We start from the raw sequence: 144,179 nt of genomic DNA on the forward strand, positions 1-144,179 counted from the left end.
GCTATATTTGCAAATAGATCTAATCCTTAATAAAAATCCTAATATTATCTGCTAGCTTTTTCAGCTGTCAGGTTTTAGTTTGTTAACTCCCAGACTGCTCAGAATTAGAATAGATTTTAATTTTGTATACAGTGGAAGTTACCTATACAAATAACCACTGAAGAAGAAAAACATGTGACAGGAAAACCTTAAATAACTGTGTCAAATTCTGAGGGTGTTATAGTGATATAATTTGCAGAAGTATCCATAAATATAAAATTGTGCTTCCTCCTACTTCACTTTCAGGCAGGAGGAATCATAAACTGGTAAAGTAATTTTCTTTAAGGGTGCAAAAATGATAAAACCCCATTTTGGAAGAAAATAATGCTGATTTTCTCTTTCCAAAGTAAGAATTTTACAAGCTCAGCTCGGTAGGCAGTATTTTCATCTTCTAGAATGGTTATCGGGGAAGTATTGTTTCCAGTATAGTGATTTTTGCAACCACAGCAAAAAAAAAAGAGTATACATTTTAAATGAAGCTCAATAAAAATTCAGTTGAAGGAAAGAAGAAAGCTTGGGAAATGTAATTATGTTGGAAGTTTGGTAACTAGAAGCTTTTGAACAGGACAGGTTTCATTAAGCATCCATCTGCATCCTAAAATGCCTTAATACCTCATAGATACAACCTCAGTAGTAAGTCTCTCTCAGTGCAAGAAGAAATCAAGATTTATAGGAGAAGATTTATTCAGAAACAGGTAACTCTTCTTCATCCAAATTAGTTATGTATGTAGATATGTATGTAGGTATCAACCAAAATTTATATCCAAACTATGCAGGTGATGCCTTAGGATTTTAGCTTTTATATTTTTCATGTATTTGTAATCCTGCAATTCTTTAGTGTATGACTCAAAACTCCATATAGAGTGTTAGCTACTGTCTTCACATTTTAGTCAGACAGCACAATTCCACTTCAGGTGTGGGAATTAAGGACACCTCACTGTCTCAGGCTCTGAGAAATGTAAACAAAAGTGAGTTGGGAGGGAGAAAACTTGGGGTAGATTACTTCATTAGCTGAAGCTGTCAGTGGAAGATTAACCCTCAATATGCAAATGGACCAAAATTACAAAAGTTTGAAAAAAGCCGTGACACTTTGTCCATTTTTGGTTTTAGCTCCTGGGTGGAGTTCATCTGCCCAAAATGTACCTGAAGGCCCTTCAATAAATAAAACTGCTTTTTATTCCCTTAATTTTTTTCTGGCATCTGTTTTTAGATAGCCCCAAAAAGGCATCACAGGAGCTTATATTTTGCTGATAAAATTCCTGATGTAAAGGACTCTTTCTGGGCTGCCCTAAATTACTCATCCTTTGACAGGTGTTCCCTGTTTTGATAGAGTATTTGGACCTCGTCCATCCTTTTGATGCATAGCAGTGCAGGTGACGTTCACTGTCTCTTAAGAATAAATACTGGGCTACAGAATTGGTGAAAAGTAAAATGTTTTGAATAACCGTGTAATGACCTGAAGTATGCTGGCTTTTTATGTTATTTCAATTTATGTAATGCATTTACTTGAGAAAAAAGTAGAATAAGAATGCTATTCCTCTGGAACTATGATCATTGCTGAAAACAGTTACATTCTCCCTCTCCTTCTTTCTTTCCAGGCTATTGGTACGGAGTATTCCCTGGAACACAGAGATCAATAGTAGAGTCCTTTATTAAGCAGATATTAAACAACAAAAAGGGTCAATGTGCTGACCTTTGTGTCACTGTGATATGTCAAACTTCTTCAGTCTCTCCTGCAAGAGATTATAGGACTTCCTCCATAAGTCCTTTTTCCATAACTGTGTATTGTGCTCACTATAGTCTCTGCTTACAGTGTGGTGGTAAAACAACCATGGCATATGATAGTTTCAGGAACAAGAGACAAAGACTTCTAATAAATACATACCCCTCAGCACCTGCCTAGTGCCACAAGACTTTATGCCCTCCAACTGTTTTATCTTTACAGGAAGCCTAGCTCAGAGCCAGAGCTTTGAAGAGGCAGAGGACTGACTTCTGCATTGCTCCTTTTTATCTCCTCCTCACTCCTTAGTCTGACTTTAGCACACATATCAGTGAGTTGTAAGCCAGTCAAAAGCATTATTGATTCTGGAATGTATGTACGGGGTTGGGTGCCTGTGATCAAGATAAACTGTTAACCTTTTTCAGCAAGGTACTCTAATCCAAATAGCTACAAGAGTTTGCAGCAGCCTGCTCCAAGACATTGCCACTGAAATAAAGAAGTATTTCTGAGAGTAATCATCCAGCAGGAATTGGAGACAGGTGCTATGTTTATGTGGTTCTTGACAGGTGACAAGGAGAACCTTCAAATGACCATTGGGCCTGGAATCAGAAGTGATTATTGGAGAAAGGAAAGGGTCTTAGCGTTAATGATTAATTTTGATAACAAAGTCTCTGTCAGTAATTGACACAATAATTCTTGTCCTAGAGGAAAATTAGCTTTTTCCACACTACTGTAAGAGTAGAAAAAATTATTCCTAAAAGTAAATGAAAATGTGAGAGAGTTCAGAACTTTAATCTCTTAAGTAGTTTGAAAAGGACAAGTTTGAACTGGAACAAGTAAACTTGTGCTGAGTACTTAAAAGATAGTAGGGTACTGACTTGAAAGTTACTTAGGGAATTAGGACAGAGCACTTAAGAGACTTAAGTGCAGCAGAAGATATTGGAATGATACTCTACTTTTTTCCAAGCCTAATAGCAGTGTGGAGATGCCACATTACCTGCTAAAATAGAAGTGAGTAGTCTAAATAGCCTGAATATAGCCAGATATTTAGGGGAGGAAGGAACTGGATAACCATAGTGCTATAAACTTATATAAGTCAACCTGATGAACTCCACTGAATCACTGTAGTTAGGGCTCCATCAATAGTATTACAGAAGGCACAAATTCCTGTCCCTCATCACCAGTACAATCAAATCAGGCAAACAACAAAATATTTAGATCCATTATCTATTTTTCTCATAAACTGGCTTTTGAATCTGTCTAATTCCTACTATTCAGGGAATTGTTTTCTCTTAGCATTTACTTCTAAAGAGGCCTTATTCCTTCAGGATACTTGCTCTTTATATATTTGTCACATTTTGGTAGCTATTACAGGAACAATTCCTGTCCTGTTGTAGTACTGATTCTTTCTACTGATGTCACGTCTAATTTGACTCCAAAAAGAATAAGGTCTGGACCTATTTCTTGTTTATGGAAGCACAGAAAATTCACTATGCTGGTAACACAGATATTTATTTTGTCCCTTCCTACTGAAACATCTGAAATCTTTTTCAGAAGCCCTGCCAGGCTGCTGAAATGTCATCAAAATGTATGCCAGATGGTCATATTCTCCAGAGGATTTCCTCTAACATGCCTACCTCAGGGAGCCAGGACTCTTATGTCCTGCACTTCACAGTCAAAAAGGATTTGATTATGAGGTTCTAAATATCAACATCTGTCCCTAAGTTCTATCCTTGAAAGTACTAAATAAGTACTAAAGACTAAATCTTTTATCCAGGCCCTGTAAAAGTGAATGGAAAACTAAATCATACAGAAATAAATGAAGAGGATAGAGGTTAAGTAATAATGCTTCTGGATAGAAAATATTGAAACCCAAATGTAGACACAACTGAAAGTTGACAAAAAGAGTGGATTTTTGTTTCTGGTGTAGAAATATGTTGGAATTTTTCTACTGTTTCATGTATTTAATACAGTATTATGTTGTTCTGAGAAGTATGAATGCTGTATTTTGGGAGTTAGAGAAACGGATTATACTGAACTTAGTGCAATGTAAGATTATAAATGAATTAAGATTATAAATTAACAGAATTATTCAATGACTAGCTGAGGCTACCTATGGGAACAAAATGTCCAGATTATGAATTGCAGTCTTCCCACAGAGTTATGTCATTTCCCATATCATACATGTAATGCATTATTCAGACTTCCATTTCAAGATTGCATCTCATAGTATCAGTGGCTTTCTATGTGAGATCAGTATAGCTGAAACTGTGTGGCAAAAAAGCAGCAGAATATTTAGTTAGCATAATCTGCATGTATGCTGGTTAATCATGCCAAGTATTCAGTATCAAATCTTCAGTGAAAAGAAAACCACAATTTGTAATCATCTCTGGCCCCTGAGGTGAATTGTGAATTGAATCATAACATATTTCTTCTTTTGAGATATTTTTCTATTGGCAGTTCTGTGAGTTTGGAGACAAGTTTAGGAGAAAATGGTCTGGAAGGAGTGTTTCCTCTGAAAAAGGGTTCCAACAATCTCTTTCTGCCTCTGAGAAGTTAAAACTAGTGGATGAAGGAGAAAAAAAATCCAACTATTTATTGACAAGCAGATTGCCAACATGGTACAGGAAGAAATGGTGAAGAAGTGCTAGATATTGAACTGTTAGACCTTCCCCCCCCACCCCCAACCAAGAACAAAAAAACTCCAAACTGCCAGACAAGAAGAAAAGAAAAAAAAAGCCCCCCCCCCCAAAAAAAAAACCAAAAAAAAAACCCCACACACAAAAAAAAAAAAATGTCAAACCAAAACAATAAAAAAACCCCACACAATAGCTGCAAGGTGGTGGGGAGAAGAAAAAAAAAAGTGGTGCCAGCTTTTGCCTCAGGGAAGAGAAAACAAAGGGTTCACACAGCAACTTTGTCAAAACAAATAGAAACCTGGTGAACTTCTGATGTTGGTCTCCTCTTCACAGCAGATGAAGCTGCAAAGATTTAGTGTTTTTTCCGTTGTGGGTACAGCTTTTCCAAAGTCTGGAGCTGGGACAGAGTAGCCCCTCAGCTCCCTGCTGGTGTACTGCCGATTTTTCTCCCATTGATTGTCCTCTCTGACCTTGGACCAAATCAAACTGAGTAGTTCAAGAAAAAACATCGCCCTCTGAAGGATTGCTGTTGCAGTCTCCAAAGGCAGAAAAAGGAAGAAAAGACTTCTTGCCTAAGCTAACAAAGCCCAAGCTATCCAGGCAAATGAAGAGACCCCAGTCTGCCCGTCCATGGATGCCTGGGGAGTGAGGCTTCAACAAAAGCCTCCTCAAGAGCCTCAAGGCTCCCCACTGCCCTGGCTTCACCTTGGACCTATAGCAACCACTTGTGGACATAGAGCAGATTATCAGGGGATAGAGGATCATCATAAAATCACCCCAAGACATTAGTTTTATTCTTGATCTGGTCATTATGCTCCTTACTAAAGGCAAAACACTGCCAGCTATTTTCCTATTGGTGTGCTGTGGAATAAGAAAATACAATGGCAGATATTTAATCTCCCTAGTCCCTGTGGAAGTAAGAGAGAGCTGGAAGCACCTGAAACAATGTATTTGGAAAGCTTTCTTTTCTTTCTCACTACTTTTTCATCTTTAACAAGTGGGTAGGTAACACTTGCCTTGCTGTACTCTGGCCAGGGAATCGGGAGGTTCTAAGCACACCCCACTGTTTTTGGGTATTCCCAGAAGGGGAGATAATCCTAGGGGAGGATTATCAGTTCAAAAGAAAATTTATTATAGACAAGTGAAGGTTATTCTGTTGGATCTGAATTACAATTCCATTAAAAAAAAAAAGACTAGAAAAGTTCAGAGGATATCATTACATAGTTAATTTTTGTCTGTGCTTTGAAGACAGATAAGTAATAGAAATGTCTCAAGTTACTTTTATTGAAAGAGGCTCTGTATTAATTTTACTAGTGATTTGTACATGATGTCAGCTAATTTATCCTTCAACTGCTCATCCTTGAGCTACTGGAAATGATTGTGAACAAGTGAAAGATCACTAGGACTGTAGTTTTATTTTCTGCTGCTTTGTTCATCCTTTAATTCTAGTTTCAGTCTAAGCATTGTAGGAAAAAAAATCACAGATGTTAGAAAGGATACTAGAATCTATATCTGCAGGAACTAGGAAAACCAGTACCTTCTTAAATCAGGTTACTTCTTAAATCAGGACTCAAATATCTTTAACACATATGTATTCAAATACAGTGGCTTCACAAGAGCAGTAAGCAAGATAGACTTTGAAAGAACTAATTAAATTCCTTTTGCCAAATATGTGTGCAGCAAAAGAACATGTCAAACTGCATAGACTTGAGTGAAATTCAGCAACACTTTTCTTTTTTCTCTCCTAGATAAACATATTGAAAAGGGTTACTAGGGTGCTCTTATATATGGTTTTATAATGAGCTGTATAGTCATGAAGAGACTAGCAAGGTCATTGGAAAGGGTCATGGATGAGAGTCAAAAAAAGAGAATCTTTGCCTAGAAAAATAAACTGACATATTTGATGGAAAATAATTCTGTTCCAGAAAGTGCTATTTAAATATTTCCTCTTGCTGTTATTTCTACTGAAGTCCTGAGAAAGAGATTAAAGTACAAGTTATGGAAGTTAAAATCCTAGGATTAAACTGAAACTATGGAAAAGAAAATTATGTTTGTTGTATCAAAGCACATAATTAAAACACAAAGTTTTAAAGTTAGACAGTGAGGGAAAGCTATCACAAAGATCGGTTTTGCAGTGAAAGGCAGTAATATAGTTTAATTAAAACATACACAACTAGTATAGTTGAGTAGTCTCTATGGAACAGTTTTTTATTTAACAGAGCCACATGACAGAATTTCTGATGGAAAAGCAACACTTGGCAGTTAAAATTAATTAGTTTTAGCATCTAATCTTGACTATTCGCACGGTGAGATATTGCCGACTAAGAGAAAAAGAGTGGTCCTCCCTTTTCTTTCAGTTAACTATTTCATAGATTTTCTCAAGCTACTGTCATGTAAAAGAGCCAAAGCTAACTTCATGACATTATAACAGCAAGAAATGTATAAACAATAGTCATGTAGCTACATCCAATTAAGTTTGTTTTAGAGTTGTTAGAATCATAGAATCATAGAATAACCAGAGTTGGAAGAGATGCACAAGGATCATCAAAATCCAGCTCCTTGTCCTGCATGGAACATCCTAAGAATCACACCACATGTCTGAGTACATTGTGCAAACACTTCTTGAACTCTGTCAGGCCGGGTGCCATGACCACTTCCCTGGGGAGCCTGTTTCAGCACCCAAACACCCTCTGGGTGGAGAACCTTTTCTAATATCCAGCTGAAATATCCCCTGAAACAACTTCAAGACATTCTCTCAGTCACTGGTCACCACAGAGCAGAGATCAGTGTCTGCTCCTCTTCCACTCACAAGGAAGTTGCAGATTGCAATGAGGTCTCCTCTCAGTCTCTTCTTCTCCAGGTGAACAGACCAAGTGATCTCAGCCCCTCCTTGAATATATCTTCTCCTCCAGACCTTTCACAGTCTTCATTGCCCTACTCTAGATGCTCTCTATTAGCTTTACATTCCTTTATTATATATGTCACCCAAAACTGCCTTGAGCACTCAGGGTGGGCCCCCCCCCCTGCCCAGAGCAGAGCAGGACAATCCCTCCCTTGCCCAGCTGGTGAGGGCAAGGGATGCTCTGCCCGATGTCCCCAGGACAGGGTTGGCCCTCCTGGCTGAGCTTCAACTTGCCGTCAACCAGGATCCCTAGGTCCCTTTCCACAGCACTGCTCCCCATGCTCTCATTCCCCAATTTATGCACACATTCAGGGGTGCCATTCCCCACGTGCAGAATCCAGCACTCATCTTTGTTAAACTCCATACAGCTGCCGATTGCTCAGTCCACTGAATCTTTGAGATCTCCATGCAGGGCCCCTTTACCTGTCAACAGCTTCTCCTGATTTAGTGTTGTTATACACCTGCTATCTATAAATGTCATTAGTGAGTTCTGCATCCAAGTTGTTTTTGAGGATGTTGAAAAGCACAGGACTGAGGATGGAGCCCTGTGAAACCCCACTAGCAACCAGTCACCAAGTTGATGTCACTTCTTTTGTTATAATCTTATTGTACCCAAACTGTCAGCATGTTGTTCACTCATGAGACTCTGGACTAATCTAGCTGTGTACTGGACATTTTCTTCCAGAACCACAGTGTGATTTGTCTGACTCTTTTTTTCTTTCATTCTGGGTAAATATAATTTATTCTTTTTTTTCTTGTAGTTGGGATACAAAATCTCTTACTGAAAGTCACTCAGAATTTATCTTTTCTTCAGAGATAGGTCAGTCTCTTTCCTAAAAAAGCACTTTGGAACAGGTGGCTTCCAGACACAGCAATTTTTTTTATTCACCTGGGGACTTAACAGAAAGTCCAACAAAACAAAACAAAAAAACACACAAAAACCAAAAAAACCAAACCAAAACAAAAATAAAACCAAACCAAAACAAAAAACCCAAAACAAACAAAAAAAAACCCTAAAAAATTTTGCTCAGAATGGGTCAGTGGCTGTCAATATTTCAAGGTGGTGTAAGAAGCACAGTAGTGTTTCAGCACTGCACTAAGCCGTGATGTATGCTCAGAACAAACTCCACAGGGACTCTGAAGTCTATTGCCAGGTTTCTTACTTTTATTTCTAATTCATTGCCTCTGAGCATGCCTCTAGGAAACCCTCTGTATATGAGTATTACTGCACTTAGCCTTTTCATTCCCCTGGGATTTACAATCTGCATATACATAGTAAACGTAAATAGATGTGTATTTATTGTTTTGGTTTTTTCTTTTAAACATATTCCAAAAATACATGGGAGAAGTGACTTAGAATCCTATTTTCTGTATGCACAAACCCAAAAATTAGCCCTGTCCTGAGTACAAAAGAGGTGACTGGACAAAATTTCCTCTCCATTCAGTTTAATAGACCTAGCTGTGAGCATCATACTCACTTATCCTATAAGTACTCAGATTACCTATGTACAAATGAAAGAATTAATGAATGAACTATTGAGTATATTTTCAAGAAACATGTCTTCTCTAGGCTGTCTTGCCCACTTGACTTTCTTTACGATTTTTTGTTCTTGTTTTGCTATTTTTATTTTTAATACATGGGAGGATGACAAAATATTCTGCCAGCTTTAGATTTCTTACTTGAATATTCCTGTTGAAACCACTGCATTTTTTTTTTCATTTAAATAATTAGATAAATGAATTTCAATAGTGGATTATAGTTAATCTTACATGTTATTTTTTACCCTCTTTTGGTGAAATACTGTTCTTTGTCTAGATTCAGACTAGAAATGAAGTGGTCTCAGCTGGGTTTTATGGGAGGGGTTGGCTTTGAGGTGTAGGATATTTTTGTGATAGTATAAGGAAGTATTGACACCTGTCATGAAAACATATTAAAATACAAAGACACAGCAACAATAAAGATCACTTTCTTCAAACTTATCACGTTAGTCATAAACACTTTTTCTAAGGTGTGTTGTGACTGCCTTGTTTTACGTCTATCTTGCACACTTTTGAATTGCACTTATTTGTACTTACTATCTAAATAAATATTATCTAAATATAAATGTACATTGGGGGATAAAAATTAAACTTTCTCTTACTGTTATAGAGAAAGATTAAAGTCATTGTATACCTTATAAAGCTTGCACTTTGCAGAAGTTGCAGAACTTATTTTTGCAGAACTTGAAGAACTTATTATAAAATTGGTGTGCTTTTTTTTGCTTTTTTTTCTTTTTTAATAGAGAAGTGTAATTCCTCAATTGTAAATTCTAAATTAAAGTAAATATTTTAAGTTACTTCCTCTTGCATTGCTTTGCTGGTACACTTAATCAGTCAATAGGCCTTCTAGTGCATTATTAACTACTTTAGAAATTTACTTGACAATAGAGATAGGTGTTTAGATAGTCTAGTAAGTATCAGCCTTTTGAGTTTTCTCACTGTTTTTGTTTTAATACACAGTGAATCAGTGGTTGTTTTAGTACATTACTCATATACAGTATCTTTCAAAGAATTATTTTCATATTTCCATTTGATATTGAAAAGAAAATATAAATTTCTCCAAGAGAAGAATCACCAATGAGTTTCAGTGGAATATATTCTAATCTTGCTGCAGCAATGCACAATTTACAACTTATAGTCAAGACGATAAAAACCCACAGAAGACAGGTTTATTCTAAATCATAAACGTCTAAAGCATGACGTTTCAATCTGCAATTGACTTTAGAATGTTATGCCCAATAGGAATTAAAGCCTAGAAACTATCTGAAATATGGGGACATTTTTAAAAAAGTCTTAATGTTGCATTTATTGATGCTGCTATGGTTGGTTAGGAAGAAGCTGTTCAACAAGATATGTCAAGTAACCTGTTTTTAATTGTGAATCTTTTTCTTCTAATTTCTCACATTATTAATTTAGTAAGTGTTTCATAGGATTAACAGCATGCTTTTTGGATAAAAGCTGAACTAGCATCACAATGCATTTCAGACATTTGGGCTCCAGCAGTCTTGACTGCTCATTCAAAATAAAAGAATATTCAGTTAACTGTTTTCTTCCTGTTTTATTCCTAAAAAATTGATTCCAACACCCATAGTAGCAACCCATCCTCTTTCTTCTTAATATTGTACATAAGGCAAGGTGATTTATCTGTCAGTATAATTTTCTTTCTTTGTGAAGTACAACCATGAGTTTTTATATCTGAGGACCATAAGGAATGCTTATATATTTGAGAGTGAGTAAAATTTTGGAATCTGACTAAAAGGTCTTTGCATGCAGTACTCAGTTTTTATTTATTAGCAGTTCTCATACTGAACAAAGGGAGTAAGTAAGTAGAAGGAGAAACATAATTGGGTATGTGCATGTGTTTTTCAAAAAAAATTCATTGTATGCAAACTCATTTTATCACAATTTTTTCTATTTTGGTCTTCTCTTTCCTCTCATCCTGCACAAGACCTCGATTTTCCCATTAATGGAGGATTTGCATAGCCTGTTTTTTAAAAAAGCAGTATTTAAAGGCTGAAGAGATTATGGTTTACTCACTTTAAAAATTTTTTTCTTTAAATGTGTTCCTTTTTGTTTTCTGGTTTCTGCCTATACCATAAAAAAATATTGAACTACGAGAAGGAAAATCAATTAAGGCAGGCCAAACACTTCACATTTCTGCTATGAATTTTCATGTGAATAGAAACTAAAATCTACTTTCAATCTGATTATGTGTCTTTTGTCTTCAGTTTTTGTGACTGTTCTAGCAATTGAGTTGCTGGGGAAAAAAAACCATACAGGAAGTATACACTGTGATGTTTCTTTTCAAATATTTTCTGTGAGAAAATAAGGGAGCTTACATTGAGAACATATAGCATCACATCCAAAACTTGACTTTAGATTAACTTGTACTGAGAATAGTTGACCGCAGACAAGGTTTATGATGCAAACTTTTTCCACTTTTTCTTTCAAAAAGATAAGACATTTGGAAGAATTTTAATTTGAGACTTATAAACGGAACTATTCCTTAAGTAAGATTGAAATCAAGTGTTTAATTGATCCAGAAAGAAACATGTTCAATTACTTATCTATTCAATTCTTTCTTGCTTTACTCTAAATAAGTGCTTTAGACATCTTTACACAATAAGATGATGCTTTGTTCAGAAAATCTGTGCTAAGCTTTGGGATGAAACATTTCTTCACAAAAATGCAGGCCCCAAAAAGCCTGAGATGTTCTATGTCATAAAAGTTAAAAAGGAAGAAGCAAAGGCCTGTCCCTGTAGCAATCATCAGACTGAGCAAAAACGTCTTGTGTCAGTCACAGGACTGACACATCGGGAAATATTTTACATCCCAAAAGATGGATTTTACATCCCAAAAGGAGGGATTTTACATCCCTTGTTGAACCCCTGAAAATGTAACCTCAGACTATAAAGCCACTGGGTAAATGGTGCAGTATATCTGAATACAAAGTGCCAGTTTCAAAGGCCAACTCAATTTTGCAAATATGGTCATATCATGATGTTAATCTTCTGTTGCTAAAGATGGAATAATATCAGAATTATAAATTAACTCCAGAAATCAAAAATTTCTAGCAATCTTGAAACCCTCTGGTGCAAAAATGCTTGGTATAAACCTTAGACCTGTAGAGAAACTTGGTAGGTAATCTTTCAGTTTGAGCTGGTTTTTTAGAATCATGGATATTTGAACTAATGTTGTGAGTTGTTCCTGACATTTAAATCTAGGAGAAGTTCATAAATTTAAGTGTGGGGTTTTTTCTTCAGACAATTTTTGCCCTGTTTAGTTCTTTTTCCCTTATGAATAACACATGTATTTTTTATTCAACAGCCTGACACTTTCTGCATCAAGTTGCCATTTTTTAAAGAAGACAAAAAGCAGACTGTCTTCCTGAAAACAGAATATGAACTGACCAGTAAAACAGAAACACTGGTTTGAAAAATGAGGCAAAGTAGGCTTGTCATTCAACATGAGTTTTGAACAGTCACAAGAAGAAAAAACCATTTTACTGGAAGGAATTAGTATCTGCTAAACCAAAGTTATTTTGTCACATGAAAATTTCTGCCATTCCTAATTCAAATCTCTCTCTCAAAATTTCTCTTAAGAAGAATTTTGTACTTTAAAATAATTTCATAATTTTAATTATATATTTTAAAAGTAAATACTTTATTTTTAATCAGATTTTACTATGTAATTGCTGGAATTAATTCTCTATATTATATTAGTAAATTTCATCTTCCTGTGTTTTCTTCATTCTCCCAATTCCACGTATTTTTCAAATTAATTTAGTTACATCCATTTTTTTTAAAGAGTGAAAAGAGCACAGCTGATGTGTTCTGTTTCTCAAAATCAATAAAAAGTTTGAGGATTCAGAATAAAATGTTCCATAGCACACTGAAATATCAGGTCAAACATCTCTTTTTATGGGGCTCTGACTAATGTTTTTAGTTTAAAGTGATGTATTTAATATTTTTTACTGCTGAACATGTCAGAAATGACAGCAGACAAAACTGTGATGGCAGCTGGGAAAGGCAGGAGAAACACAAGAGAAACAAAGAGAAACCTCTTTGTTACTGGATAAGCCTTACTAGCAAGATGAAGATAACTAAATCCATTTGAACTTCATATGAATTAAGCCCAAACAAGTGAAATTTCATTAGCTTGTCTATGACTTTCAATAATGAAAAACATATTTTATTCTTATCTCTTTATCAATAAGAAGTGTTGAATAGTGATACTTTGTTCCACTCTGAGTGGAAGAAGAGGCTTGAATTTTAGGATCTCAAGCTTAACCATCAAGTTTACTATCAACTAATATAGAAAATAGAATCCATATTCATACTGATTGTAAAGGCTTTACCACAGAAGTGACTGCCTCTCAAGACCCAAACTATAATCAATTTACTTATGTTAGAAGATAAGAAAGATAAGAATTAAAAACTGATGGTTTTCCTCATTTACATTAGCAGGACTTTAGGTTCCGTTTGTGCAAGTGCAGTGGATGTTTTCCTTCTCTCACAAGCCCTTAGTTGTTGGGAACTCCCAGCTCTATAAGGATGGGGCAACAGAAAGGCATTTTAAAAGGTTTTGTTCCATTATCAGTCTTGTAGAAGGGCGGGACATAAGATATGTAAAACTCAACAGCATTCTATCAGGAGCCAACCTATTTCCTGGTTACAATACCTTACAAATGTTTTTCAGCCTATTAGCTTTTGCCACACGATGTTGCTAATACTTCTAACACCAATCACCTATTATTTTACCCCACTTAGTCTTGCTGCAATGCGTCTTTCACAGTTCTAATTCTCTCTAAACTATCTGTTCTTTTTGCAAGGCCATCTTTTGAAACTTGTTTTGAGTTCAGTCTCTCTCTCAACGTCATCTCTATTCCATGGCCTTTCTAAGTCAGCACACCTTATCTCAGAGTTTGCATACAAACGTACAAAATGGTGTGAGCTTTCAGTCAACTTTTGAGAATCCTTTACAAATCCATTTCTTACACTTATTTACATATGCACTATTGTGAATGGTAAGGTCTGTGCAACGGAGGGCTTGAAAGACTGGCTGCAGTAATTGGCTTGAATGACTGAGCAGTCATCAGGGTCCCTGTAACTCTTGTTCACATTAAAGAGATTTATGTTGGGTATACAACAACCAATAAGTCTCTAATGGGTGTGGCCTGACCTCAGATTTTAGGAAACAGTGACCATGTTTTGCAAAGAGGCTTTACTGCAGCTTTTCAATAGCATTATTTTACAACATTGTAGCACCATTCTTGAAGAGCGTTCATCAACTTTCAGGACCAGAGTCATGGTATCATAGCATACACAGTGAATTATTACCTTTTTATAGGTAGGTTTGCAGCTAGATTTCAGTATTTTCTTTTGTAACTCAAATATTTGAATAGAAATAGCAGTGAACATTCTTTTCCACATTCAGCATTGTCTGTGCACTGTTGACGTGCTTGTTCACTGGAGAAGAAGCGGTATATCAATATTGCTTCTCTGTGAATATGGTATTAATATGTACCTTGCAGACCTTGTGAGAAGGTTCTGAAGTAGGTAGAACAAAGGTGGAACTTATTAACCAGCTTGTCTTTTTATTTAATGTACCTTTATTTTCCCATTAAAAATATGAGATTTTGTTTTCTGCCTGATCATTTATTTTTTACGAGCTTGAAGGTCAAATAGCAAGATAGTTGTTTCTCAGCTACCTAAAGAAATTACTCTGTTGTGCATAGAAACCGCTTCAGCCCCATCGTATTCAAACCAGCTTCTATAGTGGGCCTTGGAATGAAACCACTTGACATTCAAGTGCAGGTTTTAATCCATGAAGGTTAAGTTTGGTTGTTCCCAAGAGAATTAACTGGAACAGGGAACCAGAAGAGTAACAGAGTTATTCTTAGACTGGATTGCCTTCCATTCATGCAAAAACACAGAAGTAGGATGGTACTTTGGGGGTTCATATGAACCTTTATAGCAGTTAACTGTGCTCCCAATTACGGAGAACTTTAAAGAATTCTCCAAAAAAAATTCTTAGACATTGTCTAAAATTTTGAAGACTTTTAATTTCTTTGCTTTAAATAAACTGATAAACATTGGTAACACTTTTCTCTCAAAACTAAAGCCCAACAGAAAAAAAGTTAAACCAGTAAAAATAGTCACGTGTACTGCAAAAAGCCTAGGCAGTGGTTTTTGTTTATAGCAGAAGACCAACTCAAGTAAATATCTTTCTTTCATTCAGTCCTGTCAGAAGTTGTAAGCTGGAAGTAATACTTAGATAAATGAGTTTTGATACAAAACACCACCAGTCTGAACACCTCGTTTTATCAGTGATACTATCTCTGATAAAGGCCATATGTACTAATTTGCCAGCAGATTTCTCAAAAAAACACTTTATCTTTCATCATGACATGTTTCATACTTTTACTATTAGTCCACAAGGAATCTTTCAGCAAGGCAAGACTGACTACTAGAGTGGATTTTCTTCCCTTGGTTATTTGTTTTATTTTGCTGACATTTCTAAATGAGAAAAAGGGAATTATAGCAGTTGCAATAAAGATTCTTTGTCAGATCAAAAACTGGAAGCCAAAAATATTTCCAAATTTGGACAGTTGCAGTTTAAAACAAGAGAAAATAATTAGGAAAATATTTACTTTTCCTAGAGCTTTAGTTACTTTGCTTTAAAATTACGAATAACTGTTATATAAATTAAAGTTGAGTGGTTCAACTTTAATGCTTGCAAATTTATTTAGCACATTTTCCTAAAAGAGTTTCAGAATAGTCAAAAAATAAAAATACCTTCCCATGTCTACAACTTGCTGCTCAAGCTGCTACTTAAATAAGATTTACAGCCCATTCTGTACTGGTGATGCATAAGAGGATACAATATGACAGTGTTTTCCTTTCCTTTTTACTGCTTTACTTGCATATATATGTGTATATATTCTGTCCCAGAATATATCTGGACACTTGGGTCCTGAAACATCTCTTCTGAGATGCCACACTTAAGGAATTTTGGAGAGTATTGGTTGACAGTTAAATTCTGCAACTTCTCCTGACAAATACTTAGCCAAAGAAATGTCTCATAGACAATTACTTTGTTTTTGAACAAAGACCTGTTCTTGACTTCCTCTTCCTTTTTATCTTACATAGGTCAGGTTCCACATAATTCTGCTTAGGTCTCCCCATTACAAGTCTGAGATTGTTCTCTTAATTAACTAGTGTGGTGTATACCATTGCTGTTCTAATGAAAATAGAAGTAAGAGAAAAGCATTCTCAGGTTAGGTTTAGTTTGCCTTTTTTTTTTCTTTTTAACAGTGTAATAAATTGCGTGCATAAATGGCGCAATAGTTATGTGGCCTTATGATGTCAGTATTCATACAAGTCACTTTGAAGGAAAAACTATTCTCTCAATCTAAATCTAAAATCTGTATTGAAGAGCTACATGCATTTTCATAAGTATATTGGGTTGTATGTCTACTTTCAGAAATAAAACAAATGGTAGTACAAAGATTGAGAAAAAAGATGGTCAAATCAGAAAGTAGCACTGTGAGGTGAGGTTTGCAAAGAAAAGCTGTGCCACCTTCACTCTCTTAAGGGAACTGCATCTCCTGAGGGTAGATGTAATTATTTCTTGTTGGCAAAAGAATGAGAATTCAGACAAGCAAATACCCTGGGGTTCAACCTTAGGATTTGTTCATACTTTGTACACAGTTGATACAGCACTATGCAGATAAGATGCCAAATAAATTGATTTCACAATTCTCACTTGACAAAAGATATAACCCAGTAAATAGCAAGGTCTTCCCTGGGTGTGTCTTATATTCCTTAAATGGGAAGAGATTATATAGCATTTTGAGGCCAGTAATTGTCATAAAAAATCAGGAGGGAGCCAATGTATATAATGCAGAATACAAAGATATTAGATAGATATGTTCATTTTGAGACAGCCTTGTCTTATTCAAAGAATACTCATTCGTGCCAGTGATCCTATCTGAAAAGACTTTTTAAACCATCTAAATTGCATTATATGAAGATGCTACTCACACTACCAGAGCACATATTGCAAATATATACATATATATATATATATATTTACACATAAAGGAGGAAGAGTGTGACTTCAAATTAACTGCGCCCCTCACCCTGCAAAATTCTATTTTAAGTAAACCTTCATAAAGGAAAATTATGGATACTTTCTAGAATATTTTCTCTGAAATTTTTTATTTTGTCTTTTAGGATGTGGTCAAAGGTATATCAATTAAATCAGAGTTTGATTGTTTTACCTGGCAAGCAATGTGTAGATCAAGCTGTTACGAAGGACTTACTATCCAGTCTCTTTGGTTCCCAGATCAATGAACTTCAAAAAGAAGCATGACAAAGATCTAAAAAACTGGTTGCCTACACAACAGGGCTTTTATATTTCTGACACTTTAATAGATCACCACTCAGAACATTCGGAATCAATTGCACTGTACATATTGCAGAGCTTTTAAAATAACTGCTACATTTCTAGACTACTGATTTGCAGTTATCAGTCTCAGAAACCAGGACTGAACTCACACTAATGAACTTTTCTATTAAGTTTAATTTCTACTGCTTTGCCTATTCATGTTAGACCAGATAATTTTTTTCTCCTAAACAAGTGTCTCAGCAATTTTATTAACCCTTTTATACTTTCATATTAACTCTTTTACTGCACAGATGAAAGTTGCAAACATTCAATCCTCTCTTGAGTGAAAGAAAAGGAAAGAGTGAAGACATGTGCAAGACAACATGAAGATACCAAGGTCACTCCACTCCCTACAGCCCTTTGTGCCCAACCTGTAAGCAAGTTGCTCACCCATCACGTGACGTGTTTATGCAGCTCTGGACATTTTGTCCAGACAGATATTATGATAAAGGGCATCAGGTATTTTGCTGATTAAATCAAATTATTTTCTTTGTTTCTTTCTTTCTTGTTTTCTTGCTTTCTTCCTGTGTCAACTTTTTGAAGTAAAATACTTTGGCAACCAAGGAGAAATTTAAAGTATTTCAACCACTGTATCGTTTTTGTGTACCACATGTAACATATGCTAGTAGATGGATTTGCAGGAAAAAAAGCATCTGAAGATCTGAGGAATATTTTTGAACATTTGTCTTAAATTACTTTGATTTGAAGAAAAATATTTTTGCAATGCCTTCCAGTATTATTCCTCTAACATTATGTAATTGTACTCTGGGAAGACTGGAGGCAATCCCTAACCTAAAGTATAGCACATGCGCTTTGTTATTTACTAAGTGGTTATCTGTTTACTCCCCACATGTTCCTCTAAGTCCCTTATTAATTATCCTCAAGCTTCCAAGTTGAAGCTGAGATGCTTCTATCATCTCATGTTCTTTCTTCTTTGCCTAAAGAGCACTGATATTTTAGTACTTAATGCAGTGCCCCAAGGCTGTAGTCTAGCATTATTATGCATATTATACACTATTGCCAAAGCTTATAATGAGACACGTTGTACAGTAACCAAATATTTGACTAAATGTAATGGGTAATGGCATTGCAGTAATATTTGCTCAGTTGACAAATCTGTTGATTAAATAAACTCATCAATTTAATTAAACTATGTGATGGATACTCTCATTCCAATACAGTTTTCCATAGAAATTTCAGGGATGGGACCATCCTTAAAAAAAAAGAAAAAAAAGGAGTACTATTTTCAGCAATCTTTCCATATAAATCAATATAAACATTTCTTAAGAAGAATTTTCAGCACCTTTCATATTAGCTAAATTATCAAGGGTTTATTCTTCTATTTATTAAACTTCATTTAGAAAACCACAATAAAATATGATTCCGGAATTATTGTTGCTATACATGAAGAGAATATAAATAAATAAATAAATGAATATATATACATATATATATATATATATATATATATATATATATATATATATATATATGTTCGTGATTCACTGACTGCAATTTAAAATATCTGTCTTCATGTAGAACTGTAGCACCGGAGGAAAAATTGCTGCAACTTGCTGACAGCATGGTGGACAGACCAGAATGATATGATTCCCTCCCTCTCTTTTCTTCTACAGATTATTCTTCTATTTTATGCTGGAAGATTTTGAATATCTGAAAACTCTCTCACTTCTAAAATCTGTATTGCCAAAATATGAGCTGGGACCTTATCTAGTACATGTGGAGCAGTTTCTAATTAGTCATCATGTGCAAAAGTATTCAAAAGTCTCATACTTTGAATTCATTTTCTCAGTGGCCCAAGATAATTTGGAGTCGATACCCTTCATATCTGCTTGCTATATTTGCCATTTCATTTAAATAGCTGTTTACTAAAATGTTTAAGATTTCACAATGTCATTTATGTATTCACTTCTGCATTAACATTGTCTAAAATACTGCCAGTGCCTCACATATAAAGAAAGTATTTAAATGTATATTCCAGGGTGCTGTCAAATGAATGTAGTGAGTTCAGTTGGAAAGATTTAAAGTGTTAGGTACTCCTCAGGTAGACATTATTGTTTCCTCATTTGAATTTTAATAATGGTTTTATTAATGAAATAATGCAATGCAACAAGATCAAAAAGTAAGCAGGGCAAGACAATGTGCATGCTATGGGTTTTTTTCAGCTAGATTGCTGAGAACTGGTTAGCAGCTGTATATATTAAATGTATGTCTAGCTGGTTCTAGTGGGTTTAGTGATGGCCAAATGCCCATGCACCCACTAAAATTATTTACTCCTTTTTTTGCTGCGAGATAGGATGAGAAGAAGAGAAAAGCAGGCTCAAACTTTAAAAGCATATAAAGAAAACTTTATTAATATAACTAAAAGAAGAATAATAAGAATCAGAATAAATCTTTAAAACAGGTTTCCTCTTCCCAAATCGTCTTTCCTTTCCCACTGAGATTGTGAAGAGACAAAACCTGGTATTGTCAGTCAGTTTACCACCTCTAAAAAAATCTTATTTCAGTTCACTTAGGGAGAGGCATCTCTCCTGTCATGCCACGGAGACTTCTCCACAAGAAACTGTTCTCGTGTGGCTTTGATGTCAAAGCAAATCAGCCACTCAGGAAAAAATGGAAATCCAATCACCATATAAGAAGTCCCTCCACTCAACTTACAACTTTGCCTACTACTGTTTTTGAGGGCTCAATCTTTAGCTAATGGGGTACAGTTTCAAGGATGACCTGTTCAAAAAGTAAAGGTTCTCTTCATCTATTTCTAAGATTATCCACGTCTCTGGGAACAGAGGTTTTCTTCTTCTTCCCTGGGAGCAAAGGGTCTTCATCATGTTTTTCTCTCTCAGTTCAAACTTTTCCTTTTGATCCCAGGTCCATCAACATCTGTTTGCTTCAGCATGGATGCTTTTGCTCACATCTACAGTTGGAGCGCTCCATGCCCCCATGCTTTTTCATGAATTACCTGGATAGTCTAGGGTATCACAGTCCATCACCATGATTATTCAACAAAATTTCAGCCCAAGACTAACACATCTCATTCTCCTCCCATCTGAAACTTGACTCAAATCTTTACTGACCTTGGTATCTTCATGTTGTCTTGTACATGTCTTCACTCTTTCCTTTTCTTTCACTCAAGAGGGGATTGAATGTTTGCAAGTTTCATCTGTGCAGTAAAAGAGTTAATATCTTGCCAGGGCCTGCAGACAGTCAAGGTATCTCTGCCAGGAGCAGCCAGAGCTGTTTATGATGAATGTTTCTTCAGCAGCTGTGCTGGGGGAAAGCAGCTAGGATCTCAGTAGCCAGGCTTTAGCTCAGTGGCAGGCCCAATGGCCACATTTTCCCCTGCCGGCAGCCACTGCGGGCCCAGCCCCATGGCAGAATCCACCCTGGCTGTGCTGGGAGGCCAGGCTGGCCTGTTTCCTGTTCCCAGGCTGGAAGAAAGAGATCTTTTCCTGGTCTTGCTTGTCTTTAAAATGTGTGTCATGGAGGCATATTTAACTTTTTAAAAGTGGTTTAACCAGGTGTTAGTCCTCAAAACTAGTTACTGATTGGTTTTGCTAAGCACAGAGGAAGCTCTTAGCAACGTCTTTTAGAAAATTGCTTACATGGCTGCCAAAACCAGCACACTGGCCTTTTGGGGTTTAATATTTTTTATCCTAAATGAGCCCACCTCAAGAGTCGAAAGCATTTTGTGACCTGAATCAAAACATTTTAGGAGTCCATAAGGATATTTTTTCCTCTCTACCTGATTCCCCTTTCCTGTCTCTGCTTCTTACCAGCTGCTGTAGAAAGCGTAAAGAGACTTCCATTCCCAAAGCAGGTATCATTTCAAGATCTGTTAATCTGCTGTATTTATCTCTACTGCATCCTTTCTGCTGTACACTGCCTAGCATGAAAACCAACTCTGCTTCCCTTTCACTTAATGTTCTTACTGACATAGTGCTGTGCCAGAAAGACAGACATGAATGCCAGTAAACTAGTACCTGATAACATAAATAGTTTTGTAACTTGTAAAGCCAGAGTGGCAGTAAAATCTAGGCAATGGCTCTACCTATTTTATCATTTAAATGAACATATATACCTCTGAGTTGTAGTGATTGTTTCAAGCTGTTTTCAAAAGTAAATTGTGTTAGAACTTGAAGACTGTGATTGAAATACAGAATAATTTCTGTTCAGTATGATGGAATGGACTGCAATTTTTATCCTTTCCTGTAGGTGATAACTACAAGTGCAGCAATTGAAATAAGAGGCTGAACATCAATAACTTACTGAGTTTTGATTATATGTGGCAGCCCACCTGCCTAATCACAAAAAAAAAATTACTTAAATATACAGAGTTTTGGAATTTTAGTAGTGATCAGCATCAATGGAAATGATAAATTCATAAATTTTCAAAGCCATTCATACAAGAAGTCTTTCATTTACTCCTTGGTACTGTGTAGTGTAATCAGACCTTTAAAGAGAATATTTTCTCTCATCGTGCAAGTCTTTTTTTATTGGGTTTTTTTTGTTGTTGTTGTTTTTTTTTTTTTTTTTTTTTTTTTTTTTTAGTGCAATAAGGCTTGTAGGGGTCTGTTTGGAAAAACGCAGTTATCTTGGGAGATGATTCACAATTTATTTCACCTTGCCTGGAGGCTTTCTTCTTAATAAGTTTTTGACCACCAGGTTTTAAAAGTTAATAAAAATAGAAGAAAACTTCTCTTTATTTTTTAAAAACCTGCAGTTTATGGCCACCTGGCAGTCTAGCATAGAATAAAGATGGTGGAGCTATAAAAGACAAGGATTGACAGAATTCTGTTGAAAGTTCCAAAATTAACTGCCATCCACCATTCTTAGTGATAGAAAAAGTTCTGTTGCGTTGTGTAGTTTAATTTCCCCAGTTATTCCCCTATTTTATGTATTCTCCCCCCAGTTTCTGTGAAATGGTTCCTCCCTCCCCTGATTTTCCCGCCACTGCCTCCCTTGTCAGTTCGTCTCCATGGTTACCCCCTTCCCCCCTCAACAGTCAATCGCCCCTGTTATGTAATCTCCCCTCCCTTATTCTCCTTATAAGTAAGTTTTTCCTCCTCCCTGGGCCCAGTCAATCACCCCCCACTCCTCCCAGGTTTCCAGAATCTTCTCCTCTCTGGGGGCTGTGGTTGGCTGTGGTCCCGGGGCCCCTCCTTTATGTTGTATCTATTGGTTCGTCCCCTTTGTCAGTTATGTTTGTACGTTTCCCAGATTGGCTAGTTGGGCTCCCCTCCTCTCTCCACCCCTTCTTTTTAAAACTGTGCCTCTCCCCCTTTTGGTTGCCACTTGCTGGTTGGCACCCTCCTTTCCTGTTCCTGCTGTCGAACCACCAATAAACCGGAGTTAGCCCCCAGCCTGTGGTCACCTCTTTCTTCGTTCCACTGCGCTCCTGTCCACACCGCGCATCCAGCCCAGCCTGAGGCCAAGACGCCAAAGGGGGCTGGCAGTGCATGCGCCAGGGGTGTCGGCCACCTCCCTTCAGCATTCAGCTAGCCAGACACTTGGGCCGAATACGCCCTCGCGCAAAGTTCAGAAATTTTTAATATTTCCTAAGGCCATAATGGTCATAGCCATCTAAAATTTCTAATAGTTTAGTTTAAGCACTGATCAGAGATGACATATTCTTGAACTGCCATTTTGAGACCTGTAGTTTATCATATAGGAAATTCTTTGAGAAATAAAATGAGGATGCAGAAATTAGATTTTGGATAATATGTCAATTATCAACCAGTGCAAAGTCTGTCAAAACACTATAAGTAACTCAACAGTTGAATTCTTAAAGTAGAAACCTTTAATCTCTGTAGCTTCTTGGATTGGCACTTATTCTCCCTTTTTTCTTGGTCAGCTCTGATTCCTAAGCATTGACTACAGGTATTTTCAGCTGGTAATATCACATTAGTCTGGGCTGGTTTTTGCTTATGAAATCTGCCAGATTTTAATTTTTCCGAGATTCTTTCTCCAGAGGTTGTGGTATAAGGTTATTAAAATTGCTTCATGACTTCCAGCCCAAATGGGCAAGAACCAAGAATTTGTGTACTCAGATTCAGGGTAGTTACTTTCCAGCCTGAGTCATGGCTAAGCTTTAAAAGAATTAGAGCTATTTACAAAAAAAATATAATGTGAACTTTGTGGAAGTTCCCTGTTGCTGCAGAGCAAATGCAGATACTCTGTCACAGAGAGACTTCATCCTGACAGTGACAGTAAAGGTTAAACATACTGTCAGCTTCAAAATAATCATATGGACTATTATTTTCCTTTAGAAGGATAAATTGAAATTCTCAGATTTCCGTTCCCCAGAAAATACAGACCCAGCAGCAACTGTGCCAAGGACAAAGATGAAATATGTGATGAAATTTCATTAAATATTATGCACATTCTTTTGATTCAGGTCTGTGAAAAAATGGTGAGTGACAAAATAGAAACAGAACATAAGGCAACATATAACAGAAAAACAAAGAAAAAAAATGTCTGTTCCAAGTCCACATCTATGCTGCATATGTCAGAAAGCTTGCTTTCTAGAATATATAAGTACTATGAATGCACAAAAAACAAGAAACAATACATTCAGTTTCCATTTTCTAATCTGTCAATTTCATGTCCCCTTCTGCTATTTCAAATATCAGTAAATTTTAAAGTGTGTATCTTACCCTTATTTTTAATCTCCTCCTGAGGCATCTGCTGTATTTTGATGAATTCTGCAAACTCTGCCTGAAGCATATCCAGTGCTAAAGGTAAGATGCCCTGAAGGTATTACTTGTATCTGAGAATTTTTCAAGAAGAACATGTCTAAATGTTAGAGGAATCTAAGGAGAATTATTTCAAGGATAAGCTGTGTCTATCCCAACATGTTAGTGAAGCAACTATACTGGCTGGATGTCTCATTCCTGGAAATCCATATGTCAATATGAATAGGAATATGAAAATATTCCTAGCTGTATGCTGATAAACTACTTGGGACCTGAGCAAAAAATACTTTTCAGGCAAAACAGTTGAGAACACATTTAAGTGATGCTGCTTATGATCTTTTAAACTGTCCAATAAATGATCTTGTAAGCTGTCCAGTAACATATTGCACTTTTTTGGGGGTATGGCTAAGCAAAAGTGAAAGTAAGCCAATTGCAAGGATTGTCACTAGAAGAAGAGAGCAGACGAATGAAAGAGCATCACTTTGCAGCAGACTGTACAGCATATTGGCCTTCTCTAACAAAACAACTGTTCTTTTATTGGCTGTCATTCACTAATGATCCAGTATCAAATATTCCTTTTCCTATGTCAGATCTGAGAAAAATGAAGACCAGTTCCATGAAGACATAGTTTACTTTTCAGAATGGTAGGAACGGTAAGTAACTTCAGACAGTAAGATGAAGGTGAGGTGAATGTTTGAATACTGACATAAAAATAATATTTTGGGTATTAGAGGTACTAAGAGGTTTGAGTACTGCATCCAGCTCTGGAGCCCTCAGTATGAGAATGACATGGACTAATAATTGGAGACAGTCTGGAGGTGAGCCACAAAGTGATCAGCAGAATGGAACACCTGTCTTGTGAGCAGAGAAGGAGAGAGGGATGTTTAGCCTGGAGAATAAAGGATTCTGTGAAGATCATACAGCAGCCTTCCTGTACTTAAGAGGGCCTTACAGGAAAGATGATAAAAATGTTTTTAGAAGCACAACAGTTAAAGATTCTAAACTAAAAGGGGGTATATTCAGGCTAGATATAAAGAAGAAATTTTTTTATTATAAGATTGGTGAAACACTGGAAAATGTTTCCCAGAGTGAGCAGCTGTGTGTGGGGCTTAGTTACCACCTGGGGTTAAACCATGACATTGTGTTAGGTTTGAGGGTTGGACTCAATGATCTTAAAGTTCTTTTCCAACTTAGATGATTCCACGATTCTATGTTCTTATAAAAATGAGGACTCAAACTTTTCAGCTATTGATTTGACTATTTTCATGTGTCAGGAGAAAGGACTGCTGTTCTTCCAGCCAGTCCTTGCATAAAGTTTCACGAAATACAAAGACTGTAATTTTCAACACTGAGTTTTGTTCTTTGCTTAGAATGATAAGCATGTTCCATTGTGATTTATGCCCCCTCCATAAATATTCATGACGACCCCATAGCATTTTAAGACTCCTTCTTTTGTTATTTGGAATGATCGAAGTGTGAATATAAATGAATAGGGAAAAAGAGAGAAGATACAGAGAAGAGGATGTATCAGTTCCATATACAAGCAAGTGGAAGAATTGCTGCTAAGTGACAGTTTCAGAGCTGTAAAGGTTAGCTGGGGACATAAAGGCAAATAGCCATCTGTCATTCGCTGACCAAACAGGAATGCTTTTTGGAGTTTGAAGATGGCTGTGAGATTATCAGAGTACAGGCACTAGATATTATATCCTCTTTGCTGCAAGGACACAAGCTTGCCTGGCATAAAATTACACTCCATCAGAAATTCAGCCATTGAGTGGTTGTGTATTTGATTTAATTAAAGAACAGTTAAAACTCATTCAGCACATCAATGTGACTACAACATTTATCTGTTTTAAGAAGAATTCCAAAAGTCTTAATGAGCACTGGAAGATCACAAACAGAAATTTCATAAGCTTTCTATGCCAAAACCAGAAAACTAGAGAATACAAGACACCATACAGGTCTGCAATTTCTCTTCTGACTTTTTTAATTTGCATGCTCATTTTTACTGGCTCACATAGTTTTGTTACTCAAGATGAGATTGATTCCCATTTTGAAATAACCATGTAGTAAGATAGCTAATAAATTTTCATTTATGAGCTTGTTTGGAGTTTTTGATCATTTGTGTTTTCTTTATGCATGCAACATAATAAAATTCTGCTTTTTTTAAAAATTATTTTTATTCTGGAGTTATGAAATATGCATTATTGGTTGTGGGTTTTGTTTTTTGTTTGTTTGTTTGTTTGTTTTTTCTCCTTCATAGATACACTGTATCTATTTATTTTCCAAAAGTGTCCACTCAAACAATTTGAAACATTACTAGATAGATATTTATGACAAACTGATGATATTTTACAACCTCTTCTGGAGAGAGATAAATTATATCCACCAGACTTATGCTGAATTAGTTATGTTATTTTATGGTTACTGTCTTAGTTTGAAAGACAGGTGTCTGCTAAGGAAGAGAATGTGGAATGGAGAATGTAAACCCCCTCTCTGTGAATTATTGTAAGTTTGAAATTAAGGGGTTCTCGGGCAAAGATATGGGAATAGGAATAACAGTTATTTACTAGTGTGTATAACAAGGCAAACAAACAATAACTATGCCATGAACAACAAACAGAACCGGGGACCTGGTAACAATTTCTGTGGCTGCCAGCACTTTCCCCTTTGGTACAATAATGGTCACAGCTGCCAGGAATGTGCAAAACTCCCGGGGGATGGACGGGATGTATCAGAAGTATCTACAGAGTGGGAAACCCAGAGCAGTACTGAAGAGAGCAACAGGAGTGCGACAGCTGCAGCCCGGCTCTGAGCAGGGCAGGAGCCTGGCCGTCCTCCTCTCATGCCAAAGAGCGAGACAGGGAGCGAGAGCTGCCCCCAACCCGGTCTTTTCTCTGTGCCCCAGTCTCACAGCATCTCTTTTCCTCCCACCCACCCCGCCCCCCAGAGAAACTCCCAAATACCAGAGGAGTTCCCTGTCCCTACCTCTCAAGCACCCAGTCCATCAGTGTTTTTTAGCAACTTAATGGGAAAAAAATCCACAAGTAACAAGGAAAGAAAAAGAAAGGAAAGAAAAAAAAACCACAAAACCACCCAACGCCCAAGAGTTTTGGCCAGATTTGTGCTGAAACTGATATTTTATCAAGCTGGACTATTTAGACCTTTTCTTTTTTTTCCATGTCTAGGTTACTGCATGCAAAATTCTGGAAAGAGGAGAAATAGAAAATTGTAGCAATTGCCTTACATTGTGAAATTAATTCTAAATAATGCTCTTTTTGTATTCACATTTATCATATCTACCCTGAAGCCATGGGGGCTTAAAAGGAAAGAACCTAAATCAGGTAAACCTAAAATACCTGAGGCCTTTGGACATTGCTCCTACACAAAGTGATTTAGCTCTCTGCAGTCTGCATAATGAATCTGGGACTTCATAAACATCCAAAGCAAACACATTCTAAGTAAGTGAAGCTAGTGTCAGACACTGCCCAATAAGTCCAGTGTAAAATCAAGTGTATTGGATAGAATTTTGAGGGTATGGAAAAGATAATTTCTGATAGAATGGAAATAGAGTGTACTGTATCTTGTTCAATTTGAAATTTAACAGTATAGAGTTATTCCATAATCATGTGTTAATCCTTTTTATGCTCTTTCTGTACATGTTTAAAGGCCTTTTTCTTTCATAGGAAGTTCAGATCTGGCCATGAGTCTCATTCAGGGTTATGTACAATTCCTCTTACTCTTGAGGAATTATGAATCTTCAAAATATTTATGTTAAAGCTGTGGAAAGAATATAAACAGATTCATACAAAAGAGAAATTGCATTGCTTATTAAAAATACCTTATGGACTATTGTAACTCATTGTATTTGTGAAAAGAAAGTATCCCAGTACACAGAAAATGAGAGATGCCTCAGTAACTAAGTAGAAAAAAAAATTCATGCTTACAAATTGTTATAAACGATCAATCGAAAGCCAAATTATCAAAAATGCAAAAAGATTTTATTTATCTTTTTCTGCTACCAAAATACGGTCCTCAATATCATGATGTTGCCCGATTGATAAATGACACAAAACTCGGATAAGTTTCAAGTTTTGTGCGGTGCTTTATTAAGGGCCCGGGGAGCCGGTGGACTAGTGTCCCAAGTCCGGGCCCCAATTTCACGTATGGGTGCTTCCCTTTTTATACATGTGATTCATAACAAGGTCTCCAAGAAACAGTTCCCCTTGCCTAGCCACAGACCCCTTGTGATACATTCCTTAGTTCACAAACAAAATCATAAATCTTCTGCTTATCTTATTATAAGAGCATTGTATGCTGCCTCCAGACAGGTTAGCATTCTTACTTTCCTACACTAGTTTAAATATTTATTAAATCCTTAAGACTACCTGCTAGGTTACACACAAAACCCAACACACACTTTCAACGGCTACAAAACTGCTTTTAACAAACCAATTCACACACAACTCACTATAATTAAACATTTTGCTAAATTTCATTTCTTTTTCAACAATGACAGCCAAAGAGACAGCGTTGGGCCCAGGGTCGGCGCTGGGTGAACCTGGATCCAACCTCTACTGCATGGGATGCCTCCACGTTCACGAGAGCTGCTTCTTGCAGGGATGTTTCATACAGTTTATATGCCCGAGGCAGGGGAGTCCCAGTTTCTTTTGTAACTCTGCATATTCAAGACTGTTTCTTTCACTCTGCAGAGCTGGACAATTGCTGTTTCCTGGTGTTAGCTGGTGTTAATCGCATCCAGGGAAGTCGCATATTCAGATGTGTCTTTTTGGCAGTTTTGGCTACCTTGATTGATGTTATCAACAGGACAATGATCGTTCTTAGGCATCTTCCAATCACTTGGGATAAGCGGCGACCATCGCGCTGGGCATGTCTATTCAGCAGCTAACTGCAGATTGTTCTCCTGCTACCTCCAGGAATCTCGGAATTCAAGTAGACATCTGTCTTTGGGCTGCTCGTGGTGAGAGACTCGTTTGGATTTCACAGTTTTTACAAAATACATTCTCTCTATAGCATGAATTAATTCATACCATATATTACATAAAACATGATATATTTCTACAGAAAAGTAATTGTTGACTTTTAGCCTTCATAACTGTGTTTCATACTTCCACATCAATTCCACAATCAACTACGGTTTAATCACACTTTTCCAAATTTAAAGTAACTGAACTTGCCCTGCAGGTACTGATAAAATTTTTATGCGTTGTTTTAGATATTTAGGAATATTTACTAAAAACATTTTATAGTGAATATTGGCTAAGATTTTGCTTTGAAAAAGGGCTAGGTTTTGTGCTATTTAGAATCCATAGCACCGTAGCAAGGACAAATTTCAGGCGATTTGACACTGTGACCTTAATGAATTCAATTTTAGCTGAAAGGTAACACCAGAATGTACAGCAAATTCAAATCAAAGAACATTAGGATCTGAAAATAGAGCATTAAATTAATTTTAATATCATGGGAAGGTATACATTTTAAAAAAATACACAAGGGTTTTTAGAATTTATTTCTACGTTTTTTCAGTCTGGCAAAGCTGAGTTGAAGGAATGTAAAATGCCTTCGGTGATTTTGATAGAAATTCTATAATGCATGGCAAATGTACTGAGGCAAAGTGGTGAATATTTAAGAAATACTTGAACAGACTGCAGTTGAAATCCATTCCTGTTTAAATTTAAACAGCATAAAGGTTGCAAAAGGCCAACATGATTAAGTAAGGTGATATAAAGAGCAGTTGAAGCAAGAAGTGAAGTATGTTAAAAATATATACACATGGCATAGCAAAGAACAGGATCCAAAAAGCATATGCAGAAGAAAACTAAACTGATACCCACAGGAAAAAAACTGAATACCGAAAGATGAATTACCATAAAGCTGAAATAAACAAAGGCCCCTTCAAATACAATGGCAATAAATGTTGAAAAAAAGAGATAATTGCCCTTCTAACCAAATTACATGATAATTTTAAGATTGGAAATGTGAGATTTATCAGTAATCTTATTTTCAGCTTGGTTTCCTGAGAAATACATTTCATGTGAACATTTTGTCTGTCATTACTTTTCAGTAACTTCTGAAGAATTAACTGTTTCAGCCATACTTGACAGTCAATAGGAGGACTTTTAAATCATTTTTTGTGTTAGCTGGCATTGGCTGCTGCAGAAAAGGAAAGGTTATGATGTGCACTGACAGCTGCTGTTTTAACCAGATGCTTGTTGAGACTCCATGTACTACCTGATGACTCTACAGTTAAACCCAGACTTCCATGAGACATTTGTTGCCAGCCAGGAGACAGAGGGTAGAGCTGACAGCATTTTGGAAACAGCTGGGGTAGAGGCAGGGGTTGGGAGTGCTGCAGCGGAAGAGGAAGCAGGTCACAGCAAGGGTGCGTATACAACATATGTATGGATGCAGGAGCAGATGGCGGAAGGTGGTTCCATCAAAGAGCTCTGCCTGGTTCCCTGTAAGAGGTTGGTGTTATGAACCAGAGAGTTTATTCTGTGCTGAGGGGAGGGAAGAATTAACTCCCTTTCCTATCTATTCAGAAAATTGAGCATAAGATCTGAGATGCTGGATCATATTGTTTTTGATTGTTGTAAATGGACGAGAGAAAAATTTTACTCTGTGCTGCACAATCAGACAGAAAGTAAAGTTAATCATATATTGATTAAGTGGTTTTCTGGACAGTCTTTTAAAAGTCAGACTTTTAAAATTCTCTTTGGTGTTATACACTCTCCAGAAGAAATGCAAAGCAAATAACAATCATCACAAAGTGTGGTTGTAACTACCAATCACCTATTTTGAATCCTAAGGAAACACCACCCAGTTATGTATTTCTATCTAAACTGCAGGGTGCTCTACCCACATGTCTTGTTCTGCTTCTTCACATTGCTTAAAAGCTACTTAATTCCTGACACTTTTATTTTTAACTGAATAATTCATAAGAAGAAAACAGACAACAGGACTAGAAAGGCTAAAATAGAGGGGGAAAAAGTGCAACGAAGTTCGGTTCTTGAACTGCTTTAGTGCAGTGTTTGTGTTTCTTCTCTGATATGAAAGCTTGAATAATTGACACTTTTACATTTTGTTTCCATGCTTCACATAGGATAATAGTGGGGAAATCTTGCAGGAATTTGGGATAATTTCATCAGAGGGATATAAATGAAAACAGGATTAAATTTTCATTTAGAAGTTCTAGAAATTTCTCTGCTAGCATTTAGTCATAAGAAATTATCTTGCACTTTAGTGGAACTTGGCCATTCCCAATCATCCAGTCTAGCTTCTCCTATTTGAGGACAACATCCTATAACCACTTCCACAAACTGATGAAGCTAACATCTTATTGCCTAAGTGTTAGTTCATTGGACTCATTATATTTATCAGAAGTGTGTTTCTTATGAGTGGGCACCTTCTAACAACCAGTGTAAACAGATGGGGGCTTAGACGATGTTATTTTATGTCATATCATGATGGTACAAGTGTTTCTTTATAAGGAACTTGGTTTAAAAATGGCTTGTTTTCTGGATTTAAATTTCAATAGTACAACACGATGTATACTTACTAAAAATCCAATTTTTTTAAAGTTAATATTTAGAAGATTAGTCACTGTAAACTATGATACATGAATTCAAAGGATTGCATGTCATTATCTCCAAAGTTTTAAAACTGCAATTACAATGATTTAAGTTTATTTGCAAAATAACAACTAAATTCATGTTTGGTTTAATGATCTAATAGTGCTAAAAATAAAGTTCTGCAAGGTAAATTCTTCCACAACCTTAAAAAATTGATAATTACTTGATATGGTATTTTTTGTTGCATTTCAGAATTTGTGATGCAACAGCTGGCAGTGCACAAATGGTCTAACTTCATGGCAGCTTTATTTATTTTATTGAGTTCTATTCTGTCCAATATTTATGAAAAAACTCATATTAAACAATATACTATGCAGAGCATGATTTTGTATTTCTGCTTTGTATAATTTTCCAACAAAATATATAAAAGTTCCAAGTCTTATATTTTCATGAGTTGTAAAAGAGAAAACCAACAAATCCTGCTACCTACATAAGAAATTGACAGTTTATTTGCTTAAAAAGAATACCTCTTTTTCTTATTGGTAAATATTTTGGTTGTATTTTTTTAAGCAATGTGTAGAACTTTGTTTGCATAATTTGAGTCTCTCTAGTTTAAATTTCTTCTTATATAGTTCTCTGTGTTGTTTAAATTGTTCATGATAAAGGTTTCTAGCAGCATTTGGGTTTTTTGGCCAAACTCTCCAGTTAGCTGAGCTGAATGCTATTACTGTTGACTGAAACAACAGCTTTGAAAGTCTACATTTAGTTCAGTCTCAGCATTCAATTTCCTCTAAGCAGACCAAGTAGAGTTCTCTTTCTTTTTTTTTTCCTTTAATTATTTGTTGAGGTATACCATTTAGGAGTTCATGATAGAAGAGCAAATTTAGGCAGTACACAGTCAGAAGATAACTTGGAATTGTACTTATCAGCTTGGCATTTCACTCAATCTCCCACCCAGACCAAAATCTTGTGATAGTAAGAGCCATACACCTGCTTGCCCATGAATGATAATTATGCAGTGTAAACCACAGAAAAAAAATGAACGAAAAAAACCCTGGTGTCCTTGATTTTACATTGATCAGCTGAGTTATATTTTTTGTTTCTGTATATAGCATCTGGGCTATTCCTCTTCATAGGCAAGGCTTAGGTATTATAATACGTTCTGTATACCTTGTAATGCATATATTCTAGATTTTACACTGGAAATGGAATTTGCTGTATTTTTAACACAGCATATTAAAAGACATCATATGAAAGTGACTTTATTTGTCTAGGTAGCATGCTGTTTTTACATTCTTCCTTAACCATGTCGTTAGTACTCAATTTTTAAATTTAATCCCATCTAATGAAATGACTATGTTTAATTAAATTATCATGTTCTGAACTGCAAGAACAACAACAAAACAGAACAACTGCTAAGGAAAAGAAGAAACCAGAACAGTAAAAATCAACTGCTTCTTTTACATTTCCTGTTTCCTTGTTCCTTTTTGAATTTGTGATTAAATTTTTCTTTTTTTTTTCAACACAGGGAATAATTATATGAATTTTCTCATTATATGAATTGTTTTAAATTTTCGTCATTTTCTAGTCCTGCTCAGATGTAACCAATAATCTTTTCAGTCTGATGTATTTTTAATTCAATTGTATTTGGCTCAAAGAAACATATGAATGGCCCAAATGAGTCACACCAAAGGTTATCTTGTCTTTATGAACTTTGGAGATATAAATCTATGTTTCATTTCAGGCAAGCAGTTAAGGAATCAATGCCCAAGGCAGTGCAAGGAAAGACAATAGGATATTTCATTCAAGAAATCTCCTAGTGTCTTGTAAATCAAATATGTTTTAATGTGACAATTTTAACATCAGTAATGTTACATTTAAACATCAGTAATTTGATTACCTGTATATAAATAAGAGCTTCAAGAAAACTGATTATTGCAATTTTTTTATTGTAAGATGTTTATATTGTAAGAGTTTGAGACATAATAATCTAAATTTCTGCCATGAATGGTTCCTGGCTTTCTGTTATTTCATCTCTGATCTTATTCTCAGTAATAGCTCTAATAATCTGAAAACATCCTTAGCAGTATAATACTGAAACTTCTCTATGAAAGTAGTAACAATTTTTCTATTAAGTTGATTAAATAGAAAATTTCTTTTGAAAAAACTAAAAAGGAGTGTGAATTAAGAATGCTTAAATTTGTCATACCTTAAATGATGAGGCTAACTAACCAATTTTCTTATTTTACATATGATATACCTTATTTTATATCTTCAAGTTTATTTGTTCCAAAGGTCTAGAAAGTCCTTACACAGGTAGTAGCTGGCATTACCATCTCAAAAGAAGACATATCATGCCTCTCTTATTACATATTCCAATTAGAGTTCTTGTATTATATTTTACTATATGCATTTCAGTCTCAAGATCCATCATTATAAATGTTTGCAATCATAAATTATCTGGAGATTGTAGTTAGATGCAGGACCCCATCAGGCGAGATGGTAATAATCATAATAGATGATGTCTTGAGAAACAGCATTTCTGATAATTTATGTAATATTACTCAAGTATCAGATTTTGAGAAATTCTCACTGTTAAATATAACAGCATCAAGTTCTAGGTAAGTGAAATCTGGTGTTTAATGCCAGAAGTATTTAAAGTCAGTAAAAAAGGCATTCCTTCTGTATCTGAAGTGATTTTTTTACTATTTGTTAGCTATTTACAGCCCAGTGCCTGAGGCTGGGAGCTGCAGGACAGGGAGAGAGCATGGAGAGCTGCTGGAGAGGTGACCTGGAGGGTGAGCAAAGGCCAGTTCCAGAAACTCACAGCTAGGGCAAAGATGGCCTCGTTATCCCCACTGTAGAAGAACATGCTGTAATGTGGCCTGTCCTCCATCACAGACAGGAGTGCTGGAAGCACCCTCTGCACTGCGGATCCCGAGGAGCCGATGGTTCTCCACATCAGCGCAGCAGCCCTGTGGGACCCGAGCTGCGCGTCAGGACCGTGCCCCCGTGCGGCTGCGTGGGGCCGGGGAGCAGAGCCCCGGTGCCCTGAGGGGCAGGGGGGGGAGAGCATGGCAGCAGGCTCAGGAAACAGAGGGGCCCCAGGGTCCTGGAGCTGTCCGCCTGTCTGGCAGACCCCACCGGACAGGCTGGACAGGGGGAGGGGCCCTAGGGGCCGCTGAGCACCGAGCTCTCGAGGCAGTTGTGCTCTGTACCTGTCACAGGTTGGGGCACAGCGCAGGAGGCTCATCACCATGTGAGCGGGATGTTCTTCAGTCAGGCTCAGACTGTCCCTTTGCAGCCCAGCATCCACAGTGATACGGGAGTACCTGGGGAATGTCCCTTACCATGGCTGGCACCTGGAGGAGGCATAGGGAACACCTGGAGTGCTGTCCAAGGAAGCAACTTCCCCAAGAAATGCTGGCCTTCCCACCCCACTGTGTTAGTCGCAATGGCTGAGGGAGCCCAGGGATGGCCCTTGAGGGGCCACTCGATCCTGGAAGGCCCTCAGCCCTGGCCCCAGGCTGCTTACCTGCTGCTGAGAAGAAAAAAAATCCTGAGCGGGAGCAGGAATTGCAGTCCAAGTTAGCATGGCATCAGTGTTTGAGATGGCCCAAGTCCTTTGAGTCCTTCGCCTACAGGTGTTTGTGGTGGCCATGCCCTCAGTTAAGGCCATGACAGCCTCTGCCCTGCCCTCAGCCATTGCCCTGTCGGAGTTTGCTGCGCAGTCAGGGGATGAGCTGACATTGGGCTCTGGCCGCAGCTCGCTCAGCCTGGAGTTGCGCTTGGCCGTGCCCTCGGTTGCTGTGGTGTGGGTCTTTCTGTGCCGAATGCGCAGGAACCTCCGCAGTATCTGCAGCAGAGCGAAGTGCTGAAAGAAGGGAAGAGAGGGACTTTCCGTGGCCTGCTCCAAGCGCGGCACCAGGCCGAGCAGTGCCAGCAGGCCCGGCCCAGGTGGGGATGGCCACAGATACCCGTGCTGCTCTGCGGAAGCGGCTGCAAGTGGGGTCCTGCTCTGGTGTCCAATCAGTCCCTGCATTTGGCAAAGAGCGAGTGCAGCCGGAGCTGAGGGGCTGCGGGAGAGGCCGGAGAACACGGCCCAGCCCTGCGCTGCCCTGGCAGGGGTAGCCCCCGGGTGGCCAGGGGACACAGCACGGCCAGCGGAGGGCAGCCCCAGCCCCTCTTCCGTCCTGTCTGCGGGCACATCCACAGGGGCAGGGATGGGATGGGGCCAGGCCGGCCGCAGGCACCAGCCCTGTGGCCTGGCTCTGCCACTCACCGTCCTGCAGTGGCTGCAACTGCTCTGGCTCTGCAGGCTGCTGTGCTGGGGAGGCTGCGGGGCCTTTCTTTTTCTTCCCCTGAAGCACCGAAGAGGCTGCGCACTCTTCCTGCCATCCCGCTTGCTGACCTTGAGGACACCTTTGAGACAGATGCCTCAGCAAAAGTCTGAGTCAGTGAGTGCCGCAGTCACACTTTTCAGGTGCCTGCAACAGAGGAGCCTCAGGAAGGCTCCTCTGGACAGGACAGCACGTCCTGCACTCTGGTGTTGAGTGACCACAATAACAGGAGACCTTGTGAACAATGGAGGTCACTGAGTCCTATGGCCTGGTCACGAGGACACTGGACACAAGGATGGGAGATTCCTCAGAAAAGCTCCAAGTCACCAAGTGCCACAGTCTGGCTGCAAGGCCAGCCGCAGGAGTAACGCCTTGGAAAAGCTCTGGGTCAGCAATGAATGAGCCAGCTGTGTGGGGCTCCTCACATCACAGCTCTCTCCTGTCCTGTCCCATCGTGTGCACCGAGCACTGTGGCTTGGCTGTGTCACTGCCAGCATCTGTATCAGTGCGTTTCACCAAGGGCCCTTGGAAACGCTGCCAAGTTCTCTGGGGCCACCCCCACCCTGCCCAAAATGCCTCCGATTGGAAGGATTCCATTGCCCCAAGTGTCTAAGACAGCCCGGGACACACCAAGCCCGGCCAAGTGCTCAGGGAAGGACTCTCCACGGTGCCCGGCCAGCACAGCCCAGCTCGCTGCTGGCTCTGGAGCAGAGCAGCTTCCAGCAAGCACGGGGCAAACGCATCTTGCCAAGAGTTAAAACACACCAGAGAGGGGAGGTGGCATCAATATGTGCATCAAGGCCTTTGAATTCACAGCTCCCCAAGACAGCTTTGGGGCTCTTGGCTGGACAGAGATGATCCACCTCAGACCTGTGCTCAAAGGTGGGCAACAAACTCTGCCACAGGTGCTTCGCTTGGTCTCTGCAGGCCCGGGCAGATGCCAAAGCTGCTCTTCACATCCTTCCTCCTTCCCCTTCTGCTCTGCCAAGTGCAAGGGGCCTCAAGGACTGAAGGAAACACAGGGAGTCAAAGGGAGACAGCTGCACCTACCTCACTGGGGGCTCCTGGGGAAGCAGTTTCCTTGGGAATCAAGCCCCTCTCTTCCAAGGGCACTTCCCCAAATGTGTACATTTCCTGGGGAACACCAACCCATCCCTTAAGAAACACTGGCAAGGCTGAATTGCTTGTGCTCCTTGCAGCGCAGGCACTCCAGCTGGAGCTCATCTTCCTTGCCCCGAGTCTCTTTCCACGCATCGCTTCGGGCGCGCAGCCCCTGGCCCCTCCAAGCACGAGCTGCCCGCTGCCTCTGCACGTGCCTGAGCTCCTGCCTGCGCTCAGCGCAGCAAATCCAGGCTGTTCCCAGCCAGAGAGCAGAGCCATGCCCCCGCAGGAGGCCCTGGTGAGCCTGTTCTAGGACGCTCTGCCGTGCACGCGGCACTTCTCCTGCCCGCCCAGAACGCTCCTGGGACAGCAGGACACAAGCTGGCCGGCTCTGGGCTCAGCACACCCCAAACAGAGGGGCAGGAAGATGCAGCGGCTGTTTTGCAGCCCTGCCCAAGAGAGGTGGGAAGGGTCTCCTTCCTCTGGTCTCACTTGGTTGGGTTTCTGACTGGGCCCGAGGCGGGGGCTGCCATTCCTCACTTGTGGGGAGACCAGAGCTGCCAGAACCACACTGAGCCTGCAGGCACTGCCTGACAGCGCTGCGGCCACTGGGAGGTCGCGCCTCTGACTCTCAGCCACGATGCTGCTGCTGCTGCTGCTTTTCAGCACACGCTAAGCTCACTGTTAGGCCATGACAGTCTCTGCTTCTGCCCTCTTCTTGTCCCTGTGTAGGGATGGAGCACTGCTGTGCCTCAAAGAGAATATTGATTTGGTCTTATGTCCCATAAATATCTTTTAGACAAAGACATGCTGTATGTTTTCACTGCTTTTATGTGGTACTCTATGCACTCGAAAGTTTTCTTTAGGATTACCTGACAAATTAACTGAGAACATCTATGCAGAAGATGAAGAGCGAGATGACTGATCGAGATGAACATCATGTTAACTAAAAGCAGCTGGGATTCACCTCTTCCATTCAATATAGGGAATAATGAAAACCAACAGCAACAAATAAAAGGCACAGCGTAGGCACCCTATTTATTGCTAGGACTACAAGACCTATCACTGTTAAAAATTATATAGAAAATAGACTAAAATACTACTAAATCCATATAAACTACATTAAGCAAATGCAAAGCAGTCATTTATGCTTCTAAACAGGTGAATGCAATTAACATTGCAAAACCATCCAACTTATAAGAAAACTGGAGATACATATATATATATATTTATATCCCATCAAGGATATTTCTGTCAGATTTTTACTGTCTTTAAGTAAATTTTGACTAATGATTTTATTTGCATAAGATTTGCTATTTCTATACTTTTCATCAGGCACTGGTTTTGTGAACTGTATGTCAACATGGACTTTTATCACCCTAAACTAAACTAATTTTATTTCAAATTCCAGCACATCAAATGAAAGCTATAGCCACCTGAAATCAATACAGCCCACAGCAAGATTTCTGTGTTCAGCAGCCCTTATAGATGAAGGTCCTTTACAAAATTACATTGCCCACAATAAATGAAGATTTTCTTAAAGCATATCTTTAAAAGAGAAAGGTATTTTACTTACATATATTGGAATAACACAGAGAGAGTAATAGATGATTCTATTCCTTAATGTAACCCACAAGATTTTCTGTGTGAAGATCAGATTATTTTAGACTTTTTTTGAGAGAGAGAGAAACAAATACTCTAAGAATTTTTGTGCTGGTTTTATCATTGGAGCCACCATGGAAGTTAGGGGTTTTTTGAGAGGAGCAGCTTGTGGTGGTGCTGGCAAAGGTCCCAGGAAGAGGGAAGAGACGAGAAACTTGACTCCATGTTTCAGACGGCTGATTTATTATTTTATGATATATATTATATTAAAAGAAAATTATATATTAAAACTCTACTAAAAGAACAGAAGAAATGATTTTATCAGAAGGCTAGCAAGGAATAGAAAGGAATAGTAATAAAATCTTGTGACTGCTCACAGCCTCGACACAAGTGGCTGTCATTGGTCATCAAGTAAAAACAATTTCAGATGCTGGCTAAACAATTCTCCAGATCACATTCCAAAGCAGCAACACATGGAGAAGCTGAAGCTTCTCAGCTTCTCAGGAGAAAAGATCCTAATGAAAGGATTTTTCATAAAATATGTCTGTGACGTATGTCAGCTGAGAGCTTCCTCTGTGCCTGATAAAACTAATCAGTGAGTCATTCTGAATATTGACACTTTGTTAAACCACTAAAAACCTGAACACACCTCTGTGTGAACACGCTTCTGAACACATATGTTAAAAATGGAAACTGCTGGGAATTCTCTTTCTTCTTCTGGCCTGAGAGCAGGTAATAAGGCCACCCTGAACCCCTGCCTTGGCCAGGCTGGGCCAGGCAGGCTCTGCCATGGGGCCAGGCCCCATTGGTAGCCGGGCCGATCGGGGAGGCTGTGGGGCTGAGGCCGGGCATTGGCTGCAGCTGCTGCTGCTAACATCTTGCTGCTAATAAGCTCTGTCCCATCACCTACCCAGGCTGAGCCGGGTCCACCAGGCCCCAGGGCCAGCTGAGACTGGGCTGGCTGGGCTAAGATTCTGCTGCCTTTGAGGCTTGTCTGCAACCACCAGGCAAGGGTGGAAGAAGCGATCAGCTCCTGGTGTGCTGCTGCAGCTGTGCTCTAGCCTGGCTGCTGAGATTGCAGCCTCCCTCCTGCAGCGCAGCCACCAAAGAAATCTTCCACCATAAACAGCTCTGCCACTGCTCATTAGAAATCACACGACCATTTGTAGGCTTGCATGTGATATTAACTCTTTCAGTGCACAGATGAGACCCACAAACATCAATTCTCTCTCGAGAAAAGGACAGAATGAGAACAAACAGAAAAACAACATGAAGACACTGAAGGTCATTGAAGAGTCGAGTCCCAGATAGGAGGGATGAGGAGATGCCTTGATTTTGGAACTGAAATCCTCTTGAAAATCTGTGGAGAAGAATGTAATTGATACATCAATTTTTCTCTTTTTCTCTGTAACTCATAAAGGTAAGGAGAGACAAAGTTTTCAAATTGTAGGTATGAGTAAAGCTAAAGTGACCAGATGTTAAGATAGTTGTGATCCTATAAGAAGTTTGAACAGAGATAGAGAAGAGTGATAAAGACCCTTTGCCCTAGGAAAAGAAGAAAACCTTTGTTCTCAGAGACAAATAAAGAAAACCTTTGCTCTTACACAACTCATCTTTAAAATAGTACCCCAAAAATTGACATCTCCCATAAACACAGCTCTAGGAAGAGCTGTGAAAATGTGAGGAACTTCATGATTGCTGATTTTTTAGGCACTTGTTATTTGTGTAAGTTAAAAGCCATGAGAGAACTGTTTTCTTGTGTACAAGTCTCCATAAATTAAGAAGAGGGGCTCCTCTCCCTAAGTCAACTGAAAACTATTCTAAAAGTAATAAACTGACTGAATAGTTTCTGTACCTTGTTAGTGAGAAAAAAAAAGTTATGGGGTAGGAGAATTCTAAAAGTTTTATTCTGATTCTTCTTATTATTTTAGTTTCTGTTAATAAACTTTTCTTTATATCCTTTAAAAGCTTTGAACCTGCTTTCTACTCCTCTTAATCCTATCTTACAGTAAGAAATGAGTAAGTATATTTTAGCGGGTGCACTGGCATTTAGCCAGCACTGCAACCAACCACATTAATTGGTGCATAAGCCAAGAAATCTCAAATTGGCAAACCAAAACCCCTCCAACTACCCAAAGAAAATTTGCTGCCCAGCAGCATTTTTTGATAAAGGATGAATTTAGAATAAATTAAGTGGAAATACATTTTTTGAATCCTAAATAGTTAATCAAGGAAGAATCAGGAGTATTGGAGTATTGGCTTCTTCTCATATTTCTTTCTATTAAAAAAACCCAAATATAAATACTTACTATGGAAAAAATCTGTGCAACAACCATAGTAATTCAATATTTACTCACCTCCTAAGCAAAAATTATATGAGTGTTTATTCACCCCCCCAATTAATTTTCTCACATAAGACATTTACATTGTTTATTTACATGTTTACTTATTTACTTATTTATTTTTCCTGAGATGGATTAGAAGTTGCTTCAGCTTTTTTCCTGGATTCTTGATCAACATGAAGGTCAAGTATTCCAAAAACAATCACCAACCTAAAACCCCACAAAAACTAACATAGTAGTTTGAATGTCTTGTACATTTCTAGTCTAATATAAATTACTCCTTTTGTAATATGGGTCATATCACATTGCCTCTTTTTTTTTTTGCAAAAAGTACTCTACACCATTTCTTTTTTCAGATCTACTTAGAGAAGTAAATTTCAAAGGCAATATTAATCACACTGTTGTAAAAACTTCATTATTGTCCTACATACATTTGTATTTCAAATGACATCCTGAGCTCTAATAATTCTATATTCAAAGAATACCTTTTAATGCATACCAGCAAGGCCTGAATAAGATGCCCTGCTTCATGGTCTCCAGCCAGGTTGAATTTTAATCTCCTTCCTCCTCTCTCTAGCCTCTTACTATCTGTGACTATTAAAATGTTTCCTACAAAGCAGAATTGTTTCAACATAAGGAACGTGAGACGAATTCTGCTTCTGAATAGTCAATGGCCTTATACATCTTAGGGTACTCCCAAGAGGTAAGAGATGATATTTCCAATTTCTGCTTATAAATCCTACAGACACGGGTTTTAAAGTTGTCTCTGTTAATGCTTTAAGCACAAAGCTGCACTATATGTTGAGCTGAAGTTCTGTAGAATAGTTCTGTGAAGAGAGATTAGACCTTTTCTATGGGATAATATATCAAATCATAAAGAATGATGACAATTATTAATATTTGGGCTGATACCAAAGATTCAGTGTTCCACTCTATTTAATAAATATTTCTGTATTTCGTTAAGGAGATGGAATTATACTCTACATGACCCCATAGGATACAAATTGTGTGTTCATAATTGCAGACAGGGGATACAGAGACGTGTCTCCCTCCTTGTGAAAATACAACTTGTACATGACAGGCTTAAGAAAATCTAATTTAAATTCACAAAAAAATTTATAATTAACATATCCATCAGTAATGACAGTGTTGTTTCTTTTTTTTATTTTTCCTTTTTCCTTTTGTTTCCTTCCTCTCTCCCTTTCAATTTGTCTTGTGAGTGAAATAATTAGTTTTGCTAATCATTTTAATGATTATCTCACCTTTTCTTTAGTTGTGGAAATTTGGGTGCCTACTCTGTCTCCCAGTACTTTTGTCAAATAGTATATATTCAAGTCGGAGGAGATTATTACTGCTTTTTGGAGAAGAAAGAAGGACCAGTGAACTGAAAAGAACTGAAAGACTAGCATTACAGAGATAAGCAATCTGTGAGGGTTAACCAGTGTGCAAGTGAATATATTTTCTTCCCAATTACTTTTGGAATTTATGAGAAGTCTGATTTTAAGATTTACAGAAAAAATGCATCTAGAATTGCGACTTTAATTTAAAAAACCCGCAAACTCAAACATCATAACATAAAAAAGCCAAACTTAGTGCTGGAATTTGTCATACTTAGCTCTGGCAATCATTGTGTAGATAAGCACTTTTCTTAAAATATGTCATGATATATTTATTCATTACATAATTGTCTCAGGTTAAATATAGCTGATTGTTCCTATGTGTAATGTCTAGCCTTACTATCAGCCGTCAGTAAGACAAGTCATACAGAATATGTTGAGATCTCACATGGAAAGCTCCGTACTCTTTCTATGAGATAACCATCTTACTCACCCCTCTAACTTTTGCCTTTCACATAGATTTAAGCATTTATCTTGCACTTCTTCAAAGCATTTTAAAGCATCCACTACAACCATGTCAGAAGATAATCACATATGACAAAGTTCAAAAATAAGGGATGTATTCAGCAGAGAAAATACAGCATACAGAAGGCATAATTCTGTATGTTTTCCTCAGGGGTTCAGAAATATTAGTCTCTAACCTACTCTCATGCCATCAAGGAAAATATAAGTAGGTAAATAGATAAGTAGTTAGACATACATACACGAGCAGAATGAGTTCTTTCAGCGAATCAGAAAAAGAGAGAAGAAAAAGGGAGAAGACATTAATACTATCTCCCCTGAACAGTTGTGATAACTGTTAAAAGACACAAGTCTAAACACCGAGCACAGTTTGACAATAATGAATTAAAAATTAGTTACTGTAACTTTTCCTATAATACATACAGAATAAATTTTCATTCAGATGAATTCCTTTTCTTCTGCTAGCAGTGTTTCCTGTTAATTTGTTTCTTTTCCTGTACTTTTTTTCTTTCTGTCTATTTCTTTGGTTTGTAGAAGCTGAGCCCATTGATTCTGTAGTATATAACTCAGGTAGGAACAGATCTGAATCCTGGCAGGGATATCTCCAGACAGGTTTCTTTGATAGAGGAGAACAACTAACTTAGGAAAGATGCTGGATATTTCAGTTGTACAGAAATATCAGAGTAAACAGAAAATAAGTGATTGGCAAACATACAGTGCAAACACTTTCACCCATATTTATGTCAACATATTATGGTATAAAATCAGTATATTACGGTATAAAATCAGTATCACAGAACAGATGATATTGGCAGGCTCCTCTGGGGAACAATTAATCTGAATCCCTGCTCAAAGCAGGGAGACGCCTAGAGCAGACTTCCCAGGATTATGTCCATTCACATTTTTAAGATTTCCGAGGAGGAAGATTGCACAGCTTTTCTAGGCAACCTGTGCCAAATCTCAGTCACCCACAGAGTAAAACAGGGCTTCCTGATCTTCAGAGGGAACCACAAGGGTATGTTGCTGGCTCATGGTCAACTTATTGCCCATTAGGACCCTCAGGTAATTTTTTTGCTTTCCAGCTGCTTTCCAGCTGGGGAGGCCCCATCCTCTGCTGGTGTCAGCTTTCTCCTTCCCAGGCGCAGGATTTTTCACATCTCCTCACTGAGCTGCATGAGGTCCCTGTCAGGCCATTTCTCCATGGTATGGGTGGCAATATGACCTTCAGGTGGTAATAAGGTACTCCCAATTTTGTATCATCTGCAAAACCCTTGAAGATGCACTGTATGCTATTATTCAGATCCTTTATGAAAAGGTTAACAGTTTTGCCCTCAGGTACCAGTCACTAGGATACTACGGATTTTGTGCTGTTGATCACAGCTGCCTGAGATAGGCAGTTCAGCCAGTTTTTAGCTCATTCACTGCTGTTGGTCTAGACTGTACCTCATCACTTTGCTACTGAAAATATATGATGTAAAATACTGTAAAAATATAGCATAGGTTACTTATTCTGTTAGTTGCTTTTACGCCTCTGTCTTCCTATCTCCACCATGTTTTCAAGGTAGTATAGATGCAGCTGCAATTTTTCCACATTTTTATGACAGATGAAGATAAATGTAAATAAAATAAATTAGAAGTTTGATATTTGCAAGGGAATCACAGAATTAAGATTCTTGCTTCATATTTGTTTATTCTGCTAGAGTAAGTATATTCTGCCAAAAAATCTAATTGTTATTCAGCAAAATTTTGGAGGATAAAATATGGCTTCAAATCCTGTTACACAGAATTTTAAAATATATCAACAGCCCCACCCTCCAAAAAAACTCAAACACAAAAAAAAATCACAGTATTTTTTAACATTTTTTCAATATGCAACATTCTTGATTGGACTCAGCTGAGTGTTTCATCTATTGTTCTATCTATGACAAAATACACAAGAGACAAAAAAACCGCATAGAAATAAAAAAACCAATATCATCAACAACAACAAAACACCACACCTGCATCAAAATCTATTAATGTGAAACCTGAAATTTATCCACTTGAAGAGAAATAAACAAACAAAATCCACTAAATTAAGTGTTGTGTACATGTTTATGGAAGACCAACAACATATCATTTTGAACAGAAGCAGCTGAAACATGTTTCCTCACGATGTCTCCCCACAGGTCTCATATCTGCAGGTAAGGTTTATTTAATGATTAAGAAACTAACTTGAAAAAAAGAATTGCTTCTGTGGATCACTCTTCTGATGGAGTTAGAGATCAATAACATATCTTACAGTCATCCTAATTACTTTTCATTGGTATTAACGACAGCTGAATTTGACCTAGTGACTCACAGGTGAAAGGCTCATGTTGCTCACCTCTTTCCAGCCTCTGCCTCAGCTACTGCTGAAGTTCCCTTGATCATGCAAGTAACATTTTTATGAGTTTGGAAAGCTTCTAGATGTCTGAGTCAGAAACCTAATTCTGCAAGTCATATGTATTAGGCAGTACTCCTGCTCTTATAGCAAGAAATGTTAACATTAAGAAATCTTCCTATCACATTGAATAAAAACTAACACTCATAAATTCATAGATTTATTGAATCATTCAGGCTACAAAAGACCTTTAAAATCATCAAGCACAGCCATCAACCAAGCACTATGACGGTGTCCAGCACATTCTCAAGTGCCATACCCAAATATTATTTAGAAGTGTCTAGGGACAGTGTCTCCACCACTTCCCTGGGTGACCTGTTCTGATGCTTTAAAGTCCATTCCATTACTTTTATCCCAAATACCTAATTTATACCTGTCCTGGTGCAACTTGAGGCCATTTCATCTTGTCACTTGTTTCTCGGGAAAAGGGGCTGACCCCTACTTTCCTACAAATTCCTTACAATTCATTGTGGAGAGCAGTAAGAGCCCCCAGTTACATCTTTTCTCCAGGTTAAATACACCCAGCTCCTCAGCTGTTCCTCACAGGACTTGTGCTCCAGCCCCTTCCCTAGCTCTATTTCCTTCTCTGGATACACTTCAGCACCTCAAAAAATTATTTCTGCTAGGAGGTCACTCCTCCAAGTCAGTAGCCTAAGTTGGGTTGGAAACTTTCTTCTAAAATGACCAGATAGATAACCTTAAATGTTTGGGGTTTTTTTCATTCTAACAACTGCCTTCTTCTACAAAGTGTTTCTCTTTATGGAATATTCTACACTTTTCACATTTCCTGTTAGCTCAGCCATATGCCATCTGCCAATCTTTCCTGCAAGCACTAACTCATTATGTCATAGAGGAATATCATGTTTGTATACCTGCTGTGATGTCTCAGACAGAATATTTGTTAAAATGGGGGAATACCTGCAGTTAAGCATAAGTGAAAGTTCTGTATGTGATTTAAAATCAGCATCTGAGCTATCACGGATTCCTCAGGAAGTTTAACAGTGAGAAAGGTTTCATGCTTTTTTGACTTTTGAGTATTATCTTATAATTTATAGCATCCAGACATAACTGAAACGTTTGAAGTCCAACATTCTATTAATAATTTTGCATGTTAAACATCTTCCCACACAAACATCAGGAGTTACAGCTTTTGTGCTCACACTTACTGAAGGACTTGATTACAACCAGATGGCCCTTTAAAAGTTTGGAGGAATCTCTAAAATTAGTGAGAATTCTGGTGGAGAGTGGTTTTCCTTCTGCCGATCATACAGATAGCACACGAAGGCTCTCAAACACCCACTGTTTGTTATAGTTTTCAAAATAGCTGAGAAAATGAGCAAAATTCTAATTTTATTGTTTCATTATGAGTGGTTTTCTACAAAATACAATTTGATAGAATTTTCATTTTCCAGCCTACAAAACTAAGTTCCCTAGCAAGTTTCAATTGTTACAACAATTACAAGTATGGAGTGTAATTTTCTTATATATATATATATATTTCAGTTTCCGACTGAAATATTCTTTTTTGTCAGCATTACCAAGCACATTTTCTCCTGAACTCATCTTTCCTTTTTTTTTTCGGATCAATTTACTGGTTCACAAGGAATTGAGGAGGTGTAACTTGAAGCGATCCGGCAAGGAGAAGGATTGACCTTCTCGAAGGTCCCGGCAAGCTGGCCAGCAGCGCTTGCAGCACGGGGGGCACTATCCCACTTTCAGTGGCTTGGGACAGCGCCTAAGGCAAACACCCTGCGTTGCAGCAGCGGTGCTGCCTCGTGGAAGGACGTGGCCGCGTCAAAGCTTCTACCAGCAGGAATGAAGAGAGCGCTCTCCGACCGGGGTAGAGTCTGCGTCTACCAAAGCCCCGGGGGAGCCAGCAGCTGAAGAGGAAGACTGCGGGATGTTACAGCAGCTTATAAAGCAGAAGGGATACAGGGGAGGAACCAGTCCTTGGATGAATGGGAATCCAGAGGGGAGGTGGATACAAATGTATGACATAAGGGAAGCACCAATGGGAACAACCTAAAGGAGGGGCCCCAGCTCCCGAGCCAATCACTCAGTGCTCCCGCTAGAAGCTTGTAGAGAAAAAGGTGGGAGCAGAGAGTGACTGGCAGTGCACTGGGGAGGGGTTTGGGAAAGGATACATTAAATACCATGGCAAAAGGGGAGGAGTTAGGACAACAGACAGCAGCAGGGAGGGGAGGGAGAACCAGGGCAGAACGCAACAAGGGGGAAGCAGAACAATCCAACTTATGAAAAACGCGACACAAGAGTAACTCACTTTTTTATCCTTAACTTGGGTACAGTTATATATTCAACTTTTTTTTTTTTCTCTGGGATCTCTTCCCACAGTATAATGCTAACCTGTCATGCAGTCAAGTGTCTTAACCACTAATATTCATCATGCGATTGCAAGGCTTTCCAAATTCTTCTAAGGCTCATATGTTTCCATGCTACAGGGAGCTACTGACACATGAAAACTGACATTCCAAAACTCTCTCAAAATAACTATTTAGGCCGCATTCAGCCAGATCATATTGGAAACCAAAAGACACTGGCTTGGGAGACAGTGGCTGGAAAGTGGCCTAACGGAAAAGGAACCTGGGGATGATGCTCAACAGCAGGTGAACACTCACAAGCTGTGCCGAGGTGGCCAAGAAGACCAACGGCACCTGGCCTTTATCAACAACAGTGTGGCAGCAGAAGCAGGGCAAAAGCCTTCCCCCTGTGTTGGACGCTTCTGAGGTCTCACCTTGAATCCTGTGTTCAGTTTTGGGCTCCGTGTGACAACCAAGACGTTGAGGGGCTGAAGCCTGTCTAGTGATGGGCAATGGAGGTGGTGAAGGGTCTGAAGCATAAGTCTGATGAGGAGCACCTGAGGGAGTTGGGAGTGTTCAGCCTCGAGAAAAGGAGGCTTAACATAATGCTTTCTACAACTGCCTAGAAAGAGGTTGTAAGCCAGGTGGGAGTGGCTTCCAGGGAGCAAACAAAAGGACAAGGGGACACAGTCTTAAACTGCTCCATGGTAGATTTAGGTTAGACATTAGGAAGGTTTTCTTCCTAATGTCCAACCTAATACAGAAAGGGAGACTAGACATCAGAATGGGCTGCCCAGGGAGGTAATGAAGTCATCATCCATGGAGATGTTTAAGGAAAGACTGGATGTGGCATTTTCAGCCATGGCCTAGTTGATATGGCAGTGTTGATTCATAGGTTTAACTGCATGATCTCAGAGATCTTTTGTAACTTAACTGATTCTGTGATTCTGTGTTTGATTAAACTTGTCCATTTTGGGGTTGGTTTTTTTGGAAACCTTTGCATAATGATTTCATAAGATCTTGTAACTGACAGACAGTTCAATTTATTCTAAAGCTACGCCATGCTTCTTGTCAACATATTGTGCCAACAACTATACAGTTTTTTGTTTCAGTTTTCATTTTGGATATCGTGTCACTTCAGCTGTATTCATAGCATTTTTTTTGGAAGAATACACTATCTTGAAACTAAATCTTCAGTATAGTGCTAATCCGACCTGTTTAATTTAGGTTTTTTTAAAATGTCTATGAAGACATGAAAGTAAAGCTGTTTCAAGTAAAAAGTGAAAATTAACTCAATGACTGTCATGCCAGCAGTGCACAGGTTTTCTCTTGTTCTGAGATATCACAGTAATGTGTTTCTGAAAAGCTATTTGGAAAACAGGTGTTTCTCTTTTCCCATATTTTGATAATTCAATGGACATTCTAACATCTCTATTTACAAAGTTGCATTTTTCTTCATTTAAATATTGGGGGAGGGGAAGTTATTTTATAAGGCAAAATGAAAGCTTTTTTTTTTCAAAATTCAAGAGGAATTCCAGGCAGTATTTTTATTGAAGTGCTGAAGACAAAATACCAAGACCAAAACGTCAAGATGAGAGAATGGCACAACAGGAATATTGTTTTGCTCCTTCACATGCAAAACAATCTGAGTGCTAATGACTACCTTGACACGTGACACATGTATATATCTGTTTGAGGACAGCCGTAAAAAAGTGGGTTTAGGTTAAAAAAATCTAAATTGTTTGTATTTTGGCATGTTTATTTCAATCAATTTGATAATTCAGTATGATAGCTAGAGAATAATAAAAACAAGTTATTCCAGGTGGAGAACCTGATGTGAAGCAGGGTTTTGTCACCATGATGAAGTTGGTTGTATAGAAAAGAAACTTACAGTACTCATTTAGCTGTATAGGGCACAAATGTTATTTTTTTATTTGTCTATTAAATAAACACATATTTAAATTTAATCTCTGTAGATTTGTTCACCTTTCTTGAAACCATTTTGAACTTCAAGCTTTCTTGAAGACAGTGGACTATTGTTTCATAACATACAATTTTATAAAGATCATATGAGCTGACAGATCCAAATAGAAGATTTTGATGCACAACTTTCATACATATTTAAACCATGTAACAGCAAATATATTAGCCTTCAGAATAATAAAAGGCCCCACCCCACATAGGATACCTCTAGATGCTGCTTCAAATTATAAAAAGATGATGCTCTAAACTAACCAAGAATTTCCCATGCCAGCTTGAAAAACAAAACAAAACAAAACACCACATCTTTATTTATCAGGAAACAATATTTAAAACCACATGTTCACCACAATAGAAAAGGAAGAGGAAAGAGGCACTTAGGGACAATGAATTGAAAAAAAGGGAGATAAATGTTAGAGGTATTTCAGGGTTTTAATTTATAAGATATATTATTAAACTTCAATGTAAATTCTTCTCTAGTATTAGATTTTTTTTATCATATGCTGTACATAATTGAGGAAGGCCCAAAATTTTAGTAGCTAGAAAATGTTGGAATTAAAGATGTTTGACATCTGAACTGTGATATAGGAAGTCAAACCTGATACAATGATTGGTGAAATTTACTGCTAGGCTGGGATTAAAAGTTATTTTTTAATTCACAGGAGTGATTACTTCTCCACAAAAAGAAGCTAATAATATTTAACCTTAAATCCCCTTCCTGTGTTTCTCTTCTACCATCACTGGGAGGATAGATGACAATGAGAAGTGCTCTGCATTCTTTTGTGTTATATTGTTCTCAGATGCTTGATTAGTTTGCTTTTGACCTAATGTTCACTACAAATGAAGGTAAAATTGAGTTCATACTTCTGGTTTAGAGGTCTAAGACCGGAACTTTCCCTACTAACTACTCAGTCCATTGTTTTTCTATCACTGGAGCAGGGCAGTGCCTGCATTACTTGGCTACAGTCTCTATAGAAAGCACAGTCCTACAAAAAGATCATGGGCTCTTAGTCAGCAGAATAACAGTGCAGTTTTGTGGAACATTGCTAAAGCCTAGCATAGATCAAAATTTCCAATTGTAATAGTATCTAACAAATATTAGGATACAACCATGTATTGGAAGAAAAGTACGAAATTGGCAGCATTTTCTAAAGAAAGACCCAAACAAACAAAACATGAGGGTTTTTCAGATAACCTTGTTATGAATCAATGCAAACTGAATGTGACCAACCTGTGAAGAAAGTGCATTTCAGAAAATTTGCATACTTTTTCTGTTCTACTATAATGTTACACAACAAACCTCATTAGAAATGTTTTTCATATTTTCTTTCACAAAGTACCTAGTTATATTTTCCACAGCTTACATTTAGGCAACATAATTTTCCAAGATAGAAGTTTACCGCAAAAAATCTTAACTTAAAAAAAAAAAAAGATGAGACGAAAATCTTAGTACTAGGATAATGAGGCTGGAAATTACTAGGAAGAATGAGGTTCAGAGATGTTATAAAATTATTGCAGTGTTTTGGCTTGTATTTTTGAGGTACTTCTAATTTGAACAAATTTCTTCTGCAGCGCTGGAGTATTTTACCTCAGCTCACGTTTAGACAAATAATTTTACACATCAAAAAGATAATGACTCAGAAAGGGAGACATATTTTGTCTTGTAAAAAGTTGATAACTTTTTTCTGCATAGGGAGTACTATGATTTCCTTGACTAATCTTCTTTATAAAGTATTTCTAAATAATTTTATAGAAATTCAATTTTCTTATGATATTCTAAAACTAAAGTACTAAAAAGTACAGTTAAAGAACTGTCTGCTATGAGTTATTGAAATCTTTAATACTGAAATTGCTGTATATTTACTTTTACAAGGAAATTTGCTTTTGATTCCCTGGAAATTTGTCCTTTTTATTAATTTAAGGATAATTTATTTACTAATAGTGGGATTTTTGAATGCTAAAACATTTTACTTTCCTAAGGGTCTTGATTTTTTTCTGACAGATTAAAAAAGATCAAAAAACCCAAAACCAATCCAAGCAATCAACCAAAAAAAAACCCCCAAAAAACCAAAACCAAACCAAACCAAAAATTAAAACAAAACAAAAAAGAAGAAACTCTTTAGTATAAATCAAATTTTGCTGGTGTAGGGAAAACTTGGCTGCACAATTATATGCTTTCTAGAACTAGCTTAAGGATGGGTAACTCTTCATCAAAAGTTTAAATATAATTTTTATATGTATGGAAAAGTAAATATATATATATATGTATATATATATGTATATATATGTATGGTTTTCAATCAAGATTCAAAAGGAAATGTTCAAATACATTCTTCAGCAGGTTTTGTTTTTCATCTATTTAGGCAGATTCCAACTTAACATAGTAGATCTAATCTCACTGAACTATGAAATTAAAAAAAGAATTTTTTTTTTCACTATAATATCACAAAGTCTAATTCATTTAAGCTTGTAAGAGAGATCTCTTCAAAAAACCCAAAGGAAAAAAATAATCCTCCATGCATATGCCTTTCAGTGGAGAAAATTCAGATTAATATATTGTGTTATTTAAAATAGCAACATTTTTCTACATTGCTTTATAAAATAATCTTATATAATTTGATGGCTTCCTGATGAAATTTTTTACCAAATCCAGTTTCATGAGATGGCATGCATTTAGCTATTTTCCACTTTTTAAATAAAAGCAATCACACACTGCTGGAATGTTCAGACCAATAGTTCCCTAAGCAAAGTTTAAAATTATTTTTATTGGCTAAACATGAATCAGAATCCATTCAAGATTAGTAAATGACAAAACCTATAGCTGAGAGGCTTGTAATAACAATGCATCTTAACAGGAAATAGACACCAGTTTTTGTCAAGAATGTTTTCATGCAAAGTTGGCAAGATCATATATGCCTTTGTTACATTTTAAATTGTTCAGTTGACATAAGCAAAACTATTCCCAAGACGAATAACTCGAAGAACTTTTCAGAAGGAGACACTGCTGAAAAAGAAATCTCAGAAGAGAGATGACACACAGCATGATTGGCATCTCACTATAACTCAGTGATTACAGCACAGGAAGATAGATCAGACCATAAGTGGGGTTTGCTTCTTGCTAGTCTACTGAAGAAGTGAAAGAAAAATATGATATCATACTTATCCCTCCCTGCCACTCAGGGTGTAAATTATGATATGAGGGAGAGCAGGGGGAGAAATACCTCTCTATGACTTGTGGATTTTGTGTTCTTCTTCATACTGTTACACTACATCACAGGATAATCTTGCATGATAGAAGCTTGTCTGTGGTATTTGCTGTACTGGCTTCTGGGACAGGACGGCTATAACCAATAGCCAAAGTGGAAATCAAAAGGAATATTCTATTTCTATATCAATGTCCTGGGGTGACATTATGATGCTTGTATCCCCATTCATCTGTTCTGTGCCTTTAAGACCGGCTCTGAAGAGTGGAGTTTTGTTTGGGTTTCTCTTATCAGGGACACAGAGACAGGCAGTACATAGGGCTGTTTTCGCTTCTTGCTTTCGGCTTGCTGCTTTGCTTGCTCTCTTTTCTGCTCTCGCTTCTGCTCTGCTTTGGCCTCTGCTTATTAGCTAGTTTAGCTAAACAGTCCAAATTCCTTCCTGGACTGTTTCTCCTCTCCTGTTTCTGTGACCATCTCGAACTTGCTCCGGACTGGGACCTGGGAACACCGAGGGTTTGCACCGTTTGGCTGCAGCAGCTGCCCCAATGCTGGAGGGACTGAGAACAGAGCAACCAGCCCCGAAAGAGACTTTCTGATTTTGCCATCTTTTTCAGAGCGGTGTCATCTGGTATTGTTCATTTTGTGTGCTGGGGGTGCTGTGAGTGTCAAATAAACAGGTTCTTTCCACTTCTCTCCAAGGGATTCTTCCCGAACCAGCTGAGGGGAGGGGCCGTGTGGGTTTGCTTTCTGGAGGGGCCCTCCTTTGCAGATTCTTTAACAAATTTGCCCTAAACCAGGACAATCACTCATCAGGCCTGGGCTGCAAAGTTTTACACAGAGTTTTATGCAGGTACAGTTGAGTTAAAGGAGTAAGAGTAGACTTAGACGGTAATGAAGAACCTGTGGCTGTTACCTGGTGAAGAATACAAGATTCAGTCTGGGAAGTCAGAATTTTTGTAGAATTTTTGAAACTGAACAGAAGATGTGTCTAATGATGAACTTTCCTTGTTAGTTTTGCCTGTCCTTTCAGAAAGAGCCAACAGTTTTAAATTATGGCAGCCCTGGAATCAGGCTGTGCAGTGCCTCTACAAGAAATGATAACTCACCAATATTACTACCTAGTGAACTTTAAATGTGCTGGTTTTAATCTCTCAGTTCCCTCCTTCATCGAGTTTCATCCACAGTCTAGTTTTGATTCATACACATAACCTTTTCTCAGGTTTCTTACGTTGCTAAGTTGTAAGGATGAGCTGTGAGAAATTTTGAAGACCTGTGCAAGGTAAGGACAGCAAAACTGAAGGCAGAGGTAAGATTGCTGAAACAGGGTTAATCAGAAAGTCAAGGATTCAGGAGGACAATCATTGACCTGATGATTCAGAAAATCCTGGTACCAAAAACATGAGATGTCAGCAGCAGCATCAAATGTCTTCAGGAGCAGTGGGATCTGTGCCCTTTCCATTCCAGCTGAGAGCTGCCTTGCCAGCAGAGGCTCAGTGGCAGTGCTGGGCATGTTGACACTTAGCCCAGTAGCTTGTTCTCCTTACCATCCCTTGCACAGAAGTTGTTAGTTACTTTATACTTCTGACTTTGTAAACTCTACCTGCTCATGGCAGAAGCTGCATTAGCAAAGTAACCTGGAGAGTATGCATGTGTGGATAACATCTCTGCCGTTTTCTCAATTTTAAGAACTGAAGTCAGGTCCATAAGTTGATCACTCTGCCCATGCTTTATATGCACATATGTTCTAAATACTCCTGGAATCAAGCTCTAAACCGGCCTCTAAGTCCCAAAATACTTCAACAGTTTTTATTCAGTATGACGTCAGTAGCCTTAAAAATACAGTTAATGTTTTCACTGGCCAGTAAAAATAACATCAGTGTGTAAAAGGGATTGATGCTGTGTTCTCCACATTTCCAAAGTTTTGCATTCGAGTTTCCAAATGCTTTCAGTTAGATAAAATAAGTATGGCAATAATTCAGCAAGAAGCTGACAAAAACTTTAAATTATTTTGCCAGTTTTTTATGCTTCTATGAACCTGGTAAGAAGGCTAGTGAAAATTGCAAAACAACAGTTAGAGATTCTGGTAATTGTAATGGATAATTTTAATATATTTTCTTTAAAATATTTGTGTGGGGCCACATTGATGAGAAAAAATAATGTATATTCTGTGGGATTTTCTAAAAGCATATTTAAATGGGTCATGTAATATACTAGATGCAACCAGATATGATATTCTAATATTCTAGTGCTTATTTTTTTTCAAATAGTCACAGTAGGCTGATACTATATTGAAATACTTTACTCAAATTAGTCTGGATGTCTACAGTTACTAAATCTGAGTATAATAAATCATTTTTTTAATTTCAATAGCAGAGACAGCTTAAAATAGAACACAGGTCCTAGTTAATTTTTATGCTTGTGCTGGTTTTGGCAGACATAGAACTAAGTTTATTCGCAGTGGCTAGTATAGGGCTGTGTTTTAGATTTGTGCTGGAAAGAGTGTTGATAACAGGAATGTTTGCTGAGCAGAGCTTCCATAAAACCAAGTCCTTTTCTGCTTCTTACCCCAGCTGAGAGCAGGCTGGGAGGGGACACAGCCAGGACAACAGACCCTAAATGACCACAGGGATTTTCCAGATCATATGGCTTCATGCTCTGCACATAGAATTGTGGTGTGAAGAAGGAAGTGGGAGAAAGTTTGGAGTCGTGGGGTTTGTCTTCCCAAATCACCATTATTTATGGCTGTTCTGGGGAATGAGCAAAACTCATTCCTTGTTTTGCTTTGTTTGTGTAGTTTTTACTTTACCTGTTGAACTGTTTTTTTCTCAGCGCATGGGTTTTCTCATTTTTACACTTCTGATTCCCTCACCATCCCACTGGCTGGGGGAAACAAGTGAGTGACTGTGTGGGGCTTAGTTTCAGGCTAGGATTAAATCATGGCAAATCTATTTTTCAAGAAATAGAAATATATTTCTAAGCAGAAAAAATGTATAAAATTAAACTATGAAATAATTATTTCTTCTGAAGAATGCATTTAATTAAATGCTTCACTTGAAAGTGAACTCTGGCAATAGTATTAAATATCTAGTTTTAGAGTGTAGTTAGAAGCCATGTCTCCCTTTTTAGCCAAAAAACAAAAGGTTCCTTCAGAGCAGGAATCTAAATTGATAGTTTCTGATTTTTTCACTAGAGCACCATATGCCTCATGACTGAATGCTTAGGGTTTAGTTTAGGGAATGTAAGCCAATTATATTAAATATATAACTTAGAACCTTACTTTGTGTGCTTTGAATACCTCTCACTGCTTTAATTATTTGTGTTTAGAAAAGGTATAATTGTCATTACTAGGCAAGTATCTCCATGCAGTCAAGCAGACAATCCAGGGATAAATAAATCTATCTTGGAAAAACTGAGGAATAACTTGTAAATATTAACAAAAGTTTCTAAAATATAACAGGTGCATTTTTGGGAAAACAAAGACTTCTTATAGTGACTTTTGTAAGAATAGAATTCATGTTTCTAACATCTATTTGTCATTCAGAAATCTTCATTGATTACTCAACTGAAATATTTTTGAGGGGCTTCTTGGTCAGAAAAATTTGTCACTTTTGCTGTAGGGTATTCAGGTATGCAGATGTTCCGGCAATTCTGATGAAGAATGTAAAGAAAAAGTGATGTATTTTGTTATCACTTTTGCATTCATTGCACTTCCTCTGCTCTATCTCACAAAATACATTAAAAAAATTAAACTATTCCAATAGAAAATAAAAAACAGGTAAAAAATGCAAGATGCTGTTGTAGTCCTGAAATCCACAGAAGTTGGATTTCCACCCCCCCCCAACCAGAATACACTTTCACACAAGTTCAGAAAAAAAATGTTACTGTTTTACTCCAATTTTAAGAGATGCTTCTGCTTGAATTAAGGTGCAAAACAGTCCATCTACCAAAATCAGTAGTACAGCTTTCATTTAACAGTAATTATGAGGGACAGAGATAGAAGGAAGTGGGAGGGTAAGGTTTAGGGAGGAAGAAAGAGAGAGAGATAGAGAAGTAGAAATACACCATCATTGTGTGTGTTCTGTGACATCTCAATGATCCTTCTTCTCCCTGGTCTTCCCAGCATAGGGAGGTCCCCAGGTAATTCTTCTGGGGTATCATCTCTCTACAGTCCAAATTCCAGGTATCCACGGGCACATAGATGCCATTACCATAACTTTGGATAATGTGAGTGTGTAAGCAGTTTTTTTCTTTATCACAGTTTTCTATGGTGGGAAATTTTTGTCTGTATAGTAACTGAACTTAGGCCCTCCAGCTGTGCTATCTGTGCTTATCTCAAGTTGCATTGTCGTGGCTTATCTTGTAGCAAATTCCTACTTATAGCAAATTCCTTCTGCGGCTTTGACAGTGTTCTGAGACAGACAACTGCATTCTTTAATACAGTTACAGGCAAGGGGCAGAAAGGACCACATTGAATAATTTCAAAGAAAGGACCTGGCCACAGAATTTGCTGTGTAAATTAAAGAAATCACCTGAAACTCCTCTGTTGTTACTATGCTACTGCTGTATTGTCAGGCACAGGGCAGCATATTACAACTAGATCCTAAAACACAGAGTATTGTAGTTCTCAAGAACTCAGTTCTGTGTGGTCTTGATGGTGAAACGGCTAGGCTGTAGACTCCTGTGTCGCACTTTGGTGTCAGAAGCAGGTAGCATTCCATGGTTCAGCTCTCAGAGCTCCAGGCCTTGAGCTTTCCATTCTTGATACCACCTGCATGAGAATCCTGCTGCATTAAGCTCAGGATTTTTCAAAGGTGACTGTGACTTTACCAACGGTACAAGAAACCAGTTTTTTTATTTAGAGTTGCTTTGGTAACCCACATCAAGAAATAATAGACACTTGAATGATTCTGCAGATGTAAATTGTAGGTAATACTCGGCATTTTATGCAGACACCCCTAACTTTAATTCTTCTACAATCTGACTGCCTGATTATAAGCAGGACTCTGATTTTTGGCAGAAAATTTTGCTTCTTCCATTCTTTCCATCAATTCTGAGAGGAAGTGAGCTATAGCAGATGGGAGTAAGATATATTTTTAAATAATAGAAGCAAGAAACAATAATAGTGTGGTGGTTTGACCAGGAAGAAGTGGGAATTCTGGGATGTTGTGGTCAAACCAATGGGTACTTGGATTTTGATATTGGCACCTGGGGTAGCCAGTGGGTTTTAGGACACACCTCTGAGAACACCCAGGGGTCAAAAGCAGAGCTTCGGCCCTGGGAGGCTCTCTTGGGACTTTGAGGGACGGAGGTCGGATCTCCCTTCCCCCGTCCAGCCGCTGCTGCTGGGCGGGGGAGGGGCAGCCATGTGGTAGGCCTGGGCCTGGACAGAGATGGGAGTGAGGAGGCCCTGGAGGATGGAAGGGTGGAAAGCCCCAAGAGACATCGGGCAGCCATTCCCCCCCCCCCCCCCCCTTTGGAGACAGACAGAGAGAGGGAGAGAGTGAGTGCAGCCTGTGTTACCTTGAAATTCAGTAAATATGTGCTGGCAGCAGGCAGCCCAGCTGAGGAGATGGGGGGAGGGGGGGTGCAGCCAGGACTCCAGCCGCCTGGAGGAGTTTTTTAACCCTTTTTGGACAATGAAAGCCTTACAGAACATTAACCCTTCCTAGACGAGTGGTAAGAGTGGAGGAGGACGAAGGAAATGAACGAGTGATGGAGGTCTGGACCAGAGAGAGAGAGTGAGAGATGTTGAAAGAATGGAGAAGATGGAGTGGCATTTTATGCTGGACTCTTTTGTGTAGCCATGGACAGAGCCATGTTTCCGTGTGATACAGAGACTGAGTCCAGGGGGAGAAATGTCCCAGAGCCAAAGAAGATTCAGTGTGGGTACCCCTCGGCCCCAGGGGGTATATAAAATATGGGGGGGACGGATGTCCCAGAGGTGAGAAGGTGAGATACTGTGCTTTTCTGGAACTGGACAAAGCATCCTTAAAAAAAGACAACCCTGGAAGCAGCCCTGATCCCTGTTCGGTGGTGAGAGCACCGGAACAAGGACAGAAGAGGCCACCACGACACATGGAAGGACTCCCTCTCCTCTTGAGGAACTGAAAGTTTGAGCAATCTAAAGGGTGGTGTTGGACCTAGAATTGGTGATTTTGGAGGATGTATTGTATTGGGAATTTAGGGGGGAGGAGGGGGAGAGTGTTTTTTTGTGAGGTTTTCATTTTCCTCGTGTCTTTCTTTCTTTCTTTCTTTCTTTCTTTCTTTCTTTCTTTCTTTCTTTCTTTCTTTCTTTCTTTCTTTCTTTCTTTCTTTCTTTCTTTCTTTCTTTCTTTCTTTCTTTCTTTTTTTGTGTGTAGTTTAGTAATTGTTTGTGTGTAGCTTAGTTAATAAATTTTTCTTTATGTTTAAGTTGGAGCCTGCTTTGCTTATTCCTGGTCACATCTCGCAGCAGACACCGGGGAGTAGGTGTACTCATGGGGGCTCTGGCTTTGCCAGGCCCAAACCATAACAAATAGCTAATTTGACAGTGTGACCTGAAACAACTGAATTTACTGAAACAAAAATTTGGGAAACCAAGCACTACAGGCACCTTACTTGCCAAAGAGGGAGTAGGAGTATCAGCTTTTACCCCAGCCATAGTTATTGAATCATTTTTTTAAAATTACTTTCTTGGCTTTTACATCACAATTTTTTCTAAAGCTGTCTTTTTCAGGTAGTGTTTTATCACCATGCGAGAAAGAATTAATGGGTTTTGAAAAGACAAAAAAAATTAAGAGGAAAATTACATTGCAAATAGCTTGGAAATCATGGTTCATCTTAGTTTCCCTTTTTTAGTAATGTTATATTTGAATATTCTGCAACTCTAACATGCAAAGTCTCTGTAAAGACCTCAGTTAGAAATATACAAGTGAGATGAGTAGTCCTGGAAGAGATTAAATAGCAGTCAAAACAAGGATAGATCCATTAAGCCCCCAAAGATTGCAAACACATTATTTCACTTCTTTTATCTGTAATTTGGATTGCATCATTATAGTGTCCTATAATATGTGGAAATTAATGACTTGCTATGACACTAGAATCAAGGTGAAATAAATCTGAAGAATCATTTAATCAGCATAGGGCTTGGCCTTCCTTTGTACTGGAAAAAGATTTATTGGTTACTGGTCATTTTAGAGACTTCTTGCTGCTATATAGCCTCAGAAGGGAAAAAAAAAATATATTTGAAAGAAGATGGAAGATAAGACCAATAATGTTGCAGGCCTGATAACATGAGCTATTAGAGTTATGAGTATATCCAGAGATGGTATACACAGATAATAAAGATGAAACATATAAACACTAGATGAAGAAATTGGAAGATTTTTTAAATAATCCATCTTAAACTTTCTACTGGGTGATGAAAATTATTCTAGAAAAAATAACATACAATGATGTGAGGATTTAGAATTTTCTTTTCTTCTTGCTTTAAGAATTCAAAATAAAGACTTCTTTTAGTTAGAGCTTGAATTGTAACACTAAGGAAAAAACAGAAAATCAATAAAACATAATGAAATGATCCCCTAAAAAAAGGCAGTCTAAGGAAAACTTAGAACTCTAAAAATAGAATTACTTTATTAATAAGAACTGTTAATTAAGTGTGAAAGGAACACTTCTTTCTCATAGGAAATCTGATTTAAAATGAGATCAGCAACTGCATTATTTATAAAACATAGCACTATGCAACACTCATCCAAGATTAAAGAAACTGAGTAATTTCTTATGTAAATGGCAACATGGGAGTTTTTTGTTCTTAAAAGTTCTATTCCATGTTTCAATTTTAACCAATGAAATATAATGCATAGAAATGGAGAATGCTGAAATATTAAAACCTGCTCACCTCATTTGCTAATTTAGTAGCAGAATACGGATTGTCTTTGTGCTATGTGTTAAAATATGAAACATAAAAATCTTATTTGTCACGCTGTGCGGCCCACTGCCTGTGAGGACAGGTGGTGACGTGACTGGTCAGCAGCAGAAATGAAAAGCGAGCAATGGGTCTTCAGTGAAATCCGAGGGTCCTTCATTACGCGTGATGGCAACAGCACAGATGATCCCGAATGTAGGCACACAATGACCCCAAACAATGGGGGACTACAACTTATACAGGCTGAGTAATGAGCATTCTGTTCTAACTGGCTGGCTCACTGGCTGGACTAGGTCACTGGGTCTCCACATCTCCCCCTTTCTGTTTAACAATAAAAACTTCCTTAAAAGATCTACCTAACACCCCCACAAACATGGAAACAACAATAACACAACAAAACTGTAACAGCAATTAACAATCCTGTTTTAACTAGATATGATAACCATCCCTTCAACCCCCAACTTTTGAAGAGTCCCGAGAGCCAGTCTGTGCCATCCTCTTCTGTCATCTTCTTGACTTCATTTTTTAATGGCTGGATACTCTGATGGATTGCGTCTGTGGTCAGACAAGTTCATACAACACATAGCATTTAATTCCTCACAACCATGACTTTGTGCCAGCAGCAGGAAATTTATTGCTGCCTTATTTTGCAAGGTTGCCTGTCTGATGGAATCCATGTCTGTGAGCAGGCCTTTTAAGGCAAGGGAGGTAGCAAACAACCAAGGTGTTAGGACCTAATTGCCCTAAAGCTTTGGCTGCAGCCGCCCATGGCACCAATAGGGAGGCTGCAAGTCTTTTGCCTTTGCTCCAATAGGTGATGTCATTACAACTTGCTTCAAATTGGTAGGCTGACTTTTTTGCTTTGGCCTTCTGTTTATGAACCATGGTAATGTTGAGTGTAAACATAGTAAGCTTCCCCAAGCTACATGGCCCTTCTCTAATGTGTGATGGCATGCCAGGCCATGCTCTGCCCCACAAACGAGAAACACTCCCTGAGGGAGCTGTGAAGGGTGGCTACTGGACCAGGAAATTATGTGAAATATGTAATTACACCACTGGCTCTGGTTCTTTTATGCAGGGTGGTATGGGGAGACATCCTACCCAATGATTTTATCATTCAAATTTACTATTCCAGGTTTACTACCCTCTTTTCCAAATGCTAGAACATTTCTCATGTAATAAAATTTGATACAATAATCCATTTTTACTGAGCCAAGGAGTGCTAGCTCTTGGGGTTCAAGTGGTGCATGCAGAAGTTTCTGCTGTAGTCCCAGGCATGAACAGGGTTGTGCTTCCATGTGCCATTGGGACTATCTCCTTGCATCCTATGGATGGCATCCTCAGTTACTGGCCACACATCCATAGGTAACCCCACTAGGCATGTGGAAAAGGTGTTGTCAGGGCTAGCAATGGACATGAACGGGCTGTCTTGTTGTGGAGATCCATAAAATCAGAGGATTTTGGGAAAGCTGCAAAAGGCAGGCCTCAGAGACAGCAGAACTATGATTAGAGCTAAGCAGTAGCCATAAGTCAGCAGAAAAATTATGTAAAATTTAGAAAAGTAAGGACAAATAGAACAATGGTCTGGGTATTAACGCTTGTCGAGAATAACTCCCTAAGCTACAGAAATGTTTATCTAGCAAGATATTAGGAAGTTTTAAGCTTAATAATGGAGCTCTGTGCATTGTGTTTAAAGGCTTACAAGCAGGTATTGTATTTGAAATAAGCAAACATTGTTTTAACCAAAGGTATGTGTGCTTATAGTGGTTGGATAGAACTACTGTCAATGTGCTTTTGCTTTGTGTGATTGGTCAAAAAACGTATAAAGTAAGTGTAAATTTTGCAAAGGGGGTGTAGCGGGTAACATCTGTCTGCCAGGTTGGTCAACTATGGAGCCTTCTAGGGTTTACTCCTGCTACATTTGACGGTAGGGAATACTTTTGGCAATCAGGGCATGTTGTAACAACTGACTTAGCCTCATTTTTTCGTTATATTGAACATCCAATGTACCGCATGAGCATTTTGATGAAAAAACGCATGGCTAAGATTAGCCTGCTCAAAAATGTTGGGCAACACTGCCTGTGTTGTTGTAGCTACTGTATCAGCCTGTCTGTTACCTTGTGTCAAAGGTCTGGGTAGCAAAGTGCGGGAATGGATGTTCATGACGTAATGAAGGTGCTGCTTTTGGGAAAGAATAAAAATTAAGTTTTTAAGTAACATATATAACTAATTGTTTCAAATAGCCTTTAAAAATGAATTCTTGGCTCTCTGAAGAATACCTGCAACATAAGCAGAATCAGTACTTAGAAGGACAAGCAAATTTTGAAAAAGCTGTAACAACAGCAGTCAACTCGATGATTTGGGGAGAACCAAATTCCACAATTTCAATGTCTGATTCCCAATTTGATGTTACAGGGTCCTGCCAAGTTATAGTAGACTTGTGAGAACTCCCTGACCTATTTGTAAAGACAGTGAGGGCATCTGGAGTTGCGTCACTCAGGAGGGGCCTAGGAATTAAGTTAAGGAATGTAATAACATATGCTTCAGGTAGTGGATGGATATCTGGCCTGGGTAGTTCTCTTATGCAAATTGAAGGTGTTCAGATTGTTGGAGCAACCAGCTCAAATAAGTGGTAGTTAGGGGCAGGAATATGATGGAAAAGTCTTTTTCTGAAAGGGAAATATGGCAGGATCAAGCTCTCATTATGAGTTGTAACATTTCCGATTGTGTGACAATGGTCTTCCATGGCTAGTGGGGTAAGAAAATCCACTATAAAATTTATATAATAATCTCTTATTATTTTATATAATAATATATATTATATAAAATAATAGGAGATCTGACAACTCAAGGTTCCATTGAAAAATCAGAGCACAAGGTTGGGGTCCCTTTCCTAAGATGGCCAAAAGAAAAGGTGACATAGGGTTCATCCTGTGTGTCTGATGATTTTTGATAGCAGCAGACTCTTTGCCCAGAGCTCTTCTTGCTTCTGGGGTCAGTCACAGAGATCAATTCAGTGTGGAGTCTCCTTTTAATAGCTCAAATAATGGGGATAGGTCTTCATTGGAGATTCCGAGCAGAGGTCTTACCCAATTAATAGTCCCCAATAGTCTCTGTAAGTCATGCAATTTCCTCGAGTCATCACCCAATTTTTGTGGATGTTTGTTGTATTTTCTCCTTGGCAATGGTGAGCCCTGCTAATTGAACAGCTGCAATGATGGTCTGCAGTGCGGTGTTTAAGGTGGAATCAGTCTCTGCTGCAACAAGAATATTGTCCACGTAGTGATAGAATATGGAGTGTGGATGTTCCCTGCAGATGGGTGCTAGGACTTTGGCCATGTACCACTGGCATATGGTGGCAGAGTTCTTCCTACCTTGTGGAATGACTGTCCAGTGGTAACGATGGAGTGGGGCTTGCTGATTGGTGCTGGGAATGGAAAACACAAATCAAAAGGCATCATCTGGAGTATATCAAAGAAACAGTCTTTGAGTTGGATAATTGATAATTTCCAGTCTTTGGGGATCGTGGTCAGCGATGGTAGGTAGGGTTGTAACAAGCTTCTTCAATGACCTCACTGATCTTCCTCAAGTCCTGTAGCAAGTGCCAATTGTTTGATGTTGCATTTCTGAATCACAAAAACTGATGTATTCCATGGGCTGGCAGTAGCTGGTGATGTGTCCTTTCTCAAGTTGTTGCTGGACCAGAGACTAGAGCGCTACGAATTTATCTTCAGGCAGGGGCCATGGGTTTACCCATACAGGTCTGTTGGTCTTCCATGTCAGTTTGGAGGTAGTCTCACCCAAAGATCGCAATTAAAAATCCATTCCAAGTCTCAGGCCCCATTGAGAAAACATGTTCTGTCCCCACAGTATCACATGAGCCCTTACCACAAATGGCCTGGCAGTAGCAATCCGGCCTTCTGGTCCATCAAATTTGACAAGATGCACACTACTTCCTCCAATACCTAATAAAATCCCTGAAGCACATGCCATTGTCCAGCCTGGAGGCCATCTGGAGCATTCTATGATGGTCATGTCCATTCCTGTGTCTGTTATTCCCAAGAGGATAATTTTTTTGCTGTTTAACTCAAGTGTACATGTTAGCTTGGGTCTACCTTGACTGATAATTTCAGTCTATGCCACCAGGGACGCTTCAGTGTCCCTTTCAGGGAGTAAAATTGCTTGGGCAATTGTCAAGCCTTGGACGATAAAGCAGAGTGGATCAGGACACATGGCTAGGACAGTGATTTCCTGTTGAGAGGTGACTGATAATACAAAAGGGAAGGCAAAGAACCCTTCAGTGTTGGACCTGCACTTCCCCAAAATTAATAGTTCCTGGGGCTGATCTTCAGGCCCCAACTGTCCTGTGGAGATAGCATGGGTAGAGTAATCCATTAGAACCCCTAACCTGGCACTTGCCAGGTCCAGCTTGGCACCTGGCGGGGGGGTGTTGCTGGAAGCTCAGCAATGGTGTGCTGGAATTCTGGGCCACTGGTTGCTCAGTGATGACCGACATCAATGTCTGGAACATTTGTATCATACATAGTGCGGGGCCATCCTGCACTCAACTGGGTGTTTCATGGCAAGCAGCCATGGTCCTCCTAACTTGGAGGAGATCTATAAGATTGCTGGAACTTTCCCCTGCTTCCCCAGGTCCTAGGAGCAGGTTTTGCTCCTCACTGGGGGCAATCTTGCAAAATGCCCAATCTGGCCACATTCTAAACATTGCACTTGAGCCTGATATTGTTGCCTTTTGGGAATGACCTGCATAGCAGCTAGTGCTTTAGCAACCTTTTGTCCTATTGCTTGCACCTGAAGATTTTAGAGTGCTCTGGAGTGTTCAGGTCATTGCAGGCCTCAAGCATTTGAGTCAATGTATGTTTAGGATCTGTTGGTAAAGCTCTCAGAACCTCCCTGCACTCTTGATTAGCATTTGAAAAGGCTAATATTTTGAGCAACTCCTCCTTAGCTTTTTCCTGCAGGAAAAAAAGCAAGTTAGTGTCTGTCAATACATTTCATATAGGTCTCACTTGGGCCTTGCTTAATGTCCAAAAAATCTAAGCATTGTTGGCTATTGTCAGGCACCTGTATTAAGGCCTTTCTGGCTGTATCTTTAATATAATTTAGAACTGGCCTTGGAAGGTGGTGTGCCTGATCTTCTGGCTGAGTGTAAGCCTCTTGTCCTGCCAGATGGTCAATGGTCAAGGCAGCCCATGCTTGGTCCCCTGCATAGTCATTTAGCAGCTGATTTATTAGTCTCTTCCACACCCTTCCTAAAGGGTGTACTCAACATTGACAACAGCAACAACATTGTCATGACGTATTTCATATCATAGGGTACCAGCCTGTGTGCCAAAAATGTAGCCAACATTAGGTTATTAAAATATGGAGAATTCCTTCCATACTATCTAGCAGTCTTACATAAGCCTTTTACCCCCTTCTACACTAATGGCTCCCACTTTGGATTTTGATTTTCACCCCTTCAGTACTGGACTGGGAAGGCAGTAAATTTTGAGACAAGTTCCCAATTCCTCTCCTTTATTGCGGCCTTGCATACCTTTTCCCAGGGATCTTTGGTGACTTCCAATCCAGGTGGGCTATGGCCTTCCTCAGAGGAGGGTGGTAAGGAGGAATAGGAGGAGGAGGAGGGAGAAGAACTACAGGACACAAGAAAGACTCTTATATTTTTACTAGATTTGTGGCAGTTATGGTGATGTTCTGGTGTAGGTTTCCAAGCAGGCTTCAGTGTGGGTCTTGGCATGGATTTCATGGGTGCTGCCATGTTGGAGGGGGGCCCTTCTGGAGCCCTGATGGGTGGACTTCCATCTTTCCAAGAAGGGATGTGACTAAAGGACACAGTTCCAGAGATGTGGCTTGAGATTGGAAGAGCGTTTCCCAGAAGAGAACGGCAGGGGTGGTATTAGGGGAGGAGCCTTGGGGAGGACAACTGATTAGGTTAGTCACTGGGACAGGATGGTGGGTCAGTATTATTTCTGGTGGGGTTAAAAGAAGGATGAGGAGAAGGCACAGGAATAGGTAACAAGGAGCAGGGGAGGCCCAAAATGGTGTGCCCATCAGCATTTTGAGCCCCATAAGGAGGGACAGGAGGACACAGGGTGACAGAGGGCGAATTAACTCTGGGTCTGGGAGCTGTAACCACAGCATTATCAGCCCTATGTCTTCCCCAGGGGTAGTCAGAGGGGCTAGAAGGATAGAAGCATAAAAGGGTAGGAGTTGGTTGCAGTACAGGTTCCCGTGGACTCAGAAATACCCTTAGTGGGCTCCACTCTTGTGCTCCAGTCCCAGGGACAGAGGGTTCAGGGGTAATTGAAGAGAGGCTCAAAGGAGCAGAGAAAGTGGGGTTCATGATGGCAGGGGTAGGACTTGACATGGAGGTAAGACTCTATGAGAAAGGCTTACTCGACATAAAGAGATTAAGGGAAGGATTGGGAGCCAGAGAGGAAAGGTTTCAGAGGGAATGGATGGGGTTAACAGGGGAATTGGACTTAGCCCCTAATTTAGTAATATCATAAACAGCCCAAAATACCAGAAATAAACTTAATGCCCCAGAGTCCCTTTTTGTACTCATATCATAAATTTTTGCCCTGTCAGAATCCCAAAACCCTGCAAAAAACATATAGTCCCCTTTAACAGAAGGAAAATGATGAAAAATCCACTTAATAATTCTCTTAAGTTCCCCCTTGACAAATTCCTTCCCGTATTTAACCAAAAGCCACTTAAGATGTTCATACATGTCCCACTCTGCCACAGACAATCTCAGTCCCATGGCTAACCAACGAAAAACTATGTTTCCACCCATGAACTCACCTGCACTCTGATGTAGTGCGGTCACAACCCTTGTACCACGTCAGCAGTCCCCAACTGCCCAAAAAAGCTTTTTCTAAAAGTTCCTTAGGATCAGCTAACCAGATCAGGTCACCACTGCCAGAGGTCAGCTTGTCCCTCTTGCAGCCAAGGCCAGTAGAACCTGGCTCCTGGCCAGGAGCTTATGTCCAGTGATGGTTGTGTGGCAGGTCCGCTGCTGGAGACACTTCCAGGACCCTTGTTTAAGGTGTCCCTTGTTTGGATGCCACTCTGCCCACTGCCCCTGAGGACAGAAATTATGCAAAATGTAAGTGTGTGATGTAGTCTATGATTATTGGTTTATTTTGCCTAGATGTTGACCTCTGTGTATACAGTATTTGTGCACTGTGCATTTGGAACACCAGAATTTATCCTGTCAGGGAAGCTTATCCATTTACTATATTATGATATCGAAGTAAATTTCCTCTTTTTCTTTTTCAATAAGGCAAAGTTTCGTACCTATCAACTTAAACTGAGACCAATTTAACACTCTTTTTGTGATTCCCTTGTGTTAAAGCCAGTAGGATTGTACCCCACATAGCCCAAAGGCCGTGAGCCTTGCCCCAGCTGCAGGGATACTGAGCACAAGCCCTCAACTTGGTCCCAGAGAATGATTCTGGAGTAGTCAAAGCAGCTGAGCACGTGTCAGATACAACGCAATTGTTATCAGTTTTGACTCTCACGCTGCATAATGATTGAGGAAGCAGCTCAGAGAAACAAATTACCATATCTTGTCTCTTTATGACCAATTTTTTTTCTGCCCTCAGGTGTAAGCTCAGCATAAAACCCACAAGATTACTGGTTTTGCATGTTTAAAACTAACAATAACCAGATGATATTTCATTGAATGGTCTGGCTGGTGATTCTTTGTAAGCCTCAAAATCAGACCTGAATTTTTCATTTCTTATGGGATATTTTTGGTTTCTTTTGTCTCTTTCCATCAATGGATTTCTTTTTATAAGCTGTGTTTCTTAGCTCATTACAAGTTTGACCTAACTCTGCAAGATGCAAGAAGATTTCATTTGAGACATTCCTATTACCTTACCAGAAAGAGGATAAGGATGACTGATTGGAAGTCCCCAGGTTCTAATTTCTATCTATTTTGAAAAAAAGTTGTGATTTTTCTGCACTGGGAACTTCACTGGGAACTTCACTGACTGCCATGACTTCTCAAAAGACATCAAATACCTGCCAAAATAAAGTAACAAAATTAAACAATTTTAAGTATTCGACCAGGGAAAAATTACTAGCTCTGTATTGAAATTTATATGTAGGACAATATTTATTTTTGTCTTCAAATCATTTGAAGAATGCCAGTCACAGAAGTGAACAAAATTAGGTCTTGAAATGAAACATTGTATTTTATGCATCTATGAAATTATTCCAAAAATTTCAGTATCTCTTCTGTATTAATTTTAGCCCTCCTTTAAAGGGAAAAAATTGATGTTGGGCTTCACCTCTCTTTGGTATAAGACGTGCAAAATCATTGGAGTAATACTAGGGACTAATTTGCTTCCTCTCACACCTACAAAGCCTATAAAGGAGTGAAAGAGAACTGCACTTCGGTGAACTAACCCACCTGATGAGTGAATAAAAAGATGATGAAGTCAGCTTTTCACTGAGAAAGCCTCTCAAGGCAAGATGGCCTTGAGGATGATATCAGTCACTCTTCAAAGCTTTCAACATCATCAATTTTTTCAAATTGAGATCTCTTTTCTCTCTTTAACCCACTTTAACCTTCTCTTAGAAGGAATATAATCAGCAGTTAATACAAAGTGACATAAAAGGCATATTGGAAAAGAGAAAATCAATATTTCCTGTGATAGAACTTTTTATTTTCCTTTTGCTATTTAGATAGCTGAAAAAGGATGAGAGAAGAGATCACAAATGGTCTGGCTAAACAGAATCTAAATAGAACATCCAAATGGCAGAAACAACCCCTGTCAGAAGACTTAAAATGCAGTGAAGAAACACATATGAAGCTGTCTGGATCTGTCAGAATTGACTCTGGCTGATATGTATTACTTATCTTGATTACTGACAAGGAAGGCCTCCATTCTCAGAGAGCACATAGCAATTTTACTGCTCCCCCAATAAAAGTACAGACCACTCTGTGAACTCCAAGTGCATGTTCCCAGACAGCACCTTATGAGCAAAGAGGGGTATAAAATTTGTAGGAGGGTTGAATGCAAAAACATTAAAATGATTCTTCCTAAGTTTCTACAGCAACCAGTGCACAGCATAATATGCTACCCTGTTTTTAAAACCAGAAATGGGATTAAAATACTGTGAAGGACTGCATGACTTTGTTGTTGTAAGTTTACTGGCAGAAACTTTCCTTTATGCTTCAATTATTTTCATGTTTCTGTGTGACCCCTGTACAGGAAGGAGGGCTTACAGTATTTCAGCATTAAGAAATGCAAACACATCTAAATAAAAAGAGAAAAGTGCTATAAGAACATGTGAATGTAGACTAGTTACAGGCCAAAAGAGACTAGAAATGGGAAGAAAACTGAACTCTCAAAGAAAGGCTGTTCTGAAACCATCTTCAAGTAGAAGTATTAGAGACAAAACAAACCAACTAGTTTTAAAGAGATTGGTCACTAAATGAAATAAATTATAGTATTGCGTGCATAATCCCAGATGCCAATGGTTATATCCACGCACTTCCGTTCATACACTTTCCAACATGGTTCAACAGGGTGAGGGGTCCTGCAAACTTATTCCCTGTTGCCACACAGAAAATTCTTCAATAAAATAACCTGGCCACTTGTGGATAGCAAGCTGAGAACTTGTATCAGCCAGGGTCTGATAAAATAAGCAATCATTTCTTAGGAGAAACTGCAAAGATCTAGCTAGTCAAGCAGTAGGAGGACTCACAGGCAGTTTATCCTAGTTCTTATGACTAGTCACTGTGATACTTGAAACCAATGTTTTTGCATTACTTTTGATGTTCTGGAGGTTTACTCTGAATACTAGAGATGTGTTACAACAGACTCCACAATTTTGCCATATTAGATTCAGTTCAAGGCCTATCAGTGTTGATTATTGTGGAATGTGACTGGGCTATACCTTAATAATATCTTTATGTTCCTAAAAATATTTTAAAAAATTAATAACCTTGTGTTATAAGTTAGTAGTAAGTTCATTGTCTACTTCTTACATGATCAACACATTTTGTTCTAAAATATATTTATGGCAAGACTTAAGGGAAAATATTGTAAAATGGTCAAAACAGATTGGAGGCTTTATTTTGTGGAAAAAACTTCCACTGGGGGATCAAATGTGATCATTAAAGTACTGTTAATTAATTCAAATTTTTATTTAGTATTAACCATAAAAAGTAAGTTTTTAAAGCCCTGTGTCATCTAATTTCTTCAGGCTACCTGTTTACATTTGTGCTCATTGTTGCATTGCTGTGTGTCTAAGCCTTCTTGCAAGGTGGCAAGGTGTGAACAACCAAAAAGAGATGAGGATCATAATTTTTCCAAAGCCTCTTGGGGAGAAAATTTCAGCTTTTAGTCAGCCTGAAGTACCTTATGTTCTGAGTGCCCTATTGTATGGGAGAATAGTGTATAATCCATCTATAATTAGCTATGTTATGATCTTTCTATTACCCTGATACATTTTTCTTTAGAGCAAAGAGAGAATTGCTCTTTTTTTCTTCCTCACTGATATACAGAGCTGTTAAAAAACAGATGGAATATTTTTCTAACCTTTCCCTGTATCTTCTGCTGGAGGCTAGAGTATTGTGTAACAAATTACTTGTGCCTCTGGGATGGATGAATTTGCACGTATAATATGCTGTAGACTGAATAAAAATGAAACCATTGAAATGGTTTCTACCAAACAAATTATGATTTTCTAGTGCACTAACTAAAAATACCGCATTCTTTTTTCAAAGAAATGTTTGCATGTGCATATACAAAGACCAGTATATGTTTGCATATTATATACATAGAGAGAGGATGAGAGGACACAAGATCAGTGTGAACTTTTTGAAATCAAATCTAGTGCCACTGACTACACCAGTTACTCATTTGGCCCAAGGTGAGATATTTAGCAAACTAGCATCAGAAAGGCCTAAGTGATGAAGCAGAGTATATCTTATGAGCTTTAATGTGAACAACATTCCCAATAATGTTAGCTGGGTAATAGCTCAGAAAAGAAGTAATTTTATTCATTCTCTTCCTGGATACACAATGCACATTACAGATTAAAATAATGGGACTAATGCATGAGAGAAGATGCAGTGAAATACTCTGTCTGGGAAGCATAGAGAGGCTCCTACTTAATAATGAAAGGACTTAAAAAATGGTAGGGGTAGAGGAAAAGGAAAATATTGTTGGATGGGACAAGAAACGTCTTAATTTCTGAACAAGAATATATGTAAATTGCACAATGTGTCACAAGCTAATCTTGTGGTAAGTGAAAGCAAAACCCCATCTGCAATCTACAAATGGGGTTTTGTAACCCTTCATCTGTAGGTATTTTGATATAATACTTTTTTGAAAAATGTGAAACTGCTTGTGCTAAGTACTGTCTCACTTCCCACAGACACACATGACAAGTCTTCCAGACACAGCTGATATCAATGCCTGTCGTTGCTATTACCCAGCATTTCCTGTTATAGGAGGTGTTTCAGCATGTCACATACATTATTAATTTTTATGTTTGACCTGAAAGCATATTAACTATATATTTCTCTACAGGTGGTATGTCATGTAAAATGTTTTAACATTTCTCCCATAAAAATCTTCTTAACAATCAAATATATACTTTGGAATATTCTATTAAAATGTATAAAAATTTAGTTATATGTTCAAATCTTATCAATCAGTTTTGGAAACCGAAAAGACAAGCAAAGTCTTGAAAAGACAAGACAGAAACATAAACATAGAAAAGACTTTTCTCTCTAGCAGTTTTGGAAGCAATGATATTCCCTTGCTGCATGCTATCTGGTAAATATTTTACAGGCAGGTAATGCAATTGAGTTTTATTGCCTTGGATACAACAGCTAGAAATAAGCAACATAGGAAATCATACAGACTCCTTGAAAGTTATCTTCTTTAAAAATTGAGCAAATTGCTTCTTCTGAGCTTTCTCATTAAGAAAGTAAAAATAATACCTTAATACATTTTGTACAAGAATTTGAAGTATTTCACACATTGCACAAATTGCAGTTTCACTTATTGGTCCTTGCCACCAGAATTGCTTCCATTTTTTAATTGGTTTATTTGGTTGTTCATTTTTTTATTTCATAGAAAGCTATTTTATTGTATCTTAATTCTAGTTATTATGGGAAGTCCTTCCTAAGACCGTGGTTTAATTCCAGAAGGCAGCTACTATGCCCCACACAGATGCTCACTCATTATCTCCTCAAAGAAGTTGGGAAGAAATTCCACTAATCATTTTGAGTAGGGTATGAATGCAGCCCTGCCAGGGGGTTCAGTTGAGTTGGTCCTCCTCAGAGTGTCTGTTTGCAGCTTCTTAGTAACTCCTCAAGGAATTGTAGCCCTTGTCTCATTGGGTGAGTGATTATTCATTCTGGGCCACCCTCTTAGGTCAGTCATGTAGTGCCAATTCCATTTGACATCACTAACTTTTTTCAAATGTAGATGGAGCTTTCATTAGTTTAATTGGCTTATTCGGTTAACTAATTTATAAATAAATCTCATTTAAATATATTTTTTGTTTCAGTTTTATAGACCTCCATGACATTTTAATTAGTTAGCAGATTGTCAATAGGGGAGCTGTTATGGAGGCATGATTGTACTCCTTTTCCTGCAGGAATTAAATGGGTTAACATGACTGCAGAAGTAGAGAGAAAAGGACAATGTCACAAAAACAACTTTGATGGTGGAGGCAAATGAAACTATGTGTGCCGTCCTCGGCACATGTCTAATCCAGGCATAGAAGAATTTAAGAAAACACCAAAAAGATAGAAGTCTGAAAAGGAAAACTGAAAAGAGAAAGGGACCAGATGTATCTCTTAGAAGACTGAAATCATGATACAATACACAAAAAAAAAAACCCCAACCAGCACCCTACATGGTCCAAATAAAAAATAAATTATGGGAATGGACCCAAGGAATTGGGCTGGGGATATATGGGGAGGATGTGACTAAAATGGTTTAGAACATGAACCAGAAGACAGGGATGTGCAACCCCTTATAAAGAAATGAAGAACCTAATCTCCAAGGTGGTCTACTCCATAGTGCTGTCCCTACTGAGATATGTCTCTATTGGTATATATCCATGAACAGGATCAGAACTTGCTGAACTACAAGCTAAATTATCCAGGAAAATGGAGAGGAACTGAAAATGAGTATTTAAGGGAAGTTTCTGCAATTTGCATGAATTGGATAATTTTAAGTAATGAAATGACTGGATTCTGTGATGTTCTCCATTTCTTCTGATTTCTGATCTACATGTTGTCATTTGTCTTAAGTTTTTTTTCCTGTTCCTATACTGAATTCAGGAAAGGAAATACGTAAAAACAGTTTTCTTCCTGAGACTAATTTAGAGGAAGGTGATGTCTCAGTGAAATTTTACATTAATAGATCTTGTGGATATGACATATACTCTTTAGCAGTACTTTCCATGTATATTTAAAAAGCCTTTCCTTAAAGAATTTGTGTAAAATCTAAAATGGATACAGAGTCTTATGTTCATTAGAAGACTTCTGGTGAGTATGGTTTGTAAGCAATAGAAAAAAGAAAGAAAAAGGACCTGCAACAGTCCAGGTATAATTTCATCAGCATGCACAATATGTTACTTGCTTAATTTTCTGTATTTTATAAATATAGATGCTATTTTTATTAAAACACATTTCTCTGTCACATCAGAAGCGAAATAAAATTGTATCTCTTAAGTGGAAATGTAGCTGCATATTTCTTTTATGTACAAGTGTCAATATGAAATCTACAGTACAAGAACTCATATTTGATTTAGTTGTTGGCTACACTTTCCATTAAAGTACATAGACAGCTCTAATAATTAATAACTCACAAGTCATACATCAGTCTTAGAAAAACGCATATGAACAACATAAGTTATTGAAAAAATCCTTCAGCATAAAGATATCAAAATTCCTTTAAGCTGAAAAGGTATAACATGGCACAAAATAAATGAAGTATGGAGAGATGTGACATCCTAATGAAAATTGTGACCATTTGAATACCCCTCAAAATGACTTAGAAGAAACAAAAAGAACAGCAAAGCATGTATGTAAAGAGAAACGGATGTTGTTTGGTGTCATTGGGAACAATTAGCAGATGTCCACCTGAGGATCCAGGAGGGCTTTGGCAAGGAATGCTGATGGGGACAGGGGGAAAAGAAGCAGGCATGCCCAGCTGATCCCCTGGTTGTGTGAAGACAGGCCAAGAAATCGTAAAAGGGTCTGGGCAGGTTGCAGAGCCACATGTCTGGGGAGAAGGTGCTGAAAGGGCCTTCTAAGGAAAACTCCAATTGCCACTGGGAAAGTGGACAAAGGAAAGAAAGCCCCAATCCAAGGGGATATCTCCCTTCTTTCAGGACTGCCCAACCCAAACCCATCCATGCCTCTAGGCCTATCTTAGGTCCCATTTTTTGCGCCTGAGCATGGGCAAATCACCTGCCCCTCAAGAGCCACCCTTGGGTTGTAGCCTTGGCCTCCATAGCCAGCAGCAACCTCCTGGTGTTACTAGATGATAAATTTTGTACACCCACTTAGTTAACATGATGCTTGTTTCCAAAAACTACTGGCCTATTGTAGCTGCTTAATGCTCATTGTGGAAGAACAAGACCTGGAAGTTCACCAATCTCAGTGTCTCAGTGTCCTTGGAACTGATCCAGGTCATCTGGACCTTGAAGTTTATAACCACCACAGATATCAAGAGAGACCTCCAGGATAGAAAAACACATGCTTAAAGGGATGGGGAAATATGATAATTTTTGGGAGATGATTATCACATGTATTTTTAGTGTGGGCCATTCAATATATATATATGTGGAATACAGTAAACAGAAACTTCCGTGTACTCAGCATGCCTAGCTTTGGGAGGTGCAATCCCCCTGTGCATCCAGCTGAATAAAGAATGCTTCTTAATACTTCTTAATGCTACATTTTTCTTAAGAAGTTTTTTTAATTTTACTGATTTTTTTGGTAACACTGCTGCCAGTTTGAGCACAGTGAATCTAGCAAATGTGCTGCCTCAGAAGGCCAGCTACCGGCTCCCCAGCAATCGAGGGCACAGTACAGCCCTGTCAGATGGACATATCTGAATGTTAAAATGGACTGTTTAATGAAAGTCTTTAGATTTAGATTGTATGAATTACTTACAGTTGAAGAATTAATCAAAACTTCTTTTCAGGCCTGTTTTATTTCTCACATATTACCAGGAGAGTGAAATATTTTGACATTCCCACAAATGGCTTTACTGTGACCTTATTAAATATTCTCCCCCCTCACAAAGGGAATGCATGATTGGAGTGCTAGAATGGGAGCCAGAAGGACTTCAGATGGAGCAAGGAAGGAAGGAGGAGTGCTGGAGTACCTTTGTACATTAGAGAATGTTTTTACTGTGTAGCACTGGAGGTCAATGACAATAAGGTTGAGCGTGAATGGGTGGGAATCAGGGGAAAGGCCAACCAGGCAGACATCCTGGTGGGAGCCTGTTAGAGACCACACAGCCAGGATAAACTCTACTGTAAGTGTGTGATGTTTCAAAACAATGCTGTTGGAGGCTTCAACCTGCCAGATATCTGCTGCGTACACAGCACAGCAGAGAGGAGGCAGTCTAGGAGGGTTCGGGAGTATGCGGAAGAGAACTTCCTGACCTCTTGGACCCTGCCAGGGACAGTGCCTCACTGGACCTGCTGGTTACAAACAGACAGGGGTTGGTGGGACATGTGGTGATCAAAGGCTGTGGGGCACAGCTACCAGGAAATGAGGGAACTTTCCAGTACTTGGTGAAGAAGGAGAGAGGTCTACCCTGAACTTCTGTAGGGCGGACTTTGGTCTATTCAGGCCACTGTTTTGAAGAGTACATTGCAAAGGCAGCCTATAAAATCAAAAAGGGGCCCAGAAAGGCTGGAATCTTGTAGGTGGAGGAGCAGATTGTCCTTTCATGCTGCAAGATGAACTGGTGGGAAAGCAGATTGGACTGGCTGAGCAAGGATTTTTCCCAGAAAGTCAGGGAAAAAGGAGTGTGTATGACCTTTGGAAAAAGGGACAGGAAAGACAGGAGTGCTCAGGGATGTTATTAGATCATGCAGAAAGAAAGTTTTTACACTGCTTTCTTTAAGACATTTTTAGCAAAATCACTACCATTTTATGTCTGACATTTTACTCCCTTTCCACAAGCCAATCATTATTTTATTTGCTCTTTAGTAGAGACTATCAGTATATGCCTATGAGAGAAAAGAACATAAGCCCATTATACTAACTACAAACAAAATAAGAAATAAAATACTTAAAAATTATTGAAATATAAATGCATTTCCAAAAGCAACAAGTGAAGGTTTCAGGGCTTTCCTGATATTCAGAAACATGAATATGCACCACTAGTATTTTCCTTCATGCATTTTAAGCCCATAAAAAGATGTTCTATCTTTATGTAATGAAAACATAATGAAAAATAATGTTCTAATTATATGAAAATTTATGCTTTGTCTTCAAAACACCATATCTTTTCAGAGTTCAGGTTGGAAACAGAAATTTCCTGTATTCAACATACTATACCTATCTTTTTAGACAATTATTTTTATGGCTTTTTTTAGTCTTTTCTAAACTGTTTCACTAACTTGAAAAAGTTTTGATTTAAACTTGAATGCCTACAATATGTTCCAGTATGTATTGTTACAGAGCCTTGAATGACTTTTGAGTTGTTGCTTATAAAAGGTCTTCTCAACTATATAAGGAGTCAAATCTTATTAAATAGTTCCATTGCAGGTTTAAGTTTGTTTTAATGTGCTGTACTCTCTTCCAGTGGATAATTTGCATTGAACAATGGAAAATTTAGTGTCTTCCACATTGTCTGCTTCTCTACCACAGAAGTATACACTTAAAAAACTGATTAAAATTATCTACACTGAAAAATGTATGTGGTAAACTACTTACTACAACTGCATTAGTGAAGCCAATAGAGCCACAATGCTAGAGAAAGTCAATAAAAGGCCACAGAGGATGATTATATTATGGCAATTCTGTAACAGGATTTTAGGCACTGCCTTAACAATCAGAAGACAATTTATTAAGTGATGCAGGCAGAAGTATTTTAAACTCTGAAGCTCCTTTTTGCATTGTGTCTTGCTTTGCATATGTAACAATACATATGATATTAATTAATAAGCACTAGAATGTTTTGTAGTTGCTAATAAGCATGTTACCCAATTATAAAAAAAACATGGGGTTTGTATGTTCTTTCACGATAATACATTTCTATAGAATTTTACATTCTTCTTTCATTTAATCTTTTACAAGATTAATTCAAAGATAATACATCCTTTTATACAAGGTCACATTTTTAAAAGCTTTTATATCAAGTGGACCATGACTGCTCAATATACCTATTAAAATCAAAGATATTGTTCATTACTGAGAAGGAGTACTCATTATTCTATGAGAAAGATACATTTTTTTTTCTATTCAAGCTAAAACTAACCCCCCTTGTACATCTACAAAGAGGCTAGCAAGAAATTAACCTGTAAAACCACGGAGCAATACTTTCTATTCATTCCACATATAACCTCATTAAAATTAGAAACAGCATTTCAGCTCCTGGATCCTGACACCTTATGTCGAGTGAAACTCTAAGAGGTATGTTCTGTATTCCTTCTGTGTGCAAAATTGCCACAGATGTCAGCAAAAGAAAACAAATTAGTTTAGGATTTACCCTGCTGGTATAGTAAGTCAGACTAATAAGTCATTTAGAAACAATCCCAGGCCCTTGAGTATCTGTGGAGTTAAGACAAGGGCAACTTTCTAGTAACCTCAGGGGAGAAGGTAATCCCTATCTTAAGTTTATGCAGATGCCTATATTTTCCATCTCTTCCTAAGCATAGTTATAGTGAGAGTGAGAGTTTTTATAAATAAATATCTGTTGGTTTAAATGCCACATATTTGTCTCAGAGGGATATAAATGGACTAAGCGTACACAATACACCAGTGAAGCATCAGGCAATGGAACTGCATTCTTCTCTACTAGCTAAGGGACAGGTACCTTCGGTTCTTCAAGGGTCTCTAATATTTCCCAAATGACTGCACAAAAATATGAGAATTAATATCTGCCATAGCAGAAACAGCTACTGTTAAGCACAGTCCTCTTCTTCTTCCCCCAGTGATGAACCTCTGAGGAGCATTGTTTACAGACTACAAAAAAGCTTGGAAATAACTTGTAAGAATTTATGGTTTTGTGCACAAACAACTCCAAACTTTAAAGGTGAGTATTCTCTAGCTGCTTTAGCCACATGTTTGATCATTGTTACAAGCTCAAACAACAGTAACTCTTATTAGTTGCCTTGATGAGTAATCTTTCCTAGCAGCCAAATTGCTAATGTGTCAAATTTTCACTTTGACTTAAAAGTAGCAAAAGAATTTTGATCTGTCACTTGGACTGCTTATTGGAGCAAGAAGTAAATCAAATGAGTATGGATATCTCCAGATGAAAGAGTGGCAATAATATAGTCTAGTAGGAAAATTAGTGTCAAAAAATATGTCATTCACATGTGTTGGAAACTTCACCTTTGCATTTGAGAAGCATGCAAGCATAACGTACAAAACTACTATCAACTTTTACTTCAAAATTTATTATAATCAATTCAACTGAGATCTTCAATTGCTTTACTATGTATCACATCCTAAATCAGGTCCTTGAGCTGCTGAACTTCCTTGAATTCTTCCCTTAAAATACTCAATCCAAACCAAACCAACCAAACCAAACCAGCCAATCACCCAGTAAAAAAAAAACCTCTTAATGTACGCTCTTGTAAAAACCAAATGCAAAACCAAACAGAAAAAAGCACTTCACCTGACACCAGAAAAGAAGTTACTTAGCTCTATAAAATCAAATGTAATAGTAAGGCAGCGATGTAGTTATACATCGCTTATATTATACTCAATAATCTGTCTGGACTATGAAGGAAATGATCAATCTGACATAGAATGAATTTGTGGTTGTTGTGGTTTGTTGCAGAAACCATAGACTACGGTTACTTTAAGTGTTATGATACAGTTCAAAGGCTTGCCAGGTGGGCTACTGATACAGACTCAACTGTCATAATGCTAATAAAAATTAATGCAACTTTTGAAACATCTAACATAACCAGATGATTTGTATTTTAATATCTGTTGTTCCTGTCATTGTGTTCTGCAAAAGGAATAGGCCAAAGTGACACATCTTTTGGCACTTTTATACTTTATTCAAGATTTTAAAAAAAAGTCTGTGAATGAAAGAGTTTCTAAATGATAAAAGGAGGTGATATTTTCTCTGAGGTATACTCATTTCAGAGGAAACACCTTTCTATGGTCAACACTGGAAATAAACATGTAGCTACTGAAAACTTAATGAAAACCTATTGTAAATTTGCCCTTAATAAATATATTATCCAGTATCATCTTCTTCTTCTGTTTTAGTTCTAGAAAATGAATGTAGCAATGAATAGAACCGTCTTTATCAGTTTGTAGTCCTTTCAGCATCTCTAAATTTTCTGTTTCAATTTATATTCAATTTCTACTTCTATTCAGCTAGATAATGATTGTCTGTTATTAAGCAAGAATGTATTTTCAACCAATAATCTGACAGATTCTTTTAATGTATTTTAATCTGCTTTTAAAGCTGTAACTTCTAAAGCCATGACTTTTGAAAATCCTTCTTGAAGGAAAATTAATAATAAGTATGTACTGTATTTTTGATAGAAATGTTATATGAGTACAATACTTGCTAGAGAAATTTACAACAACTTCAGTATTAATCACATGGTTGTCTGAACACCTGGAGTAATTTGGTTTACATTATTTTTCTGTTTGGAACTTTATTTTACTCTTCCCTGTTCAGGATAGAGTCAAAAACCTTCATCACTTTTTCCTTCATCTCAGCTTGCTCTTTTCTTTCTTTGTACTCCCATAGCACCCATTTGAATTACTCGGCAAACTCTGTGAAATGAAAATCAAAATTGACAGCATTGACACTCTACTCTTGCATAATTTTCATCCAAATGCTAATTTTAAGTTATGAATACAAGTTTCAGGATATCAATATAAGTAGAAGCTTTAATGATCCACTTGTGTTTAGGTGAGATCCAAAAAGCTTCCTAGACTTCAATTTTGATATGAAATATGTTTTGTGTCTTGCTCTTATTAGAATCTCTCAACATGCATTGACTGTCTTAGAACCTTATTTCTTCTCAACAAATGAAGTCACTAATGTGATTTTTTTGTTTGTACTAATCAGATTTGATAGAGAATCTGTCTCAATATGGTTTTGTAGTAGCTTACTAATATTGTTAGAACTGAGAAGAATAGAATAAATCCACACAGGTGAGGAAGTGCGAGCTAAACAGACACAGGCTTTTGAAGCGATACATTTTTTAAAAAGATCCATAACTCTTTTCTATTTCTTTGGGGCACAGATTATGTTAAATTCTGTTCTCATATTTGCAGGTTAGAGGAAAGTAATGTAATTTTTTTTTCCAACTGTACTGAAGATGAACAGAATTAAATGTGTTGATGATGGCACATCTGCAGCAAAAGTAGTGTCTTGAACCCTTTGCATTTAGATGTATACCCTTGCTTTATTTTCCTCTCTCAGGAATGGATTTACTTAATAGACTCTTTTCCTTCCCTTATGTCTGGGCTAGAAATAGGACAATAAAAGAGATGTGGATTGCCAAAAAGAGAGTCCACTTGTGAGCTCACAAAGTACATCATGTTCTGGATGCCAGGAACACTTTTGTTAGGAGATGTCAGCTTTGTATTGCTTGGTTTAATGGTGCAGTGGGATAGAACATACTCAGTTAAAATCATTCAAAAGATGATATCTGAGTAAGTTTGAGCTGTAAAAGAAAATTAAGTTTGTATATGTAAGATAGGTGGGGTTTTTATTCTTTCTTTCTTGTTTTAGTGGGAATTTTCTCTGAATTGAGCACATAGGGTTGGACTTATCATTAAAATAAAGAATTATACCTCTGCATTTCTGTGTCAAGTTCAGATTCTTGCTTTGAGATATGGAGCCATAACTACATTTAGAAGGGGAGTTCAGCAAAACTGTTAAACTGTTGATATGATAAAAGAGTATGTTGATCAAGTCTTTTTCTTTAATTTACTAAAATTTCTAGCAGAAAATCTTCATCCTCCTTTTGCTTAAAAACATTTGAAACAACGTCCCACAATGGAAAATGTTATGTCTCCAGTTATTTGGAAGTAGCATTACTTGTTATGCATAGAATATACTCACACAAATTTTTTCTTTATTAAAACCCACATTAAATTAATTTATGTCATTGTTTTCTTATCAATTAAATCTCAAACTATAATTAGGCAATTTTTGAACAAAAAGACCCTGAAATGATAATCACATCAAATTAATTTTATTGAGTTTGAAGAACTGAATTATACTACTCTTTCTCTTTACATAAGCTTTGTTATACATTAGTCCCAGAGAGCATGTAAAAAAAATGAATAACTTAATAAAGTTTTGTTATAAGTTCATCTTGCATAGATGATGGGCCATAGGTCAAACTATCCTACCATTTAAAAGCATCTCCAAGAATTAATCCAATATTCTTGACTGGCAAAATATCAAGCTTCCACTATTTTTGCACTAGTGGCATTAGTAAAATCAATATCCTAAGCAAAAAAGACTATTATTCCTCCCCACTCCTTTTCAGAAATTTGTAAACAATTAGGTCTGTGAAAGAGATTGTTCTCTGTATGTATACAGTTTTAGAGGTAAATAAATTACTACTTATTTTGTAGGAAGTAATAAATATAGATTAATACATAAAACTAACTGGCGAGGAAAGAGTTACTCTTTTGCCAGTACTTATAATTCTGCAGATGCTTCTAGTTATTCATCAGTTGGGCTTCAGAAGTGGACTGCTTGTCTGGGGGATATTAAAAAACTTCTTTGTCAGCAAGTATCACAAGCCTCATAGGAGAGAAATAACCCAGCAGCTGGAGTAAATAAGCATGAGTTTGTTAAGTTGGGACAATATATTGAGTGGTTTATCTCCATTTTCCCACTCTGTCATATAGGAGATGCTATGAAAAAATCCCTAGATTTTATTGGACTGGGTTCATAAATAGACATAGTTATCTATGGCAAGAACTACACTGACCTGAAACACCGATAGAGAGGAAATATGGTGAATGGTTTATACCTATATCCAGTGAGGATCAAGAAACCATTTCTTAACTTGCCCTAAGGGAATATGAACTCCTTATTTGAGTTTTTAATAATATCATTTGCAATGTAATATGAAAATATTTTCCAAGGAGATGGCCATGTATGCCTAAGTTCAACCTTCCATTTGATGAGGTCAAAATTACTCATGAAAACTGCTGTATCTACCAGGTACCAAGTCAATGCCATCTTATCACATTCTCTCACTTTCCTTCTCCCTGCCTTATGAATGCTGAATTCCCAGCAGTTGTGAAGAATCATCCAGCATGTTGGAGCATACTCCTGCCCAACAGGTGGCTAAATCATTTTGCTAACCAGTAAATTTGAAACTTTTAGGCAAAAACACAACCTGAAGTGAAACACACTACTCTTCAGTTTTCTAAGAAATTTTGTTCGTCAATAAATAAATAAATAAAATAGTATATATAATTTTCTTATTCTGTATTTTTTATAATGGCGGTAAGCAATATATTTTCTAAAGTATTGTCTCATGATATTATATCATATCTGATATATTAGATGAGCTCTGAGTCAAGTGCATCTTGCTTGCAGACTCAGTCCCTGCTGAAAGGCTTCAATGTTCTTGACAGATGCTGGAAAAGAGGCACAGCAAGACGTAAGCGGTCCAGGGGATTCCTATAGGATCCTGAGGATAATTTTTAATCGAGGGGATAGACTACAAGATTGGAGGATAGAAATTACTACACTTGTTGCTTACCAGGACACACGAACTAGAGAGGTCAAGATTGGTTGAGCCTTGACTTAAACTATAATGACCTGCTGAAATTCACATGTTTGAAAATACATGGGCCAGGTGAAGACCAGGCAGGACACTGAATTTTCAAAGACCATCTTAGCAATTGTTTAAGGAAAGGGACCCCTGTAAAATTGGTCTAAGATAACAAGGGCTGAATAGAGCTTGCAGCTCTTTAAGGACTTTGTTCTTAAAACACAAGGGCAGTCATTCTCATTCCCACATATTCCCAAAAATGTAAGAATAAAACACACGCAGCGGCAACTGGGACACATATCCTAAGAACTATGTAGGGTGAGGAAAAGGAATGACAGGGCACTGTCCAAGGAATGACAGCTGGAGCTGAATTTGGCAAGGCATGCTAAAAATAATACTAAGAGTTTTGGTCAGAAAATGAAGATTAAGAAAATATATCTGATGAATAGGTTAAGAGAACTCATGAAAATTGACATGGAGAAGGCTGAAATACTCCACAATATTTTTTATTTTCTTCAGAATATTTTTTCAATATTCTGTTTTCAAGGGTGCTATCCCTTCACACATCTTAAGTTCCTTAACATCAAGGTAGGGACAGGACAACAAGCAAGTTCAGATTTGAGGCCATGTGAGTCTCCTGAACATGCACAAGTACATTCCAAAGTGTTCAGGAAATTGTTTGATGTACTTGCCAAGCCACGCATTTGAAAAGTCATGAAAAATCTATTCTTTCTTGCTAATATGTAAAAAATCCTAGAAGAAGAAATCTGGAAAATGTTTAACCTGCCACACCATGTTAGTGCCCTGTTAGCCCTGTTTCTCTGTTTCTGCCTTGAACATTATTAAAGAAAATAATTATTTAGAGCCCAGGAAGGAATTTGGACTTTGCAATATCGGTTTGTGTCCTTCTGAAATGGTTTCCCTAAATACCTAAATATTTTTTATAACTGATTGGAAAAATTAATTTTAGGTTTTCAGCAGATTCTAAAATTTTTCTACAGGGAAAAGTAATCTCATTTAATTAAGATTTAAAAAAGGAAAAAGTAAGAAATAGACAAATCTAACTACCTGTTTCAAGCTTACCTAGATTGAAATATTCCACATATTCCAGTCAAACTGCTATGCTTGATTTTGGGTTTGTCATACCCATTCAATGTTTTCTTCTGCAGACAAAATTCTTGATAGAGTCAGTGTTTCATTTGTGTCATACTCTTATTTTCTCTTAAGGTCTACTCCTGCTGCAGCTGGACCACAGCTACTGTGATAAAATGCAGACTTGAGCACCCTGAACTACTGCAAGGCATCAGTGTATCCCAGAATTTATGAGCTGGCTGAGGAGCATCTGTTATAAAGAAGAATGTGGTTTTGTGGCACCCAAATGGCAGCCAGATCGCACCTAACACTGCAGCTCCACTGAACAGTAAATAAAGTTGGACCACTCTGGGATACAGGGTTTTAAGGATACATTGAGCAAGCTGAAATAAAGTATTTTTTTATTTCAGGACTGTCAGTGTTTCCTCTTAGTGGACACAAAGGAACGCAAAATTGCTTTGCATATTTTTGATACATCCAAATGTCTCTAGGATCCATACATTTTAGAAAGTATGTGAAATTAATTAATAACTTTATTATCCACTTGCTATATTATATGCCTAATTAAAGCTGTAAATTTTTTTTAAAGATACCATGATGGGCTTTCAAACAAAAAATATATTTTGGAATGATCAGAGAGAAAAAAGGTGGGCACCTAGTTGTTAAAATGTTGTAAAAATGTACATTATTTTGAATTCTTCATGGGAAAAAATTTTTCCTACCGGAAAAAAAAGCAGGAGAGGGTACACCCATCACAAAAGTTAACTACTGAGAATTTTTCATCTATTTAGATGAAGATTATATTTTAAATATATTCAGTAGCTTAGTTTTAATACATGGATGGAATGAAGGTATGCAATAAGTTTCTGCAAAGAATATAAGGTTATTGGAAATCATTAAGAAAAGTGGGTCTACTGATAGAATAAAAATTTAATTTAGTTTAGCATCTTCTTAAAATTGTTCTCAATTACTTTGCACACATAAATTACAGATACAGAAAAGAAATTAAAAAAGAATTACATATAGGCAAAGAAAAATATAAAATGAAAATAGGTAACACAGGTTTGGAGGGGAATTAAATATCTGCAAATGGACTACATTAAAACAATATAAATTGAGGGTTTGAAAAAATACATGAAAGGCAAAATCCACCCCTCCACCAACAAAGAAACCCTAAAACCCACAAAAAAACCCTAAAAACCCCCAAACACACCCCCCCCCCCCAAAAAACCTCCGAAACTCAAGCAAAACATCCCTGAACAAAACCAAAATTATAAAGAAGCAACAAAACACATGTATTACCCTTTTCGCAGGTAATTCTCCTTTAAACTGCTGAAATGCATTTAACATCTGTTGGGAGATATCTTTGGAATTAATAAATTATTTTACTTGTTTATGTTAAAGTAAACTGGGATAGATAATTCTAAGAAAAACAATTCTTTTATACATATACAGTGTGTTTTCCAATGTTCTTCACTTTGGTGTTTTTTGGTGTTTTAGTTGGTGCAGAAGACACCACATGGCCTACTCCAGATGACACTGAAAGGCAGGGACTGTTTCACTTTGATTTGACTGGGGTGGGACAGGTGTACAAATGTGGTGGCATATGTCTAGTTTGACTGCTGATGTTACAGCAAGCACAAAAATTTGGAATTTAGTAACTAGGGAAATGTTAATGCAAATTCAGATTTCACATCAATTTTTGACACAGTAACCCTAAATTTAATACAAAAATTAGAGTTATGTCCCCAAGTGCTACCTTCACAGGCATAGGTTTTTCATCTGAGGGAGGGAACAAAAGGACCATCATGGTTGGCTTTCTACAGGCCCCTGATAAACAGCAGCTGGTTGACAAAGCTGTCTTGCTTCAGATGCAGACAGCAGCACGTTCCAGCCTCTTGCCCTTCTGGGAGACTTCAACCACCCAGACATCTGCCAGGAAAGTAGCACAATGAGCTCTAGGGAACCCCAGAGACTCACGGAATGTGTGGTGGGTAACTTCTTAAGCCAGGTAATAGCTTAACGAGAGGGGATGTGACACTGGATCTGATGGTCACCAACACTCTCAGCTAATCAGGGACACCAAGACTGGAGGCAGCCTGGGCTCCAGTGATCATGGACTGGTAGAGTTTGTAGTCTTGAGGGCCATGGCTCAAGCAAAGAGTAAACTCAGGACCCAGAATTTAGGAAAACAAAATTCCAGCTGTCCAAGGAGATAGTGAATGGAACCTCCTGGGAATCCACTCAGGGACAAGGGAGGAGAACAGACCTAGCAGCTCTTAAAGAGGCTCTGCCATTATTGAAACAACCAGTGGTCTGGAGCACAAGAAATCAGGCAAAGGAAGGCAAGAGACAGGCATGGCTGAGTTGGGACCTGCTGGTTGAACTTTAGGGCAATAAGCAAACGTACAGGAGGTGGAAGCAAGGACAGGTATCTTGGTAAGAGTGTGGGGATAATGTAGGGGTTGTGTAGGGAGGGAACGAGGAAGCCCAAGAAGAAGCTGCATCTGAACTTAACATCAAGTACAAATAACAAGAAGGGTTTCTATGGGTAGGTTAGACAGAAAAGAAAGATCAAAGCAGGTGTACACCCACCTGTGCCCCACCTCCAAAGAAGAAGGCTGTCAAACTGGGAACAACAAATGAGAAGGCTGAGGTACTCAGCAATATTTTTGCATCAGTCTTCAATGGCAACTTCTCTTCCCATACTTCTTGAATGGGTGGATTGCAGGACAGGAACTGGGGGAACAAAATCCTTCCCACTGGAAGTGAAAATCTTTTTAGTGGTCACATGAAGAAGCTGATGGCACATGCATCTATGGTACCTGATAAGATGTATCCTAGAGTCCTAATGGAACTGACTAATGTACTTGTCAAGCCATTCTCCACGATATTTGAAAAATTATGGCAATCAGGTGAAATCCCTAATGATTGGAAAAGGGAAAATTTGTACATACCTTTAAAAAGTGTAGAAAGGGAGACCCCAGGGAACTATTGACCTGCCATCCCTTTGCCTAGAAAGATCATGAATAGAGCCTTCTAAAAACTATACTAAAGCACATGAAGAAGAGGGAAGTGAATAAAGACAGTCAGCATGGCTTCACCAAGGAGAAGTCCTGCCTAACCAACCTAGTCATCTCCTATGGCCGAATTACTATGTCAGTGAACAAGGGCTGTACACTTCTGCAAGGTCTTTTACATACACAATATCTTCTCTAACTTGAAGGAAACATTTGACAACTGGACTGTTCCTTGGATGAGGAATTGACTAGAGAATCAATCCAGAAGGTAATACTTAATGACTGTGTTCTGATGGGCCTTGTGACAAGTGGTGATCCTCAGGAGTCTGTATTGGGAAAAATGCTTAATAATGTCTTCATTAATGACACAAATGAAGAGATTTAGTCCACACTCAGTAAGTTTACAGATGACACCAAGCTGAGTGGTGCAGCTGACACTCCTGAGGGACAGATGCCATCCAGAGGGACCTGGACAAGCTCGAGCAGTGGCCCATGGGAATCCCATGAGGTTCAACAAGGCCAAGCTCAGGTGCTGCCCCTGGGTCAGGGCAATCCCTGGTGCCAGCCCAGGCCGGGCATGAACAGATCGAGAGCAGCCCTGCCCAGAAGGGCCTGGGGGTGCTGTGGGTGAGAGCTGGACATGAGCCAGCCACGGGCAGTGCCAGCCCCGAGAGCCAAGTGTGTCCTGGGCTGCACCCAGAGCCCCTGGGCAGCAGGGCAGGGAGGGGATTCTGCCCCTCTGCCCCGCTCTGCTGAGACCCCACCTGCAGAGCTGCCTCCAGCCCCGGGGTCCCGGCACAGGAAGGACATGGAGCTGCTGGAGAGAGTAAGGTAGAAAGAGAGCCATGATGATCAGAGGGAGGGAGCACCTCTCCTTTGAGGAAAGGTTGAGAGAGCTGGGGTTGGTCAGCCTAAGGAAAATAAGGGTTTGGGTTGATCTTTGAGCAGAATTGAAGTACCTGAAGGGGGCTTGTAAGGACACTGGAGAGGGACTTTCAAGGGCATGTGATGCTAGGACAATGGAGGAATGGTTGTAAACTAAAAGGTGGTAGATTTACTCTTTTCCTGCTGTTCTGTCTGCATTTTTCTCAATATTTAGATACTTCTACATTTCTATACCATTATGAGCCTTAATTTTCAATAGTAGTTGATAATTGCAGTTGGATTTGGAGCTTCTTACTAGTTAGAATAACTATTTAGAATAAATAGTTTTGTTAGAATAGCTATTAGACTTATGAGTAAGAAGTCATGAGTGATGGTACTTCAGGATGTGCTGAAAAAATCCATTGACTTCGACAATTCCTAATTCTAATGACAATTATGCTTAAGAAAGATGAAAAAAATTAATGTAATAGATTTTCTAATGCTTTATCCAGTCAAACTTTCATAGCTTCTGACATTCTACTTGGAAAAATATTGAATGGATTAATATATTCAACTATTAAAGACATGTTTCCCAGTAGTCAAAGATTTCCATTTTCCAATAGCTCAAAAACAAATAAACTCTCTCTTGTGCTTCACTGATACTAAGATTTCTAAGTGTCTCACCCTCATTTTCATGGATAATTTATACATATTTATCCTTCTTAATTTTTTTATTTTATGCTACTTTCTCCATCCTGATAATTTTATGTTGTTTGCTAACTTTCTTAGAGTGTCATTATCTCCCTTTCACAATGAGATGTCTAGGGTTGAAGAGATTTCCCATAGTCAAGAGAGCAAGAGAACTAGAGGAAAAATAACTCTTACTGTGTTATTCTAAGCTGTGATGTACTGTTTATAAACATTTAAATATATATAATATGTTATATATATATATAATATATATATAATATATTATATTTATATATAATATAATATAATATAATATAAAAATTTATAAATATATAAATATATAAATATATAAATAACACACCAAAATTATATTAAGGTCATCTAAGAAGCTGTATAAAGCATCAAAGTTTTAAAAACATCTTGTCTTGCAAAAGACCCAAAGCAAGAAAGTTTGAAAGAATCAAGTTCATCCTTGAATAGCAAATATGTAAAGCTCAAAATTGAATGGCTAATTCAAGGTACTGTTCTGTGTCCCTGCTACAGAGCATATTCCATTAACATACGTCCCATCATCTGCTGACCTAAAGATCTGCCACACAGTGAAATTTTTGCAAAGGAACCATTACTTCTATCAAATTTGTGACTTCATTTAGAGAGTTTTCTGGCAGTCGTTGCAGATTTTTTCCTGAAATTCACAGAGTTAATACAAAATCAGTAAGTAGTAAGAATCATCTGATCCTGCAAAAATTATGCAATAATTTACTAAATTCTAGCCAGTGAAGATCATGCTTGTTATAGAAATGATACTGTCACAATCCTTCTCAACAATGATTTCACTCAATCTTCACAATATAAATTTGCTTTCAGATGGAAACTAAAAATTGACTAACAGAAATATAAATTAGAATGGCTAGTAATATCAGTTCTGTCATGCTGTGTGATTAAGAATGCTCTAATAAAACTAACTTTTGAACTGCCGATGAAGAAACATTTGCATTTAAATAAGGAGTTATAACCTCAAACCTTTATTTCCAAATGATATTGGAAATCATTTTCTGCTGTTTTCTGTCTGGAAATATTGTTAAACACCCTTCAGAAAAAAATTTGTATTTTGGTATGCATGTATAAAATATATATCTATATAATGTTTTTCATTTGTGTGGATGAATTCATCCCTAGTTGTATCTTCTTTGTTAAATCTTTACTATATATAGGTCTGTGTAGGAGAGACATGCCTACTTAAAATACAAGTACAAGCAAAGAAAAATGAAAATATGAAATAAGAAGGCAAGGATTTACCTGTCTCTATCCTTTATAAAATATTTAATCCTAAAATAATTTGGGGTGGGGTTTATTTTTTTTTCTGATTAAACTTTTATTTGAAGACCCCTCTGAAAGTGTCATCATCTGTGCTGTTTTCATAGACACCTTTCTAGAGGTGTCTATGAAAGCAAACATCTTTGGGGTTTGGAGCTCTTCTTTCTTCCTGTTACTCTGCCTTCTTCCTATCACCGACACATCATCAGCAAAGCACAAGTTTTCCCTATTTGTCTGATTTTGATTCATATATTAATTTTTGCTTTGAAGAACTTCTCCTACCTTCTCAGGTCATCCTTCTACAACTGAATATATCACAATGTCATTAAAATACCCAACGTGAGCTTTTCTAACATCATTCTTTCAGAAAATGTTGTATTGATGTTATTGTTCTGCTAATAAACAGAACTGATTAGCTTTCTCTTCAATATCAAATTTTATTTTTATAAGGCTTAGTTCAAGGTAAATACTAAATATATAATTTTTAAGTTTTGTGAATTCTGTCAATCATTCAGATTTGAATTTTGAATTTTGGGGATTAGTGGGGATAAATATGTGTTACAGACTAAAATAAGAACACAATATTTATTTCTCCATTTGAAAACAAAAGAGAATTTCAATTATAGTCTTTCAAGACAGAAAGCCAGTTAATTAAATGTGCTACATTTCTTAATCATCAGTGCAAACTCTGCAAATTAGACAGAATAACTAAAAAGAAAAAAAAAAGGTATAGTTTCCAAGGCTGGATAACACTTCTTGTTGCAAATGGTGCATGTGTAAGACTTTTATTAGGCATTTAATATAGCTGGATCCTACTGTTCCATCTGCTCCATACTAGTTAAATAAAGGATGTTAGTGTTAAGACTCACTACTTAATTAGCACTATCTACTTTATGATGAGATGCCAGCCTACCAGCAGCAAATGAATTGTGAAGACGATATTCAAATAAAACACTTAGGTTGTCTCATAAAGCTTTGAGGCTGATATTTAGGCAGGTTCTCATGATCATAAAAACTCTGAACACACATATGCAGAGCAAACAGAGTGTGATCTAGCCATGACATATATACTTAAACCAAAAATCTTTTTAGGAAACATGTTTGGGAAGTTTTATGATCCACCTCGAGGTGAAATGAACACATATTAGTGCTTAAATATAGAAAGAAAATTTAACTAGCTGTATATAGAGCTGGATTTAACTACATTAGGCTATTTGACATGGAGTCTACCAAGATGCGTTATGGTTTCCTTACGTACATGTCATAGAATCAATAAGAATTATAGAATTTTAGAATGGCTTTGGTTGGAAGGGACCTTAGAGATCATCTCATTCCAACTCCCTTGCAGAAACAGCTTCCACTAGATCAGGCTGCTCAGGGCCCCCATCCAGCCTGGCCTTGAACACTTTCAAGGATGGGGCATGCACAGTTTCTCTGGAGCAGGCTTTGCCACCCTAACAGTAAAGAATTTCTCCCCAGTATCTAAATCTATCCTTTTTAGTTTAAAGCAATTGTCTCTTCTTCTATCATTGCATACCCTTGTAAATGTTCTTCAGCTTTTATGTAGGCCCTCTTTAGATATACTCCACTCTCCTTCAAGGCTGTATTTGAGCCTGCAGTTGTACCAAGCTGGGTGCAGGATTGTGCCCTTGTTGAACTTCATGAGGTTCACATGGGTCAACTCAGACGCCTGTCAGGAATGTTTTCCTGACATTCCTTCCCTCCAGCATGTGGATTGCACCACACAGCTTGGTATTTTCAGCAAACTTGCTAAGAGTGCACTGATCCCACTGTCCATGTTACTGAAAAAGAAGTTAAAGAGCCGCTCCCAAAACCCAACCCTGAAGAATGCCATTTGCCATGGATCTCCACTCGGACATTGAGCCATCGACAGCAGCTCTTTAAGTGCAACCATCCAGGCAGTTTTTTACCCACTGAGTGGTCCATCTGTCAAATCCATGCTTCTCCAGTTTAGAAATAAGGATATCATACTTGCAATCAGCACCAATCCTGAAATCAGTTTTATGGAGTACCTCAGCCCAATCGTGGGTCCATCCCCTGGCCCAGTTCTGCTGCCTAATAGCGGGCCCAGAGCTTGGGATCCTGAGTGCTCCCATTCAGGATGACTACAAGACAATGCTGATGAATTTTACTATCTCAACATCAAACGAAACCTCATTCCCTTGCAAGAATCTATTCTGACTCTGACTCTGACTTCCTCTTTCAGCCAGTTTAATCCCTTCTTGTAGCTTGGCCTTCTTACTGTCAGGTCATTTGTGCCGGATCACAAATTCCCACAACTGAATAGATACAACTAGAATTTCCCTTTCAATCTTCTTGGAGAGTGTTACAAGTGTTTAATACACATTACATCTTTTCAGAAAAAGAGCAGTCTGACAAACCAGGGGCCTGGTGTTTGATGATTTTTGAAGAGTTTTGTGCAAAATTCACAGAAGCTGAAGAATCTCAGGATAAACACCTCTAAACAAATGTTTAACTGACTTCGAAAAATCCCTCTGTGGCACAAGAAGTTACTAACTTCAGAAAAAAAAAGTTTACCTAACGTAAGAATGGCATTTTACCTCACTATAGTACTGTTCATCATGGCTGGCAAAGGATGTGCAGTGATGTAGTACAACTAAATACAAACCAAGGATTTTGTCTTTGATAGGACTTTTCACCCTGGCAGGACACAGTTAACTGGAAGAAGAAACAGGAATAATTCTGCATCAGCAGTTTCTCTCTTAAATTTGAGATTTAAACTGAAATTTTAAATCTCAGTGATGGAAATTTATAAAAATTAAAATTTGATGCAATCTATTTTCTTTTCTTTCAAATCCTTCACTATAAACTTTTGTAAAATTAAAAACATTTCAACTAAATAAAAACATACCCTAAATTACACATTTATTTTGTGTGAATTATCTTTTTGCATTGAAGTCTCTCATGATGTCAGAGTGCCTTAGATCTTCATATCTCATATTCCTTTTCCTTCTGCATTCCTGAAATTGAAAAAAATCCCTAATTTAGTAAAAAAAAATTAAAAAATAATGGATTGTATAAAAAATATTACATTCATTGGTCCACACCATAATCTTTCCTTTGTACAATACATCAGTCAACCCTGCCCACTCCAACCCATTTAGATTCAACTTAATTAAGCTTGAAAATCTGAAAGTGGTAAAATATCTCATTTGTACAATAAAGTATTGCTAGGATGAAAGTGCTATCCCAGGATGATTTTTTTCACTTCTCAGGATGATTGTTAGTACATTTCAAAGTGATTTAAATGTTTCTTGATGAAGTTTCCCATATAGGGTAGAATTTCTAAGAGTCCAACCACTGAGTATGTGCCCATTCTGAGAGAGTGATAGAAGGTTTTAACAGGAGAAGACTGAGGGATTCTTCTTTAAATGACATTAAAGTGAACAGTTAAGCCTTCTTAATGTCTTGTACTTTAAAAAAACGTATTTATAGATGGTATTACTGCTGTGAAATACTCTTTCAAAAATAGTGTAGAAGAAACATACAAGTGACATTGAGGAAATATTAAAGTGCCTTTTTTTATTCATTAAGCCTTGCAGTATACTTTCTTTACTAAATTTCTTCTGTCTTTCATTCAGACATTTTTTAGTATTATGTAGTGTGACAGACGCACTGGACTCCTTAACCAAACAAGCACCAGTTTAGTACAGTTTTCAAAGAAGGTAAAATCCCAAGCTATACCTGTGCAAATCACTCCTCTAGGGAATGCACAAAGGAGCAGAGTGACCCAGTGAGTGTCCATGCTCATGAACCTGGAATACTGATCATGAAGTTAACACATGAATAGTGTGTGGCTTTTCCAAGACTCTTTTATCAAGGAACAAAGAAAGTTATGGGCACAAGCAATCTTGTGGGTACTTCTCCTATTGCATGCAATGTAACTATGAGCCATCTGCTTTACTCTGCGAATATTCTTGCCTAACTGAGGATTTGAGCTCTTTCTTCTGGGCAGTACGGTTGCATGGTGGTATTCTCCCCTGGAGTTAGGATGTTTCTCAGGTTTTCTTCCAGGTGAGGAGACTTAGTAACAATGACAGATTTTTGGATGAGACCAGTCTGAGTTCTTTCTTGTTATAAGTGTACTGCACACCAGGTGACTCACCCTTTGCACAGGCATGCCTCTTGAAGCAGGAGATTCCTTACTTGAATTTAAGAGATTCTTCCATGTTTAGGACACAGAGATCCTTGGTAAGTGACTGACAGCATATTGAATTAATGCTAAAGAAATCCATTCAATTAATATTAACTATTTCAAACCTTGCATAGACAACTTCTTCATGTGTAAACCATTATGCAAGTCATTATATTTGTGATGAGGCAGTGAAAAATCTTCCAAATGCAGTTCTTCAAAAAGAATTTTTTAGACATTTCATGTAGTACTGCTCTGTATTTCAGACTGTCTGTACTGCCTCAGTATTTTCTGAGTTGATTTCTTTTATTCTGTCAGATAGATAGATAAATTTGAGTAGAACATTCATGAGAATTTCAGAAAGTTTACACTTGAAAAAAATCAGCATAAACTCTACTTGAATCATGTGCTATTAGTGATTTTACTTTTTTAGTCTTCTGGCTTCGGTTGCCATTGAATAAGGAATGTTATCAAAAATGAATTTATTAAGGTACTCACCTGTACAATAGTCTACAGCCTAAAAACACCCAATTATGATTATGTAGATAATCACTTCAAGATGATTTTATTGTGTGGCTCTCATTACTTTACAGAATTCCTATTATAATTTTCTGCAGACACACTTGTTCTTTGTACTACCATTGAAAGCACTGGTCACCAAAACAGTGTAAATGTAGCTATCTATTTAGGCAAAAATCATTCATATAATACAGATTTCAGGAAGATTAAAAAAAAAAAATCACGGGCCTGAATTTTGTGTACCACATTCTTGAATAATAATTGAATAATAATTTCTACCTAGTTTTACTTTAACTCTTGTGACTTAATTGATGTGTTTATTAAGATTAGCCTAGTAGTGGACACTTTATTTTGAACAAGAGTTCTTCAATGAATCCAAACCAATAATCAGGCCAGAATGCTTCTGAATACCTTGCTCTGTGACCACAGATTTGTAAAGTAAACAGTGAATATCTGTTTATGCAGATTTAAACTGGACACTTATACCTAGAGAAAAATAAGCAGGAAGGTGAATGAAGCAGTGGATAAATTTCTGAGGAATGAAGTCAGTAGATTGTAAGTGACAGGTTCAATTACCAGTCTGTGGACCAGTGACACATCTGCCTTCAACTCTGAGAAATGGGCAGTGAAAAAGGGATGAATAACTCTTAAGATTTGGAGAAAATATGTAACCATTCAGGCAGAAAATTAGCAATTACATTTTGTGCCATCAGTAATAAGTATTTCAACAAAGATCTTAGGTTAACATCAGACCATGTGACAGTATATCAACCATTACACCTGTGTTCAATCAGCAACCTCATCCCTCAGTGATACTGAGCTGCTCAGTTCAAATGTAGCTTGTTCAGTGATAAGTAAGATGGCTGACATCGGCTACAAAAGTATTCAAAAGCGATTTATTTCATAGTCTTGATGGTGACTGTTGAAAGATTTTATTCAATTTTTTTAAACGTATGCACTGATAATTTATCTCTTCATGCTCTTCTAAAATCCCATCCTATTCCTCTCCAAACACACACTGTCACCTATGCCCCTGGTAAACTAGTACAAATAGATAATCGTGTTCCACATGCAAGCAATATATTTGCTAGTAATAACTATGCAAGTGATAAATCAACTCACTGAATTCAGAAAAACAGAACTCTCTTTTTACCTCACTATGAAATCTAAAGTCATTATATGGAAGCTAATAATAATCCTTACTAGGACATGAAAGAATAAAATTTAGTGTCAAAACCCAACTGAAGACTATGAAGATCAATGTAAAATAACATATTAAAATGAGACAGTTTTATAAATTCTGAAAATTTGCCTCTGTTTTCACTTTTTAAGTGAAATATTTTTGATGGAATCTCAAATATTGCTGAGAAGCTTTTCATTAGTTTTCATTAGAAATGAGAATATTTTCATTAGTTCTCACTACAAAAAAATTCTACCTTTACTAAGTTATGTCCTACCTAAGCTAATGACAGAAACAGTTTTTTATACTGGCTAGCTTTTGGATTTTTTGGTGTTGTGTTGTGGTTTTGTTATTAATTTCTATTCTTAAATTCTTAAAGCACATGTTCTTATTGCTGTCAGAAATGAGTTTGTAGGTTTTGTCATCATACCAGGCTAAATCTAAAATACATTTGTTACTACACCCATAGCACAGAGGCAATTCCAGCTATTTGTCTGTGGGACTTGGAACACTACTCAAGCATGCCAAGCTCCTCACCATCACAGTTTTTTTGACAATAACCCCACATTGAGGTATCATTAAAGAGTGTGGTGGAGACTTACTCTCAGTATATTGCTCTCTGAACACGTCTGAGTTTGCTTGGCATGAACTGGGGATCACAAAAAGGGAAAAAAACCCAACCAAACAAAAAACCCACAACAAAGTAACACATTTCACTAAGAGGTGTAAAACACTCTGATCAGCAATCCTAATCCCAGTACTTGTTGCTCTTAGATTGCTCCACAGGAAATGTTTTCACACCCACCCACCCACACACCCCCCCACACCCCCAGCCCCACCACATTCCTTTGACTTAGAGGGAATGCAAGAACTCCAGATGTTCTCTTCCTGTTCAGGTGTAGCAGATAAAATTAAATCACATGTGGGATATTTCTTCACTTGACTTGTACCTACTCCTGTTGTCATCATGTATGTGAAGCCACAAACCAACAACAATAGCAAAATTATATTTTTGCTGGTATGGCAGTCCAGAAGAGAATTATGGGCATTATGCCTCTCAAAAAGCTGAGTATGTTTTGACAAACGCAGGTAGGATTTCCCTTTAAAAAGGAAATCTGTATTTTTTAAAAATTTGTTTATTTTATGTCTAATAGCCTATCTCCACTTTTGTTTGCAAATGCTGCACTGATCTCAGAAAAAAATTTCCCGCATGAGCATTGTGATTTGTGTAATAAGTAACAATTTTCCATATTTGTATTGAAGTAAAAAAGGAACTGATTTTTGAACTAGTTGAAGCATGCAATAACAACAGGCAAAGAATTTTGGAAATAAAAACTTTGGTTTTTATATGTAGTGTCTTTTTAGATCTGGATTCAATTAAAATTACATTTACTTTAAAATGTGTGAATACAAAATGACAGAAGCTGTGATCGTTTGAAAAAAAAATCTTAAAACCAGACTTTTTCTAAGCTTACCTTATTTGCCTTTCAGCTTTAGTTCATTTTAGAAACGTACTAATTATATTTTTTCAATATCTCAATTTGTACTATTTAGCAACTGCAAGAGAAATGCTGGTTAGAAAGAGCAGGCTGATGTCTACCAGCACTAGGATATTCTCTGTAAGAGGTAGGAAGCAGTGGTCAGATGGGATCCACTATTAATGGCTTAATTCACAAAACACCTTGATGTTAGCCTTGAGGCTGTTCTACCTGATGACATCTTCACAACATCTCTCACACAAAAATTGTCTTTAAGGACCTATGAGTTTTTGTCTATTGCCTCACTGATTTTATCTTGCTTTACATGTCTGTGTGGTGGGTAGGTGCAGATGAGGTAGGCACTTCACCACCACAGATTTATAGCTGTTACACCTTTTCATTGGCAGTTATAAAAAGTTACTTTCTTTTTCTACTATTTCTGCAGCTCAAAGGAGGGGTACCAGAGACAATGATGTCATTCACTATTTCATACAAAATCTTTCTTTGTAGACAGTTATTTACTCAGCTTTCTTTTTTTAGGTATGATTGGTCAGAGGCTCTTCCTTGGCTTGAAAAAACCCCTCTTTGAGCTCTGCCCAAGAATGTGAAAAGTAAATTGCATTCCTTTATTGCTTACAATATGCAAAATTTCCCAGTTTATGGACAATAAATCCAAGAGTTTCAGGAACATATAAGTTCATACTGAGGAGAAAGTAAGTCTGTTATCCTTTCCACACGACACCTGCCTTTATATTTAAAAATGGAAAGGGGGAACCGTGGTGGCTACCAGCTGGCCTGGAGGCCTCACTGTTATAAATAATCCTAATTATAATAATATAACTAACATATAACTAATTATATAACTAGTAATTATGTAACTCCAAAAATTTGGACTGCTGGGGAGGCGGTCTAGGCCACTAGAGATGCGGGCAGCTATTGGCCAGGTAGCCAACTAGGGGGCAACTAGGGTGGTAATTGGTAATTCAGCCAATCAGACTAACTGTGTGGACTTTCAAAACTATACAAGGGGAACAGCACTCAATAAAAATTGGCCATTGCTGCTTGAACTTGCAGTCTCATGTTGTTGCATCCACCTCTACTGTGACAAGAAAATAGCAGAAAGCCTACATTCTAAAAGTTTGTTCTTTTATGTGCAAAAATGTTGGTGGCATGATAGCATAAACATTATATAGGTTGCTATCAAATTAGCAGCAAAATGCCAGTGTGTTGCACCATACACTTCTGATATACACACAACCCTCTCAAAACCTGCAGCAACACTCTAGTAAATTGAGTTGATGACACAGACATCTTTTTTCTTCTAGGTGCCAGCCTGGATTTCCCAGAGCAGCTAGCACCAAGAATCAACATTCTAGCCCTTTTCAGGGGTACACAGATGGCCCTGAATGTGCTGGCAGACATATCTTCTTCTATTCCTCTTTGTAACTTTCTTAAGAGTCCATATTTCAACTCAATTTTAACTCATCACAAAGCAGTTTCTCTAATGCAATAAACTTTTTTTTAAAGCACAAGTGCTCTTCTGTCTGAATTTTTTCTCAATTATCAGAAGACCTTTCCACTCTCATTCCTACCATTCATAACTGTGGTAGTAAGACTTTTAATTGTAGATAAAACCTCAGTTATTTACAGCTAGATAATACAGCGAAGAAGTTCTCACTTGACTAAACATATGGAACACATTAAACATATGGGACATAGACTAACAAGTATCTTTCATCTGTCCACTGCTGAAAAAATTGAGGATCTGCTTCTGGCATTTCTGAAAAAGTCAGTGGGTATGGGACCAATCAGTAACTGATTTACAAGTCTATAACAGCTTTTGCTAAAATGTGTATGATGCCTAGATAATAAGTGACAATGGAGCAGAAGGGCAAAACCACCACAATTAATGCAGTGCACTAAAATCCTACTTTTGGCATGGGAAAATAAACTAAAACTGACAGAGTAAACCAGATTTGTACAAGCATCAATAGCTGTTTAACCCTCTTGTAATATAGGTAATATATATGAATGTGTAATGCATCCGCTGTTTCTCTCAAAAATTGTTCTTCCATATGACTGTATCAATACAATGTCTTCTTCTATCAGACTTTATTTTCTGGAATCAAAGATGACAATTCTAAAATATTCAGGTTAGTAATACTGAATGTTTTGCTATAAAGTATGCAGTTTATTCTGCTTTTATTTAACTTTTTATTAACTAAGACTATGGGATATATTCTGCTTAGAGAATATATTCAAAGTTTAAGGGAACTTTGTCTGCAAAACCAGTTTAGATCCACAGCATGGAGACTGGAGCAGACACAAGGTCACACAGAGAACTGTGGTTTGACTTGTGTGCAAATGCCCTCAATGAGGTCTTACCAGCTGGTAAGATGTAATGGGAGAGAATGAACAGACAGGAATGAAACAGACAGTTTTCCTTTATTCTTCATGGAAAATCATAGATTGATAAAACACTTTGGTTGGAAGGGACCTTAAAGGTTAGCAAGCTGAAATCCCCCTGGGACACCTTCCACCTTCCGCATTGGAAAGAACCTCATCCAACCTGGCTGTGAACATTTCCAGTGTTGGGGCACCCACAACTCTGGATAGCTTGTGCGAGGGCCTTATCACTGTCACAATAAAGAATTTTTTCCTAATATTCAATCTAAACTTATTCTCTTTCACTTTAAAACCATTCCCCCTTATCCTATCACTACACAGCCTTAGCTTTTCCTTCTAGAATTATCTGTTGCATGATTCCAGCCTCAGGAGGATTACAATAATTAATAAGGTCAAATAGCTGAAAATTTCTCACAAATCTCTCCCTGTGTTGGAGCATAGAGGCTGCTTTTAAAGCAAGAACTCATGTTACTTATGTGTTTAATTGTTGTCAGGTGACCAAATCCTTTTAATTGTAAGTGGCTTATCTTGGCTTATCATGGTACCTCTGTAACTTGTAATCTTTCAGATTGACAAGAATGACAGTTGATTTCTTTTTATGTACACTTCTCTGGCACAGTACCATGTCACTCCCTGACAGGTCTGGGTGTATCTTTCAGTAATGATAAATTTTAACCTTTTAACCTACCATTTGTAAGCAGCTGCTAGAACATTTGCTTCATTAAAAAAAGAAGAGGTTGTTGTCCGCCTCAACAATTCCCATGCTTATACTGAAGCCCTAGATTACCCATGAATCCCTATTCTCTTATCATGGTACTTCCTCTTTTCTGAAATAAGAAAGCGTGATGTCTCATTAATGCCTTTCCCCCATCATATCAATCAGTTACACTCCCTGATTATACACTCAGTGCTTTCTTTCACGCTTTGCATTAAGTAGACATTAATTCTCTAATTTTGCTCTGTTCCTAATTTTGATTTTTATCCAGAAAGGCATTTAAACATGGGATTCTTTGCCTGACTTCAAGGAAACTACTTATGCTTTAGTTATGTCCTTGCTGGAACAGGACCTTCTGGTTATAAGCCTTCATTTTTAAGCCTGCTACAACTATGAATAATTTATCTCTTTTAATTTATCATTCACTTCTGGGACTCTAAATATGTAAAATACTTCACAGACTCCTGTCTCTTTCAGAATAAACACAGGTCGCTTCTCCTTTTTTGTAATACATGGATTTACTGGCTAGACAAAACAAATACAAAGTGTCATTTTCATTGAATTATTTAATAAAGGCATAAATAAATGAAAGGAAACATTTTTCTTTGATCATCAAATGGATATGCAGCTCAAGAGACTAGAAACAGCCAAACACAGATTTGAGTATGACACATAATGTACTGAAAGCAATTCATTATCATCTCAATAGCATCTTTGTTACCATCTTAACTGCTTGGCACAAATTTGAAGAAAGTTGAAGGCCTTCACCCAAGTTACAGAGGGCTTCAACATCAAAAAGAGAAGGAAGAAAATAGTAGTAGGTAATAGTTACTTGTTTAATTACTAATCAGAAACTCATTAAAGATACTTGTAAAATTTCCTATCTGAATTTATGTTTGATTGAAAAAGCAAAAAAAAAGCCTATCTTTCCTTTTTCTTGTCAAGAGAGATGATGTGCCTTACTCTTAACAGACTGCAAACAATGCAGCTTGCAAGGGACATGAGAGTTAGATTCTAAAAATATGTTTTAGACACTCACATGGTCTAAGTCTCATAAATTTCTCATTTCTTCAGAGAAGAAATGCTATTTTTAGATATTTAGCCTTCCTTTTATGTATACAGCATATATTAGAGTCATTAAAGATTCTGCTCTCTTTTTAGGCTTCAAGGTTGAGCCTGGAGAACATTTTGTGAAAAGAATGCACCCAGAGAACATGATGGGCAACTGTCATTCTAAAAGGCCAGGTATTAAATCCCTCATTCCTTTGTGCATCTTTGTGTATTGTGTCTACATGAAATGAAGTCTACATGAAATCTTCAATAAACTTATGCTGACGTGTTCAGAACATTTCAGTTATGGTGATACAGTCTCCTCAAAATGTCATTGCTGAGTAAGAATGATTGAAGCCCCAAACATAACAATAAGTTTACTTTGGAAAGTTTTTCTGTTTGTTTTTTTTCTTTTTTTTTTTTTTTTAACTTCAAGGGAGATTCACTGTTCATGAAAACTGATAACTCAGTGGAGCATTCACAGTGACAGAAGATTCACTGAGGTCTGACCGGTTTCCATGAGAATAAGAAAAACAATGCATTAACACACAGTCCAGAATTCAGTATTTGTCACAGAGAAGAATTTGGTACTCCTTGTCTCCTGCTGCAAAGATAAGGTGTGTTTTAATTTTTGTAATTAATTCAGTGCTGGCTAAATGCCAGTGCCCCCACTAGAATATACTGTGAGATAGGATGAGGAGGAAGGCAAAGCAGACTCTAAATTTTAAAAGGGTATAAAGAAAAGTTTAGTAGCAGTAACTAAAAGAAGGAATAATAAGAATAGGAATAAAACCTTTAGAACAGTTCTCCTCTCCCCTACAACCTTTTCTTCCCCACTAACAACATTCAGAAACAAGTCAGTCAGTTTATCACTTTTATAAATAGTCTGTGTTCAGTTCACTTAGGGAAATGAATTTCCCCTGCCATGCTATAGAGACTTCTCCACGAGAAAACAGTTCTCTTGTGGTTTTCAAATTCCATGAATATCAGCTGCCCAGGAATCTGCAATTGTGGAGTCCCTCCCATCTTTCACAGCTTTCCCATGGCTGTGTTTATGGGCCATGTCAATTTATGGGCTATTATTTTAAGGATAAGCTGTTCAAGAGCAGACAGTCTCTTTATCTATCTCTGAGATCATCTTAATCTGTGAGAGATCTTCATCCTCCTTCCCTGTGGCAAAGGGTCTTCATCACTCTCTCTCTGTTCATGCGGTCACAACTACTTCAGCATCTGCTTGCTTTAGCATAGATGGCCTTTGCTCATATCTACAATTTGAACACTTCATCCCCAATACTTTTCCATGAGTTACAGGGGAAAAAGAGTCTGATGTATCAATTATATCTATTCCATAGCCTTACACAAGAATTTAAGCCCAAACTTAAGGCATTTTCTTCATTATCCTGCCATCTGGCACTTTGAGTCTTTCTTTTCTGACCTTGGTGTATTCACCTTGGTGTTGTTCCTCTACGTGTTCTCACACTGTCCTTTCCTCCCATGCAAGAGAGGATTGAAGGTCTGCATGCCCTACCTATCCACTGAAAGAGTTAAGATCTCACCCTCTGTCCGCAGATTGGCATGCGATCCCTGCTGGGCGGTGGCCAAGGCAGTCATGGTGATGGATATTCAGGCTGCGCTGGGGGCGCTGTGTAAGGGCCGCTGCGGCTGCATGGCTGTCTCTGGCCTCTGCTGTGTTCAATTCCAGCCGTGGGCTGTTTTCTACGTAGGCTGCAGAGCCGCCTCTGGGTTCAATTCAGTGGTTAATGCTGGGGAGAGGCCCAGGATCTCAGCAGGCCAGGACTCAGGGGCCGATGGCCTCCCTTCCCCTGCCCGGCGGCTGCTGGGGCCTGGCCCAGCCGGGAGCCCAAGGCAAGGGCCCGGCCCTGCAGAAGGGACCGCCCAGCCCAGCCTGGCCTGGTAACAAGGTAACCCTTGTTACCTGTTCCCAAGCCGGAAGAAAAAGAGAAAAATCCTTGGAATTGTTTGTTTTACATGTGTGTTCACAGAGGTGTGTTCGGCGTTCTAGCGGTTTAACGAAGTGTCTGTATTTAAAACACGTGTTAGACAGAGAGGAAGCTCTCAGCAGCTCCTCTCAGAAAAATTATTTCCCTGAGTGGCTTCTTTCCCCCGCTCACCAAATATCAATTAATGCAAAACCATCACAGTATGCCTTATGTTCTTATAAAATCATGTGCTGCAGAGACAGATTGAGTTTAACCTATCCCCAAAGTTGCTGGACACATAGTGTGTTATGTGTCAACAGTTAAATTCAGGCTTATTCATTTCAGCAACACTATATACCCACTGGCCTCTTTTTGTTCTACTTCTTTCAAATTTTCTTTATTTATCCACTTGTTTCTCAAAATTGCCAGTCAAGAAACTGATCATGTCCTCTGCTGAGTTATCTATAAATTGCTTACATATTAATGTGCTTCATAGACTAGCCATTTACTATAATGATGGGAGAAATTTATCTTAGTATAAAGACTTCTGATTTATTTTTATTTATTTATTTATTTACAATTGAATATTATCTCTATATCCCATTCTCAAACTCACAAAAACATCAAACTAGCTATTCATTATTAATTAAATATTTAACAAAACTTATCACATCATGCATTTGTTCTTCAAATTAAGCATGTTTCTAGACTGTATCTGCTGCAACAAAGAGAAAAAAAAGGTTATCCTTCAATTCTTTGAGTCTATGTATTAGGGGAGGATAAATGATGAAAGGATAATAAAATGATAATGCAGAGTCAGAAAATATTAATTCCCACTACTCCTGTCCCCAAGAACATATTTGAAGTTATGACCATGCAGTTATAATTTAAAACCTACTGGATACACATTCAATTTTCTTTAAGTACAAATTCAAAATTTATACAGATACATCAAAGGCTAAATTCATAAGAAAGTAAATGTTGAAATTTGAAATTTAAAATAATTTTAACTAGTCTCTCAAAAAAAATTGTCAGCAGGGAGAGTGTTATTACTGAATTAGATTTTCCACATGGTTTTAGAGCTTCCACCTTAACCTTTGTTACATTCATTATGTTGGTAAATCAGCTCTATGGAGACAGAGGTTTTGATCACTTGGTGAAATGAAAGATTTCAGTCTGGGTTGCTGGACCTATAACATCAAAAAGTTATTAGGTATGGAATGCAGGAGGTGAGATTTATTTCCCCTGAAAGTTAATTTGTAAAACTCCTATGAAAGATAATCTAAGAATATGGGATACATCCTTTCATTAGACAGTTTGTGAAGGTATAAACTCTGTCTTGGGGAAATATCAGCTTATTGTAACTTGTATTTCAGTTTATTATAAATTAATTTGTGAACAAAGAGTATTCTGAAGATTAAGTGCCTATTATACTTTTAAAGACATCAAAAATAGCATGAAAGCTCTTTGAAAATTTACTGTTCTTGCTGAGTGATTCTCACAAGAGAAAGCTAAAGCTTTTGAGAGCTATTTAAGAATGTGCTTGGCTGTGTACTTTTTCTCCTTTCACAGTAGACTTCATAAATCAGAATTATTCTTCTATTAGGAAAAAGCATGCAAAGTTTATTGAGTTTTACTATATTTCCTCTCCTTTTTTATTAACATTCAGTCTTTAAAAATATTAGGTCTTACTCTACGTTTAATTTGAGAGTTGATATAAAATATTTGACTGTAGTTTTCAAATTTTATGTAAGGGCCAGACCCTTGCTCCTTACTCTATGCTTGACAACACTGGAAGTGTAATGTGCTTATTCAGTGACTGATAATTCAACCTCGTGTTTCCAAATCTCATTTGCAGTTTTGAATTGTTACTAAATTTAGAGTGGACTGTGAGAAAGTTCTTATTTTAAAAGTTTTAATATCTGCTATTCTTGAAAGGGATGGTTTATGCTGTGCAGGTCATCAAATATATTTGGTCTTAGAAACAGGCAATACCAAAAAGAAAAAATGGCACCTGTAGCAAAGAAGGATAATATAGAATCACCCAATTCTAATCAGCTGAGTTAAAGGAGACACAGAACGATCATTGAGCCCTACTCATGATTCTGCACAGGAATTTGTGCCTGAGAGTATTGCACAAATGCTCCTTGAACAGGCTTTGACCTCTGCCCTGGGGAGCCTGCTCCAGTGCCCAACCACACTCTGGGGGAAGAAACTTTTTTTGATATCCAGCAGAAACCTTCCCTGAGTCAACTTAAGGCCATGCCTTTTGATCCTGTCACAGGTGAACAGAGTGAAGAGATCAGTGCCTGCCCCTCCTCACACAAGGAGGAAGTCAAAGACTGGGACGAGGAAGTATGATATTTGTATAGGTGTCTCCTGATAACTTTGTACATGTTACTGCGGTTTACGATTTGGATCCAAAGACAACTGAACCAAACCACTGGCTAGAGGTTTTGCTGAATATGTGCTTAGAAGTAACTAGAGGACATAAGTGGCAGAAAAATTGTGTAATGCTGACCAAATATTATTGTTCAGCATTAGATATTCAGAGAATACTCATCTTTCATCTGGATATATTCCAATGATTTCTTGGCAGTGCTATCAGTGCTGAGTGTCCTCCTCAAGGGAGTGAGTGTCAGCACAGACTAGTTCAGAGTCCTCACGAATTTCTGAATATGAAAATGTGCTCTGTGTCATTCAGTGTTTTGTATCACAGAAGACTTTTGTGGTTTCTCTGGAGAGGTGATGCCATACTGAGCATCAGAGAACATGCTTCTATCACCAAATACATTTACCTTTCCACACAGCTTTTTAGGTTCCATCTATAATTTGTCTCAGCCTCAGATCCCCAGGTAACCTCCATAAAACAGAGGTGAAAGTTGTGACTTGCCTCTGACCTCCTAGATGCTGGTCATCCTGTTTGCCCAAAGAAAACCCAGTGAACTCTGAACTGACAGACACATAACAAGCATTAGCGAATTCAAGAGTAGCTCCCTAATACCTCCTGGAACCATTTGCTTTACTTTCATGCTGATGCTTTAAACCATGTTTCTTTTGTAATTGGAATTTTTCTGTTTCACTAAGGCTAACGTCTCTGCTAATCTGCAATAACAGTCCAAAGTAATTCTATATTTGCATAACTGGCAATTAGTACAGGCACTGTTCTCATCATTGGGTTAGAAATTACTCAGAATTTGAAAATCTGTCTGATTTTATTTTGCAGGAAAAAGTTAAGGGATTACAGCTAATGGCAGCAGTTATATCTCAATAAAAGACAGTGGGAAAGAACTGCATATTCTTCCTTCACCTCTCATTTTTGTCTAGCCAAACAATGCCAGAAAGAGATGGAGAAAGTGACCATTCTTATGCAGATCCCAACTATCATGACAGCTTAAATTAATCAGTGACTACTGGACTTCTGTCCTGTTGTTCTAAACATGTTTGTTTATACAGTGATCAGCTAATTAAAAACAGAACTTTTTTCACTTCACCTTACAGACATGAATAATAAAATAGGTCTCAAGTGTCTTACGCAAAGCTATTTTCTCAAGTATGAGTCTATCTTTTGCTACACCTAAGTTTAAATTTTTCAAAGAGATAAAGCTTTTTCAATAAAACTTTATGTTTAAGTATTAGAAAAATTGGATCTTACTGATCTGCTATTGACATATGGTGTAAATTATTTCTTTTCCAATAAAGATTGTTTTATTCTACTTCATGGCTGAAGACCACTCAGCATCAAAACTCCAAAATCACCTCCATCAAAAGTCTGGAATATCATTAAATCAGTATGCTAAATCAATACGAAAAACATAAACAGATCCAAAGAAAGAAATATAGAATTACATTAAACAGAAGTGGAATTTTCCAAATTGATTTCAAAATGGAAAAACATGGCTGAAAACACTTCTGATGGTTACTTAAAATTTGCTGAAATCTCTTCAGATTCACAAGTGTCCTCACCTTCCAGCTGAAAAGTAATCAATTATCATTCTTTCTGAAATGAAACAGAAACTTTACTGTCTTTAGCAAAAAAATAATTCATTATACTTTTCTGTATAATTTAGGGGATTTAACACACTACGTAATGCAGCCTTTCAACAAATGGAGTAAAAATCTCCTAACGTTTAGAAGTGATGCATTTTTTCTTATTGAAATTCTATGAACAATTTTATATCAAGGATAACAATGAACATTCCCATTGGGAAAGTATAAACAAAATAAATACATGAGCAATTTAGATCTGAACAGAAAGTTTTTGTTTTAAGCATTATCAAACAAAAATAGTTTATTAATTTTATTAATTTGTTTATTCTATAGGGCTTTTTTGGCATTTTGAATATTTTCAACAAAGGTACAAAATCACATTATCCTTCTACTCAATATTTACATTACAGTCATTAAATGGAAAGGCAGAACATTTACCTTGAATTGACAGAATATGAGAGTATATCCAGTATCAGAGAAGAGCATACTGTACAGTTATAATATACAGTAAAAAAATATATCATTTTATATAAAGTTTTTTATGGATTGACCAGGTGGACCTGACTTAATTCAGTCTAAAACCCCCATTTCCTCCTCTAGAAAGCAGCAAGGAGTTAAATTAAAAAACGGTTCAGCTTTTTTTTCCTGATAAAAAATATGAAGTGATTATTTTATACTTACTATTCAGAAAGACTTTATACTTACTATTCAGAAAGACACCTCTGTATCAAAAACTTCTGCAAAAAGCGTGGCTAAGTATGGGCAAATTTTCCATCTCTATTCAAGTTTCATTCTCTTGCTTTCACTTCCTCTAACTCCTGCTTGGGCCAATAAATTCCCTTGAATGCAATTTGTTTCTGAGTTCCATTAAAAAATACTGGTGTGAACTGAGAACTCAGCATGCAACTAGCCTTTTTTTGCATCTGTCATAATTCTATGTCCACCTGCACTAATATGATTATTTCACCATTAAAATTTTTTATGTTAAATGGATAAATTATATCCTCAGTTAATTTTTTCCAAGAAACAGTGGTAAAATATACATAAATTGATAAATGTGCTGATATTGGGAGTGTTAAATATTCAGGAAACCTCTTGATTATGTCTTTCATGTAAATGGCTAAAATTTTTATATCTTATATTTTACCACTCTTCCTGTGAATAGTGACTATTTTCTTTACCAGAATTAGGCAAGTTGAGAGTGATATGATATCAACAGAAAAATGTATTTTAAATGTGTAAACTTTATTTAGGCTCTTAAGTTTAAACCACACAAGTTATAGAAGTTTAAGATATAAAAGTAACACCTACATAAGAGAATTAATTTCTTTGGGAGCTAATTCTATAATAGTATTTCGTGCTTGAAACAAGATATAAATTGCCTAAACAACTTGTCTCAAGCTAGACTAGCAAAGAAGAATTTGATATCTTGGATTTATGATTTTGTTTTATCTGTTTCAGAACACTATGATAAAAGGGAAGCAGTAATTTAATAACAAGGAAACAGCAAAGGAGAAGAATGAAAAAAAAAGAAGTACAAAAAATCACATATTCCAATGAAGGTCTGAAAAGATGCAGTGTCACTGTTAAAATATGAGAGAAAATAGCAGTTTCAAAAGTAGTTTGATTAATTTCTCTGAAACTGAGTGTCCTATTAAATATGAAACTATCTGAGACACAAAACCACTTCTGACTACAAGACAAATCTACATGTGTGAATGACTACTAAGCTCTACAGTGTCATAAAAGTTATGATACAATAATATTGAATAATATTTACCATTACCTTTCACGTTTTCTTCATATTAACATTTGCCACTCATATAATTTCTAATAATGAACAAAAGTAATTCTAATACTAACACTAGTTACAGTCTTAACCACAAAACCTTAGCCAGTAATGTTAAGAAGGAAAATAAAAGTTGATAAATGTATGCTAAAGTTTCGTGGTCATCGCTGAATAACATAAAATGGGAAGTAATTTGGAGATTGAAGTACAAAAATAGCTTGGAGGGGAGAAGTCGGGGTTTAACTGGTGGGACATATTAGCCTGAATAACTGTTTGACTAAATGTTTCTAAATGAGTCTAAATTTGATTTGCTATTACTCTAAATAAACACAGTTTTCTGATTTCATAAAAACAGTCAAGGCTTTATTTTCAGTCTCCCAGAAGTGAACAGAAATGGAAGGAGGAAGTAAAACACAAGGCAACAAAAATAGATCATTCAAAACACGAACAATTTTGGTTTTTGTAGTGGTATTAGTTCATCAATTTGAGATTTCCCAGCCAATGCAGCAATTAATGTAGTGGGTTTCAGTGCTGACCAAACACCAGTGCACCCACTAGAATATACTTATTTTCTGCTGTGAGATAGGATTAGGAGGAAGGCAAAGCAGGCTCTAAATTTTAAAAGGGTATAAAGAAAAGTTTAGTAACAGTAACTAAAAGAAGGAATAATAAGAATCAGAATAAAACCTTTAGAACAGTTCTCCTCTCCCCTACAACCTTTTCTTTCCTACTAACAACATTCAGAAAAAATTCAGCCAGTTTATCACCTCTAGAACAGTCTGTGTTCAGTTCACTTAGGGAGAGGAGTCCCTCCTGTCAATTTATGGAGACTTCTCCACAAGAAAACAGCTCTCTCGTGGCTTTTAATTTCCATGAGTAGCAGTCATACGGAAAATCTGCCATCGTGAAGTCCCCTCCCATTTTTTTTTTCCCACAGCTTTTCCACAGCTGCATTTATGGGCCATGTCAACTTATGGGGTACAATTTTAAAGATAAGCTGTTCAAGAGCATAGGTTCTCTTTATCTATCTCCGAGATTATCTTTATCTTTGAGAACAGAAATCTTCTTTCCCTGTGGCAGCGGGTCTTCATCACTCTTCTCTCTCTCTGTTCAAACTTCTCATAGGATCACAGTTACTTCAACATCTGCTTAATTTAACATGAAGGACTTTGCTCATATTTACAATTTGAACACTTTATCTCCCCATACATTTTCAACGAGTAACAGAGAAAAAAAGAGTCTGATGTATCAATTATATCTTCTCCATAGACTTACATTTCAGCGTAAATTTAAGGCATTTTCCTCATTCTCCTGCCATCTGGGACTTAACTCTTTCTTCACTGACGCTGGTGTATTCTTGTTGTTTCCGTATGTGTTCTCACACCGTCCTTTCCTCTCACTCGAGGGAGGATTGAAGGGCTACACGCTTTATTTGGGCACGGAAACAGTTAAGAGCTCACCTGGGCCTTCCAGATGGTGACATGATCCCCGCTGGGGAGTGGCCGGAGCGGTTTGTGGTGGAGGATTTCTTTGGCAGCTGTGCTGGCGGGCACGGGCAGGTGGGATCTCAGCAGCCGGGCCGGAGCTCGCCAGCAGCGAGCCAGGGGCTGGTGGCTTCCTCTTGCCTTGCCCAGAAGTTGCTGACGAACCTCAACGGGGGTAGAATATTGGCTGAGCCGGCCCAGTTGAGGGCTGCTCGCAGACCCCAGCTCGGCCTGGGCTGACGGCAGGACAGGGTTTAGTAGCCGCACGATGTTAGCAGCCACAGCCAAGGCCCAGCCCAGCCCCATGGCTTCCCCTCCTCTGCCTGGCCACTGCACTGGGAAGGGAGGGTGGAACTTCCCTCTCCAAAATCTGGAAGCAAGAGAGCGATTTCCTGGGCTTCTTTTGTTTTTAAATGTGCTTTTCCACAGGGGCATGCTTAACTCTCAAGTGGTCCAGCCAGGTTGTCAATCCCCAACCTTAGCCAGCTGAGTGGCCCTTCAGAACTGGCCGGTTCATTTGCTTCGGCAGGTACCCACAGAGAGCAACTCTCCACCCTCCAACTGAAAACTAGGCTTTCGTAAAACCACAACAGTTTTAAAATTAAAGAGCTTAATAAAGCATGTTTGTTAGAAAAGACATAGTTTTGCATGGCAGATTGCAGTCTTCAGTTGTGCACCCCTGCAAAAAAATTACCCGAATATCCAGAATTCTTCAGAATATCTTTGCACGGTGTAATTATTGTTTAAAATTTCTTCAGCTTAAAGTATGAAAGCATTCTTAAGACCTTGGACATGTGGATTGTCATCCTGATTCCAGACATAATTATTACATAAAAAAGGCTTTCACTAAGGAGCAAAATTGCTCTGTTCCTCTTAGCCATAAAAGATTAAGTCTACAGAGTAGTATTTTCCTACCCTTTTCAGTGTCATAATGTGACATTTCTGACAGTTATGATTCAATTTTGTCCCTGGGGATTATGTGGCCTACAGAAACAAGGTTTTAATATTTTTTTCTTTATGTCTCCCATGACGTTTTCTAATGAAACCGTCAGGCCAGTCAGAAGATGACCTGAGCTAGAAATATTAAAAGTGAGTTTACTGAAGTTTTCTTAGAGGTAACAAATAATGACATTGGAAAAAGTATATTAAAAGTGAAACTTAACAAATAGCAGTAATAAAAAATTATATTGTTTAAAATTAAATAGTTTATAAACACTTGTTACAGTGACGTTTAAAGAGATTTAATACCCAAGTGTGGGTATTACATTCACTGCAGCTTGGGGTGAAAGAAACTTACAAAAAATCAATAATTACTTGCATCATGTAGAAGATTCTTCTATAGAATTGACTGGACAAAACTGTACATTGTTTTAAAATAAACAAAATATGGCATACACTTTCAGGGACATTGTTTTTAAATAATGTGAATCAGTACAGTCATTTGTCCATCAAAGATTCAAACCTGATCAGGTTTTGCTTCAACAAAATTATGGATGGACATATATTTTTAAAATTCCATCATTTAATGAGAAATTCTGTCTACCATTTCTGTGTGTTCTACATATGGATCTCAATGCATTAAAAGGACTCCTGCAGGGCTCATCTTGGTCAATTCTGAAGAAATACAAAGAGAAGGGAATTACTTCAAAAATAATAGCACTGCCTCGGTATAATAATCAGTGGAGATGCAAATATCTCTTCTCTGTGTACATACAATACTTTATTAGAAGTAACTTAAAAGCCATTTCACAAGTAGATTTAAGAGATTCTTACATGTGGCTGTAACATGAGCTCTTTAACGCAACTTAACCACAATTATAATGAGGTTCTGTACTAACCAAATATAACAAGGTAATTAAAAATAAAAGATGCTAGAAGAAGAGAAACTTTGTTTTTGCGATGTTACCTTTTTTATTACAATACCGATAAATATGTTCTTTATTTTAAAGGAAAGAAGAAGAAATAATGGCATGGGGATTCAGACCTACCTTAAATTTATTCTCTTTTTATTTTCCCAAAATATAAATTTATTTTTTAAAACACTTTTTGTATAGTGTTTAATCTTCAGCACTTTGATCCTAACTTGTTTTTAGACCCAGCTACAATAGTCTCATTGGTGAAGCTTTAAAATGCCTCAATGGAAATGTGTGAACCCATCTTCCAAGTTGTTCTTGAGAAATCAACTCTGAATTTGCACATTACTGTCAGGAGAAAGAAGATAGTTAAACTTCATTATTATTTCTTATTGCCTTATCTTTAGATATTTCTCTGGATCCTTGCTCTACTAATTCTTCTACCTCTCAGTTTAAAAGCTTCAGGTATCTCAGAAAAAGAATAATATCATCTCCAATTTGAGAGAATATATTTCAATTTCAAAATTACTCAAACTGAAAAGCAAAATAGCACAATTTTTTGTGCTTACTTTCAAAGATTTAGGGTTATTTCCACTTTTTGCTTTCTTGTTTATTTCTGTTTTTGTTTAGACTTGGTATTTAGTATATATGTCTTTACAAATGAAAAGCTCTCATAATATGTACAGTTGGAGATGGATTTAAAACCATTAAAAATACACATGCTGTATGTGGCATACTGTCTATGATCTATGTCATGTGAAACACACTCCTATGTAACAGCAATCACTGAGCTTAAGGAAATATTTTCAATCCATTGCTGTTTTTCTAGCTATACTTCACTAGGTCAACCAGTGCATCACTTTTCCACACGCGCATTTTGCCCCAGAAAATTTGACATGCGAATTTGGGTTCCTGTCTTGGTTTAACCCTGGCTCAAAGCCAGGCACCCATGAAGTCGCTCATTCACCTTTCCCTGCCACAGCTGGGGAGAGGAGAGAAAAAAAAATAAAGAGTTCATGAATTGAGATAATAATCAGGAGAAAACACTCCAAGGACAAAACAGGCTCAACTTAGAGTTGCAAAGTGAATTTATTACGAACAGAATCTGAGGAGGACAATGAGAAGTAAAATAAGGCCTTAAAGCACTCTTTCCCCCCAACCCTCCTTCCCATCAACAGTGCAGGGAGACATGGTGTGGTGGTTTTTTGTCAGTTATTCACCCAAGGTTCTTTTCCTTTGCTCCAGGAGAGGAGTCCTTCCCCTGTGAGGCCGTGGGGTCTCTCCCATGCAAGAGAACTCTCTGTGAACTTCTCCAGCAGAGGTCCACTCTCACAAGCAGCAGCTCTCCCAAAACTACTGCTACAGGAATCCCCCCCCACCCCCCCACACAGTCAAACAGTGCTCCCAAAATTACTGAGGCATGGGTCTCTCTTTCTATGGGGGGCACTCCTCCAAGGACAGGCTGCTCCAGCCTGGAAGCAAGGGCCCTCTCTCCACTGTGTCTCTCACTGGGTCCCAGCCTCCTCCAGGCATCCACCCGCCCCAGCATGGGCAGCTCCCCCATGGGCTGCAGGTGGATCTCTGCACTCCCTGTGCACCCATGGGCTGCAGGGGCACAGCTGCTTCACCACTCCTTTACTTGCAGAGGAATCTTAGCTCCAGTGCCAAGTGGAGCAGCTCCACTCCCTCCTTCTCCACTGACCTTGGTGTCTTCACATGTTTCCTTTGTATGTTCTCACCTCCTCCTCTTTTCTGACTAGAAGAAAAACCCCTGTGACTTTGCTTTGATTTTCTCCTTAAGTATGTTATCCCAGAGGTGTTACCAACCTCTCTAATTGGCCCAGTTTTTGCTAGCACCATGTCCATCTTCATATTGAATCCATCAGGGGTTGGCTGGCTGGACATGGTGGAAACTTCTGGGAGCTTCTCAATGAAACCGCCACTTTGGCCTGCCCACTGCCAAAAACCAGGCCATGCAAAACCAATACATTTCCACAGAAAGAAGCCATATGAATTCAAATTACTGCTTTAAATAAAGTGGTTCCTAAAGACATTCTCAGTGATTTATTGAGCACACCATAATGCTAGACTGTTATTTTAATCCATTTTCAAGATGCTGTCCAGGATTATGAAATGAAAGCTACCTGCAGATTGGATTTTATGAATGAAACATTTAATATATGATACAGAATCACTGAAATCATCTCTTAGATTGTGAAATCAGATCTAAAGTCTACTGAAGTCAGTAAGAGTTATTTTTACTATGAAGCATTGAAAATATCTGGCAAACATATGCAAATGAAGCATAGCAGAGCTAATTACAGGCAAAGGGAGAGTTCTGAAAAGGTCACAATACCAGCATGAGTTGGGATGGAGTCTGAAAATAGAAAAGGAAAAAAAGTCAATCACAAATAAAATTCCCAAGTCTTCAAGACAGCAGCAGAGAGATTGTCACTGGTTTGTAAGTATCCCAGTTCTGTGTGCAGCATTGGTGGCAAATAGAATCAGAAAAAAGAACATTTCATTGAGGCTTTCTGTGAAAAACCAATGCATAAAATATGAAGAGAAGCCATCTTTAGCTAAAACTTAGAGAGTTATTTCATTAATGTGAATATTAATATTTTTCTGATACTTTCTAATTCCTTATTGGATCATGCCATTCTAGTTTCCTCCATATTTTCTTACCTCCATATTGATTTTCAAATGTTCATTGGCACCACCAGGCATGCTTCAGACATGCTGCCTGAAAGCTCAAAATTCACTCCTTTTCCACAAGTTATTTATTTGTGGCACAGTGTCTGGTATTCTCATAATGTTCTCTCCCTGAGCTTGTTCTTGCACACATAATAATCTGTTTCTCCGGAAAAGTAATATACTTTAAACTGCAACAGGAAATGCAGATATCCCTCACAAATTGTACTCAGTCAGTCCTATAATTTCTTTCATGTTCTTTAGTTCAGATTAAAACTCTTTGTTGAAGAATTGTACAAAATTTGTGGCAGACTATGTCTAAACTTATTACACACAAAACTTTGAGGATGAGTTTTCTCCTGCCTTTTTAATCAAAAAGAGGAATACACAGAGGAAACCACACTTTTGAATGGCAAGAGTCAAGTGGAGTATCTTTTGCTGGCTTTTATCTGATGATATTAGAGGACCACAACAATGTTTTTTTGTCAGCATATTAGCTGCAGTTAAAGTGCTGACATATGATGCTTATTTGTACAAAATATTTCACCACCGTTTAGACCATAAATAACATCTGTGGCATTCGTGGCTTTATTTATCTGAGTTTTCCATGTTCTAGCCTTTAATGCCTAAGACAAAACCTCATTTTGTCTTCAAATGTATGCTTCAATTTGTATCTCTCAGGCTCCATCAGCACCACTTCTTCACTGAACTGCTATTACAGACTCCTAGGAAACACAAGCATTCCTTGACCATGAGGAACTGAAAGCATGATGTCAAAATACCAACTCTTTCATCAGCATGACATAATTGTTGTGAATTATTGTTAAACTGAGGTCTTGAAGTTTGCACAGTACATGTGCTATTCTTATTGCTATGGAACATATTGAAAATTTTAATCACATTTAACTTCGTAGTAGAATTTTAAGAAAGCATCGTGGAATGTATGGTTTTTACCCAAGGAAGGTGTTCTGTGAACAGAACATTCCTTCACAAGTCTCTGAGAGACTGTTTTGCACTGAGGCAGTGTCAATTATTTTGGCTTCTTAGTAAGAAAGACAAAGATACTCAGACCTAGCAATCTGACATGCCTTCTGCTTCTGTGATTTCTGACTGCTGCAGTATCAGATGAGGCCCTCCTCACAGAGCCTGATGTGCTGTGCAGAGTTACCATTCATAATGAGATAAGCCAGCTCCAAGTTTTCCTGTACTTCTGTAGATTTTTTTTTCACAACTCAGAAAGATTTATTCACTGATGACAGACATATTAGTGGACTTAGTTTTGAAGATGCCCTTGGACAGTATGCCCCAATACAATAAAGTCACAGCTCCCCAGCAGGTGTTTATTTAATATCAAACGACAGAACACCATTTGTCTGGTTGATATGAAATATTACACATCCAATTAATGTATATTGCATAATTAATGTATATTGCTCAACTATGCACTGCTTATTGTATAGAGCTTAACTCCACCATTCTAATGGAGCAGTCATATGCTACCCATTATACGGAGTAACACTCCTGAGCAATCAGGATACTCTGCCCCACCTGGCTGGTAAGTTGATGCAGGCTGTTCACAGTGCATCTGTATACATAAGAAGAAACCAAGAATGTGGATCACCAATTTCTTGTACAATAGTCCTGAAAAATGAACTATGTACTGACAGAGAGAAAGTTAGCCTAAACACTCTCCTTTCTCCTTGTCTGCACATCCAAATCACCAGTTTTTCTGCAATCCTACCCCTGTTTAACTGAGGGTCCAGCACTGCACTAACTGATCCATCCTAACTATTTTAATATTCACTCCAATAAAATGAAAGTACTAAAATATCCCAAGCTGGATTCAATGTGCTTTGAAGATAAAAACCATCATTTAATAGGTGGTTTTGCATATTTTCAAGAAAAAAAATGTCCCTTCCAATGTATCACAATGTCTTGCAATAAACCCCACTAATGTCTAAACTATGAATCCAGCTAAGGGTAGATCTGGTATATCTTGAATTAACAAGACACTGAGCACATTTTTTTCTATACAGACAGGGAAAGATCATGATGATATAGTGCAATTCATTAAAAAATTAGTCAACGAGTAATTTTCAAAGGACAAGTACAAAGAAGGACATTTCATGGGACTCCCCCCAGTAAACACTTTGCTTTCCACTCAAGAAATGAACTGAGATTAAAAGTGAATTTAAGACAAGTGCAAAAGAGATCTCAGAAAAGTATCCAAATCCACAAGCCAAAAACAGGAACAAATGGGTAGAAAAGCACTAAAGAAGTGTATTTAAAGAGCCAGGAATAGGAGTCATAGTAGATCAAAGACTGAAGGCATTTTTCTGGTGGTGTTGCAGAATAAACAAGTTTCATTAACATATATATATGTATGTATATATATGTATGTATATATATGTATGTGTATATATATATATATATATACACACATATATTCATGTATATTCATATATTTGTGTAAATATAAAAACTCTGATTATGGCCAGAGCAGACCCAAAAAGAGAAGGCAAAGTTTATGATGGGAAGAATCTAGGAGGCAGTAGCCCAAGGAGGTTAAGTAAAGACATAATATTTACAGAATGCTATTCTTTTAAAGGGATGTAAACAAAACCCTGGCATTTATTTCTTTTCTTTTTCCCTTCTTTTTTTTTTATCTTATTCAATATATCAGGGCTGGATTGAATATTACAGTACTGTATTTGACCACCATAGCTTAGTGCTGCTTAAACTTAATGCCAAAGAAATGAGACACATGCAAAAACAGCATTATAAATAAACCTTAAGGAAACATTGAACTAGGTTAAAAAAAAAACATACAGAAATAATAAAAAAATGAGAAAACCTTTAAAGGATGGCAGAGTCCAATTATTTTCTATACAGAAATATAATAGACTTCTATTTTATAGAAGTTTTTTATGTAAAGAACATAAATATTAATTTTGTTTCTGTCCACTAAAAGTACATGCACTCATAGTAAAGGTTACAGGGAACAGGGAAGAAATGGGATTGTAGCTTTTGTTATGCTATGCTATGTTATCAAAATGCCAGAGAATTAAGAATCCCATGCTCCTGTTATTCAAGAGGGAAGTTGTATGTGAGTACACTGTAAACAAAGGGCTTGTCCTTCAAAATGCATTAGTCAGGTGCATGACTTCTAAGCAGGGACCACTGATTAGAGACTTTGTATCACTTTATATATCCTTTTCCACTTTCTGTCCTAGATTTTTACTCTTTACTGCTATTATCCCACTGTCTCAACTTGCCCTGTTATTATATCCAAATTTAGGAATTTACATTGCAGTTGTTTTAGTAATTCACTTTAGCCAGCATTTACAAAGGCACTTCTGGTTTTTTGGGTTCTGTTGGGGTTTTTTGATTGGTTGGTTTGCCTTTTCTTTAATTTTTCTTGTCTACATTGTATGGCCATTTCTTATACTTTTAAATCATCTGGGTCATCCATATGGACATTATCTTCTTTTTGATTTCAGGAAGGATTAGTCTTGCTAGCATATAGATATATATATAGTAAAAATAGACCTTTGTTCATATAGCAGTCAACCTATTTGATAATAAATATTTTCTTTAAGATTTAGATAAATCTTTCTGACGGAGTTAGAAAACAATGCCACTGGCTACAGAGGGAGTTCATTGCACTGATCAACACAAAAATTATTCAAGTATTTAAAAATGTTTATTGATTCATACTTATCCTACTTTCAAAAATGAAAAATCAAAAATCCTTTCAAGACTATGAGTCCATGGTTAGTATTATAAGACCTAACATTTGATACAGAAACCCAGCTTTATCTTGTTTAATTACTAAGCATCTTTTCCAATACTATGTTTCTCCCCTTTAAATTCTTCAAAATGGGTTTTTGAAGAAAAGTTTCATTTTCCCCTAAGTATGCAAGGAGATGCAATTGATACAATTTTCATTGATTGTTGCTATGTTTACAGTCTGCACAAGCAAGATATTTCCTAAAGAGAAAAAATCCTACTTTTTAGGGCACGCAGAGTGCAATAAAATAATAAGGACACAAGCTGTAAGAAACACAGATGGTATGTCTTGTTCAGATCACCTTATTTACTGTGTAGATCATAATTTAGTTACTGGAACAGATGTGCTCACTGCACATAGCATAACCCCCATTTCCCCTTGTCCATTAATACTGTCAAGTGGACAGATGAATAACAGAAACCTGAGTTTCTTTCTAGAACTTATAGAAACTAAGAAAATGTAATTTACTGTGGCTAGTAAATTATTTAAGATATTGAGTTAGTTATAATAGTTTGACTGAGTGCTACTGAATATTCTACCAAGTTCATATTTGTTAGCTGGTCTGTAGCAGCTGGTACAAGTAAATTTGCTTGCAATTGCCTGTAAAGTGTACCAAGCTACCTCCAAATTCTGCTCACTGTGATGATGGGAAACAGATGGCTCAAAGTTTTCAGTTAAAATTGTTTTGACAGAAAACTGATTTTCAACAGAGTAATTCTTGTATGTGTGAAAAATGTCTGCTTCCTTTGGAAAATCTCATAATTTTGCCCATAAAAAATAGCTCTCCAAACATGATGATACAGAATATTTTCCAATAGAAGTCCAAAAGCCTGAGACATGGGATTTATTGTTCAAATCCTCTGTATGCTCAAACCTCTGTTTGGGCCAGATTTCCCAGATGGATTATATCTTCTATGATGCAATAAAATTTCATCAAGTCTTCACTGGCTGAAAGTGAAAGGTCTGTAGAATTACATGAAAAAAAACATTTGCTGAGGGACTTCAGCTGATAGAAAATAATGTATGCAAAAAATACTTTAACAGCACTTTTCATAGATTGATTGCCCACTTGCAAATCAACATTCCTCCCACCTGCTATTCCCACATACTCTATTTTTTTCTCAAAGCTTCCCTTGCATGTATGGCCCATATTCCATAGATATAAGTTTGCCAGTTGAGCAGAAACATTGGCTCCTCCTTTAGAAAGAGCCTTCTGTCTTATCTCCTGTGCACATTTGCATTTCCTTTGTTTTAAAATAATATGACTGCTGTTCTTAAATAAGCATGTGAGTTGTAGAAGGATGAGAGGTAGGATCTCATCATTCTGCTTTAGTTTACTGAAATCAAGCCTTATTACAAAGACTTCCATTCTGCATGGTCTTTCTACTCGTTCTCCTTCTGTTCTCAACAACCTTCTCTTGTTGCACTGATACAGTCAGCAGGTTTGATATGTGAATCAGACACAATGGCAAACAATGACTATTTATTATTTGTTTTAATTTTAAAAAACCAAATTGGACATTTATTTTCAGCTAGTATACTCTTAAGTAAATTATGTAAGAGATATTGGTAAGAAAAGATGAGGGAAAGCACAATCTGGTAGCTCATCTACAAAGGCAAAGAAGATTCCTTTCTTTTCTGCTTTATGTGACCTGATTCACTAGTAAGACTTTAAACAGCACCATTTCCCCAGAATATTTTAGCAACGTTCTACCATATGTAAAATAAAGTCAAGCACTTTTGTTCCTACAAGCCAATAAGCTTGCGAAAATATTTTATTTAGAATTGTATTTCCTCTAAAACTAAATCTGTTAAATAAACAGAGAATGAAATATCAATAATCCTCCCAATACATGTTTCTTCATGAACTTCCAGTAACCTATGGACAGGTAGATATGAAATATCTTAGGAGGTCATATTAGCATTAGTATTTTTTCATAGGATCATATATTAGGATATTGAGGGAAAAACTGAGAACAGCTGGGATACATTTAAGCTGTTTCCATTTCATTACATGCACAAGGAGTAGCAACTGTGAATTTAGAAGTATTTTTAACTGGTTTGCTTGTTTCAGTCAAATATATGAATTCGATGTCAAATGTCTTTATCAACCAGAAATTGATGGATTCAACACTGAATGGTAAGTAGTCACTGAAAGACAGGGTGTAGGGGGATGATACTAAAACCAGCTGGTGCCCTGGCTGGGCACCAGATACCCACTAAGTCGTCCTATCCCTCCCTTTTCCAATGGGACAGGGTGGAGAATAAGATGGAGAACAACCATCACGAGATTACTACAGTAAAAGAAAGAAATAAGCAGAGATCTGTAAGCGCATGAGCTAATGATAAAAATAGTCAGTCTCTGCTTCCCATCAGCAGTGATATTCGGACACATCCTGGAGAGCAGGCATTCAGCATGACCAATGGTTGCTCCAGAAGGCCAACACTGAAAAACTCACTAATGCTCCCCCTGCCTCCTCTCTCCCTTACCTTATATAGATAAGCTGACTTCATATGATGTGGAATATCCCTTTGCATAATTTGAGTCAGCTGCCCTGGTTGTGTTCCCTCCCAGAATCTTGCCCATTCCCATTCCCTTTGGAGGGGGTAGTAATGTCAGAGGGACAATGCTGCTTGGCCCTGGCCAAAACACTGGTCTGTAATCAACCCCCTTCCAGCTACCAGTACAAAGCACAGCATTGTGAGGGCTGTGAACTTTACCTCAGTCAGACCCAATATATCAACAAAACAAAACCAAGTCAAAACTAAAAACCCCCATATTATTCCTCTTAGAGTAAATTTTGAAACTTCAGCTGTTACCACCAGAGATTTTAAGACAAACTCAGACTGTCATTTTCTCATCTTCTTTCTTCAGTTATTTATTTCATAAGCAAATAGATCTGCATAAATTAGGCTAGTTGTCAAGCACTTTACAAGCAGAAAACCAAATTAGTTATTTGTTGAATATGATTTATATCATACTAGTCACTATGTAAGTTACAATTCAACAATATTAGGATAAAGCATGATACTTTCATCTCTGCAGCAAGTTCACTGGGCTATCAGTTTTGTAAAGTGTCTTGTTCATCTTATGTCAACTGATGATACTACATTCCATTAAAGCGTTATCAGAATTATCTGCAGTGTAGGTTGAATTGTCATGAAAAAAAAAATGCTATCTACTTCTTTTGCTTCATTTCTCCAGGAAAATTGTTACATCATATCCATTGCTAGGTGACAGGATCAGTAGGAGGAACACCTCAATTACAGAATCACAGAATGAGCAAGGTGAGCTTGGAAAAGACCTTGGAGATCATCAAATCCAACCTATAACCTAACACCTCCTCATCAAATAAACCATCAAATGGCACCAGGTATCACTTCAGTCTTTTTTTAAACATATCCAGGGATTCCACCACGTGCCTGGGCAGACAATTCCATTGCCCATTCTTTTAATGAAGAATTTTTCCTCATGCTTAACCTAAGCTTCCACTGGTGCAAGTTAAGAATGTGTCCTTTTATTCTGTCAGCAATTGCCTGGGAGAACAGACCAACTCCCACCTGACTACAACCACCTTTCAGGAAGTTGTAGAGAGTGATAAAGTCATCCCTGAGTCTCCTTTTTTCCAGGCTAACAACCCCAGCTCCCTCATGGGGTTTGTGTTCCAGCCTTGCTGCCCTCCTCTTAAGCATCTCACCATCCTTCCTAAACTGAGGGGCCCAAAACTGGACACAGTACCCAAGGTGTGGCTTCACCAGTGCTGAGTACAGGGGAAGGATGACCTCCCCGCTCCTGCTGGCCACACTCTTCCTGATACAGGCCAGGATATCACTGGCCTTCTAGGCCACCAGGGCACAGTGCTGGCCCCACCAAGGCACCCTGCTGGCTCACATTCAGTCAGCTGTTGATTAGCACTCCCACGTCCCTTTCTGCCTGGGCACTCTCCAGCCACACCATCCCCAGTCTGTAACATTGCAGGTGGTTATTGTGACCAAAATGCAGGATTTGGCCATTGGACCTGTTAAACTTCATCATACTGGACTCAGTTCATCTATCCAGCCTGTCCAGGGTGCTTTGCAGAGTCTTCCTACCCTCCAACAGGTTGACACATGCTTCCAGCCTGGTGTCATCTGCAAATTTATTGATGTTGGACTCAATCCCCTCATCCAAATCATCAATGAAGATACTAAAGAGGACTGGTCCCTCATCCAGGTCATCAGTGAAGATACTAAAGAGGACTGGTCCCAGCACAGACCCCTGAGGGACACCACTGGTGACTGGCCGCCAGCGGGATTCACCACCACTCTCTGGGCCCGGCCATCCAGCCAGTTCCTAACCCAGCAAAGAGTGCTCCTGTCCAAGCCATGGGCTGCCAGCTTTTCCAGGAGTGTGCTGTGGGAGACAGTGTCAAAGGCCTTGCTGAAGTCCAGGTAAACGACATCAACAGCCCTTCCTGCATCCACCAGGTCGTTCACTTGGTCATAAAAGGAGATCAGGTTGGTCAAAGAGAGGTAGGTCAGTTTAGGACCTACCTCTCCTAAACCCGTGCTGGCTGGGTCTGATACCCTTGCTATCCTGTAAATGCCATGTGATGGCACTCAAGATGATCTGTTCCATAATCTTGCCAGGTACAGAGGTCACTAGCCTGTAGTTTCCTGAATCCCCCTTCTGGTCCTTCTTGTGGATGGGTGTCACATTGGCCAGCTTCCAGTCATCTGGGACCTTTCCAGTGGGCCAGGAGTGATGGAAAATGATGGAGCCACTTCACAAGCTCATGTGCCCATAGATTTGTAATGATCTAAGTGGCTCATCAGGTCTCTGACTGCTTCCTCCTGCATAATAGGGGGGCTATTCTCCTCCTCTGACACCAGCCCAGGAGAACAGCTGTCCTGAGGACAATCTGTCTTTATGCTGAACAGTGAGGCAAAGAAGCTGTTGAGTACCTCTTCTTTTTCTCATCTTTAGTTAATGAATTTCTTTCCACCTCTAATAGAGAATGGAGGTTGTCCTTGCCCCTCCTTTTGCCAGAAGGGCATTTATAAAAATATATTTCATTGTCCTTCATAGAAGTGGCCAGATTGAGCTCTTACCTCTCTACCCCTTTAAGCATTTCCTGAGGTACTTGACCCTCCTTCCAAAGGTGATACACCCACTATTTTTTTTTTCTTTACTTCTTTCAAAAGCTGCTTGCCCATCCAGGCTGGTCCTTTTCCTCGTCGGCTCATCATTTTGGCACATAGGAAGAGTCTATTCCTGTGCTTTCAAGATTTCTGTTTTGAAGTACACCCATCCTTTCTGGACTGCTTGGTTTTTAAGGTCTGCTTCCTGAGGTAGTCTCTGAGTAAGTCTCCTAAGGCCACAGTCTAACCTGTGGAAGCCCAGTGTGGAAGCTTTATTGATGCCCCTCCTTGTTTCACCAAATATTGAAAACTCTATAATTTCATGATCACTGTGTCCCAGAGAAGCTCCAACCATCACATCTCCTACCAGCCCATCTCTCTTTGCAAACAGCAGGTCTAGTGCAGTCCCTCCCCTGGCAGGCTCACTGACGAGCTGTGACAAGAAGTTGCCCTCCACACACTCTAAGAACCTCCTAGACTGCCTCTTCTCTGCTGTGTTGAGGTCCCAGTAGATGCTTGGTAGGTTAAGAACGACAAGCTGGCAATCCTGAAACATCCTCCAGCTGCTTGTAGAAAAAGTTATCCACCTCTTCTTTGTGGTTGTGTGGTCTACAACAGACTCCCACCAGGCTGTTAGCCTTATTAGCCTTCCCCTGATTCTTACCAATAGGCAATTTCCACGGAATCAAGAGCCACCCTAATATAAAGAGCCACCCCTCCACCTCTTCTGTCTCTTCTGAAGAGCTTATAGCCATCCATTGCAGTGCTCCAATTATGTGAGTCATCCCACCACATTTCCATGATGGAGACTATGTCAGAGCTCTCTTGCTGTACCATGGCTTCCAGCTCCTCTTGTTTGTTACCATGCTGTGTGCATTAGTGTACATGCACTTCAGCAAGGCTGCTGGTTTTATCCCTGACTCTGTCTTAAAGCCCTTGGCCTTGTTTCTGAAGAGCCTACTTGCATCCCCTTCCCCCTTTGAACCTAGCCCTCTCAATGAGCTCTGTCAGTTCATGGGCTAGAGTCCTTTTGCCCTTAACAGATATATGGAGCCCATCTGGCTCTAACAGGCCAGATGCTGTGAAAATTGCCCCACAATAAAAGAACACAAAATTCTGCTGATGGCATCAGCCCTCCAGCCACTTGTTGATCATGCAGGTTCCCCTGCTCCTTTCATCAGTTCATGCCACTGAAGAGACTCAGCAGAAACCTGTGTTTCTGTCCCCTCAACCACATAACCCAGAGCCCTGAGGTCCTTTTTGATTGCCCTGGTGTTCTTTTTTCAATCTCATCACTGCCAGCCTGGAGTATCAGAGGGTTGAATCAGCCCAGGGAGTCTCCTGGTGACAAGCATTACCCAGGCCCCAGGGAGGCAGCAGATGGGTTCAATTGACATACAGGGCCCCCTGTTCCCCCTCAAAAGGGAGTCACCTGCTATGACTACCCTTCTTTTCTTTTTAATGCTAAAGGGAGTGATTTGTCTGACAGATAATGTATAATTGGGTGTCTCTCCAAGCAGATTATTTTCTTCAATATCATCTGGCTGACCCTCTGGATTCAGGGCCTCATACCTATTTTAAAATGGCATCTGGGTAGGTGATGGGGGGGTTGGGAGGAATTGTCATTACCTCCCCAAGGAGGGACCGATTTCCACTCCCCTTCATTAACTAGGTCTTCTCCTACTGCCTGTGGGTAGGAGGCATGGGAGTCCTTTGATTCCTGGTGGGCTTCTCTCAGAGATGGAAGGGTGAAACTCCACCAGTCCATTTCCCTTTTACTTTCCTAATAATCCTTAGTCTTTCTACTTCGTGCTTAAGCTCAGCCACCAGACAGAGAAGATCATTCACCAGTTTGCACCACAGGCATGTGTCTTTTACAACATCCCCTGGTACTACTGACAGTAGTACATAAAGGAAGGGGTCTGGACAGCTGCATTTTTCTCAGAGGGTTCTGTTTGGGTTGGTATACTTTTGCTAGGTATAGCTTTTGCTCATTTGGAGACAATTGCTGAAAAAAAAACCAAAAACCAAGAAGTTATGAAAATTCAGGGATACAAGACAGAGAAAGTAAGATCATATCTTCACCAAAGTAATGATTGTAATTTGCTGTTTGCACTCATATCTTTTGTGGCAGTTGCTTTGTTTGCTTGTTTGTTTTGTTGGTTTTGTTTATCTGTTTTTGACAGCTCACAGTTGTAGAACCTAGAATATTAAGGGAATTATACAATGTGCATAGTACAGCTTACATAGTGAACAGTTTATCCCTTCAGAAAGAAACCTGAATTTATACATTGGCTTCTTGCTAGATTACCATATAGTGGTGTTTAACAAGAGTTCAGTTTCAATCTTCCTGAAAAATGAAATTAGAATAGTCTGTAATATTGAAAATATTGGCACAATAAATTACTGATTCAATGCAAAATGCCTTTGGAGATTATCTTACAGTTATATTTTTAAACTATATGCACAGCAATCTGTTCTGTCTAATGCAATTTTGATCACTCTAAGAAGAAAACGGAACAGAAAGCATCTAAGAGATTGATGGACAGCAAGAACAACATCCTGAGCGGCAAAAATCTTGCCACAAGCTGCAATGCCTATGGGCCTTGGAAGCTTGCCCACAGTCACTTCTTTGAATTAGATAAAAATTAATTAGAACATGTTGTTAGTCTGCTGGCAGGTAGACACAGGTCAATATTCCATTCCTGTGCCTGCTTTCGTTTTCCAGCTCCAGTTTGCATATCTAATCGATCTCTTTGCCTGTATGATTGATCAAAAGAGAGTGCAATGCAAAAGGAGATGCCAGAGAGATATGCAAACACATGTGTTATGAAAGCTAATATCACATCATGCAGTAATTACCTGGCACCTTTTTCCTGCTGGGCTGCATTACAAAAAATATATGTCTTGCTAACACATTTCTGTTCTGCCTTCTGTTAATTGTTGCATTACTTTATCATTGAGCACTCTGATGAGTTGTCTCCTTTGCTTCATGGGCAGTGACACTACAAGCAGCTCAGCAGTGATAATAAAGACATGACCTAGATTGTCATTAAAGTACCCATCCTCACATGCTCCTACAGACTGTGTTTCACACGTGTCTGAAAGCAGAAAGACATTAAAGAGTTGCAACAATAACACCTTTCTTCTTATGCAACAATCAGAAATGCCTCCTCATGTCTTTAAACCACAGTGTAAACATAATGCAGTTATTTCAAAGAATAGACTGCAGTAGAAAGTGTCAAAAAAAAGTGAATAGGGGCAATCTAAACTGTACCCAATACTCTCTAAAGCTCATGTGAGTCACGTATAAGGACTTGCCTGTTCTAAGGAAATTTTTTTTTAACAAGAAAACTTCTTTAATTTGACTTTAAAACCTCTGCACTAAAGATACACAAATAATTGTTCTCGTTAGGAGAACCTAACTATTTCCAATCTTATAAATTTATGTGTTATGCCTCCCATTATTTGTTTTTTCCCTAAAAGTATGTTTTTTACTCTGATCACAAATCATCTTTTCACAATTTGATAAAAGACAGTCAAGGAAAGCAGTTAAGGTTCATGTTGCCTTTCTGATAGTGAATGGTCTCATCTTGTCACACAAGATGGCAGGCAAAAACTGACTTTTCTTTGCATTTATTCCTTTTTAAAAAAATTAGGAAAAATAAAAATCATCTCAGAAACAATTCTCATGTGAGAACAGCTATCACATATTCTGGAAAATAAATCTTGTTTGAAGTTCTTACTCACTTAGCAGTAAGTAATGGTATATGTTTAAAATAATTGCACTCTTTTTTAATTGATATCAAAACCTTTGAAATTTTATATAATGCCTTCTATCACAGATATTTCAAGCCATGGAAGAATCTTGAAATTTGTTATCTTATCCACTAAAACATGTATTTTAAAGTTCTTTTTGCATGATGCTTCACTGAACTACAAGGAATGCTGTACTGAAGGAGTGTAAGGAGCAGCAGTGGTGGAATGCAATATGAGGCATACATGAGTATATGAAGAGGTAAACAGGTGCTTCTCCCTGAGCTGGTCAGACCACACTTATTTATTGTTCAAGCCAGCAAGGGACTCAGTCCAAACTGATCCGTTCAGGTGATTTAAACAGGGTTAAAAAATCAGTCCAGTTAATTTATACAAATGCACACATATATATCTCCCAGCACCCAGGTATGTGGCAACATCATGATCACAAAAAAAAGTCCTCTGCTTCTCCAGAGTGTCTAGAACCAATACAGACATAGAGACAAAGCACCTGTAATGGCATGCAACTGACTAGGTTTCAGGATGTACCTGGAGATGGATGATAACTGGAATGCCTTTGGGAAGTACACTCATGTAGATTAAGTGTTCTATTCGGTCACTTAGCTATGGCAGAAGGAGGGCAGACTGAGGAATACTGCAGAGTCAGAGAAAGAGATCAATGGAAACATGGTCTAACATTTCTGATACACAGAAGTCAATTCAGCATGGATACATCCAATGTATCAAATATGTCCAATCTGTTTTGTGTCATGATGAAGATGGTATTACTAAGGAAAAGGAGTAATTAGTTTGTGGACCTGCCAGGGGAATACCTCCTTACCCTCTCCAGCCCTTACCCTTACCCTTTTATACCTTTACAGAATAGGTATTAGGCTCTGGTCGAGGAACGTCATGACACAGTAGAAAAGGAAGGATCTTTTACCAAGGCCAGATTAACCAACCCTTCTTGCCAAGATCTGCATTAAGACTAAAAAGAAAGGCCATGTTATAGGTGGCTCCACCTGAGCGGAATGGAGGCATCCACCTTCAGACTGGGCTATCTTTTCAGGGAACTCTTCTGTCTCCCTGGGACCCAAATCAAGGTTGTCACCAGAAAACTGATGAGCACAGTGCAGTCTTTTGATTTGACACACTCTTGCTCTGTTACATGGATACAAATTATATTGCAATAAGACAACAAAGATCAACCAAAAGAGATACCAGAGCCCTGAGAAAAATGATTCAAGAGCACAGGTGATGTTTTCATTAATCCTCCCATTAATGGGGAGAGACACTGGAAGATACAGGTGTACATCAAAACCCAGCTCCAGAACTGGTGCCTACTCCTGAACTTTGATTTTTATATTGGTAGAAGAGACTTTCAAGTGCAAAGTGCCTTGAGGCCTGATGGGATTCACCTGTTCCAATGGGGTAAAATGTTCCTTTGCTTGTAAGCTGCCAGGACTGCTTAACGGGACTTCAATGAGCAGTAAATGCAATAAAGATGAATTAGTCAAGTTATGAAAAGAAAGGAAGACAAATTCTAAAATGGCTGTTTGTCAACTATAGCCATATCAATAAATGCTGCCCGGAGAAGTGAGGATTCCTGGATTCTTTTAACCCTTTTAAATACTGCTTGAAATGCATTTTGGTAGCTGACTTAAATACATTTCTCTCAATTTCTTTCTTGGTTTTGGTAATGCTGTGCTGTTCTGTTTTCTGTCATTTAGACCCCCCTACGTTTTCCCTGAGGGCTGAACAGTTACCACCAGCCCCACAAGGACAATCTCTCCCTATTTTACATAGAACTCTCTGTCCCTTGAAACAGAAGGATAAGGGAGTGAAAAGAACACTGTTAAGAATGAAGATGTGACTGATTTTCCTGTTTCCAGGGTGACACAGAGGAAAGAGCTGCCTTTCCCTTGGTACCCAGTAATGCTTATGCCTCTGGCCAGGAAGGGATGCTGCGCAGCACAGGAGCATCAGATAATTTTCATCTGTGGCTGCACTCTGTATCTTACACAAAGTAGGATACATGGCATGCGGCCTTCAAGGTTTTACAAAAAATGAAGAATCCTTGACTTGTGACAACAATGTATGTATGTTTATGTATATGTATGTAAAAAGCAGACATTTATTTCTCTAAGCAAGTGTGGGAGTTTGTCTGGTTGGGATGGACGGTGAGCTGGCCTTCGTTAACCGTAAAGGCATCAACTTAAGGCCTTGGGAAGACTAGTGTAAAGAAGGGAAACATCTAGTTGGGTTATAGTGAGAAGGATGGGATTGTGGGTATAGTTATGTTAATGCAGTTATGCCATATAAAATTATGTTATGAGTTCTTGTTTATGATTGGTTAGCAGTGTTTTACCTGTAAGGTAATGTTAATGTTCATTGGTGTACTCTTCTGTTAGAGAGGTTATATATTGTTACATTTGCCCTGTTGCTGGGTCTTTTGAGGTTGCCGTATACCCTATGGCTTCTGTCCTTTGTTGTTTTGCTCTGTTATTAAAGTTGCTTTCTGGGCTTTCTCAGTCATACCCATCCGTACTATTTGATTTTGCCACTCCTGGCTGGTCTGGTTTTGAGGTCACGATACCAATGTGACAAGCAAGTTTTAGTAGCCCTTTGGCTTCTGGAAGATCTCTTTAGATGCCAAAAGCATAGTAGGCTTAGACAACCAACATAAGAACCTATTATTTGATTTTCCATAATTTCTCAATGATATTACTTAAAAGCATAACAATACATCTACAATATTACTGTGTCTTTCTAGGACACCACATAAATGTTAAATGCAGTGGACATGAAGCTTGGAATGAAAAGTGAAAAATAAACATTGCAATAGTTTATGGAAGAGGATTAAGAGGAAGGTAATAAGAGCAATCCTTAACGTGTGTTTAAGGTCTGTTCCACTTACAAATGTCAGGTTCTACTTTTCAACTTAGGAAATATTGAAAGCAAAAGTCATTATTGAGGTAATTTTTAGGAAAAGAAAACAGATCTTAATTTTTATTAATATTAGTGCAGTAAGATTCTGAAATGAAGATATGTTTTAGTTCAGTGTTTTACAACTGACTACAATAGCAGAGTAATTTTTAAAGGAAGGATATGTATTTCCCACATGAATGACTTAAGAGTGAAAATATTGTTAGAGTTATGAAAGAAGTTATTCAGTACAATGACTATTTTAGACATGTATCAAACTCTGTAATCTTGCCTTTTGGTTTGAAGGGATTTTTGTTTGTTTCAGGAGAAAAAGTAAGAAGAGACTGGACTCCAACCACAAAAGATATTTAGCCTAGAAAAACTAGAAACAATTTTTTGGTGCTTGGGTTTTTTTTGGTTATATCCTTACAAACAGCAAATGTGATCTTGGTGATGTTAAAAGATATGGATTTTCTATACAGTTTTAAAAACCTACTGTTCTCTGGTACTCAAAATGTTTCCAATAGCAACTTGAAGGAAAGTACAATAAATTTACATCAAATTCTTCCTGCATTGGCAAAATTAACTGTTCTCTGTACTATGCACTTGTTGTCTCTGTATTTTCATGAAACCAGAAAGAAATCAAGCTAGAATGTCAAGACCTTGAGTCCATTGTGACAGTTGTCCATAAATAGCAGTTTCCATTGTTTTGTGATCCTTTTGCATTTATCTCCCTATTTTAATAAATTATTCAGAAGTGATCTTTGTCTTTCCCATTTAAAATAAATGAAAGTATCAAGAGTCTTTTTGTAAGATGGCTGATGATAACCTACTGTCAGTGTCATAGTGGCTAGCAGCAATCATCTGAACCTCTTCCAAAATGAAGACTGTGCTGCTACCTCCCAAATCACACAGAGCAGCTGCAGGTGTATACTTCTGCTTTTAAGCTTACCTGAAGCAATATTTTGGAGATCTGAGATGCATGCTCCTGTATTCTGGCTTTCAGTTGTAGGTAATTCAAAAGAGATATAGTTCTTAATGTTTACCAATGATTTTATAATTGTTTGCAAGAAGCCAGGATTAAATAAAAGCAAATTAAAATTATTTTCCCCACTGGAGTTACAAAGATTTTTAAATTAAAAGGTGACATATAAGAGGAGAAAGTAATTTTCTCTGTTTACGCCAATGTCAGATGTGAAAGAACACTCTCTCGTCCTGTTTCATCCAGATGAGAAGCTGTAGATAAATTACCTGAGTGTAGCATTTTTGTACCTCTTCAATACCAGCCCTGTTATCACCAAAGAGAGTGACTGGCTGGGGAAAAATGCCATTCTTTATACTTACAACCTTGTTTGGGATTTATTCAAGGTTTCATTTAGATTCTAATCTTCCCAGACTCATTTTCTTTTCAAGATTATGGATACTTAGTTTATTTCAGGGGACAGTTTCAGCCCTGTCGTCTTGGATTATGTACAGACAGTTTATCTACTCATATCTGTCATCTTAACAAGTGTTTTACTCTACAAGTGGGTACAACTCTTCCTTCCCTGTTGTTGTAATATGACAATCCTGACTGAAGCCTCTCCTTGTATCAATTTACATAAATATGCAAATAACCCACAATAATTTTCTTGCTAATTATTAATTAAGACCTGACAGAAGAGTTATTCACCACTCTGCAGCAATAACCTCTTTGAAACATTTAATCCGTCATGTATCTCAAGACGAACAAAACACAAAAAATACATTTTGGAAAATTCAGATTTCCCACTGAAATAATGTCTAAAATCCCCAAGTCTAGAGGGTGAGGCAGCAGAAATCTCATAAACTCTTTAAGATTTCTCTTTATCGGGGCTTTTTACATATATTTCTCTATCAAGTGTAAATCTAAATAAAGGACTCCAAAGACTATGCAGATTTGATGAGTGAAAAAAACCACTATAGTTATATACACTATAATAATATGCTTCCATGTGAAGGACAATATTCTTCCCCATATCAAGGGGAAACAAGGAAGTCAGGTAGATTACAAAAGGAAACACAATGTGGGTTCCTTCAACTTGAAATCATCTCTTTTTCTCCCCACACTGAATATGGGACAAAGAAACTTAGCAAAGTAATGGAGACAACAAATATTGTCACAGTTATTGAGATAAATTCTGTAACATCCGAAACGATACACCTTGTACCAGTTTCTGGAAATGTTTTCACCCTATCCCTATTCCCTAAGAGCAACATCTCATTCCTCCTTTGTATGTTTTGCTCAGAACCAGACAGGATTCAGTGCTTCCACAGAAGCTGAAATTGCTGTTTGCCTAAAGTGCACTTTCTCATCCTAAGCCAGATATTGAACCTCTGATGTTTACATCAACTTTTACTTCATGCTGGCAGAAATAAACTGCCAAATTCAAGTTTACAAAGAAGATTTTGGTGAAATGGACTGGTGAAACTTGAATAACAATTGAGCTTTTAAATATATTAACATTTGATGAAAATTCCAACTTCCTTGCAAAAATTTTAGCTGGACTAATAGATGCCTAGTACCTATGGAATGCATGATTAATTGTAGTTATCTCATATAAAATGCATTACAATATACAGTAAAACTATGCAAATTAACACCTCCAAGATTATATTTTCATGAACACTTCATCTTACATTTTAAATGATTCAGTAATAGGATTCATAAGTTCTGTTTATGCCTACTTTATTAATGTGACATAGATTTAAATGGATAACATTTTTTAAGAAGAAATGGTCACGTAGATTATACCATAAGGCTTAAACAAATATTCAGAAAAATCATGCAAGTTAAAACTGGCATAGATCATTCCAGTAACTTTTGTTAACAAAATTTTAGCCAACACAGTGTAGGCTTCAGCCAGGTTAGGATTTTCTGTCAGTCAAAGGTGAAGATAAATTAATCTAGTGGAAGGAGCAGAGGCTAAAGTACATGCATGCCTCTCTATATATACATATATATATGTGTGTATATATATATCTATATATATATATACATTGCAGAATTACTTTTAACTTGGATTAATTTTCATTAAAAGGCCATTTTGTCTATTCAAGGAAATAATTTTCTATATCTTCTTTGTTAGAAAAAAAAAATTCCAAGTCAGCTAGTGAATGCTGTCTGAATATTTTATGCTGAAAAAATGTAATAACCCACACTTAGAGATAATCAATACTCAGTAAAAAATACTACTCAGTAGGATTGGTTTGCTCTTTGTGCAAAGAGCACAAAGAGCACTGTTTCATTTTTCGAGCTGTCTGATGAAGAGTGGAAATTCAGTGACACTACAAGAGGAGGTCATTTTCTGCTTCGAGATGTTCCTTGTTAAGTTTCAATTATTTTGCCAGTTTGTACAACAGTGTTTCAGTCTTCCTTACATACTTAGCACAGGTAGGTGGCTAATGTCTCTTCACATATGTTTCACAGCAGGTTATGAACTATTAAAGCACTTAACAACTAAAAAGTTCTTTTCCTGTAGAGTACGTAAATGTGGCCCCTGTTGGGTGATGTTCCTACAGTACCTGATAAGAATCGCTTAACCAAGTGCTGCATTGATAGAGGTGAACAGCAGAGGAAACTGTTCTTATCAAATCACATTACAAACTATAATAACAAAGCAAAAGTAAGCCACTGTAGGTGCTTACTGTAGGTGCATTTAAATGAAGCTGTCTGTAGGACTGGCCTCAATACCTAATTCTTTGGCACTATTTGTGTGTGTGTGTGTGTTTGTGTGTGTGTATGTGTGATAAAAAAGGTTGTGATTTCCCACTTGGTGTTTGTTTGGATTTTTTAAACAGGGTAGAAAACCAAGACCAAACCTCCAGCTTTAGTTTGTTTGCAAGATGTGTGCCAGAGGGATTACGAAAGCAGCAGGATGAATGTGCCTCCTTCCTAGCTAGAACTCCTGTCTTGGGTGTGGAAAATGCTCTGCCTAAAACATTGCAGCAACTAGGTTTTCTGTATCTCCAATAAATGAGGCCATACATCAGTCTCAGGAATCTTGTGGGCTCTTTCCTTGTGACTTTGATCTGAAAGGTCAGTCTGTTCATGTCAGACACCGTCATAACAATAATTTCTCAAAAATGTACTGGTGAAAATTCGTCACTAATTTAATTACTTGTGTAATTGAGGCCAGGGTTCTGATATATATGTGAAATCTTTGTCTGAACATATGTGTATCCACACTTTCACAGATTTGCATGTCTTCGCACACAAAAAAATCCCATCACTTTACATTTTACAGGAATTTAGTTTTGATCTTCTGTCCTTTGATTAAAACAAACAAAATTACCAGTAACAAAAGTAAACAAACCTAAAAAAAAACCCCTAGGGTGTTTTCTTGTAAAATTAAGGTAACAAGGATGTATCCTTCAAATAGAGATAAAAGTTCCCAGTATCAGAGGAGCAGTACAGTACCTTAAGAATGCTGCACTATTCTTCAGCTATTTTCTAACACATAGTGACTTAGACATGTAACAGACTTACCTCTCCTAGTTTCCCAAAAATGTTTGTACTTACTAAGTGTTACAAAATCCCACCAGGTAAGTTCTGGAAAGCAGAAAAATCAAGCGCTGTATTTCTTCTTTACATTACATACTAAAACAAAGAACACAGCTATCTCCTTTGTAGAGTTTTCATCTGCTAATTTGTGAGCAAACAAGTACATTCATACAAAAAGACCAAAGTAGCCTTCTTTTTACTTAATGTCAAGCTAAACATTAAAGTCTGGATAGAGTTTGATCTTAATCTAAAAAAAGGCTCTGTATTTTTTTCTCTGTAAACATATTTTAATTATCTCATATAAATGCAGACTATATTTACTTAGATACAATAATAGTAGAATAACATTTGAAATTATTAGCATATTTTAACCAGAATTTAGAATAAAGAGAATGTCATTCTGCGCTACCATTCATCAACCTCATAACACTGTGTTAACAGCATGTTACCCTCAGAAAGATGTTGAGCACTAATATCTGCAACAAAGCAGGTGGGGTGGCAGAGTTATGTTCATGTAAACACATCTGTAAATTTATATTACAGATATAGGATTTCTTCTGGATACATTGTTTTTCTCTACTTTTGTTTCTCAAATCAAGCAACCAAAAAAAAAAAAAAAAAAAAACCCCACAAAAAAATCCCTGCCAAAAGACCACTAGAAAAACAGGTTTCATCTAGGTTAGTAAAATACTTACGGGAGAGCATTAATGTCGAAGACATTAAAAGGCTAAAATGCAAAATTGAGGGGATCAGGTGAAACACCAGCTTTGAAGACTAAGTTGTCTTACACCGTTATTAAAGATATGTTCAAACACTACACTATATGAAAACATGAAAACAACTAGATTTCTGATGTTGTTGATTCCAATATTTTCCCCCAAAGTTGTGGTACCCTGAAAAGTAGATTCACAAAACAAATAAGTTATTATTCTATACTTATTTTACACTCCATTCTACTGACTGAATGAGCTGATTTTGCTGTTAATGTTAGTAAAGGCGGAGTAACTGGGCAGAATGGAAAAATGCTTTAACAAAACCCAAAAAATTACAATGCAAGTTTTCTTAAAAAAAAAACAAAAAACAACTATAAAAACAAACAAGTGAAATAATGAAAACTCCTTCTTGTGCTGAAAGTTTATGTTTTCCATCAGATTTGTTATGCTTCCTGGTAGATCTAATTTTATTTGCCCTTCACCTATCATCCTGTGAAAAATTTTGATCTAGAAACTTCACTTTCTGAAACTTATCTTTGCCTCTAAAGAACTCTGAGATGGATCAAAAGCAGAGCTTTTTATAACACTCCTTAGAAAAATAGTCATCTAAAAATCTTCCTTCTGGTTTTATTTCTCTTCCTTTTTCCCCAGATACTAAAGAATTATATATTATTTTTTCTAATATTGAGCAAATTAGCATTCACATACAAATACATTTTTATCTCAGAAGAATTTAATCCTCAGAACTGTTGATTTTGGATTTTTTTTTTTTGGCAAAAGACCCCTAGAAATAAAGGGCTCTATTAGTAATTCAGATGTGGATCAAATAAATATTATCCCCACTGGTCCTAGTTTTGTTTCCCCTTTAGATTTGGTTCAACATCATCTGTGTCCAATATTAAATGTATAAACTGCTAATAGTGAGATTAAAGATAAGAAATGTTATTTTCTATTCTTTTCCATGACAGTGTATCTATCACTGCTCTTGAATCCCAGGAGTAACTTTCAAATAGATAAAGATACACTGTTTATTGCTGATTTAAGATTTGTTTGGTTTGTTTGCTCATTTTACTTTTTTCAGTATCTGGTTTAGATACATTGATCCTTAGAGGGCTGCAGGGTATAACTTCTACTACTCAATATTTCTTATTCCTTTTTGTTAGGCTGCCTTAAAGTTTTTGAAATTCTACTGGTCAGTCTTAATTTGTTATTCACATTCACAGTTTATTAAGATGGTAAAAGTCTATTCTTAAACTACCAAAATTTGATTCTTCACTAAATTTCAGCCATTGTTTAAGAAATCTCATTTTGATCACTGATGATGCAATTTTGCTCAAAATATTTTAAATTGTAGATATGCTAACAGGAATAATATTAAAATAATTTAGCATTGTTTAAGACAAATTAAGGTGAAGATACTTCTTATCTAGGCTGTTGTCACCATTTATGGCAGTAAGTGAGTGAGAGTGGTATGAGAACTGCTATGAATAATCATTAAGAGTACTGCTAAAAGTACTATTACTTGTTTTTTGGGTATTGCTTTTGGTGTTCATTTTTTTCTCTGCCTATTTTCTTAGGAAGTTTTTACCACTTATTTTTTTCTTCATTTCTTTTTATTTGGTTTAGGAGACACCACTGAAATGTTGTTTACCTGTTGCACTTGCTACTTAAAATAGATACCTTATTTATGCTTTTTTCTCCCCACTGATCTAAATTATTGCAATTCAACAGTCAAATAAGCAATATTATACAACATCAGAATGGGGTGCTGGTGTTGTAAATATGTGTGTTTCAGTGATAGATAAGCAGCCTGAAGGAATTGAAGGCTCTGTCTTCTTCCAGATACATTAATGTCATTTTGATAAATTGACTCCTTCTGCCGTAGCTATTTGGGGCTATTCATTGTAGTTTAAAGGACATGAGCATTGCAAGCAATCCTTAAAAATGTAGTCATTAATTTTGTTCCTCTTACTATAGAAAAATAGTAAATAAGCCTGAGCCACTCAAAAATACTATAATTTTTTAATTTCCAATTTATTCTATGTGTCTTCCTCTGGAAAGCCTACTAGCTCTTAGACTTAAGGCATCAGAAATTTTTTATTGTCTTGTTGATCTTGTTTCTCAAATTAAATTATTTTTTGATGGACTAAAGATTATTTTGTAAGCTTTTTCTTATAGTGTAAGTGACAATTATAACAAAGCTCAATGAAAGTCTTTTAATCTAATGTGTTTTCTTTAGTTAGACAAGAAAAGCCACTCCAGAACTGCTAAGGGACTAGAGATAAGGGATACAATTAATATTAAGAACTTTATATCCAATTAACATTCATAACTTTGGTCTTCTAATCAAGGTACCCTTTCCTTTAATGTATAAGCTAAATATTTCAGTTTTAGAAAGAGAAGTTTAAATTAAAATAATATTTCTGTAGTCAAGAGTTGGGGGAAGGGGGAAAAAAAAATAAAAAGAGACAGGAATTTAAAAAATCATTCCCCACTGTGTAGACAATCTCAAGCAAAATACTGAATAAGCTGTACTTAACTGGAAGATTGCTTTTCCCTGATGCTGTTATGCACTCCTCTTTGATCTTTTTTTCTTAGTTGTTTGCTACCAGCAATGAACAGAATGATTCGTGGTAAGTGCTGACAAACTTAGGGACAGAAATGGCACGTTTTTATTTATTCAGTTCAGATAATTGTGGTTTGGGTTTTGTTGTTTTGGTTTGTTTTTCTTTTTTTTTTTTTTTGTCATTACTTTTCTTGAGGAAAATCTTGCCAAAAATTAAAAAAAAAAGACCCCTACACCTAGAGTAATTTTTTAAACTGTCTGATCATCTGAATAAGCTGCTCTTTTGAAATTATTTTAGCTAATGGTCTTTTAATATTTCTGATATTTTCTTAGGTAATAATTAGCTCATGAATGCACAGTCTCATAACAAATATGCAGCACATGTGCCAGAAAACAGGGAATTTTTAATTAGTTTTTATAATTGTACAGAATAGATTTTTAGCTAATTTTAATGATTTGGAAGCATTCCGATGTTTAATTGTTTGCTCTTTAAAAGCCAACTTCTGATTTATCATTCGCTTTCTATCATTGTTCAACAGGTATAAAAATCAGTTTCTCAAACATCTAAATGCTGAAGTTCTCATGGATATGTAATGTTTCATCTAATAAACCATCAACCCAAAGAGGTATTCAATTTTCCTTCTATTAAATTTTCTGTAGGTATTACATTTTAGGTTGCATTTTCGTTCCATGGTCTAGGATACTTAAGAACTGCAGCTCCCAGAACCCACATCATCGAAAGAGACATACAGACCAAGAACAATCCCATCAGAATGATGTCCTGTCTGGGTGCAGTAAATTAGTTAGCTTCATAATTAGTTAATTTTGGAGAAATTATAATTGAATACTGCACAAGTTTTAAATGAAGTGTTTTGATATAATTTACTAAGCCTAAAGGAATATTTTAAACTATTTGTCATATAGAATTTTAAAAAAGTGGGATATTCAGAGGTGCTGAAATTCATGTACCTCCATTCACTTTAGATACTGTTGAGGTGCATAGTCTTATCCAGGAGCAAAAGACACAAATGAACTTGTCTATATTATCTCAGAAGTGTCAACTAACTAGCGTTAGAATATATTTCTCTCCAAAACAGAGAATATTTTATTTAAAAAAATCATTTGAAGTGTCCTCTGATGATTTCCACAAGTTCTTGTGACTTACAAGTCTTCGAGAAATCGTTTAAAATTTGTCCTGTTTTTCTGTCTGTGCATGTTAAGACTGCTTGCAATTAATTACTTTTGTTTGTGACTCTTTTTAAAAAGTAGGCTATTAATAAACCTTCCTGTTCTAGATTATAATTTCACGTGACATTGGTGTATGGTTTATTCATAGCTGCCTGTATGATTAGCAGTATACAATAAAAGCAATGACTTTGTTTATTTTTACTTCAAATGCTGGAACTGAGACTGTGTGAATATACTTCATTACTGTTTCATGAGTGCTGCAGAGAGACATTTTTGAAGCTGATTTGTAAAGACGTGTTTCTGTGTTTTAAAGCTGCTGTTCTTTAAAAAAGTCATTTAATCCTTTTTCTGGAGATAAGTCCATAGTTCATAACCCGTGCACAAGTATCCTACAAAAACCTCAAACCTATTTCCCACACTCTTTACTGCCTTGCAGCAATATGATTTGGTGAGTGGACATTTGCTGGCCATGGGGCATAAACCAAGCTGCTTTCTTACTCCCCCTTCTCAGCAGAACAGGAGGAGAAAATGTACTAAAAAGCTCATAGGTCAAGATAAAGGCAGGAAAATCAATGAATGAGGTTTTTTGCATGAGCAAAAAAAACTAACTAAAACTGAGGAATATTAATTTGATTCTTTGCTAATTGAAAACAGTAGGATAGAAATAAGAGAGTGTGAGAAATTGAAACAAAATTAAATAATTCTTTACCTCAACACTCTTTCTTCCCATGCTCAACTTGTTTTTTAAACTTTCTCCACACTGTAAGAAGTACAGGAGAATGGGGAATAGGAATTTTGGTCAGTACATAACAGTTCATCTCTTCCACTTCTTTCCCACATGCTCTAGCATGATCCAGCATGGGATCAAAATCCTTTAAGAACTGCTCCAGTGTGGGGAGCTTTTCTATAGGCTGAAACTCTTCTTCAGAAGAAGAGTTCTGCAGTGTGGGACTGCCATGGGCTGTGTGTTGTAGACATCCTTTTGTGAAAATCCTTTCTTAGGTTTTTTTTCCCTTCTGAGAAGCTGAGGCCTCAGAAACAAAATGTAAACAATGGTTATCTGCTGCTGTGGAATGCGTCAGGTGGATTTTTGATTGGCCCATCTTGGATAGTTATAATTTATGGCCAATCAAGGCCAAGCTATCTCAGGCAGAGTCCGAGCCAGCTGCCTTTTGTTATCATTCTTTTCTTTCTATTCTTAGCTAGCCTTCTGAGATGAACCTTTTCCTTCTATTTCTTTTTAATATAGTTATAATGTAATGTATATATATATATAATAAAATAATAAATTGAGCCTTCTGAACATGGAGTTAACATTTTAGTCTCTTCCCTCATCCAAGAACCCCTGTGACCCCTGTCACAGCTGTGATTCCTGCTCCTGCGCATTGACTCTCCATTGGCTGTAGTGACAACATCTGCTCCAACAGGGTTTTCCATGAACTACAGAGAAATTTCTGCTCCAGAGATGGAGCAACTCCTCCCCCTCCTAATTCATTGAATTTAATGTTGTTTCTTTCACATTTTCCCCATTCTTTTTTCTCACACATGGTGTACATTGTTTTTTTACCCTTAACCAAATATTTTATCACAGAGGTGACACAAACAAGGCTGACTGGCTCAGTTTGAGCAGTGCCACATGCATTTTGGAGCTGTCTGAAACTGGTTCTTTCTCACATATACACAGCTCCTAGTGTCCTCTCACAGGAGCCAGTCCTATAGATCCTACACTACAGAAACCTACCATGTAACCCAAGACATGTTATTGCTTCAAAGTCTGTGCTTTCACTTTTTTCCCCTCTTTTTTATTTAATGAAAGCATCCAGGATATAAAGTTTAATTTCAGCTTCACTCTTAGGCACTAAAAAATATCACTGTCTTAGGAGTGAAACTCATCCTTGCAATTAGAATAATTTCTTTAAAATTATTTTATAAATTAATTTTCTCCATAGTAAGAGAAAAAAAGAAAAAAAGGAAAAAAGAAACAAAGAAAAAAAGGAAAAAAGAAAAAAAGAAAAAAGAAAAAAAGGAAAAAAGGAAAAAAGAAAAAAAGAAAAAAGAAAAAAAGAAAAAAGGAAAAAAGAAAAAAAGGAAAAAAGGAAAAAAGAAAACGTGAAATTCTTTTACCTTTTATAGAACCAGATGAAGAAATTTTTTTGTCATGTCTCCTAATTCTGAAAACAGTCCAAGGAAAAAATTAACAACAGAGGAATATAATGAGAAAACAATTAGGAATATCATTGATATACTAATTTCTTGGATACCACTCTGATTACCTCAGGTACTCTGCAAATTTACAATAAAATCTTGGAATCACCTTAGCATGTAAAAATGCTGGTGATATGACAAAATGATAAGATTTTCTGAAGTGAAAAATGGTGATGGAGGGGACCTTAGTGGCTTTAATAGCAAAGACTGAAGCATTCTGGCAAGATGCTATTCTGATAAGGAAATAGTCTCATATCATTTCCATTTAGGCTAGTCTGACATTCAGACTATTATTAACTCAAAGAAAATTTTATGTTGAGAAACTCTACGGTGTACACACAGACAAATACAGTAAAAATACGTGACTACATTCCCCATTTTATGCTAAAAATCAATGAAAAACAAATAAAAACTGCTCATATTAGGAAAACATCTCTCAACAAGTACTTTACTTCCAAAAAAGGAAAACTTTCCAAGTTCCTAGAACTATGTTGTAAACCAGTGTATGAGAAGAAATAACAAGCAACTAGAGAGCAACTCGATAGATAAAGAAAACCCCTTTGAAAATGGCGAAATAATTTAAATCTGTGTGTTAATCAAAGAAAAACCTGTAAAATATCAATCTGTTAAACCAGAAAACAGGCAAAGAAGCAGAACCATGCATTTAGTCCATCCATATAGTATTTTTCTAGATTCAGATATTGTATTTGAGGCAACTAAATGAATCACTTTTTCTTCTCTTGTACAGGGTGACATTTCTTCAGCAGCATGATTTCTTCTCCAAAGAAACACAAATTTTGAAGTTTTCTATTTGTTTGTTGAATATATCTACATGTTGTGATATATTACTGAAGGTAGTCTATCCCCTGGGATAAATAAAGAACCACTTTCATCATTCCTTCATCACTAAAAGAAAATAGAATTGGTTGCATGCATTTTTTAACTTGCATAGCAATATTTTTACAATTGAGTTCATCTCTGTTCTTCAGACCCTGTGTTTGCTCTTTAAATCACATAACTAGGAGTGCTCACAGTTCTTACTTTACTGTATTCTTAATTTAATTTAAATATGTGACATCAATATACAGATAAAGATTTTGTGAAGCTGCAATATGGTGTACAACGACTCTGGATGAAGGAGTCTGAAGTTTTATTATCTTCTATCCTCATTCTGAAGTTCTTATGGCAAATTTCCAGCTGTTAAAGACTTGGGTGTATTCCTCTGGCTTACAAATTAATTGTTCTGTCTGATCTTTGGCACAACAGATACCTCTGACACCTTTATTCATTATTTGCTGAGAATGTTTTTTAATCAGCATTCTTATTTTGAATGGAGACACTATTTCAGTGGCTCTGGTTTCCTAGCAACACAGTTTATTGTCACTGACTTGTAATTTCAAAAGATCTGTGTTCAGAATGGTTTTCATGGCTTTTACTTCTCTATATAGCTTCACAGACATAATACTTTGGTACTCCATATCAGACATCGCATATATTCA

This window comes from Melospiza melodia, chromosome Z (assembly GCF_035770615.1).
Source record: "Melospiza melodia melodia isolate bMelMel2 chromosome Z, bMelMel2.pri, whole genome shotgun sequence".
NCBI lineage: Eukaryota > Metazoa > Chordata > Aves > Passeriformes > Passerellidae > Melospiza > Melospiza melodia.